The 144179-nt window shown below is 44.5% G+C and overlaps 1 protein-coding gene and 1 long non-coding RNA gene across 5 annotated transcripts; one reads left to right on the top strand and one right to left on the bottom strand.

Annotated features, from left to right (window-relative positions):
- Positions 1-54079: 54079 nt before the first annotated feature.
- Positions 54080-142873, top strand: LOC143974487 (protein mono-ADP-ribosyltransferase PARP14-like). Of its 3 annotated transcripts, XM_077475946.1 has the most exons (13): positions 54081-54274; positions 56457-56614; positions 90367-90437; positions 99360-99396; positions 101937-102043; positions 104811-105062; positions 111426-111656; positions 115453-115519; positions 117011-117154; positions 124368-124427; positions 130001-130177; positions 132145-132337; positions 140235-142873. In XM_077475946.1, the coding sequence occupies exons 2-12, from the start codon at positions 56572-56574 to the stop codon at positions 132303-132305; spliced, it is 1350 nt and encodes a 449-aa protein (XP_077332072.1). In that variant the 5' UTR covers positions 54081-54274; positions 56457-56571; the 3' UTR covers positions 132306-132337; positions 140235-142873. The 3 variants fall into 3 exon arrangements, with proteins under 3 accessions (XP_077332074.1, XP_077332072.1, XP_077332073.1); XM_077475948.1 differs by lacking the exon at positions 104811-105062 and having other exon boundaries at positions 54080-54274; XM_077475947.1 differs by lacking the exon at positions 56457-56614 and having other exon boundaries at positions 54082-54274.
- On the bottom strand, positions 92198-93378 carry LOC143976059 (uncharacterized). Of its 2 annotated transcripts, XR_013272482.1 has the most exons (5): positions 93223-93378; positions 93007-93128; positions 92800-92886; positions 92588-92680; positions 92198-92409 (listed from the first exon to the last, which is right to left on the bottom strand). It is a non-coding gene; the product is annotated as an uncharacterized LOC143976059 (long non-coding RNA). The 2 variants fall into 2 exon arrangements; XR_013272483.1 differs by lacking the exon at positions 92800-92886 and having other exon boundaries at positions 93223-93373.
- Positions 142874-144179: the final 1306 nt, after the last annotated feature.

Genomic DNA, 144179 nt, shown 5'->3' with positions numbered 1-144179 from the left:
TAGGACCTTTAAATTAGTCAGAGATCGATTTTATTGGCTGTCTATGAGGGCCACTGCCGCTCATGCATCAGTGGCATCCAGACAGTGAAGCCCCAATGGGCCATCTACAGAGTAAGGGACCAAAGGAGTTGGTGTGCATTGATTTCTTGTGCTTGGAACCGGACCTGAGTGGATGGAGTAATGTTCTGGTTTTGACAGATCATTTTACTCACTATGCTCAGGCTTCCCCCACTAGGGATCAACAAGCCAGTATTGTAGCGAAGACCCTAGTAGAAAAGTTCTTCATTCATTTTTGGACTGCCTCAGCGTCTACACTCAGATCAAGGTCAGGATTTTGAGAGTAAGCTACTCTGAAGACTGTGTAAACTCTTGAGTATAAAAAAATCTAGAACCACTCCTTACCATCCCCAAGGGGACTCAGAACCTGAACATTTCAACCGTACTCTGTTGAATATGTTAGGAACTCTCCCTTTGGAGAAGAAACAACATTAGGGAGATCCTTTTGCTGCAGTGGTCCATGCTTACAATAGCACAGCAAATGGCTCTGCTGAATATTCCCCCTACCGGTTGATGTTTGACAGGGAAGCTTGCCAGTGGATTTGGCTTTTGGAACATCATTAGATCATACATCCCAAGCTTACAGAGGATACGTCGACAAGACTCTGAAATAATTTAAAGACTGCCTATGAGAAAGCTAGGGAAACATCCACGCCAGAGAACAGAGAAACAAGAAAAGCTTTGATCTTTGATCTTAAAGTAATGGTTCAAGACCTGCAAATCAGGTGTTGTGTAATCTGGGAGTGCCTGGGAAACACAAACTGGCTGAAAGATGGTGGTCCGAGCCCTACATTATTTGCAAATGATTGCCTGGGCTTCCTGTGCATCAGATCCACCCTGAAGGTCAGACCAGCCCTCTAAAAGTTTGGCATAGAAATCATCTGCTGCCTATATCCGAAGATGTTAGAATGCCTCCACCCCCTTGCCCAGAGAGTTATCAGACTCCAACCCTGAGGTCTAGGATTGATCAGGGTCGTAAATCTATGTCTCCAGATGAAGAGAGCGATGAGGAAAAACTACTACTTGATTGGCTATGTTGCCCCTCTGAAGACAATCCTACCCCTCAGACCTCACAGAGAAACAATAAGGAAGCATATTCTGGAAGGAAGACCCACGTTTTCCGACCTGAAGTTGAAGGGCTGAGGCCCCACCTGACAAGAGGAAATGAAGGAGTTAGAAGTATAAAGTGAGAGTAGAAAATGAGAGTGTTCCTGACATCCAAGGGGAGCCAAAACCTGAGCCAACACCTGAGCCAGAACCTAAGCTTGCACCTAAGACAGAACCTGAGCCCGAATCTGAGACAGCACCTGAACAAGAACCCGGATGTAGTTTCTGGGGAACAGATTGTGGGCTGCGACTACTACTGCTGTTCTAGTCAAGCACTTGACTCCTTTATCGAGCCTTTGATAGAGGATGACTCTGACTAGCCTCCTGACACTACTGGCCTGTCACAAAATTGATATGACTTTGCCTGACAACGTATATCATTTGTTTATAGAAAATCCTTCTTTCGATCAGTTGCTGAATGTTACAGCTTCTGGTTTTTAGTATAACTGTTTACTTTCTTATGATACAGTAAAGTGATCTTATAGGTTGTGTTTTGTCTTCGGGGGACCAAAGACTTTAAATTGGGGAAGGATGTAGCGATGGTGGACTATAAATGTAACATTATGTGCCCTCCCCATCATTTATCATCTATAGTTGTATTCCTTTAATGCTGGATGCCAGTGACTGTCATCATATTTGCAAGCCAACTCACTGGATTGTGGAACTAGTTGTATTTGTGACCAGTGGTTCCATTTCATAACTATACACCAGGACTACATATCCCAGGGATCTTTGCTACCATCCAGGGGACTTCTGGGAGAGACTATAAAGGATATAGGAGTTCAATCTCTTCCTCCTAGGCCTCGTAATGCATGCCTCTCCGTGACGGGGAGAGAGAGGTTGCGGCCTGTCATGCGGTGTCAAGAAATTCCAGCCTCGTAGGGCCCATCTCTGCTGCTGTTCGGCAGACCTCTTCATGGCACCAACTCAGCAGCTCAACACCCTGTTCACTCACACTCCGCATCCGTGTGTCATTGCTGGCGGCTCCATTGACAGACGTCTCTTCCCTGGTTGCTGACTTCAAGGCATCTAGTTCGGACCAGTCGTTGGTGAGAGGGCAACCGCCCACCTTCTGTATAATTTTCCTGGTTACTTTATTGGAACGCTGTGTACAGACACCTTTACCTTTGGAACAATTTACTGCAGTTCTATTTGAACTCTGCACATAGACACCTTTACCTACAATCACTTCAATGAATACCATTAGCCTGTTTAAGCCAGTCAGCCTATTCATTCATCATCACTGCGCCTAATCTAATGAGCTCCAACTGCTATTGAAGACTATCCTGCCTGACCCATGGACATTGCTATTCTCACTAATTAAAGGGCCTTACACTATCCTTATTCTGTTTGATCTCTCATTAGGATTTAAATGTTGATTAGTACAGCCTGGGGTTCCCCTTAGAGAGTAACTACTTGCATTAAACACTTAACCATTCATTGTCCATCAGGTCATGTTACAGGTGGTATACCATTGTAAATATATGTATATTGTATCTTCTTACTGTTAAACTATCCTTAAGCTGTCTTTGGGGAAATTCCTCTATTGAGTCTGTGCTGTTATTCAGAATTCGGTTGATCTATTTCCCTCCTTTACAAACACATACTACTTTGCTACTTCAATAAAAGCTGAGATAGCATAAATATATTGACTTGTGTGAAGTATTATTTAAAGGTGCTTGTGAAAAGATGTCAGAACCCAGCATGTCAGGTGGGTTGGAAGGTTCACAGGGTCATGGTGATGCAGATGAGCAGGTAAATCCAAAAGGGGGCTGTGCTACACCAGGGAAAAGAATGGTTGAAATGGTATCATGGTTGAAAGTGGAGACTGGTAAGAGGGAAGGAGATTGGGCATAAATAGAAGAGGAGAAGAATAATCAGGGAAGGGAGCGTTCACAAATGAAAATGGAGGAGACTGATCAGAGTGAAGTGGAGTGGCATAATTAGAAGAGAAGAAGAATAACCATGTACGGAAAAGTACATTGATGAAAGTGGAGGATATTGGTCAGAGGGAAGGGCAGCGGGCATAAATAGAAGAGAAGAAGAATAACCAGGGAGGGGAACGTATACGAGTAAAGGTGGAAGAGACTGGCCAGAGGGAAGGGGAGTGAACATAAATAGAAGAGAAAAAGAATAACCAGGGAGGGGAACTTACATTGATGACAGTGAAGGAGACTGGCCAGAGGGAAGGAGAGTGGACATTAACAGAAGAGAAGAAGAATAACCTGGGAGATGAAAGTGGAGGAGACTGACCAGATTAGAAGCCTAACCAGGGAGGGGAGCATTCATGGATGAAAGTGGAGGAGAATGGTCAGAGGGAAGAAGAATGTGCATAAATAAAAGAGGAGTAAAATAACCAGGGAGGGGAGCATACATGGAGGAAAGTGGAGGAGACTGGTCAGAGGGAAGAAGAGTGGGCATAAATAGAAGAGGGAAAGATTAACCAGGGAGGGAAGCGTTCATGGATGAAAGTGGAGGATACTGGTAAGAGGGAAGGGGAGTGGACATAAATAAATGGAAGAGAAGAAGAATACCCAGGGAGTGGAGCGTTGAACGAATTCCAACCATAGCTAGAAGTGGAAAAGAATGATCACAGGGAGAAACAGAAATCAAACCAAAGGAGATTAATAACAAAGGGGAGGAGAACAGACATGGATGGGAGTGAAAGAAAATAAAAAAAGTGGAGAGGAGACATAAAGAAAAGTGGACAAGATGACTACAGTAGGAATATGAGTATACTGTACACAGTATAATGTGAGAGTTTAGACTCAAATGTAGAGCTTCAAGGACTCAACTCGCTATCTTTGCACCTAAGGGCACTCCTCCCATGTTTGTTTAAAATAAAAAAGTTCCTTATAGTCACATTTTCCATGGAGAGGTTTCCAACATCTCTTAATATATACACTTGTGTAGCTCCAGGCTATTCTGGTTTTGCTCAGACCCTCCACTAAGGATGAGCTCAGGTGTGTTCGGCTCTTAAAAAGGCTGTAGAGCTGTGCAGAGGGTTAGCCTAGGTTCAGGAACTGGCTGAGGGTCCAGTGCAGAGCTTAGTGCACAATCTGGAATACAGCAAGGGATCAAGCACAAAAGGAAGTAAAAAAGTCTGTAAAGCAGGCCAGGGGTCAAATCCGTGTAAGCAAGTAAGCAAGTTTAAGGGGCAGGCCAAAGGTCAAACACTTGTAAGCAGGTTGAGCAGAGTCCGTAAAGCAGGCCGAGGGTCAAACACCTGTAGGCAGATCAGGCAGAGTCCATTAAGCAAACCGAGGGTCAGATCGAGGAGAGCAGCAGCATAGTCAGGAACAGTCCGGGTCATAGCAGGTAGTCAGATATGGCAAAACTGGAAAAAGGTACAAACGGGAAGCAGACGACAAACCAGCAACCTGTTTGGATGCCAGAGCCGTTTGAAATAGCCCTGCCATAGCGTGCGCCACGGCGCACACCTGTCCGCCATTGCGCACACTCTCGAGCCACTGCGCGAACAGGTATTATTTTGCACAAGCTTGCACCGCACCATCGGCGCCACGCATGTGTGCGCCGGAGTGACAATCCACTGTGCATGCGCGCAGGAGCATGGTGAGCATGGGTGGAAAAAGTCCTTCTCTGACACAGGTGCAGTTTACCCTCCCCTCTGTAGGAGGCATTGTGTTGCTGGCCACTGTACAGGAGGTGTGGAGGATGAGAGGAACATTTTTCCTCTACAGACTCCATAGGTGTCACCATTGGAGCAGTGGTCCGATTGGACACTGCACCACTGGGTGACCTACCTCGATGGCCATCATTAGAGTGAGCAATAATAATAAATAGTAGTGCTCTGCTGCAATTGGCACACATTTGCGAGTAGCTAGATTAGGGAAAGGTCAGTGAATTAGCCTTAAATTAAAGTTACTGTTCGAGGAGGGATAGATTAGGGACACCGCTGTCTGCTCTGCTATCCTCTGTTCTTCAGTGCAGTGCACCTTTGCACCACCACTCTGCCTTTTAGCCACTCCCTACACAGCTGCAGCTCTGGTAATGTAAGATATAACAAAGTGACAATCTTTATGCTGGAATTCTTCCAAGGTACTGCCAATATTGCTGAGTACTACTAGTCTTTTTGCACTTGTGTTGCCAGTGTCACTGTGTTTGCTGATGCCACACTGTTTTGAACTGTTCTGTCAAATGTTTTGTCACAGTTGCTAGTGCTTGTGATTGATGATTGTAACTTCACTTGTTATCAATTTCCCTGCAATATACAGAATATTTATTGCACAACCTCCCAGTCCTCCCTTGGTTGGGAGGAATTAAAGCCTGTGATGTTACGTAGTCACTACCAGTGTCAGCATGGTGAGCTGATTATTTTAAGTGCATGTTATCCAGATTCTCTTGTGAGTGTTTTTAATCCTGATTGGCTTACAATAAATATGTGAAAACAGAGAGCACTATGGTTTTTCCACTTTGTTTAATTGGTTTACCATGCTGAGGACTGAGGAGTGAGTAGGGAAAGGCAGCGGTTATACCCCTGAATGGGAGGAAAAGGAGTCCTTGATGCACCTCCTATAGGAGAAGTCAGTCTAAGGCGTACTTGACTCTGTAGTGGGGTCAGATATCTGAGGTGAGGAGATATTGCACCAGAAGGTGGTGAGTCATTGGAAGCACTGTGAAGGCATATCAACTGTTGCTATATTACACATTACACAGTTCCGGTCGTCTTTGGTTGTCGGCTGTTTCTTGGTGTAACGCACGCCCTACACCATGAGGAACTACGCATCCATTACGAAACGATTGTTTTAAGCGAGCAGCCCCAGTGTCAGGTCGGGCACCGGCATATGTAAGCAGCCATTTGGCCTTATGTTTTTTAAAATTTACTTTTATTATTAAACGGTGTCACGCTATGGATTTTGTTTGGCTTTTTTTATGACCTGTCTGAGTCTATGAGGAGAAGCTTCTGTCCATACGAGGTCCACCTTATTCCATGTGAGCAGGGAATTTACCTGCATAAGCCTATTTGACTATCTTTTTAAATAAAGTAGTCAACAGCATCTGGCAAGAAGACAACTTTATCTTCACAGTTGGGGTGTTTTCTATGTCCATAAGTTTTGGTGAAGGGATGTGTCACTACTTTGTAGAAGATTCCAGCCTTTTTCTGGTATATGGATTCAGAAGGAGTTTTTCACTGAAAGAATCACTGTTTTGGACTTTGGATCTATATTTATATATTCTTTTTTGGTTTCAGTATCCAATTGGGACTTTATTTATTATTGTTCTTATCATATATTTGTTTGTAATCTTTTGTTTTTTACAATTTTTGGTGATAGGTTGTTCATCACTTTAGATGTTATATGATTATCAAAGTTTCACATTTTGTGATTGATATTTATATTTGCTCAGCGCCCCTACTATTATTATATTTTCAGCACGACAAGTTTTTTTCTTGTTTGTTAGGGAGCAGCTATTAGTGTTTCACTTAGTCTATTTGATCCACTGAGTATCAGTCTATATTTTTTTCATTTTTTGAGTGGCGCGGAGTTTATTAGTCGCTGTTTTTTCAGCTACATTTTTCACATTTATTCTAGTATCAAGTTTCCCTTGTTCACTTTAAAAAACTCACGCAGACATGGATGTGTTTAATTTCATGAAAGAAAGGCACATTAATCTAGAGGAAGTCTTTCAACAGACTCCCAGTCCTAATTTAGATCTAGAAAAAGGCTTTAAACAATTACAAACAGACATGGAAAAGCAAATAAGGCTGTGGTGGGATGTAGCCTCATTTGATATGTATATGGAAAAGAGCTTGACTCCAAGGAGACTCAGGTGGGATATCAGTCCCAATGAAGGGACTGAGGATCTCCAAATGTTGGATGAATGGTACCAGTTTTTCAATGCCTGTGAGCAAAAATTGATGCAACTCATGGTCAGGAAAAGGAAAGCCAAATCTGCGATTTTGACGTCAAAATCGCAGACCTTAAAGAAAGAATGGTGCCATTCAGTGCCACTGATGAATATTCAGAAAGAGCAAAAACTTTACAGAGCCATTTAGCTAAATATGATAGTGAAATCAAAAATTTTAAAATTAAAAAATATCAGAGGGACATTAAAGATTTTGAACAAAATAAAGTATACAAATGGCAGGAAACTCTTTTGGCCACATCTGGCAGTGAAACTTCCGGTGAAAGAGAACCCACTTTAGAATCATTGACCAAAGCCAAACCAGTTTCCAGCACCCCTAAAAAAACAAACAATAAACAAGGGGGAAATCCAAAAACCCATTATTATCCACCCTCCAATTCCTACCCCCACTCTTCTCCCCGTCCGATACATACTTACAATAGGTATGGCCCTTTGGATAACAGATATCCTGATTACAACTATTATGAACCGCCGAGGAATCATTTTCCTCCAAGACCCCCTAGAGGGGCTTTTAGAGGTAATTTTAGAGGGAGACCGGGACCCCATCAAAATCAACACCAGGGGGGGAAGGGAAAGGATGGAAAGGGCCCTATCGTATCCCTCCTACCCCCCACCCCCCACCCCCCACAAGAATCTATAGAAAACGAGGAAAGAGAGGAGGCAGGAGAAAGAAAAAGAAAGAGAGACAAGTAAATGAGGGTATTTTCAACTTAGCAGGTGTCGATCTTTCTGAGAAAGAATTAGAAGTATTAAATCAGGGTTTAAAATTTGCACCCAATAAAGATGTGGACAAGTTTGAATTATTTGTTGACATCGAGAAATATGTGAGGAAACTTAATATTAAAAAATATTTTGCTGGGGGGGGCGTGGCCGGCAGCGGAAGAAGAGGGACGTGTTCGAGAGGAGCTCCGCTGGCGCCTCTCGCAATCCGGGTCCATCCTCTCTCAGGATACGATTTGGGAGCCCGCTGGACCACCCATCTCCCTTGCGGGACACCTCTCCTTCGGGCTGTGGCGGTATTTGGCTGGTCTCGGCATCGTGCACCGGCCCGCGGCCGCGAGCTACACAACAGGCCGGGCGCCGCCATCTTGCGGCCTACTCAGTCCCCGTGGCCGCCGGACGGCGGAATCCGGGCCGCCCTTCGGCCATCTCGGCACCACACAGCACCGCTCGACCCTCGGGGCCCCCCGCTGGAGGACGGGTGCCGAGCTAGAGGACACAGGAGCAGCAATCAGCTCAGAGGTTAGTGAGCTGTATTCCGGCGGCCATCTTGCTACACCCAGGATCTCCTGTCTGGCTACCCTACAGCACCAGTACTACTGTCCCCAGGGGAAAGGACATACTACCCCGCCACAGCGGGGACTGGGCTCCCCTGGAAGGTCCTCTACTTGCCCCACGGTCACCTCCACACTTTGGGTCTGAGGCCTTGGCCTAGCCGGCGGCCATCTTGGCCCACCCAAGCCCTTCAACTACACTCAAAGGCTTTCGTTCGCCCTTCCACCAACCTGATTTATGCCTTAAACATCTCTACTAGGTCGCATGCGCGGCTCTCCAAGATGGCGGATGTTTAATCCGTGAGTTCCGGTCCCGTCCCGCGATCCGCGGCCCCTGTAACGCTAACGCTAGCACAAGATTGATCCAGGGGCAAGCCTCCGACCCTCCTCATCCCTCCCAGGCACTTCATGGGAAAAATCGGGGATCAGCGATTGGCGTATCGTCCCCCGCAGCCCTCCTCCAATATGGATCGCTTTCTAACTAGGCCCTCATCCCCGGGCCTCGATCACGCAGGGGGATCCGAAGGACTATGTCAGTGCGCTTATGGCGGAGGATTCCTCGCAGCGGTCACCCCGACAGCCCCCGCCTTCCCCCCTCCGCAGGCCCTTACACCGGAGTTGATGGATCTCAAGCTTCAGGCCCTGGCGCAGCAAGTTACCAGGGACATAGCCCAGGAGATGGGGAGGATCTCCAGAGAACTTAGGGGGGAAATAGATGCCCTAGGGGAACGCACGGCGACCCTGGAAACAAAATTTGACGAGACTCTGCATTATGTGCAGGCCCTTGAAGAGGAAAACGCTACTCTTAAAAATTCTGTCTCCCAACTACAACTCCAACAGGAGGATCTCGAGAACAGAGAACGACGCCAGAACTTCAGGATCCGCGGTGTCTCTGAGAAGATAGCTGACAATAACATCAGGCCGTATCTTCTAGGCCTCTTCAACACTCTGGCCCTGGACATAGTTGACATAGACTGGCGCCTGGACAGGGCCCACAGGTCCCTGGCTCCTAAACCCCCTGCGGGGGCCAGGCCCCGGGATATAGTGGTGCGTTTCCACTTCTATGAAAGCAAGGAGGCCCTGACCAAGGCTACGCACAACCGGTCCAGCATCGAGTACAAGGGGGATAAGATTCAACTGTTAAGTGACCTTTCTCCCATCACATTGGCCAAGCGTCGCTCTCTTAGACCCATCACCTCCCACCTTCAGGAGCTCAAGGTCCCTTATTATTGGGGCTTTCCCTTCCGTTTGAGTGTCACCATGGAGGGGGCCCAGCACAGGAGGGGGAGGCTTTCCTCAAGAAGCTGGGCCTTCCCCCGCTCCCTGCAGAGTTTGACCAAGCTCCTCCGACTACCCCAAGACACAGCTCTCTTCCTCCCAGGATCTGGACCCCGGTGAGAGGAAGAGGATCAAGGGCCTACTCCACACCCCAACGCTCTCAACGCTCCAGACCCCCCACCTGAAGACCTGTCGGGGTCCCCTCGGGATTTGCCCACTTCATTTTTTTTTTTCTTTTTGTTGCCTCACACTGGGGGTTGCGACCTTCTTGATGGTTCCCCCCCCCCCCCGTGGAGTGAGGTATGCCTCTACAGTTGGTTTTCGGCCCTGCACGGATCCACCGCTAGTTCAGAGATCCCAGTTGGGCTGTTTTTTCTACGGTTCTGTTTTATACTTCAGTTTATGTTTGCTTCCCTCGGCTACTGACTTTGTTACGGAGGACATGAGGAGCCCTTACTATGCCACCGACCTCTCTGGATCGTCGGGGCGGGACGTCACGGACCCCCTTCCATGTTGGGAACTGCCATGCTCCCCACCAAGTCCCTGGCCGGCGGCCAAGGACCCCTGAGGGGTTTGACTCTCTCAGGTTTTTTTTTGCTGACCTTTTTTGTTTTTTTTAGGCCGTCCTGGCCTTATGGTTGCTCCGCATCACTATGTTCAGTGGCCCCCTTTTTGGGCCTGCACACGTACCCCCTTTTTTGGGGACTGATATGTGTCTTCTCTTTTTCATATTATTGCTCTGATGTCTTCTTGGTGTTTTGGTTTTTATTTTTAATTTTTAATTTTTTATTCCTATTTTTTGTTTTTTATTTTTTTTTCATTTATTTTTCTGATTTTATTGCTTTTATTGGGGTTTTTCCTCTAATACATTTGCCGATAACTGTTATGTGCATTTTATGTCTATATATGTCTTTGGGTGTTTCTTTCCATGTTGCAACTAACTCTATTGTAAGCAATATCTGTTTTAATTATAATGTGCTGATAGGCGGGTTGGGGCCCCTCCCTGGCCCCCTATTGAGCCGTGTTGTGTCTGGGCCTCCGCCCTTTGACCTGCATGTTCACTGGCCTGACAGCCCCGACGCGACATGGCTTTGAAACTGGTCTCCTATAACGTAAAGGGCCTGAATTCCGTCAGGAAGAGATGGCTGGCCTTGAGGGAGTTTAGGGCCTCCGGCGCGGATGTGATATTAGTCCAAGAGACGCACTTCCGGGCCGGAGGCTCCTTTAGATTCGCATCTAAACATTTTCCGGTGTCTTATGTGGCATCGGACCCCTCGGGGAAGGCTGGAGTAGCAATTTTAATAAAAAACTCATGTCCTTTCCAGGTTAGGTCCTCTCAAGTGGATCCTCATGGTCGTTATATTATTTTGCAGGGATCCTATCTCTCTAATCCTATGACGATCATGAACGTCTACGCCCCCAATTCAGGCCAGGTGAAATTTCTCACAGATGCCTTGGCACGTCTGCATAAGCTTTCTACCCCCTTTACAGTTCTAGGGGGGACTTTAATGCTGTGCTCTCTCCCGCCCGGGACAGACGATCTCTATTTAATCTCACTCCTCCCCCGGCCTCTCACACCCTGGCTACCTCCTTTAGGAAACTTATTCGTACACACCACTTGTTCGACGCTTGGCGGCTGAAACATCCCTCGGGTAGGCAATACTCATTTTACTCCCCTCCTCACAAGATGTTCTCTCGCTTGGATTATTTTTTTATTACGGCCCCCTTGATATCTCACGCAGTGTCCTCTGACCTGGGTGCGATAAACTGGTCGGACCATGCCCCCTTGACTCTAGATTTATGCCTATCTGCTGCTTTCCCCAAGAAATGTCACCGGAGACTCAACTAGTCCCTGCTCAAGCACCCTGAAACCAATGCTAAACTCGAGGCGGCCCTGACCGAATATTTTCTCCTGAATAAGGGCTCCGTGCCCAGCCCATCCACCCTCTGGGAGGCCCACAAGGCCTTCTTCCGGGGGCAATGTATTGCTCTCGGTTCTCGAAGGAAAAAAGATGCAGCTCTCTTGAAAACTTCTTTGCTCCTAGAACTTCACAGAGCAGAAAGGGCTCTGTTGCGCTCCCCCACGGTCACGGGCCTGCGGAACCGTATCAAATCCCTAGACATGTCTCACGTAGACAAATCAATCCTGTGGGCTAAACAGAAGTTCTATGAGTACTCGAATAAGCCCCACAGGATGTTGGTTTCTAGACTTAACCCTAGGCCTTATCACGCCTTCCCGGACCACATCAAACTCCCTGATGGGTCCCCCACTTTCTGCCCCCAGACAATGACCCAGGTGTTTGGCGACTTCTATAACAAACTCTATAATTGCCCAACCCCCGCACAACATCCAACTTTTGATTTGGCTGCTTTTGAGGAGTTCATGTCGGGCCTGAAGCTCCCCCAGTTGTCTGATTCGGATCTGCATATACTAAACGCACCCATTACAGAGGATGAGGTGGATAACACTGTTAAGGCTCTCCCCTCCCACAAAGCCCCAGGTCCGGATGGCCTCCCATACTCCTATTACAAACATTTCCTCCCCATCCTGTCGCCTCATCTAGTGACCCTGTATAACTCGCTGCTTCTAGGTAAGTCACCTCACCAACATTTTCTTCACTCCTTCATCACGGTCATTCCTAAACAGGACAAGGACCCGACCCTACCAGACAACTACAGACCTATAGCCCTTTTAAATTCAGACTACAAGCTATTTACAAAAATCCTTGCAAACCGTTTGTCCCAATTCCTGACGAAGCTCATAGACAGAGACCAGGTGGGCTTCGTTCCAACCAGGCATGCGGGTGACAACACCCGGCGAACTATAGACCTAATTGACATGCTGAACAGGGTTCGTCGCCCCGCCCTGATTCTCAGTCTGGACGCCCAAAAGGCGTTTGACCGGTTAAGCTGGCCCTACATGTTCGCGACCCTCACTAGATTTGGCTTGCGGGGACCCTTTCTCTCCGCGCTACAATCCCTATACTCCAACCCCTCTTCCCAGGTCCGATTAGTGTCCTTCACCTCCCACTCATTCCCTATGACAAACGGGACGAGACAGGGTTGCCCTCTCTCCCCGCTCCTCTTTATACTCTGCCTAGAGCCCCTGGCAGAGGCTATCAGATCTCACCCTGATATCAAGGGGTGCCCATGCGGCAAAGGGAGTATAAATTATCCTTATTTGCGGATGACATCCTCCTTACTCTAACCAGTCCCCACATTTCCCTCCCTTCCCTGCATGCCCTACTCACTCAATTTAGTTCCCTGTCGGGCTATAAGGTCAACACGGTAAAGACGGAGGCCCTCCCCCTCCATGTTCCCCCAGAGGAACTTCTGCGTCTACAAAATACATTCCCCTACCGATGGTGCACATCGTCCCTCAAATATCTTGGGGTTCAGCTAACGACTTCCTACTCCGCCCTTTACCCGACCAATTACATCCCTCTGTTTAAGTCTATCAACAGTATGTTATCTTGATGGACCTCCCTTCCCCTGTCCTGGATAGGCCGAATTAATGTGCTGAAAATGTCCATCATGCCAAAACTGTTATATTATTTTGAAACCTTGCCTGTCCCCATCCCGATGTCACAGATTAAGTTGCTTAAGCACTGGTTCTTGAAATTTATTTGGAATGGCAGGGCCCATAGAGTGGCTGGTTCGGTGGTTTTTGCCCCCAAAGATCAGGGGAGCATGGGTGCACCGGACGTCTACAAATACTATCTGGCATCTCATTTGCGCCCGATAGTGTCTTGGTCTTGCCTGAGACCTCCGAATCGCTGGACGGAGATTGAGATGGGTTCCCTATATCCGACCCATCCTTGCTCCTTGGCGTGGTCGCCAGGGACAATGAGGGACCCCGGGCTTCTGGATCTCTGCCTGGGTCCCATGTTGTTCACGCTTAGACTGTGGCGTTCCTGCTCTTCCAAATTTGCATTGTCATCACCCTGTCCCCCCCTCTCTAATGTGCTGTTTAATCCTTTAGTTCCTGACAGTCTATCGCATGTTCGTATGTTTCCCTGGGCTAAAGAGGGATTGTTCCAACTCCGCCACTTCGTTCACCCTGTCACGCGTAAACTTAAGCCCTTTTCGGCCCTCCAAACTGACAGTCCACTCCCAAACCACATGCGGTATTCATACCTCCAGATAACTCACTACTTTTCAACTCTTTCCCCCTCTCTCTCCCTCTCCACACCGACGCCTTTTGAGCTGCTCTGCTCCCAGGGCCCCTACCAAGCAAAGCTTATCTCTAGTATTTACCATATACTCCAGCAGAGGTCCTCTCTCACTGCCCTATCCCACTCCTACATGGACAAATGGACGCAGCTCCTTAATCAACAAATCACTCTCCCGCAATGGTCCAGAATTTGGTCCTCCACCTCTAAAATTTCCAGATGCGTGGCACAGAGAGAGACAGCATATAAAGTCCTACTGTTCTGGTATAGGACCCCCGAGGTTATTCATCGGTATGACGCCTCTCTTTCTCCCATGTGCTGGAGGTGTGGGAGGACCAAGGGAACGCATTATCATATCTTTTGGCAATGCGCTCTAATTACTCCTTTCTGGTCCATGGTATCTCACATGCTCCAGCAAATTTTTGACACCCCCATTCCCTTGGATCCTGTGCACCTTCTCCTAGGCCTTCCCTTCCCGGAGTTGGGGAAGGCAGCTAATAAATTAGCTTCCTATGTGCTGCTTGCTGCTAAAAGAGCTATCCCCTCTAATTGGTTGTCTACTCAGCCCCCAACCCAGACTCAGCTGATACAAACCATCGGGGACATACGCAGGATGGAACATTTGACGGCTATGGTGGAGGATGGGATTGACCGGTTTGGCGTGATTTGGGCCCCCTGGGATGCCTCGATTTTTGGGCTCACACAGGTGCCCTTGGTACCCCTAGCCACCCGGTCGGTGTCCGTCCCCTAGTGTTCCCTGACCTTCTCGCTCCCCGATGTTTTGTATCTTGTCGGTACTTTAAGTCTGTTTCTGCTGGCCCAACGGCCATTTGAAGCTTACCTTACCTCCTGAGGAAATTTATAGTGGTATGTAGCCCTCTTTTGTCAGATATTAGTCACGTTATTGAAGCACCTGCTCAAGACCCCAACCCCTGCATTACGACATATGTGTTGTCTCTCAGCCTTTTTATTTTAATAAGGTTTTACGTAATACTTTTCTGTTGTTTATTTCCTTTCTGCATTTTATTTTGCTTTGTTTTCTTTTAGTTATCTATTTTTATCCTTCAATTGCTACTGTATATCTGTAGTCACCATGAGGTTATATCAGTCTCTCCAATAAGGTATGCTCCAGATTTTCTTTGAATATTGTCAGTTCTGTATCTTTTCATTTTCTGTAAAAAATTCTCTCAATAAAAATTACAATTTAAAAAAAAATAAAAAATATTTTGCTAGCCCCAATATAAAAACAAGTATTCCCACTACAGAGTCATTATATGTACATAGTGGGCTAAAAAACAATTCTGTGTTCAATCCCAACAAAGGGATGCATCACCATATAGAAGTCTTTAAAAATATGGTACAACATGATGTGAGGAATTTAGAAATCAAAAGACAGGCTAAAAATAAAACTATATGGGAAGGTATAAAAATGATAGAGGAAAACAAACAGATAGTGATACGAGCGGCAGATAAGGGGGGAGGTCTCGTGATATTATCCCGAGACTATTATTATCATGAGATGGGACGATTATTAAATGATACAAATACTTATAAAAAATTAAACGGTGATCCGACTTTAAAAATAAAAACATTACTTATAGATTGGGTAACAGAGGGCCTACACAAAGATAGTTTAAATCAAAAGGAAGCCGATTACCTTATACCACATGCTCCAAAAATTCCAGTAATGTACATTTTGCCAAAAATACACAAAAATAATGAGAGACCACCGGGTCGACCTATAATAAGCGGGATGGAGTCCCTGTTTGCAAGGTTGGGAGAATATCTAGATGTTTTTTTTAAACCACTAGTGACAAACAGTCCCTCATATTTAAAAGACAGCAGAGATCTGCTAGTACTTCTACACGATTTAGTAGCATCAGAAGACACCATCATGATCACGGTAGACATTGAGTCACTCTATACCAATATCCAACATAAGGACGCACTTACAGCAACAAAGTGGGCACTAACAAAAGAATCCAAACTTAAGAAGGTTCAGATAAATTATTTGATTAGAGGCCTTGATCTTGCTATGAGTAATAACTTTTTCTGGGCCAATAGTGAGTACTACAACCAAATAGCAGGAGTGGCCATGGGAGCACGTTATGCTCCCAGTGTAGCCAATATTGTTCTTAATAGATGGGAATCAGAAACCATCTATAAAAATATGCACAAATCTCTTATTTTCTATAAAAGATATATAGATGATGTAATTATTTTTTGGAAAGGTACTTTAGAGAGTTTTAAAGACTTTTTGAGCAATATGAACGCCAATCAATATTGCTTGAAGTTCACAGCCAAATTTAGCAAGGTGGAAGTGAACTACATTGGACCTTACTATTACGAAAAAGCATAATAAGTTTGTTACCAAAACCTATTTTAAAGTCACAGACAGAAATGGATATGTGCCCACACATAGTTGTCACCATCCACAGTGGATAGGAGCTGTTCCGAAAGGACAATATATGCAATTAAAACGGAACTGTGAGGAGGAGTCTGACTTCCATTCACAAGCTAAGGTTCTAACCAGTAGGTTCTTAGAAAAAGGCTACTCACAAAAAACTCTAGAGAAAGTTGTAACACAGGTGTCACAGATGGATAGACAAACTTTACTGGTATCAAAAGCTAAATCAGAACACCAAGGAGCCACAGCCTTTGTGACAGGGTTCAATAGGCAGTATAGACAAGTAGAAACCATTTTTAAAAAATATTGGCCCATTTTACAACAAGATAAAGATCTGGCCTCTATCATTCCACAGAACCCCAAATTCATCTACAGAAGGGCACCGGGTCTGAGAAATCAATTGGCCCGTAATGTTCCCGATCCCCCTAAAAAACTTGTAACCTTCCTTGATGGATCCGGTTTCCATTATTGCACGAGATGCAAAGCCTGCAAGACCACCAGAGGACCCGGCTCATCAAGGAAAGTTATTCAGTTCCAATCTCAAGTCACTAAGCTGGAGTATAAAATTAAACCACTAATTACGTGTAATTCGGATCATGTAACGTATGTGCTAGAAAGCCCTTGTTCTATACAGTATGTAGGTCGAACTACTAGACAGTTAAGAATTAGAATTAATGAACATCTCACAAATATTAAGAAAGGTTTTCCCAATCATAGTGTGTCAAGACATTTCAAATCACATCACGATAGCGATCCTTCACTCTGTAAATTTTATGGGATCGATAAGATCTCAAAACATTGGAGAGGAACCCACATGAAAAGGGAAATATCAAAGAATGAAACAAAGTGGATATATAAATTAAAAATTTTTTTTTTTTTTAAATTATATATTTTTTACAAAAAAACTATAACTAACTATTTAGGTGGAAAAACCTTTTTTCTTTTTGTTTAGTCAGTGGTATGAAAATTTTCAACTACAGACTGACATCTAGAGGTTATTTTGCAAATTACAAGAAACTTACTCCCTCTTTTTTTCTAATGGGAATATCCCATTGGATCATTATATGTATTTTTTTTTTTTTTACTTTATTATAAAATTTCTGGTATGTATAATTCATCCCTGCGTTTTAGGGTTAATTATGTTTTAGTGTTTATTTGCCAGTTATGTTTTAACAAACCATGTATTGTTGTTAAGCCTTGAGTGGGACTGAGGCTGCGCACTAAATTAAGTGTCTCTCGATTGGTCTATGGATCGATCGAGACACCATAAAGAACGTTGACTTTGTGACTGGGTACGCTTCTTGATGACGTGTCAAACGAAACGTACGTCGAGGCGGTACCCAGTCACGTTCGTACACGCACAGTTCCGGTCGTCTTTGGTTGTCGGCTGTTTCTTGGTGGAACGCACGCCCTACACCACGAGGAACTACGCATCCATTACGAAACTATTGTTTTAAGCGAGCAGCCCCAGTGCCAGGTCGGGCACCGGCATATGTAAGCAGCCATTTGGCCTTATGTTTTTTAAAATTTACTTTTATTATTAAACGGTGTCACGCTATGGATTTTGTTTGGCTTTTTTTATGACCTGTCTGAGTCTATGAGGAGAAGCTTCTGTCCATACGAGGTCCACCTTATTCCATGTGAGCAGGGAATTTACCTGCATAAGCCTATTTGACTATCTTTTTAAATAAAGTAGTCAACAGCATCTGGTAAGAAGACAACTTTATCTTCACAGTTGGGGTGTTTTCTATGTCCATAAGTTTTGGTGAAGGGACGTGTCACTACTTTGTAGAAGATTCCAGCCTTTTTCTGGTATATGGATTCAGAAGGAGTTTTTCACTGAAAGAATCACTGTTTTGGACTTTGGATCTATATTTATATATTCTTTTTTGGTTTCAGTATCCAATTGGGACTTTATTTATTATTGTTCTTATCATATATTTGTTTGTAATCTTTTGTTTTTTACCATTTTTGGTGATAGGTTGTTCATCACTTTAGATGTTTGTGATTGATATTTATATTTGCTCAGCGCCCCTACTATTATTATATTTTCAGCACGACAAGTTTTTTTCGTGTTTGTTATGGGGGAGCTATTAGTGTTTCACTTAGTCTATTTGATCCACTGAGTATCAGTCTATATTTTTTTCATTTTTTGAGTGGCGCGGAGTTTATTAGTCGCTGTTCTTTCAGCTACATTTTTCACATTGGATTTCATTACTTATATGGGACTTTTTAGATATCTGCTGAATATTGTTCACATTAATATATAGTGTTTTTAATCACGAGTCCTGAGGGCCATTATTTGATTAATGAATATTTGTCACATGCATGTAAAAATGTGGTACACCTGAGTGGTGCACCAGTTACTAAATTCTGTCTAAATTTTGTCTTTTATATATTCATATACCTGTTGTGCTGCACATATTTTATATATTTTTTATGGTTGACTATATTTTTATTGATTTTCCAATAAAACAGCAGGGGATACAGAAAAAGAAAAAAGTGTGTGTGTGTTTGTTGGGGGGGGGGGGGGGGGGAGGAGGGGTTGGAAAGCAGTGGTAAACATATACCACAGTGCTTATGATACATTGCCTATAAATATGTATGTTTGAGAAACAGTTCTCGAAATCATTGTCCGGATCTTTAACGGTGTGAACCGCATGTAGATAAACTTAAAAATAATTAAAGAAGGAGAGAGTAGGGGGGAAAAGAAGGAGGAAAGAAGGTGGTGGAGGGTGAAGAAAAGACATAAGCACAGTGTTCAGGAAGTAATTATATCACACAGCGACATAATCTCAAGCGTTCTGAGGATTATCATTATCTTGAGCACAACCATGTCTAGGCATCATCCACTGGGGAAAATCTGAACCTAAATACATAAAACAAAGAAGATGACTCTTCATGTAGACATTCTATTCAGTATTTTATATGAGGAAGAATAATGAAGCCAAATTTACCACAGTTTGAGGTGTTTGTCTCAAGTGTCTCCCTCTCTTGCCTGTAACTCCTCTATGAGCATTGCATCATTGATAACGTCTATCCACTTATGAAGGTGGGGGGGTACAACCTCAGATTTCCAGAACTGTTTTATTAGTTAGCGTGTGGCTGACATAAAGAATCTAAGGAGGTTCTTTTAATTTGATTTAGGTGGACCAGGTAGGATGGATAAAAGGGCCACCTTAGGGGACGGGATGAGAGAATCATCATACATATTGTAAACCTCAAAAATCCGCTTCCAGAAAGGACCAACTCTTTTGCACTCCCGCCAAACATGGAGATATGTTCCTTTTACTCTGCGACAGCACCAGCAGACATCAGTAGTGTTGGGGAAAATTCTGTTGACTGTGACTGGATCTCTATACCACCTAGAGAGTAGCTTGTAATTCTCCTGAGTAAAACTGGTGATGGAGGACTTGTGGGTGAATGTAAATGAGGTTTGCCATTCTCCTGGAGAGATTTCTATCTCCAGGTCTCTAGACCATTTCCGTGTATAATTGGGTAAAACATTATGTGTATGAGAGATAGAGTATGCCTAGGAACCTGAGAAAGGCCAAACATTTCCTCAAAGTTCATAGGGGCTCTGTATATCTGTCCGGATATGTGAGGGGTGTTGCAGAATTTCATCAAAGACAGCATGGATAACCTAGTGGGGGGGGGGGTTGATGTCCCGGTTGTGGTTGGAAACAGCCGTCGTAGCATGGGCGAATAAACACGCCGTAGGCCATATAATTCTCTCGTAGGAACCACATTGCCCAGAAGAGTCATAGGAAGGGAGCGTTGGGTTGTCAAATAAGAGAGTTAGTGGACTGGGATCCATGGGCAATGCAAAGGTGACTTGTTGACTGTACCATAGAGATAGCGCTGCCAGCGCCAGGGAGGAGAGCTCAGCCATGGCACAGAATATAGCATTATATCCCCATAGTAGAGCTCGAAGGTCCACTAGTGTCATGTCTTGTTCTATGATCGTAGAGGGTTTGGTCAATGGATGGGGAACCACTCAGGTAATCTAGAAAATATGGCTGAGGCATGACAAAGCTCAAAGTCTGGGAGACCAATAAACTCTGATCGCTAGTGATTAGAGTGTGTGAAAAAAGCCACTCGGCAGAGTGATAGGGAGGGCTTGAAATAGATATAGCAATCCATTTTGAGGACATTTATACGGCCAAACCAGGATACCTTAAGATGGTGCCATGACTCCAAGGATCATCTAATCTTAGTCAGTATTGGGCTAAAATTCAGGGGATATATGTCATGAAAGTCCCTTGGAATCTCTGATATTGGTCTAGGTTGTCAGTGAAAGGGGAAGTTCCTCTGAATTGTGGTCAAGACTAATGGAGGTAAAGATATATTCAGGGCTTCTGTTTTAGAGATGCTCAATTAAAATCAGTATGGGATCCAAAGCGATTAAGCTCCTGGATAAAGGAGGGAAAACTGATATGTGTTTGTGTGATATATAATAGTAAATCATCAGCAAACAGGGATAGCTTGCAGCTTCCCAAAAGGGTGGTAATACCATGTATGGAGTCATGACGAATCACCTGGGCTAAGTGTTCAATAGTTATGGCAAACAGTAGTGGGGATAACGGGCATCCCTGTCTGGTTCCATTACAGATCCCGAAAACCTCCAAATGTTCCCCGTTAGCCGCAACTTTTTCCTAGGGGTTAGAGTAAAGGGACTTTTTTTAGCTAAGAATTTAGGGCCTAGCCCTATCTGTTGCAGGGAAGATTGGAGAAACAGCCAGCTGACCCTATCATAGGCCTTCTCAGCATCACAGGCCAGCAGGCAGATGAGGATCTGTATTAGCCAGGGCTGGCCCAAGACATTGTGCTACCTGGACCCAAGAATGAAATGCTGCCCCCCCCAAAAAAAAAAAAAATACAAATTACGCTGAGCATAAGAGTGTCTTAGTGTTGTTATCCCTGACTTCTCAACCTGGGATAAGACTCACTTGATCGCTATGTACCATGGTAGGGAATGGGGGGGGGCAAGACGGTTCACGATAATTTTTCAAAATAATTTAAGGTCGACATTCAGCAGTGATATGGGCCTATAATTGCCACAACTCGTGTGGTCCTTCGCTGGATTGGGGATCACTACTATTTGGGCTTGAAGTAACTGAGCTGGTTGATGGTGTGTCTCATCTACTTCCTCAAATGCTCATGCCAAGATCGGAGCCAGTAGGGAGGAAAAAGTTTTATAGAACTGGGGAGTATATCCGTCTGGACCAGGACTTTTGCCATTTTTAAGACCTTTGATCACACCCAGGAAATCCGAAGTAGTGATCGGTTGTTCAAGGTCCTCTACAGCACTGGCCGGGATCATAGGCAAGGCGGTGGTATCCTGTATATATTGTGACATACTTGAATTATCTAGGTTGGGGGTTGCACCCATACTTGAGGGAGGGGGCAGGTTATACAATGAAGAATAAAACTCCCTGAATTTGGAAACAGTTTCTGAGTTCTTATGGAGTTTATGCTTAGACGAGAAAATGATGTGTGGGATATTTTGCCTCTGTTGTCTGGGGTGGATAACCCATGCTAGATGTTTGCCACATTTGTTAGCATGAGTATAGTGCAGGTGTCTCCGTTTATCTCTAGCGGCTAGTGATCGTTCTGTTAAAAGGCGCAGGAGGTCACGTCGAGCATTTGACAGTTCCACCAGCGTTTTGGGTTCTAGCGTGCGTTTATGTGAAGCTTCAAGAAAGGTCGATGAGAGCAAATGGGCGTTTAAAGTCCTCTGTGCGGGCTCGCTTCAATCTAGAACCATGTTGGATAAAGATCCCCGCAAAACGCATTTAATGTTTCCCACTTATTCATGGCGGAGGACTTTTCTACGACATGAGTTTGGGTAAAATCTCTGATCGCCATAGAGATTGCCGCCGTACACTATATATATATATATATATATATATATATATATATATATATATATATATATATATATGTGAGCAGATTGTCATTTAGTCTCCATGTACGTCTGTCTGCGTGTGGGTTGGGGGAGTCTACTTAAGGTGAGGTGTACTGTCGCCTGATCCACTCGTGCAGGAGGGGCTATGATCTAGCAGAGATTGTGACAGGAAGATATAATCTATAGTAATTTCCTACGTTTCTCCGGAGTATTAAATCCTCGGCAATTAAGCAAGGAGATCTTTAACGCTAAAGCAGATGCCACGGGACACAAGGTATGGAGCAAGGAGAGAATGAAGAACACCATGGGACAACATAACAGTATATATTAAACTCAAGAAAAGGGAGGAAAGAGGTTAGGAAGAAAAGAAGAGGTTAATATGAAAAGTTGCCTAAACCAGGGTAGCAACACAGGTAAGGGAGTCGTTGAAAACTCTAATAACATAATATCCTGGAGTGAGCAAAACAATGATCTGACATAACACGACACTGTGGTACTGAACATTTTGCTCATATATGAGAGGAAACTACTCCCTCTAGTGACCATAAGGAATAATAAAAATGTAAACTATAGCACAAGTCTAAAAGAAACACTTAATCAAGAGTCAATGAAGGTCTTGCATACCCTACCAACCCCAGTTTCTATGTTGAATAATTAAACACAAAAAAATTGTCACAGGTGGTGCCAGTGGACCCCCAACCCCCCCCCCCCTCCTGGGCCCAATTTATATATTTTTTAGCATATTTATGTGTACTCTCCTTTCTGCGCCTTTGCAGAATAAGGGGGAGCCGTTGGGGGAGGGTGGATCAAAAATACTTAGCCATGTGTTTTTACTACCCTCCAAACAAGTGTAAACAAGGCCATATAAAAAACAAATTGTTTTGGGGTTTATTAGTGCTTTAATTTTATGTTAAATGTTTTTCTATGGTATCAAAAACTGTATGTTTATTCGAACAGTGTATAGTAGGAGAGGGCAGTGTTACCGGCCTCAAAATGTGAATTAAGAGAGCCGATGGTTGTAGACGCGATGAGATAAGGTGATCAGCTTGGCGTGGACTGCAAAGAATCACACAAACAGCATGAGATATGATCACTGACTTTATGGCTGGAAGTAGTTTAATTTTTACATAACAATACATCTTTTACATTTTTATAGTCACATGTTTATAACCATTAACAATATATATAATACAGATTTTAACTAAAGTATTTTAAAACGTAGTTACAACAATGAACATTACTATATTTTAATAACATATATATCCCTGTTATTCAGTGTTATAGATAATTATCTTTATCTCTCTGGTACACTTTAAGTGTGCAATAATCATACTAGCAATGCATTGCTTTAATACAAATATTTTCATGGTAGTACTCTTTTTTAACCACTAGATGGTGCACATTGCATGTCTGTATGATGCAATACATAAGCTTTACATACAATAGGTTTTTCTATATTAAATAACAGAAAACATGTGCTTCTATAAATCTATGCAATTTTCAAGAAATCAGTTTTAAATATACCTATTTAGAAAGGTTTAGTGTTTATCATAGACATTTGTTCTGACTAATGCAGTATTTTCATGTTCTTATGCACTTTTCACTTGTTTCTGACACATGCTGTTCTAAACTTCTAATTACAGCAAAACTATAGCATAAAATCTGCTGAGACTTTTTCTGCATCTGCTCAAGATGTTTAGGAATCTTTCTATCACAGGTTAATACAGATTAGGAACAATTTAGAGTACATACCTGTAAAGAATCACACAAACAGCATGAGATATGACCACTGACTTTATGGCTGGAAGTAGTTTAATTTCCAGTCACATGGTGTGTGGCCTTATATAGACTCTGTTTGTGTACCTTCTCTGCCATCTACTGGTTATTAATAGAATAGAAGGGAGATGTTTAGAAATATAAAAAAAAAAAATGAATATGTACTTTGCTTTGGGGTGTCTGTTTTGTGACCATATAAACCCCAGTCCGTCACACTCTCCCCTCCTTCAGTTAATGGCTCCCGACATTAAACTCAATTGGTATCTGAACACTATTTAGTGATTTAAGTAACCCAAATAGGTACTTGTTGCCACCAAGGAGCTACGTTAACTACCTGGCATGTCATGGGAGTAGCTAGCATTGTAGGAGTTTGTATGGTGTGAACCTGACTTGGTCTGTATCTTGGCTGACCTAGTGTGTCATATGTAAAGATCTCTTTAGGCTTAACTTGTCTGGTAGATCTTCTGACAGGAGTTGAGTCTTCTCCATCAACATCATTTTCCATTTGCATATCTTGGTTCACAGGTAAGTTTTGACTTAATGAGGGTAATTCTGCAGTGTCTAGTCCCACCATGTCTGTAGCCCAGATTTGGTCGCCAACTACTGTTCCATCATTTTGTTCTTGTTCAAGATTGGGTGTGGTAGTTGTAGGATCGAACTCCTCAGCAGAAACTCTTAATGGGATTTTCTGTACGTTTTGAGAGTTTGGTTGAGACACAACACAATCATGACTTTCTGTAGTCTCTGGTATATAAGGATAATACCATCTTTCTTCATCTGAACATTCCTCCTCCTGGTCCACATCCATTCTGGTATACTTTCTGTTACTTGATTGTCTTTGTTTCATCGGTACTCTTGGAATGTGTCCTTCAATTGGTAGGTCATTTACTGGTAGTAAAAGATTTCTGTGCAGTACTCGAATAGTCTTTTTACCACTTTCAGGCTGAATTTTGTACACAGGCCCATCTTTGATTCTTTCTACCACTTTGTGTACTGATTCTTCCCAGTATGAACTAAGTTTACCAGGTCCTCCTCTTTCAGAGAGATTTCGTACTAAGACCCGATCACCGTGTTGAAGAGGTGCTCCTTTTATCTGTTTGTCATAGTACTTCTTCCCTTTAGCAGATGATTTTTTGCTATTCTCGGATGCGATTTTGTAAGCTTCTTGCATTCTAGATGCCCATTTCTGAGTAAATATTGGTTGACTTTCTGATTCCTTTTCCAAATTTAGGTTGAGCATTAGGTCAATTGGCAAACGAGGAGATCTTCCATACAATAGAAAGAATGGCGAGTATCCTGTGGCTTCATGCCTGGTGCAATTGTATGCATGAACCATATGTGGAAGATGTTCTTTCCAATCTGACTTTTTCTCTTCCTCTAAGGTGCGAAGCATCTGTAACAAAGTACGGTTCAGTCTCTCCACTGGGTTACCCTGTGGATGGTATGGAGTAGTTCTTGAATGAGAAATCCCTGCCAATCGTTGCAATGTCTGAAATAAGTTGTTTTCAAATTCTCTTCCTTGGTCATGGTGAAGTTTCTCTGGATAGCCAAAACGTGGTATGAAATCTTGAAAGATCTTTTCTGCCGCCGTTTTTCCAGATTTGTTCTTAGTTGGATACGCTTGTGCAAAGCGTGTGAAATGGTCAATTATTACAAGTATATACTCATATCTTCCTTTGCTTTTCTCCAAGTGAAGATAATCAATGGATACTAACTCCAAAGGTGAACTGTTAGTAATCAAACCCATAGGTGCTCTTTCAGTGATATTTGGACGCTTTTGTTTGATGCAGCTGCACTTCTTCAGCACATATTCATCAATGTCTTTTTGCATAAATGGCCAGTAAAATCGTTCACGTGCTAGGTGGGTTACCTTCTCAGTACCAATGTGACCCATGTCATCATGAAGATTTCTTAAGACCAATGGTTTTAACTTTTCTGGTAGAACTAGCTGTTTTCGGGTTCCAGAGTGTCGGTAGAGGATTCCTTCATCGACTCTGAGTTTATTCCATTCATGTATCAAACGTCTTGTTTTGCTGGTCATACTCTCCTTTTCTTTGTGGTTTGGAATCCAGTCGTTCTCCTTAAGCCAGACCACTTCTCTAATGTTGGTATCGTCTTGTTGTAATGCTCTGATATTCTCCTGAGTCATTGGGCAGATTGTCTGTCCTTTCAGCAATTCTTCGGCCACATCACTTTCTGAGTGAAGAGTCAATGAAGCCACCCATAATGCCTCTTCTTCGTCAACAGCTTTGCTCCCTTGCCACATAGCTGACACAACCTCAGATGGTACAAGCTCTGTGTACTCACTGTCAGTACTAGAATCCCTTTAGGACCCAGCACAACTCACCTGACACAGCCTGTGTCTGGGAAACAACAGTGATTGGCCAGCTCACGTTTAAATCACCTGTATCAGCATTCAGTCAGTGCTCGTGTTAGAGTTCACTCGTGTTTGATCCAGCTGATATTTGCTCTGTGACTATTTTGTTTGACCCGGCTTGTTTGACCCTCCTTACTTCTGATTCTGTACCGTTTGGATTCTGATCTACCTGTGTATGACCCAGCTTGCCTAGACTACGCTTTGCCTGATTCTACTAGTACCCTCATCTGCAGCAGTGAACTACAAGGTCCAGAAATCATCTATCCTCACCTACAGCAGTGAACTACAAGGTCCAGCAATCATCTACCTTTGTCTGCAGCGGTGTACTACAAGTCCCAGCTGACCTGCTCTGCTAGACCTGCTCATGGTATGTGCTTTGAACTCTTTGTATAATCAGCAAACCTGAACTGTTACTTGTTATCTCCACCTAGCCTGACATTAACACGAGCCAATACATAAAGGGAAACCTATCATGAATCCTGAACAGGCTCAGTTGTTTACACAAGAACTTTGCCGTTTATCACATCAAGTTCAGGAAATGGCCACAGAGCTCACCAAGGTGCAATCTCCTTCTACTACCACCATTACTAAAACTCCATCTGAACCAAAAATTCCTTTGCCCGACCGGTTTTCTGGTGACCGTAAAGCGTTTTGCAACTTTAAAAACAGCTGCAAATTATATTTCAAGTTGAGGCCATCCTCGTCTGGCCCTGAAACTCAGAGGGTTCAAATCATTATCTCTCTACTACAGGGTGACCCCCAGGCTTGGGCCTTTAACCTGGAACCTAACCATCCAGCCTTACTAACAGTAGATGCCTTCTTTGAAGCCCTTGGGTTGCTATATGATGATCCAGATCGTGCTGCTACTGCAGAATCGACCCTGCGTAACTTAAAACAAGGAACTACTTCAGCTGAAATGTATTGCTCAGAGTTTCGCAGGTGGGCCCCGGAATCTGGCTGGAATGATGCAGCTCTCCGCAGCCAGTTTAGAATTGGCCTTTCAGATGCTATTAAAGACGCTCTGGTCAACTTCTCCTAGCCAGCCTCACTGGAGGAGGCTATGTGTCTAGTAGGGATGAGCTTCGTGTTCGAGTCGAACGTACGTTCGACTCGAACATTGGCTGTTCGTGCGTTCGGCGAATTCCGAACGTTTTGGCCGTTCGCGTCAAAATTCGAGTGACGCGCGCGCGGACCACAATGCACTGCGTTGGCGCAGTGCATTGCTGTCCGATGATTGGCCAAGCATGCACTGTGACCCCGCATGCTTGGCCAATCGCAGCGCCGGCAGCGAGGAGAGCCATGATTGGCCACAGGCATCCTGCCTGTGGCCAATCATAGCTCAGACTGTGTAGTGCACGCCCCACACTATAAAAAGCCGCCTTTAAGGCGGCCTCCTGTAGTGTGTTACTTTGCATCTGAAGCAGTGGGTGTTCTGTGTACCTTCAACACAGTACACACCAATCGTTTTTGGCTGATTTCCTATCTTGCTGCTGTGTAGTGGTTGTTGTCTGTGCCCTGACTGCAGTATACACCACTATATTCACCTCACCTATATAGCTAGTGATCTAGCTTTAACCACTTAACAACTGCCCATTGCCGATTAACGGCTTCAGGGCGGTTGTTTAACTCAGAGAGGCCGTTAATTAACGGCCTCCCAGAATTCTGCTCTCGCGTGCCCCGAGGTGTGCGCACTCGAGAGCATCCGTGACCGCCGGGTCCATGGGACCCGGCGCATCACGGTAAACGGCCGCTCATAGCGGCCGTTTACCACGTGATTGCTCCGTCAAATGACGGAGTGATCACTTGTAAACAAACCGGCGTCATGTTATGACGCCTGTTCCTCCCTCCCCTTTCTGTACCGATCGGTACAGCGGAGGGGAAAGAGATCGGTGTCAGCAGCGATGTGGGCTGCATCTGCAGTGCCCACATCGCTGCTCACCGAATTTAACCCCTCAATTCCCTGCCAATACTCTGCAATACCAGTGCATACTCTGCAGTACCCTGCCATTACTCTGCAGTACCCCGCCATTACTCTGCAGTACCCCGCCATTACTCTGCAGTGCAGTACCCCGCCATTACTCTGCAGTGCAGTACCCTGCCATTACTCTGCAGTACCCCGCCATTACTCTGCAGTACCCCGCCATTACTCTGCAGTACCCCGCCATTACTCTGCAGTGCAGTACCCCGCCATTACTCTGCAGTGCAGTACCCTGCCATTACTCTGCAGTACCCCGCCATTACTCTGCAGTACCCCGCCATTACTCTGCAGTGCAGTACCCCGCCATTACTCTGCAGTGCAGTACCCCGCCATTACTCTGCAGTGCAGTACCCTGCCATTACTCTGCAGTGCAGTACCCTGCCATTACTCTGCAGTACCCTGCCATTACTCTTCAGTACCCCCCATTACTCTGCAGTAACCCCCATTACTCTGCAGTACCCCCCAATACTCTGCAGTACCCTGCCATTACTCTGCAGTACCCCGCCATTACTCTGCAGTACCCCCCATTACTCTGCAGTAACCCCCATTACTCTGCAGTACCCCCCAATACTCTGCAGTACCCGCCATTACTCTGCAGTACCCCCAATACTCTGCAGTATCCTGCTATTACTCTGTAGTACCCCGCCAATACCCCGCCAATACTCTGTAATACCCTGCCATAAATTGCCATACCCAGCCATACTCAGAGATACCCAGCCATACTCGGTGATACCCTGAAGTACCCAGCCATAGACGCCCCCCACCCCTCACCGCCCTCTGGTGCTTCTACCAACTCGCCAGTACGATCAAAGCCAGAATCTTTTTTTTAATTTTTTATTTCAGGCTTCCCAGCCTAGAGGTGAGATGTGGGGTCATATTGACCCCCCAGATTTCACTGTAAAGAGGACCTGTCATCCCATATTCCTATTACAAGGGATGTTTACATTTCTTGTAATAGGAATAAAAGTGATCAAAAATATATTTTTGGGAAAAAAAATGTCAAACTAAAATAAAGTAAAATGAACAATAAAAAAATAAAATAAAAATTAAAGCGCCCATGTCCCCATGTGCTCGCATGTGCCACACATGTGAGGTATCGCCGAGAATGTTAGAGCGAGAGCAATAATTCTAGTCCTAGACCTCCTCTGCAACTCAAAACATGTAACCAGTAAAAAAATATTTAAAGCGTCGCCTATGGGGATTTTTTAAGTAGCGACGTTTGGCGCCATTCCACGGGCAGGTGCAATTTTGAAGAGTGACATGTTTGATATCTATTTACTCAGCATAACTTCATCTTTCACTTTATGCAAACATTGGGCTAACAAGTGGTTAATAATAGAGCTTGCAGTCAGTAGTGTTAGGAGATAGTGCGTGCTGTCTGCGTGCTCTGTACCCAGTACATACCGCTATAATATAGGGCAGGCCCCTACTTTCAAACATCCAACTTACAAACATCTCCTACTTGCAAACGCAAGGAGACAGCAGCAAGTGAGATGAAAAAAGATGGACGACAAAACAAAATTATACAGGGGTGATAACCCTTCCCTATGTTTTCCAAAAAGCTTAAAGATATTTTTTTTGACTGGAGCTACACTTTAAAAATGTACCAGTTGAAAATGACAAACAGATTCAACTTAACACAACAAACCTACACAGTCCCTGTCTTGTTTGCACCGCCTGTATACTGCTGTTCTGAGTATATAGGGCCTGGGGGCCACACGCATTTCCTTTTTTTAATATGGGTACGGGGTTCCCCTTAATATGTGTACAAGACCCAAATAGGCTGGTAATGGGCAGGGAGGGCTACCCATGCCATTTTTCTGAATGATTTTCAACCATATTGCAGGAACCAGATATAACATTAAAACCAAGCAGTTTTAAATGGTGTTATTTCCGTTTAATGTCATTTTGTGCAGGGACTGTTCTAAACACGGGAAACATGTGGCACTTCACAGGCATACTATAGACACCCCCCAGGCACCATATTTAAAGGAATATTTCACTTTTTTTTTTTCACTTTAATCGTCATTAAAATCACTGCTCCCGCCAAAACGGTAGTTTTTAAAACTTTTTTTTGCAGTGACCCATGTCCCCTGAGGCAGGAGGCAGGTCGCCAAACCCTTTTTAGGACACTATCTTGCATATTAGCCGTTAAAATTTGCACTTTCCAATTCGAACGTTCGAGTCCCATAGACTTCAATGGGGTTCTAACGTTCGTACCGAACGCGGGGGTCGTTCGCAAGTTCTGGTGCGAACCGAACCGGGGGGTGTTCGGCTCATCCCTAGTGTCTAGCTATTAGAATTGACCACCGCCAGCAAGAGAGAAGGCGAGAACAAACAATGGCTGTGGCAAACTATATACCTTCTTTACCACCTGATTATTCCATCTCCAGTGCCAAATCTGAGGAAGAACCTATGCAGTTAGGCTCCACCCGGTTATCTGCCCAGGAACACAAACGCAGGCGTAATTTGGGACTCTGCTTATACTGTGGCCTCAAGGGTCATATGCTCCGTTCGTGCCCTACACGTCCGGGAAACGCCAGGACCTAGGTGATTGCGGGGAGGTCACCTTAGGTCTACTCTCATCTCCCCAGGGGGACAATCGTATACTTTTACCCGCTGTCATTCACTTTGGGACAGGGGCTCATGAACTGCTGGCCTTGGTGGATTCTGGAGCAGCTGAGAATTTTATTGATAAAACTCTGATCACCTCTTTGTCCCTGGAAACTCATGCTCTAGATTGTCCAGTCCGCCTGATCTCCGTGGATAATCGGCCTCTCTCACAAGACCTAGTGCTCGAATCCACCAACCCTTTCCAGTTACAATTAGGGGCTTTGCATTGGGAGAAGATTTCTTGTCTTGTCATTGACTCTCCATCCACTCCTTTGATCCTAGGCCTTCCTTGGCTTCAGAAGCACAATCCTGTAATTGACTGGCCAACAGGAGATATTCTGGCTTGGTCCAATCAGTGTAAAAAGAGCTGCAACCAACACCTTGTTCGACTTGATACCTGTCAAGTGGGAATAGAACAGATTCCACTTTGTTATAAGGACTTTCGGGATGTGTTTTCTAAAGGAATTGCTGACACTTTACCTCCTCATCGCAGTTATGATTGTCCCATTGACCTCTTGCCTGACACTACACCTCCTCGAGGGAGAGTCTTTCCACTGTCTGAACCAGAGAATCTTGCTTTGCAAGAATACATCCAGGAAAACCTAGCTAAGGGTTTCATCCGTCCCTCCACTTCTCCCGCAGGAGCAGGATGCTTCTTTGTCCCGAAGAAGGATGGAGGACTGCGACTTTGTGTTGATTACAGAGGTCTAAATAAAATAACCGTTCCCAATCGGTATCCTCTCCCTCTCATCACAGAGTTGTTCTCTCAAATCCAGGGAGCCAAAATCTTCTCCAAACTGGATTTAAGGGGAGCCTATAATCTGGTGCGAATCCGTGCAGGCGATGAATGGAAGACGGGCTTTAACACCAAGGATGGTCATTACGAATGTCTTGTCATGCCTTTCGGCCTCAGGAATGCACCAGCCGTCTTTCAGAACTTCATGAATGACATTTTCCGTGACATGATGGGTCGCTTCATGCTTGTTTATTTAGACGATATTTTGATTTACTCTCCCAATCTTGAAACACATCAGAAGCATGTCTGCTCGGTATTAGCCCGACTAAAGACTCACTCCCTTTTTGTAAAGCCTGAAAAATGTCTTTTCCATGTTAAACAAGTACCTTTCCTGAGTTACTTAATTTCTGACACAGGCCTCACCATGGACCCAGCCAAGGTTCAAGCCATTTTAGACTGGGCACCACCTTCAGACCTGAAGGCAGTTCAACGCTTCCTGGGCTTTGCAAATTTCTATCGAAAATTCATTAAGAACTTTGCCACCATTGCACATCCCATCACCTCTCTCACCAGGAAGACTCCTAGTACATTTAAATGGACTACTGAAGCCCAGGCAGCCTTCACCCAGTTAAAGAAAGCCTTTACCTCTGCACCAATTCTATGCCATCCTGTTCCTGAGCTACCTTTTATTGTGGAGGTAGATGCATCTGAAGTAGGAGTGGGGGCGCTTTTGTCACGAAAGGATCCTGTAAGCGCTGCCATCCACCCTTGTGCCTTCTTGTCCCGTAAATATTCCCCAGCAGAGCGCAATTACGATATAGGCAACAGAGAACTTTTAGCCATAAAGCTAGCTTTAGAGGAGTGGAGACATTGGCTGGAGGGAGCTCGCTATCCATTCATAGTTCTGACTGACCACAAAAACCTTGAATATATTCGTTCTGCTAAAAGACTGAACTCGCATCAAGCCAGGTGGTCATTGTTCTTCTCCAGATTTGACTTTACAATTTCTTATTTACCAGGTCCAAAAAACATTCAGGCCGATGCCTTGTCTCGCAGCTTTTTATCAGAGTCTCCTCCTCCGCTTCCTCCTCAACCCATTATCTCTGAGGATAGGATTTTGGCTTTTACCCAGACTGACATCTCTGAGGCCTTGTTACCAGCACAGGCTGAAGCCCCTCCCTCCACTCCCTCTGGTATGCTCTTTGTGCCCCTGGCTCTTCGTTTGCAGGTATTGCAACAAGTACATGCATCAAAACCTGCAGCACATCCAGGGTTTAGACAAACTTTTGAGATTGTCTCTCGCAACCTCTGGTGGCCATCGCTTAGGCAGGATGTGTTAGCCTTCGTCCAGGCCTGTGAAGTTTGCGCCAGAAGCAAAAGCAGTACCTCTAAGCCCCCCGGTCTCCTTCGTCCTCTACCAATACCTACCTGTCCCTGGACCCATTTATCTATGGACTTTATCACAGACTTGCCTCTGTCCCAGGGATGTTCCACGATCTGGGTGGTGGTAGACAGGTTCAGTAAGATGGCCCACTTTGTTCCGCTCCCGAAGCTTCCATCTGCTAAAGAACTGGCATCTTTATTCATTAAGCACATTTTCAGGCTCCATGGGGCACCAGTTAACATTGTCTCTGATCGTGATCTCAGTTTATAGCCCAGTTTTGGAAGGCCCTTTGCTCTCAGCTGGGGATTAAATTATCATATTCTTCAGCATATGATCCTGAGACTAATGGCCAAACAGAAAGGACTAATCAGACTCTAGAGAAGATGGTACGTTGTCTGATGGCCAAAGATGAGGTGGAGTGGGTCAACATCCTTCCATGGGCAGAGTTTGCCTTTAATAATTGTGCCAGCACATCTACAGGGACCTCTCCTTTCTTTTGTGTTTACGGGTTGCATCCTCGTGTGTGCTCCTTTGATCTTCCGCCCTCTGATGTTCCAGATGCCAACACCACGATTGAACATTTCTCCAAAAATCTGGTCCGATGTAAATCATGCTATTTCCCGCTCTGTGCAGGCTTTTAAGAAAACTGCTGACAAGAAGCGCTCAAAGGCACCAGAATATAAAGTTGGTGACAAAGTGTGGTTATCATCTCGGAATCTGTCCCTGCATGTTCCATCTAAAAAGCTTGGCCCAAAATTCATCGGGCCTTATGAAATCTCGGAGATTGTTAATCCTGTGTCCTACAGATTAAAACTGCCCCCATCCATGCGCATTCCAAATGTCTTTCATGTTTCATTGTTGAAACCTGTTCATTCCAGCCTCCTAGTAAATGAACCAGAACCTGTGGATGTGTTGGACAGTCAAGAATATGAAGTGGCATTTATTCTTGATTCCAGACGAGTGCGCAATTCCTTACAATATCTTGTTCATTGGAAAGGGTTCGGCCCAGAGGATCGATCTTGGGTACCAGCTCGTGATCTTCATGCTGATCGACTTAAGAAGAAGTTCCATCTCCGTTATCCAAGTAAGCCTGGGGGTGCAGGAGCAACCCCTCGAGAAAGGGGGGGTACTGTCAGTACTAGAATCCCTTTAGGACCCAGCACAACTCACCTGACACAGCCTGTGTCTGGGAAACAACAGTGATTGGCCAGCTCACGTTTAAATCACCTGTATCAGCATTCAGTCAGTGCTCGTGTTAGAGTTCACTCGTGTTTGATCCAGCTGATATTTGCTCTGTGACTTTCGTGTTTGACCCGGCTTGTTTGACCCTCCTTACTTCTGATTCTGTACCGTTTGGATTCTGATCTACCTGTGTATGACCCAGCTTGCCTAGACTACGCTTTGCCTGATTCTACTAGTACCCTCATCTGCAGCAGTGAACCACAAGGTCCAGAAATCATCTATCCTCACCTACAGCAGTGAACTACAAGGTCCAGCAATCATCTATCCTCACCTACAGCAGTGAACTACAAGGTCCAGCAATCATCTACCTTTGTCTGCAGCGGTGTACTACAAGTCCCAGCTGACCTGCTCTGCTAGACCTGCTCATGGTATGTGCTTTGAACTCTTTGTATAATCAGCACACCTGAACTGTTACTTGTTATCTGCACCTAGCCTGACACTCACTCAGATTCTTTGTGAGTTCCACCGGAAATCGTGACAGTGTATCTGCGTCTGCATTCTGTTTACCTGGCCTGTACTTGATATCGAAGTGGAAATCAGCCAACTCGCCAACCCAGCGATGACCCACAGCATTCAGTCTGGCAGTACTCAATACATATGTCAATGGGTTGTTGTCTGTGTAAACGGTGAATGTTGGAGCGTAGTACAAGTAATCTCTGAATTTGTCACAGACTGCCCACTTGAGAGCTAAAAACTCAAGTTTACCAGAGTGAAGATGGTAATTGCGCTCTGCTGGAGTCAATGTTCTGGAGCCAAACCCAATAACACGAAGTTTTTCTCCTTGTCGTTGGTATAGTACAGCACCTAGGCCTTCATTGGAAGCATCAGTGTGTAAGACGAAGGGTAAGTCAAAATCAGGGTATGCTAGAATTGGTGGATTGGTTAGCATGTCCACCAGTCTGGATACTACAGCTTGATGTTTGGGTGTCCATTGAATCAGTGTTTTAGATGGCACTTGTGCTTTGTTCCCATTTTTCTTTGTAGATTCCCTCCCATTGTTTTTGGGGATGGATGTAGCAGATTCTTTCTCAGTGTTCTGCAAAAGTTCATACAGTGGTTTAGCAAGTCGAGAGAAATCTTGAATGAAGGACCTGTAGTAGCTCAGGAATCCTAACAAAGATCTGACTCCTCCCACTGTTTTTGGTTCTTTCCTTTTCAAATGTAATACCGCTTCAAGATCTTTTGGGTCAATTTTTATGCCTTCTTCTGACACCATTCGTCCAAGGTATCGAATCTGTCGTTTAAAGAGTTCACACTTCTTCGGTCTAAGTTTGATACCATGCTCACGCATTCGACTAAGCACTTGCCTAATATCATTGACATGCTCCTGAAAAGTTTTGGAGTAGCAAAGTACGTCATCCAAGTATGGAGAACAACATTTGTCTCTGATGCCCTCTAATACATTCTCCATGCATCTCTGAAAAGCTGCTGGGGCATTCGTTAATCCAAATGGAATACGGTTCCACTCCAGGAGTCCCCAGGGGGTTCTGAAAGCCGTCAGATGTCTGGAGTCTTCATGCACAAAGCCTTGATGATACGCACTACCCTGGTCCAGGATTGAGAACCACGTAAATCCTCCTAAGCTATCCAGCAGATCTTGTATTCTGGGTAGTGGATGTCTATCTGGGATAGTCTTTCGGTTTAACTCCCTAAAGTCAACACATAGTCGTAGGCTACTGTCCTTCTTTCGAACACAAACAACTGGTGATGAGTATGCGGAAGAAGATTTTGTTACCCAACCTCGGTCAAGAAGGTTTTGGATATATTCTTTCACTTCTTTGTATAGGAGTTTCGGTATCGAATTGTAGCGTTTCTGGACAGGAGTTTCATCTTTCAGATTTATCCTCAGTTTCAGGTTAGGGATGCATCCTATGTCTCCCTCATCTCGAGCAAAGACATCTGATTCATCATATAACATTTGTCTCGCTATCTCCTGTTCTTCTTCTGAGAGATCTTCCAAATTGACAGGTGGGTGCCACTTAACAGATTTGTTAGTGGGTAGCTGATTTCCAGTGTCCACTTGATTCAACTGGTTTACATGAAACACCCTTTTCTTCTGGTCAATTCCCTTTCCATCATCTTTGTTTGGAGACAATGGTAGAATCTCAGCTGCTGGAGAGATGGTACCCAATACTGTTCTGGGTGGAAGGTAGATGTCATGTTGAGCACGGTTCAGTATAGGTATCTTCACCAGTTTAGAGAACCCATTTGGCACATCTACCACTGAAGGAAATAGTTCAAGTCCTTCCTCGACTGGATATTCGGGAAGTGGTTCAAATGGCATGATTCCTCCTTTCGGCCACGCTCTAATTCTACATTTGACTTCACAGAGCTCGCCTCCTTTAATCTGGAGTCCCTTCTTCCCCACTTTGACCATACGACTATCGAATATTTCTCCTGGGTCAGTTGCTTGACTGACAGCATTGACAATGTTATTCGCTACATTCTGTCTTACTTTCATAGCTTCACTCAGCAAGATAGTCAGGTTTTGGGTGCTGTTTGGTCGGTCACGGTTTTCTCTGATCAATTCTTCGATAACATTAAACCCAAGAATTGGATTGTCATTACAGCAGTCACTCACCAGCATTGGCACATAAATGGCTAAGTTTCCATGTCCACTACTTTCGAATTCCAGGCAGACTTCAATCCACCCGATGAATGGAATGATAGAACCATTTGCAGCTGTAATGGATAAGTTGTCATCACAAAGTAAATCTTGTATGTGCCTAATGGATTCGCTGGGTAGAAACTTTTCTAACCATGCCTTCCCGACAATGCTGACCTGAGCTCCTGTATCCATCAACATGTCAACCGGTACACCATTCATCTGACATGACAGTAGGCATTTTCCTCCAATTAATTGTGCTACGTGTTGTTTTGAGAATCCATTCTCTTTTGGGAGTGTTCTAGTTGACCGGTGGGTGAATACCCTGTTTACCTTAGCATGGGACAGATCATTTGAGGTGGTCACTGGTTGTCCCTTTCCCAGTGACCGTCTGTCGTTTCCCGACTGCCTTCTTTTCTTCAAGCAATCAACCGCTCTGTGTCCTGTCCAACCACAGTAGAAACAATGGTAGCAGTTCTGACTCTCTCGTTTAATGCAATCATCACACCTGGGCTTGCAGTGAGTTGTATCTGGAACTTGAACATTGGTTAGTAGCTTAGTCATTTGGTTTCCAACAAGAGGAGTTAGTTTCATCATCTTTTCCAGGTTCTTTGTGAGAGCAGAGACCTGTGTTGTTAGTTCCATTAATGCAGTGTGATTTGCTTTAACATCTCCCTCAACTCTCTTTTGCAAGGTGTCTTTTTCACTATTACCTGGTGTCTGTGATGAATGAACAGTAATAGGTTTATGTTTAGGAGCACTGTTTAAGCGTCTCGCCTTTCTGTTTCCTCATCAACTGATCTGGTGACTTGCTCTATGATAAAGTCATCCGTTACTGTCAAATCAGACACATAAGGCTTGATATCTCGTCTAACATTAGAATTTTTCTCATTTAGTCCCTGATACAGTGTATGAAGGAATATGCCTTGCACCAGTTTTTTGTCATAGCTAAGCTCTCGCCTATCATGTTGTGATGTAGACAGAACTTTTTGTTTTAACCCAACTAGCCTGTAAACAAATTGTTGTGCTGTTTCTCTTTCTTGCTGGGTAGCATTGCTAAGGTCCTGAAATAACTCATTACCACTTCGTTCTCTCATATGTGACTTCAAAAACCTTTTCAATTCAGCAACAGTAAAATCATCTTTGTCAGTCAACATATCTTTAAAATTACCAGGTTTGATTATTCTCAACACTGTGCGTATAATTTCAGATTCAGGGAATTTTTCTGTTAGACCCTGGTCAATTTGTCTGCACGCGCTACTGTAACTCATGTCCGAACCATGATCTGAAATTACACCACCATGCATTTTAAATTCTCTACGTGGCAATAAAGCAACAACATCAGTTAATCTCACCACCTCCGATACCTGTTCAGTCCTTGCAGTCCCACTACTTATTTTTTTTGCAGCGGTTGCAATGTCCACAGATGGTGTACTTTCCTTGTTAAGTTTTAGTTCATTGATCTTGTCTTGGATAATGAGTAGGTAAGACATACCTTGATCTTCCAACTTTTCCAGCTGATCACTTCTCAAGTAGTCTTCAATAAATTCAACAAGTTCCATTTCGTTGGTACCAGTCACTGATGGAACGTCCACGTCTCTTTCATCTTCCAGCGTAATAGCGAGGCTATGCAGCTGTTCTTCATTAAGCAGATGAATTTGTTTCCGGATATCCCACATCAGCGCACGATGAGGAGACGCCATCTCTGTTGCAATCTGAAGACTTGCACTCACAAGGCAGAGGACACTCAGGACTCTCCTTGTAGCTCTGTAGCAGGCTCACGCTTGTCTCGCACTTCCCTCTCACTGGTAACACAACGAATCCCGGCACACGAGCCCCCAAAATGTTACCGGCCTCAAAATGTGAATTAAGAGAGCCGATGGTTGTAGACGCGATGAGATAAGGTGATCAGCTTGGCGTGGACTGCAAAGAATCACACAAACAGCATGAGATATGACCACTGACTTTATGGCTGGAAGTAGTTTAATTTTTACATAACAATACATCTTTTACATTTTTATAGTCACATGTTTATAACAATTAACAATATATATATAATACAGATTTTAACTAAAGTATTTTAAAACGTAGTTACAACAATGAACATTACTATATTTTAATAACATATATATCCCTGTTATTCAGTGTTATAGATAATTATCTTTATCTCTCTGGTACACTTTAAGTGTGCAATAATCATACTAGCAATGCATTGCTTTAATACAAATATTTTCATGGTAGTACTCTTTTTTAACCACTAGATGGTGCACATTGCATGTCTGTATGATGCAATACATAAGCTTTACATACAATAGGTTTTTCTATATTAAATAACAGAAAACATGTGCTTCTATAAATCTATGCAATTTTCAAGAAATCAGGTTTAAATATACCTATTTAGAAAGGTTTAGTGTTTATCATAGACATTTGTTCTGACTAATGCAGTATTTTCATGTTCTTATGCACTTTTCACTTGTTTCTGACACATGCTGTTCTAAACTTCTAATTACAGCAAAACTATAGCATAAAATCTGCTGAGACTTTTTCTGCATCTGCTCAAGATGTTTAGGAATCTTTCTATCACAGGTTAATACAGATTAGGAACAATTTAGAGTACATACCTGTAAAGAATCACACAAACAGCATGAGATATGACCACTGACTTTATGGCTGGAAGTAGTTTAATTTCCAGTCACATGGTGTGTGGCCTTATATAGACTCTGTTTGTGTACCTTCTCTGCCATCTACTGGTTATTAATAGAATAGAAGGGAGATGTTTAGAAATATAAAAAAAAAATGAATATGTACTTTGCTTTGGGGTGTCTGTTTTGTGACCATATAAACCCCAGTCCGTCACAGCAGCAAAATAATACATTGCATAATTATAACACGTTCATAAACTAATTTTACTAGAATTAATTTAAGTGAATTAAAAAAAATAGTTCTCTAAAACATATTGAAAATCATTCTACACAAAAAAGTATTTAAAAAAAAAATATTTTCTAACATTGACATATAATTGATTCCAAAGGGAAACAATGCTGAAGTTTGTAACTAGGGATGAGCCGAGCACCCCCCGGTTCGGTTCGCACCAGAATTTTCGAACGGACCGAAAATTTGTATGAACTTTAGAACCCCATTGAAGTCTATGGGACTCGAACGTTCGAAATTAAAAGTGCTAATTTTAATGGCTAATATGCAAGATGCTGTCCTAAATAGGGTTTGGGGACCTGGCTCCTGCCCCAGGGGACATGGGTCAATGCCTAAAATGTTTTTAAAAATGGCCGTTTTGGTGGGAGCACTGATTTTAATGACGATTAAAGTGAAAAAAAGTGAAATATTCCTTTAAATATCTGGCCTGGGGGGTGTCTATAGTATGCCTGTGAAGTGCCATGTGTTTCCCGTGTTTGGAACAGTCCCTGCACAAAATGACATTTAACGGAAAAAAAAGTCATTTCAAACTGCTTGCGTTTTTAATGTAATATCTGGTTCCAGCAATATGGATGAAAATCATTGAGAAAAATGGCATGGGTAGCCCCCCCTGCCCATTACCAGCCCCTTTGGGTCTTGTACGGATATTAAGGGGAACCCCGTACCCAGATTAAAAAAAGGAAAGACGTGGGGCCCCCAGGCCCTATATACTCAGAACAGCAGTATACAGGCGGTGCAAAGAAGACAGGGACTGTGTAGATTTGTTGTGTTATTTAGAATCTGTGTGTAATTTTGAACTGGTACATTTTTAAAGTGTAGCTCCAGTCAAAAAATCTATTTTTAAGCTTTTTGGAAAACATAGGGACGTTTGTAAGTTGGATGTTTGAAAGTAGGGGCCTGCCCTATATGCTCTGCAGAAATGGCGGAACAAGGTGTTGGTGTTGCCACAACATTGTAAGCCCTCAAAGTGACTCTTGGTGGGCGCTGGAGCGCCCTGCTGTGAACAATTATATCAAGAATTGTAATTACATGCCGTTGTTGAACAGTGGTAGAAAAATTGACCTTTGGTGGTTGTGGTGCTGGTGCCACACTATAAGTTCTCACAGTTACTCTGGGTGGGCACAGGAACGGGCCCTCCTGTGAAATATTATACCAAGAATTGTAATTACATGCCCCTGTTAAACAGGGGCTGAAAAATTGGGCTGCTGACACTGGTGCTGGTGCCACGACACTGCAACCTCTCCCATATACTCTAGTTGTGGTGCAGGAATGAGCCCTGCTACAAAGCATTGCAGCAAAAATTGTAATTAAATGCCCCTGTTAAACAGGTGCTGAAAAATTGGGCTGCTGGCACTGGTGCTGGTGCCACGACACTGTAACCTCTCCCATATACTCTAGTGGTGGTGCAGGAATGAGCCCTGCTGCAAAGCATTGCATCAAAAATTGTAATTAAACGCCCCTGTTAAATAGGGGGAGAAAAATTGGGCCTTAGGCACTGGTGCTGGTGCCACCACACTGCAACCTCTCCCATATACTCTAGTTGTGGTGCAGGAATGAGCCCTGCTGCAAAGCATTGCATCAAAAATTGTATTTAAATGCCCCTGTTAAACAGGGGCAGAAAAATTGGGCCTTAGGCACTGATGCTGGTGCCGCAACACTGCAACCTCTCCCATATACTCTAGTTGTGGTGCAGGAATGAGCCCTGCTACAAAGCATTGCATCAAAAATTGTAATTACCCGCCCCTGTTAAACAGGGGCTGAAAAATTGGGCTGGTGGCATCACCCAGAACCAAAAATGTTCTTCCAACATATCAGCGGAGGAGGAAGAGGATAGACAATCAACATAACATAACAGGACAGTCACTCAGCATCAGCATAGGCAGTCTTGAAGGGATGTGATATTTAAAAAAAAAATTATTCGGTTACATCAGCTTCAGGTGCTTGGTAGCTGTGGGTGATCCAAGACTGATTCATCTTGATGAAGGTCAGTTGTTCAACTAAGTCGGTGGACAGGCGCACCCTGTGATCGGTAACAAAGCCACCAGCAGCACTGAAGGTGTGTTCCGAAAGAACGCTGGATGCAGGTCAGGCCAGTAGCTCAATTGCATACTGTGCAAGCTCTGGCCAGTGATCCATCCTCAAGACCCAGTAAGCCCGAGGATTTTCAGTGGGAAAGGTGCCCAAGTCTGACCTTGCCCCTAGGTATTCCTGCACCATGTAAATCAGACGCTGGCGATGGTTGCTGGAACCGATCATACCTTGGGGCTACGGACTAAAAAATTGTCTGAACGCATCGGTCAGACGGCCACCTTCTCCACCCCTCCTTCTGGCCTCAGCAACACGTTGTCCAGGACCAGGAGTTTGTAACCTCCCAGTCTCTGGGAACGCGTTGCACAGACCTTTCTGCAAGGCCTCCGGGAGATGTCTCATCCTCTGCTCCCTCTGCGACGGCAAGATAAGGTCGACAACCTTACCCTTGTACCGTGGATCAAGGAGAGTGGCCAGCCAGTAATGGTCCCTCTCCTTGATCCGAAGAATACGAGGATCCTTCTGCAGGCTTTGCAGGATCAGGGAGGCCATGCAGCATAGGTTTCCTGAAGCATTCGGTCTGGAGTCCTCTGGGTCACTAAGGACAACATGATCCGCAGCTACCTCCTCCCAGCCACGTACAAGTCCACGGGTTTCTTGGGACTGTAAATCATCCCTACAAGACTGCTGCTGCTGCTGCTGCTGCTGATGCTGAGTGCCATCCTCCACCTCCATGCTGACACAATCATCCTCCTCCTCCTCCTCATCCTCTTCCTGTGTGATATGTGGCACAGCAGGAACACTGTCTGGATAAAGGGGGCCTTGAGAGGCAAGGAAGTCCTCCTCTTCCTGCCTCTGTTCTGCCTCAAGTGCCCTGTCCATTATTCCACGCAGCGTATGCTCCAAGAGGTGGACAAGAGGTACAGTGTCACTGATGCATGCACTGTCACTGCTCACCATCCTTGTGGCCTCACAGGACAGTGCATGCATCCCTGATCATGCCCCAATGGCGTGGTGAGAAAAAACCGAGCTCCCCTGACTCTGTCCTGGTACCGTAGTCGCACAGGTACTCATTGATGGCCCTCTGCTGCGTGTGCAGCCGCTGCAGCATGGCCAACGTTGTGTTCCACCTGGTAGGCATGTCACATATAAGGCGGTTCTTGGGCAGGTTCAACTCCATTTGGAGCTCAGCCAGCTGAGCACAGGCATTAAATGATCGGCGGAAATGCACACAGACTTTCCTGGCCTGCTTCAGGACATCCTGTAAGCCCGGGTACCTGCCCAAGAACCACTGCACCGCCAGGTTAAGGACGTGAGCCACACAGGGCACATGGGTCAGTTGTCCCTGTCGGAGGGTGGAGAGGAGGTTGGTGCCATTGTCGCAAACCACCATTCCTGGCTTAAGCTGGCGTGGCGTCAACCACCTCTCGGCCTGCCCCTGCAGAGCTGACAAAATATCTGCCCCAGTTTGGCTCCTATCCCCCAAACAAACCAGCGCAAGCACGGCATGGCATAGTTTTGCCTGCGTACTTGCGTAGCCCCTGGAACGCCTACGGAGCACTGCTGGTTCTGAGGACAGAGCACTGGAAGAGGCCATGGAGGAAGAAGAAGAGGAGGGGGTGGAGGAGAGAGGTGTGTCACAACCAATAGCATTTTGGAGGCATGGTGGCGGAACAACCTCCAACACTACTGCACCTTGTCCTGCATCCTTCCCAGCTGCCAGAAGAGTGACCCAATGGGCCGTGAAAGACAGGTAACGTCCCTGTCCATGCCTGCTGGACCATGAGTCAGCGGTAATATGCACCTTACCGCTGACCGCCCTGTCCAGCGAGGCAAGGACATTGCCTTCCACATGCCGGTAGAGAGCCGGAATCGCCTTCCGTGAGAAAAAGTGGCGTTTGGGGACCTGCCACTGAGGAACCGCACATTGTATAAACTCACGGAAGGGGGCCGAGTCTACCAACTGAAAAGGCAGCAGTTGAAGTGCTAGCAATTTAGCCAAGCTAGCATTCAACTGCTGGGCATGTGGATGGCTGGGAGTGAACTTCTTTCGGCGGTCCAGCAGCTGGGGCAGGGACATTTGACTGCTATAATCGGACGTGGGTGTACTGATAACAAGGGCAAGGGCCTCATCCCCACAACTCTTGCCTGGTGGTTGTGGGGTCTATGGGCTGGGGGCTTATCGGAATCTGGAAGCCCCTGTCAGGGTTTTTCCCGCACGAAACGGGCGAATGCGTGTGCGCGCCGTTGGGCAAGCCAGGCATCGGCGCGTGTGTGTGCGCCAGCGTGTGCGATGGGCACGTGTGCACGTTAGCGCTGTTTGGCGCCAGTGGCTCTATTTAAGAAAGGCTGCTGCACTTGCCCAGTGCTGTTTGTCTGCAGCTCTGTATCTGAATCTCCTGCAATCTGCCTGCTGTTTGTATCTCTGATTCGGCTTCCGACTGACCTTGCTGACCTCTCCGGCCCTGGCCCCGGCCTGCTTGACCTTGCTTTGGATTGTACCTCTGTTGCCGAACCCCTGCCTGCCTGTACCTTGCTTCTGCCTGCTGAACATATCTGACTGCATTACCCGCTGCCTGACTATTCTTCTGTCATTCAAGTGTGCTGCACCCTGTTCCTGCTGCCGCTGTTCCTGTGTCTGCTGATCGCTGCCTGCCTGTCCACCATCTGCCCTGCAGTTCCAGTACCCAGGAGGGCCCCAGCTACTGCTTCCAGTCAGACACTCCTACCCCGCTGCGCTCACGGGATCACTGTCTCCATTCCAGTGGCCCCTGAACCAGAGCTGTAAGAGAGGTCTTCTTCCATCAAGTCAGGCTTACCACCAGGTACCTAACAGCCCGCTTTAACAGGGGGACCCCCAGATTCCGGCCTCCCCAATGTTAATTGGTAACGGATACATTGTACCCCTACCATTTTACAAAAAAAGTGTCAAAAATAGTAAAAAAAGACAGGAGACAGGAGACACTTTGGGACAAGTCCTCCATTAAGTCTCATGATGTAGATCCCTCTCACACAATGAGCCAAAAACAGAAAAAAAAAGCCGCAACAACTCCGCCTCCATGGGAGACTCCTGCCTAGTGACTCTTATTCTCGTGACAGCTGCTATATAGCTGAGGGTGGGGCCACCCCGTGATGTAAACAGGTGACCCCGCCCCCTCTGACAGTACGTGATGTCATCGGAAAGGCAGGGTCACCCGTTTACATCACCGAGTGGCCTCTCGGCTGCTCAGATGCCTCAGGTATACACGATCTCTATGAGAGCAGAGGAGGAAGGGGATGGGGAATCTGTACAGAGGAAGCTGCTTCTGTAACCTGTAGGCTGCACAGTAGGCTCACATGCTGTGAGTAGGATTTGTGAGAAAACTGTGTACTGAAATCGGGGGTAAGGTGGGAGGAGGGCCTTGCACTTAGAGAGAAGAAAGGGAGTGGAGTTCTGTACTGGAATGGTGACGGGGTGTTAGGAGAGCTCTGGACTGGAATGGGGGGGGGGGGGGTGGAAAAAGAGCCTTGTACTTGGGGGGAATGGAACTTGGTACTGAAAATGGGGGGGGAGCCTTGCACTTTGCTCCTAGTGCACCCCTGCACTCTACATCTAGCTCACCCCTGCACTCTGTACCTAGCGCACACCTGCACTCTGTACCTAGCGCACCCCTGCACTCTGTACCTAGCGCACCCCTGCACTCTGCACCTAGCGCACCCCTGCACTCTGCACCTAGGCCACAACTGCACTCTGCACCTAGCGCACCCCTGTACTCTGCACCTAGCGCACCCCTGTAATCTATACATAGCACACCCCTGTACTCTGCATATGGCACACCCCTGAAAATAGTGCACCCTACACTCTGCACATAGCTCACCTCTGCAATCTGTACATAGCACACTCCTAAACCCTGTACGTAGATCACCCCTAAACCCTGCATGTAGTGCACCCCAAACCCTGTACTCTGTACGTAGTGCACCCCTGCACTCTGTACCTAGTGTACCCCTGAACCTTGCACTCTGTATGTAGCGCACCTTTCAACTATGCACTCTTTATGTAGTGTGCCCCTAAACCTTGCACTCTGTACATAGGGCACCCCTTAATGTTAGTGCAGTTTGGCCACCCCCACAATTTTATGCATGATGTACAGTAACCTCTAGCAACCAATCTGTGAGCAATAATGACGCGCATTACCTTCTAGCAACCAACCAGCAAGTAGAAATTATGTGCTGTAACCTCTAGCAACCAATTAGCAAACAGAAATGATGTGCTGTAACCTTTAACAACCAATCAGTGAGCAGAAATGATGTGTTGTAATCTCTAGCAACCAGTCAGACAGTGATCGCTGCCTGATCTGTTGCAGTAAAGTTATTATGAGTCTAGCTGCTAATTACTGTATGTCTCAGAGTAGGGGGGAGGGTCCAAAAAAATGTTTGTCCAGGGTCCAATCAGCATTAAAGGAGGCCCTGCATCGCAGGGCTCTTAATTTTTTTATTTTTTTAAAAGCTCTTTTTTTATTATTTATAGACATTTTAACTTTGGCTGTGAGCAACATAGTTTTTATTTTTTGCCTTTTAAACATATTGCCCATGGAAATATACTTTGCAGTGAGTTTACATACAGTCACTTTGAAGAATTCATATTTTTGTTCTATGTTCATTGATGCCAATATTCCCCCCCAGTCTAAGTCCTGGAGAGCAGCCCTCATCCTTGGAAAATGTGCTCTTTTAGCTCTTGTACACACGGTCGGAGATTCCGATGGAATGTTTCCTATCGGACCGTTTTGTCGGATATTCCGACTGTGTGTGGTCTGCATCGGACTGTTTCCTTCAGAATATCCGACGGACCAAGTTTTCCAACTTGCTGGTAAAATTTTCCGACAAAATGCTCCTATCGGACATACTCTGATCATGTGTACTCCGATGGACAAAGTGCCACGCATGCTCAGATCAAGTTCCTAGACCAAAGCTATTGGCTACTAGCCTGAACGTAGTCCCGTCGTAACGAAATAACGCCATCACGTTATGTACAATCGGATTTTCCGACAACTTAGTCCGACCGTGTGTATGCAACATCACTTCTGGACCTCTTCCGGAATTAATCCGGCGGAATTACTCCGACGGATTTGGTTGTCGGAATCTCTGACCGTGTGTACAAGGGCTTATAGTTAAGTGTTTTTGTCTTTCCGGTATATGTTTGTTGCTTACAGCTAACATTAAAGAGGAAGTAAACCCTGATGGGTTTACTTCCTCTTTGTCTCCCTGCAAAGGTAAAGCATAATGGGCTACTATGCATCACTTACCTGACACAGGAGCCAGCGATGTCATCCATCCATCCAGTGATGTCATCCAGCGTCCATCTTCCTTCTGGGTATCGCTGCTCCAGCCACTCACAGCGCAGGAGCAGCGATGACGCCACTGGTGGGCACTGTATGCTGGCATTGGCGGGCATTGTTTTGTGACACTGTATTTATTTATTGTAATTAGGGCACTGATGATCAATGCCCTGATTACATACCTAGATGTCCTCCTGTGAGGAGATGCTGCTGATCGGCTCTCCTCTCCTTAAACTCTGTCAGTGTGAGGAGAGGAGAGCCTATTACTGGCATCTCCTTGTTTACATGTGGCCAGCTGTGATTGGACACAGCCGATCACATGGTTAAAGAGGAGCAGACGCGGTTCTTTACAGAGATCAGGGTTGCACCATGCCCTAGCAACACGGCACGGCCGCGAGCCCCCATGGGCGTGCGAGAGCGGCCGTTCTGGGACACCGTCATATGATGTTGTCCCAGCATGAGAGCTGCACCGCCCCACCGCCATTTGACGGTGGGCAGGCAGAAAGCAGTTAAACTGGTGTCTTTTTTCAACCTTACTGACTGATGTAACTATGTACAGTATCTCACAAAAGCGAGTACACCACTCACATTTTTGTAAATATTTTATTATATCTTTTCATGTGACAACACTGAAGAAATTACACTTTGCTGCAATGTAAAGTAGTGAGTGTACAGCTTGTATAAGAGTGTCAATTTGCTGTCCCCCCAAAATAACTCAATACACAGCCATTAATGTCTAAACCACTGGCCCTAAGTGAAAATGTCCAAATTGGGCCCAATTAGCCATTTTCCCTCCCCGGTGTCATGTGACTCGTTAGTGTTACAAGGTCTCAGGTATGAATGGGAAGCAGGTATGTTACATTTGGTTCACTCTCACTCACTCACTCTCATACTGGTCACTGGATGTTCAACATGGCACCTCATGGCAAAGAACTCTCTGAGGCTCTGAAAAAAAGAATTGTTGCTCTACATAAAGATTGCCAAGACCCTGAAACCGAACTGAAGCATGGTGGTCAAGACCATACAGCAGTTTAACAGGACAGATTCCACTCAGAACAGGACTCGCCATGGTCAAACAAAGAAGTTAAGTGCACATGCTCAGCGTCATATCCAGAGGTTATCTTTGGGAAATAGACTTATGAGTGCTGCCAGCATTGCTGCAGAGGTTGAAGGGGTGAGGGGTAAGCCTGTCAGCACTCAGACCATACGCTGAAGACTGCATCAAATTGGTCTTACATGGCTGTCGTCGCAGAAGGAAGCCTCTTCTAAAGGTGATGCACAAGAAAGCCTGCAAACAGTTTGCTGAAGACAAGCAGACTAAGGCCGCGTACACACGCGCGGACTGTTGGCCCAACTTTGTCCGTCCAACAGTTTGAGCGAACAGTCCGCTCAAACTTAGCATGGACGGACATGGCCACACACGACGGACGAACAGTTTGCTGAAACCGTGCGCGATGACGTGAACGGCACGTACGACGGGACGAAAAATACGACGTCCTATACACTGCAATGCAACCTTCCGACGTGGAAATCCTTTCTGAGCATGCGCGAGACTTAGTTGGCCGAACAAGCCTACACACGAGCGAACAGTCCGCTGAAACCTTGTTTCAGCGGACAGTTTTTCGGAATTTCCGTAAGACCTTGTTCGGCCAACTGTCCGCTGAAACTGTCCGCTGAAGCCCCACACACGAGCGGACTGTCCGCCCAAACACTGTTCAGCGGACAAGGTTGGGCGAACAGTCCGCGCGTGTGTACGCGGCCTTAGGAGATGGATTACTGGAACCATGTCCTGTGGAGACCAAGATAAACGTATTTGTTCAGATGGTGTCAACCGTGTGTAGCGACAACCAGGTGAGGAGTACACAGAAAAGTTTGTCCTGCCTACAGTCAAGCATGGTGATGGGAGTGTCATGGTCTGGGCCTGCATGAGTGCTTCCGGGACTGGGGAGCTACAGTTTATTGAGGGAACCATGAATGCCAACATGTACTGTGATATACCAAAGCAGAGCATGATCCCCTCCCATCAGAGACTGGGCCGCAGGGCAGTATTCCAACATGATAAAGACCCTAAACACACCTCCAAGATGACCACTGCCTTGCTAAAGAAGCTGAGGGTAAAGGTGCTTAAAGGATGAGAAAGAATGGTCTGATCTTTGGCAAGTACAGTGAGATCATGGTTGGCTGATCATTTGAAAAACAGCTGAGTTGGTTTAAACGAAAACCTGATCTTCTACTGCGGACTTTAACCATATGCCAACCAGCGAACGACAATGTACGTCGGCACAATGGCACTGGGCAAATGGACGTACAGGTACGTCCCCTTTAAATTGAGGAATTGTGGCCCGCGGCTTACTCCATGACCGTGTCCACGGGTCCCGCAGATCGTGTTACAGAGCGGCAGAATGGGGAGATGTAAACAAGGCATTTCCCTGTTCTGCCTAGCAACATGACAGAGATCTACAGCTCCCTGTAATCGGAAGCAGTTATCTCTGTCGTGTTCTAGTGAGACAATCCACCCCCCACAGTTAGAATCACTCCCTAGGAAACACTTAACCCCTTGATCGCCCGCTATTTTTTAACCCCTTCCTTGCCAGTGTCATTTACACAGTAATCAGTGCATTTTTATAGCACTGATCGCTGTATAAATGACAATGGTCTGAAAAATGGTGTCCACTGTGTCCGTCATAATGTCACAGTCACGATAAAAATCACAGATCACAGCCATTACTAATAAAAAAAAATAATAATAAAAATTCCATAAATTGTCCCCTATTTTGTACACGCTATAACTTTTGCGCAAACCAATCAATATACGTTTTTTTGTTTGTTTTTTTACCAAAAATATGTAGAAGAATACATATTGGCCTAAACTGAGAAAGAATTTTTTTTATATATATTTTTGGGGAATATTTATTACCGTATAACAAAAAGTAAAAAATATTGTTTTTTTTTCAAAATTGTTGCTCTTTTTTTGTTTATAGCGCAAAAAAAACAAAAAATGCAGAGGTGATCAAAAGTCACCAAAAGAAAGCTCTATTTGTGGGAAAAAATGGATGTCAATTTTGTTTGGGTGCAACGTCGCACGACTGTGCAATTGTCAGTTAAAGCAACTCAGTGAAGTATCGCAAAAAGTGCTGTGGTCAGGAATGCAAATCTTTAATCTATTTCAATTAGGGGTCAATTCTCTGTTGCAGCTTTATTCTCTGTCACAGCATTTTGGATCTCATGTTAAAAACATTTGTTTCCTTCTTTGAATCATCTAAGGATTTAAAGGATAAAAAGTAGTTAATAATGCATTTAATGCAGGGGTTGACAAATTTGCTTGGAATCTAGGAGCCAGCTAAAAAAGTTAGGAGCCAGGTCCGTGGCGGCGATCTGGACCTGTCCCTGGCCTGACATGGAGACGAGTGAGGGGAAGATAGCCCCCAGCCCCCCACCTGTCTCCAAGTCATTGCCCATAGCTCTTAGAGGGACATTTTATTTGTTTTATTTTTTTCAAATTACGCCTTTTTTTTTTAAATTGCATTTTAGTGTAAATATGAGATGTGAGGTCTCTCTGACCCCATCTCATATATAAGAGAACCTGTTATGCTTTTTTCTATTACAAGGGATTTTTACATTCCTTGTAATAGGAATAAAAGTGACACACTTTTTTTTTAAACGGTGAAAAAAATAAAAATAAAAAGTTAAAATAAGAAAAAATATATATTTAAATGCGCCCTGTCCCGCCAAGCTTGCGTGCAGAAGCGAACGCATATATGAAAGCGATGTTTAAACCATACATGTGAGGTATCGCCGTGATCGGTAGAGTGAGAGCAATAATTCTAGCCCTAGACCTTCTCTGTAACTCAAAACGTGCAACCTGTAGAATTTTTTAAACGTCGCCTATGGAGATTTTAAAGGGTAAAAGTTTGTCGCCATTCCATGAGCGGGCGCAATTTTGAAGCATGACATGTTGGGTATTGATTTACTTGGCGTAACATTATCTTTCACCATATAAAAAAAAAAAAATTGGGCTAACTTTACTGTTGTCTTATTTTTTTTAAATTAAATAAATTATTATTTCCCAAAAAAAAGGGCGCTTGTAAGTCCGCTGTGCAAATATGGTGTGACAGACAGTGTTGCAATGACCACCATTTTACTCCCTAGGGTGTTAGAATAAAAAAATAATAATAATAATAATATAATAATATATATATATATATATATATATATATATATATATATATATATATATATATATATATATATATATGTATATGTGTGTATATAATATAATATAATATGTATATATATATATACACACACACACACACACACACACACACACACACACACACACACACATATATTATAATGTTTAGGGAAGGAGATAGCTCTATTAGCATTGCTGGTTGTAATTCCAACGGCCACCACAAGAGGGCGCCAGATTCCAGAAGGAACCATAGGATCACAGAAGGCCTCAAAGCCGGGGGCTCAATTACCGGCCGCCGGCGGCGCGGCCCGTCGCGATCGAGCGGGGGGGGGTCCACAGAGACAGGGTACCCCCAGCTGTGCTGCCCCAGGCGCCAGGTCGCTAATTCTAGTCGCAAATGCGACCTGGCGCCCGGGTTTTATCGAGCCCTGATTTAATGGACTCCTATGGAGTTATTTCTAACTGTGTGGGGGATGGACTGACTGGAGAAAGAAAGACATAAGTGTTACTGATTAGCAGCCCAAGATCCCTCTCTCCCGTCTGACAGAATAGCGTTCTGCCTTGTTTACATAGGCAGATTGCCGTTCTGCCTCTCCTACAAATGATAGGCAGGTCCCATCGGCCATAGCGGCCCCTGGTCCTGGAGATTGGCTCCCGCCGTGTACCCCAGAGCGAATCTGAGGAATCATGTACAAAAGGCCACCCTGCTGCAGCAAATTACGTGGGGGCGGTCCTACAGTGGTTAAGGGATAAGCACTAGGGTGCCCATGTGTCCCAGATTGGCCAAGACAATCCTGCAATTAGCAGGTCTGTTGCTGGGTCCCAGGCTGTATTGTCCCAGAATGAAATTGACAGAGCGAGCAAACCCCGCCATAGTGCTGGCGCTCACTCCGCCTCTAGCTCTACCTGAGACTTTCGGATAATTTGTTATTTCTGTAGAGTTATATTCATTATACTGAATCTCGAATCATGTCGAATCAGTTTGTTATATCCCCTATAATTTCTTTCATATTAGTTGACATTCAATATTTATGTATGTATATTGATTTGTGATAATGATTCGTAGTTTGGAAAGTCGTTTGTTTATTGAACCTTTTAACACACACAATGACAATATCTCTTCTCCTCTTGCCAGTAATCCAACCTCTAGCACAAAATTAATTAGCTGATTGGACTGTAAGATTTACTTTGAGTTGACCTTTTGTTTCATTAGATCTTTAAAAAATTACTGAATCATGTCAAATTCATTCATTACATCCGCTATAATTTATTTTGTATTCATTGAAATTTGTTATTTTTTTATTTGGGCATTCGGATGCATCCGAATGTCCGAAAGATGGAAAATTTGGCCGATGGAAAATCTAACTCTGGCCACTGGTTGCTAGAGGCACCTGGTGGCTAGCAACCAGTGACCTCACTGCCTCTTCCTCCTCCGCTGTGATGTTCTGTCTTCTCTCCTTCGTGCAGTGTTTTCTGGGTAATGGGTAGCGCTGTGTTCTGGGTAAAGGCTCCACTGCCTGTTTCCCTTAGATAGAATGGCAGCGCCGGGACCCGAGAGCCGAGGGACGGGTCAGCCTCGGGCGGCCGACATCGCGGGCGCCCTGAACAGGTAAGTCTGCTTATTAAAAGTCAGCAGCTACAGTGTTTGCAGCTGCTGACTTTAAAAAAATTTTTTTTAAAGCTGGCCCTCCTCTTTAAAGTATATTAAAGGTATATCTTTTTTTAAATAACAAACATGTTATACTTACATGCCCTGATCCTTAATTTCTCTTCTCCAAGCGTCCCCCAGTTCCCTCCTCACTAGCTGTGTTTGATAGCAATGGGAGCTAATGTTTCCCACTGCTGTCTCTGAGCCAATGAGGAGGCAGAGACCAGGGAGAGCAGCTGCTCTCATGCACATCACTGGATCGTGATCTGGCTCATGTAAGTATTGTGGGGGGGGGGGGGGGGACTGTGAGAGGAGCAGCATACTGAAGGTTTTTTAACTTATTGCATAGAATGCGTGAAGGTATAAAAACCTTTAGAACCATTGTAACAACCTCAACACCAACATGTTTCATCATTTCTAAAAACATAATTGGCCATATGTTATTCCCATTGAGGAATTAATGCTTTTTGCTTTTTACCTAGTCCAGAAGCGCTTTTTTAAGTAGGAATAGGCGCAGTTTTCTAATATTTTCTTCATTTCTAAAAACTGTTGGAAAAAAATTCATATTGGGGGTGTCCGCTTTTAAAAAATTGGTCATTCTGAAGGTGTTTTTAATGCCATTTTTTAAATTGGTTTTAAAAACAGAAAGTAAGGGAAAACGTTTTTTTCAAAATGTTTAGTCTTTTTTTCTCATATAGTAAAAAACACAGAAGTTATTAAAAACCACCAAAAGAACGTTCTATCAGTCTGAAAAAATGATATAAAATTTGAGCACAGCGTTGCATGAATAAGAGATTGTCAAACTACTTCAGCACTGAAAACTGAAAAATGGCTTCCTGGAAAGGAAGGGGTTGTGACATGCTGATATTGAGGGGGTTAAGCTTGCTACAGCTCCTGGTTAGAAAGGCTGTTTTTGCGCAGGCAATAGCTGCGGCTGATGCAGACCCGTCGTTAAAAGTGTACAGAGCTGGGTGGCTGCAGCTAGCTGCTCACAGGTGGCAAAAACAGCTGCAAAAAATCGAAAGATTCCTGTCACTGCCTTTTGCACTGGGCCAAATTGCCCGTGCGAATGTAGCCAAAGGGTTAAAATTCACTACATGTCAGTCTCTCCCTGGAAATTACGTTTGTGCTATGTGTCTTCTGGTGAGGCCTGTTCTTCAGCTTCCTGTTGGGAATATAATACTTTCACTTTCAGTTGCAGTGCAGATGGCCTCGACCCCGCCTTGTGTTTCTTTGTTATATTTAGGCTTCAACTATAATATTTAACGTGAAAGTCTGAATAACTGTGGACTGCGTCCAGCAACAACATCAGCCTATACTTCATGAACAGCGCTGCGATCAACTTCGTTAACAACTGGTACGTGCTCATTACTTTGATTGCTTCATGTCAGTTTCCGTTTGCTAACGTGACCAAGTACAAGGAAATAAGCAGGGATATTCGCTTTTGTTTAAAGATGAAATATTCTTGTTTTGGAGTTTTCTTAATTTGCTGTATTCTAAGGTTGTTGCAGACATTCTGTACCTCTTAACAGCACAGCAAATGTTGAATGTCCACTTTGCACTACAAATGCACTTGAAATTGCACTGAAAGTGCACTTGGAAGTACAGTCGCTGTAGATCTGAGAGGCACATGCAAGGACAATAAAAAACAGCATTTTAGCTTGCACATAATTGGATGATAAAATCAGCAGAGCTTCCCCTCATGTCAGATCGACCCCAGCTGGTAGCTGTCATGCTGCACAAACAAATGTTCTATGCCACCCTTCTGTATTGGCCATAATCATTTTGGGCACATGGGGACATTCATAGGTATTACTGAGCTCTAGCTTAAAGTGATTGTAAAGTCTATTTTTTTTTTTTAATTTTAAAACAACAAACATGTTACACGTACCTGCTCTGTTGCAGTGGTTTTGCTCAGAACAGCCTGGATCCTTCTCTTCTCGAGTCCCTCTGCAGGGCTCCGGGCCCTCCTTCCTGTTGAGTGCCCCTACAGCAAGCAGCTTACTATGGGGGCACCCGAGCCAAGCCACAGCTCCCTGTGTCCATTCAGACACGGAGCTGCGGTCTAGCCCCACCCACTTTCTCTTCTCATTGGCTGACTGACTTTGATTGACAGCAGCACAGCCAATGGCATTATGCTGCTATTTCAGTAAAGAGGGGAGTCCCGGGCAGCCAAGCCAATTCTACAACATCACTGGATCTAGATGGGGCTCAGGAAAGTATTAGCGGGGCTGAGGGGGGCTGCTGCACACAGAAGGCTTTTTATCTTAATGCATAGAATGTATTAAAGTGTTACTAAAGGCAATTTTTAAAACATTAAAATAACAAACATGTTAAACTTACCTGCTCTGTGCAGTGGTAATGCTTAGAGAGGTCCCAATCCTCCCTCTTCTCGGTCCCTGGCGGCGACCCTGGCTCCTCCTCTTTCATAGCCGCTGGCTATGGGGAAAAACATAGTCCCCACGCTCCTGACCAGGGCCATCTTTAATATTGATTGGACCCTGGGCAAAAATTTTCTTGGGCCTCCCCCCACCCCATGCAATTTCACTCTTCACCTGCTCTGAGACATACAATAAATAGCAGCTAGACATAAAATAAGTTTACTGTATCAGATCAGGCAGTGACTGCGATTGGTTGCCAGAGGTTACAGCATATCATTATCGCTTACTGACTGGTTGCTAGAGGTTACAGCACACATTAAGGCTCACTGATTAGTTGCTAGAGGTTACAGCACATGATTTCTGCTTATTGATTGGTTGCTAGAGATTACTGTACAGTAATACTGCTCACTGATTGGTTGCTATAGGTTACAGCGCATATTCTCCTCACTGCAGGGGGGCATGATATACATATGAATGCTGCCTTTATTTACATATCAATGCAGCCAGCCTCAGCTATTTATATATGAATGCTGCTGATATTTACATATGACTGCTGCCATTATTTACATAGAAATGACAGTTATTTACATGTAAACACAGGGTCTGCAGGTGAGTCATCTCACACTGAGATATCAGGACACAGCACAGGACTAAAACTACAAGGCAGCTTCTTTGGACCCTACAACAATGACAGGGCCCAGGGCAGCTGCCCCTTTTTGCCCTGCCTTAAAGACGGCCCTGCTCCCAACCTGTGTCTATAGATCCATGCTTCATAGACTTACACAGCCAGACTTGGGTCCGCCCCCTACTTCCTCCTCAATGGTTCCTGCTGCTGCTCGAATGCTGTGTAAAGAAGAAAAGAGGGGAGCATATGCAGTCGTGCACATCGCTGATCTCTTCTCCCCTCTCTTTCCCTTCACACAATGGTAGGGGGGCACAGGGAGACTAAAAGGTTTTTTCCCTTAATGCAAATAATTCATTAAGGTAAAAAACATTTTTAGGTTTAGTAACACTTTAAGATAAAAAAAACCTTCTGCCTTTACAACCCCTTTAAAACTCCCAAGCATGGGGTTTTTCTTGTAATGCGTACAGCTGATTGTGGAAGTATATGGCTGTGAGCGCTTGTACTTGTGTAAATGCTGATGCTCTTTTACATAGGTGTTTACTGTGGATATGTGTATAAGGAATATCCTGAATGGGAAACTTGCGAGTTCAGTAAAATACATCATATGCGCATGCGTGGGTAAATGCAAGAACACAGGTGTGTACAACCATGCACCTATGGTCAGCTGTAGACGCCACCTGCAGCTTTCCAGGTACGTGAAAATGCCAGGAGTGTAGTAGCAATGTTACCTTGGACAAATCTGGTTGCTGTAAACCATAAACACAAAACATACAGTATATACAGTAAATCACTAACACTTTCTTAAAGTTCATCTGAAGCATCTCTTCTTGATTTTCCTTCTGCATAATAAACAGGTGAATTCCAGGCAAGTTAAGGTAGTCTACATAGTGAACTTGGTATACAGTTATTTACTTTCAAGTTATTACAGAGTACAAAGTGGGCACTCTCTACCCGCAGGGGATGCATTGGTGTTACATGTATCCTCGTGTAGACCATCCCATTCATGTTAATTGGGATGCAGCAGCTCCACTGACACAGCTGCTGCTCCCAAATTAACATCCATGCCGGTACTGTTGCGTGCCCTGAACGCACATAGCCTTTTGAGATTTGAATGAGGTTAAGGTCGCATTATGCTCCGTACACACAATCGAAATTTTGGTCAGAAAAAGCTCTGATCCCGACGGAATTCCAACGGGATTTCGCTCAAGCTGTCTTGCATACACACGGTGACATCAAATTCCGACCTTCAAGAACGCGGTGACATACAACACATATGACTGGACTAGATAAAGAAAGTTCAATAGCCAGTAGCCAATAGCTTCTGTCCCGTAGTTGAATCTGAGCATAAGTGAGTTTTTGCGCGTCGGAATTGCATACACACGATCGGAATTTCCGATAGAAATTTTTTTTCCGTTTGAAAAATTGAGAACCTCTCTCAATCTTTTGCTGGAGGAAATTCGGGCCAGCAAAATTCCGATGGAGCATACACACGGTCACATTTTCCGATGAAAATCTCTCATCGGTCTTTTGCTGGCCGAAATTCTGACCGTGTGTACACAGCATTAACGTCAGTTTGAATGAGACCTTAACTTCCACATGCAGAAAGGCTTTTTTACAGAGCCATAAAAATGTAGAATAGATTCCCTCAAGAACTAATTCTGCCCAGTTCCGTAGATTCCTAAATGCACAAAATATAACTGGACATTAACATTTATAGGTGATAGTCCAAGGATCAGCAATATCTGTTGTTATCTGATTGCCTCTTTGGGGATGGAGCAAGTTGGACAATGCTTTATTGCATTTCCATCTCTGGACAAACTGTGGGTATAGGTTTGTGTATATGGAGGTTATTTGTAACTATTCAAAGTTGGCATATTAGGCAGGGCTCAACTGTTCTTTTGCAGAAAAATGCAAGAACATGCATTATTGGCCTCTTGGATCTCAGACTTATAAAATTGATACAATTTTCAGATATTTTATATATATGTGAATGTACATATTCATGTTTTATTGGTGCATGTTTTGGATTATTTGAGGTGCTAGTTTTCTGATTTTCTATTCAAATTAATGGGTATCCTTAAAAGAATGCATGTTAATGCATAATACACTACAACAGTCCAGCCTTAACGTTCAAAATAAATTTAATTTCCCTATTCTTAAATAGTAAATAAAGCTGGGAAGCTGGATTTTACCTGCACCCAGGCATGTGCATGTACTGGGAGTTTCCCAGGAGGCCGATAGCTCAGTAAGCCGTTTTTTTCCAGGCTGTGACAGCCCTCGTTACGGGTAGAAGTCAGCCCTGGCAGCTGCCGAATGGCTGGCTGGCTGCTGCGCTGCATTCTGGGAGATGTAGTCCGGCCCCACTCAAGTTCCTGGCTGTGGGTGGAACTCAGCAGTGCAGCAAACTACAGCTCCCATGAGTCTCTGTGGTAGGCAGAGGCAGGGAATGTGGTACTCCAGGGCATGCATGACAAACGTCAGGTGACTTGCTCAGGCTGTGGGCTGGGCACTGGCTTGAGGAGTGGCTGCAAGCCAAGTTCTAACTCATTTCGAGAGGAGAGCAAAGATGTGACAGAGAGTAGCACTGTAGCCTACCTTGAGTGAGACCAGCAGGAAGCTGAGCTTACCCCTCCACTACACTCCTGGAGTCTTTGGACAGGAGACAAGCAGAGCAGAGAGGCAGCTTGGAAGTTGTCATCACCCCCCCCCCCCCTAGGGTTGCCACCTGTCCAGGATTCACCCAGACAGTTCGGGTTTGGAATCATGCGTCCAGGTTTCAGACTGTCTGAAACCCGGACACATTATTTAGACTGGACTATGGTTTCCCAGCAGGGTTTCTGGCTGCAGTTTTCACTGCTGAGAGTGTCTGTTACACTGTCTTTCACACTGCCCAAAGCCACCACTAACAAACCATACCCTCCACCCCCCCACCAACACATACAGACGGGAGAAGAGAGAGGGCTTGATTTGCACCTCTTCCCCCCCATCCCTACCCCTCTGTGTCTGCCCACACTCCAATCCCCGGCGCTGTGCCTCAGAAAAGGAAAGTTGAGGCTGAAAATTTGAAGTCCAGCAGCCTCAGATCCATCTGAATGAGAGGTGCAGACTGCCAAGGGGTGAGTGAGCTCACCATCCATCCCTGTCTCTGAATGAAGTCTCCCCCCTTCCCTCTCCTTCCTCAGAGAGAGTACACTAAGTCAAATCAGGGTTCTCAGAGCACCCCTTACATCAGAGTTACCCTTTACACCAGTGTTTCCCCTTACAGCAGAGTCCTCTCCGTACATCAGAGTACTCAGTGTTCCCCCATAAATCAGGGTTCACAGAGCATCCCTTATGTCAGTGTCCCCAGAGTTCAGAGGTAAAAGGGGAACTCTGTGGACTCTGATGTAAAAGGGGACTCTTGTTATTAACTTATATACATATGATTAGAAATGGTATTTAGTAGCAAAATATATGTATAGCTTATACTATAAAAAAGAAATTGCTGTGCGCCACAAAACTGTTGGGGTTTGACTTGAAGAAAAGGTGGCAACCCTACCCCCCCCCCCCCCAAGAGGCAGTGCACGGTGCAAGGACCTGCTCAGTTGGGAGACAGACCCAGACCCTGACACAATCAGCTGGCCCCCACATCCCACCCCCCTCCCCTCATTTACCCTGCCCCAGTGTCCTACCCACCACCCAGTAACCTCAAAATAGGAAAAAGCTCTCTTTCTGTCAGGTCCTGTGCCATGACCTGTGGGCAGTGGTGTAAGGTGGGGGGGTCTGACCGGGGCTAAAGCCCCGAGTGGGCCCCCAAAAAGCCAAGGGTCTCTGTCGTACCAATGACCATTATTGTCTCCGAGTCCAAAGGGCTTAATTCAGGGCTATTGCCCTGGAGCCGCTTTTGGGGCGATCCTGGGGCAGGTGTACACCAGGCTGCCTCTGAACTGTTTTTGTGGGTGTTTGCAAAGTTAATGTGAGCCGGTCTGGATGAAGTCAAATTTTTTGTCCCAGTCCAGCCCTGCCAGCACCTTGCTAGACAAAGGTCTGAAGAGGATGGGAGGGACTAAACAGGGCTTTTACATAATTTCCTGAAGCTCCAGCAGATGAGCTAGGTGTGGCTGGTCACTGATTGGGCTTTTAAAGGTGCCAACATTTAAACCACTGCAACAGCGGCAAGGGTGACAATGTCGCAATGATTTAAACTGCAGATGCAAGAGTCACCTCATCAAAGGTAGTGCCTATTCAATCCCTCTACTGGCAGGATCAACACGTATCCACAAAATGTTCCAGGGGGTACTTAAAAACAAAGCCAGATCTTGCTGTTATGGTTAGCTTACACCACACATTGTATGATCATTCTACCTAGCCCATGTATGCATACTTACCTCCAAAGCCCCTCCACAGGAATCTGTTGCTTAGTGACAAACATTTTTGCAGGCGTAGGAACATGTTCCATTTTTTCTACTTGAATTGGAGGGTCTTTAATATGGCCACTTTCATTTGCTCCATTTGGGGTGGTGGTGGAGGTGAAACCATGTTTTAACGCATGGGGGTGACATTACCGCACCAAGTGACATTAACTCTAGCGATGCCACTGCCAACAATGCTGTTGAGGTTCTGGGGCAGATCAGAGCCATATATGTTTCTGTATAGGTCTTGATGGCTTAAAAAAATATTGAAAATCACAACTTAGATCCTGAGACTATTTAGCGATTCTAGAGCTACTAATCTTTGACAGATAAACTGACCTGCATTCAGTGGCGGCTGGTGAAGTTTTAGGATGGGGGCAGACCCCGCCCTTCCTTTTTGACACCGCCCCACTTGTAATAAGCCACACCCTTTATAGAATCCACCCACTCTGTCCCCTGTATTCCACTTGCTTCCACCCATAGTGTCAGGAGTATACAGCTCAGCATCACAGGACAGAGTATATAGCTCAGCCTCACTGGTCAGGGCATATAGCTCAGCATTACAGATCAGGGTATATAGCTCAGCCTCACAGATCAGGGTATATAGCTCAGCCTCACAGAACAGGTTATATAGCTCAGCATTACAGATCAGGGTTTATAGCTCAGCATTACAGATAAGGGTCTATAGCCCAGCCTCACAGATCAGGGTATACAGCTCAGCATTACATATCAGGGTATATATCTCAGCCTCACATGTCAGGGTATATAGCTCATCCTTTCAGATCAGGTTATATAGCATAGCCTCACAGATCAGGGTATACAGCTCAGCCTTACAGTTCAGGGTATATAGCTCAGCATTACAGATCAGGCTATATAGCTCAGCCTCACAGATCGGGGTATATAGCTCAGCTTCACAAATCAGGGTATATAGCTCAGCATTACAGATCAGGGTATATAGCTCAGCTTCACAGATTAGGGTATATAGCTCAGCCTCACAGATCAGGGTATATAGCTCAGCATTACAGATCAGGGTTTATAGCTCAGCATTACAGATCAGGGTCTATAGCCCAGCCTCACAGATCAGGGTATACAGCTCAGCATTACATATCAGGGTATATATCTCAGCCTCACATGTCAGGGTATATAGCTCATCCTTTCAGATCAGGTTATATAGCATAGCCTCACAGATCAGGGTATACAGCTCAGCCTTACAGTTCAGGGTATATAGCTCAGCATTACAGATCAGGCTATATAGCTCAGCCTCACAGATCGGGGTATATAGCTCAGCCTCACAAATCAGTGTATATAGCTCAGCATTACAGATCAGGGTATATAGCTCAGCCTCACAGATTAGGGTATATAGCTCAGCCTCACAGATCAGGGTATATATCTCAGCATTACAGATCAGGGTATATAGCTCAGCATTACAGATCAGGGTCTATAGCCCAGCCTCACAGATCAGGGTATACAGCTCAGCATTACATATCATGGTATATATCTCAGCCTCACATGTCAGGGTATATAGCTCATCCTTTCAGATCAGGGTATATAGCTTAGTCTCACAGATCAGGGTATACCGCTCAGCCTTACAGTTCAGGGTATATAGCTCAGCATTACAGATCAGGCTATATGGCTCAGCCTCACAGATCGGGGTATATAGCTCAGCTTCACAAATCAGGGTATATAGCTCAGCATTACAGATCAGGGTATATAGCTCAGCCTCACAGATTAGGGTATATAGCTCAGCCTCATAGATCAGAGTATATAGCTCAGCCTCACAGATCAGGTTCTATAGCTCAGCCTCACAGACCAGGTTCTATAGCTCAGCCTCACAGATCAGGTTATATAGCTCAGCCTCACAGATCAGGGTATATAGCTCATCATTAAAGATCAGGGTATATATCGAGCCTCACAGATCAGGGTATATAGCTCAGCATTACAGATCAGGGTATATAGCTCAGCATATGTAGTATGTGGGAATTGGGGGAAAGTAAGGCATCAGATATATAATCTTGAGAAAACAAAAGTTCCTTTTATTATTTCTCTGGAAAACAAACACAAAATGCTTTTTATTTCAGCAAAGAGGTAAAACAATAAGCTTATCTTCAGCACACAGTGCAAAGTAGGAAGAAAGCTCCAATAGAAAAGTACATGTCAAAATATTTCGACTAAATACATTCCTTCTGTAGCGACCCTCTTTGATGTGCTCTCCTCTTCTCCTCTGGAGTGTGGGCATGTAGGCAACAGTGGGAAATCGGGCTCCAGTGTGTGTCTCCTCTACCTAAGCGCTAGGCATCTAATAGGATTGCCTGATTGCCTGGCGCATTGGCCAATTGGGAAACAGGTCTCACAACCTGCCTACTGATTGGCGGGGAGGAACTGTAGTCTGAAAAATAGCGAAAATTAATTTGCTATCGTCACACAATTGGGTGGGATCGAGGCATACTCTCTGCACCCCAGCCCACCCTTTTTTTAAGCCTATTAGAGCCTCTGGCTCTAATCATGTGCTTAAAAAAAAACCTGCCCACTCCTGGATAGGAATTCATGCGCCCAGCATCCTGAAACGGTCTGGGCGCATGAATAGGGGTGAGTAAATGAGCAATTTAAACGGTTAAATGAAAAAAAAAATCACATATCCCCTGTGCAGTCAATCGAGTCACTACTGGTCTCAGCATTATGTTAGAATACTATGCGCTGGTATCCTGTAGCTGGTATCCTGTAGAACAGGTGTAACAGGTGTAAGATAAGTACGATAAGTGAGCACGCACCTAAAGTACAAAAAACAATTATATTTAGCATAGAACACAGGTTAGAAACAACATAAACCTAGCAGCCTATAGAACACTAGTAAGCATTGATGCAAAGTACAGGTCACAGAACAATCCAAATAACTATATACAGTATCTCACAAAAATGGCTCGAGTGCTGCGCCTCCAGTTACACTTCTGTTCAAACGGAGCAGCTGCCTGAGACTGAGTTAGTTACATGCTGCAGCCTGCAGAGCATGCAGACACAGAGGGAAACCAGCGGCCGGGTGCCCCTAGGCAGCAGTGCACCCAAGGCGATTGCCTAGTTTGCCTAGTGGTAGCACCGTCCCTGTCTGGAGCATATGATAGCGAAGGTAGAGAAGGGTATATGTGCAGTAAAGTAACGTTTATGACGGGCATGGGTTTGGAATTTCTTGTGAGCTGGGGAACAAGTTTTGAGAGAAGTGATAGAGATATCCTGTGAGTAGAAGTGTGCTGGCTGGAAGGGATGTGCTCCACACAGAAGACGTGGTTTTTACTATAAGGTGGCAGGCAAGGAATGCATTTGCTATGAGCAGAGCATGAGGGCAAACTGTAAGTATAAAGAGGCAGGGGGTTTGAAGGCTGGGGGTGTGCTATGACCACTTTCAGTAGAAGGGGCATGATGGAGATGTGCTAAGAGGCACACTGGAGATGAAGGGGGCTGGGTTTAGATAGGGTAGGCTTGGTATGTGTTGTGAACACTATGAGCAGGGCTGAGTGGGGGCAGGATGGGCATGCACTGATCCACTGAGAGGGGGCTGGTCACTGAGAAATGTGAGCAGGGATCCACTGTGAGTGAAGTTGGGGTGGTGCTGAGGAGGCTAGAGATGTGCTGGAAATCTGCTGTGGTAATGGGAAAGTTGTCCTTTGAAAAAAAGAACGTTTATTGAGCATACAAAATACATAGGATAACAGTAACACATATGGGGTGCAACATACACCAAATATACGGATATAAAACAGCTGCTAACAATACCACAGGCTGAAAAACACAAGGAGGGGGGGGTTCTTTGTTTACAGATTGCACGTTACATAAAAAAAACAAGGGGCAATATAGTGTGTTCAGATATGGGGGGAAAAGAGGAACTCAGAGGTTGGGAATCATATGCCGAGCCATAATACATTCTACTCAAAGTAATTTGCAGAGAGGAGCAGGAAATCATTATTATGAGGGCGGGGAGCCCAACTACAACCACGGTGACAGCCGGACTCGCCGGGCCGAACCCGGATAGGTGTAAAGAGGCGTACAGACCACAGACTACACTAGTCGGTACATGTATCTGAATCCCCCATCCATTTATCCCACAGCTTGGCAAACTTGCTCGGGCAGCCTCTATGCATATACAGCAGTTTTTTATAGGGGAGAGTGGCATTGACAGCCGCCTTCCATTGTCGGGCGGTGGGGGGCGCAGAGCGCAACCAGGTGCGGGCTATCTGCAGTCTGGCTAGGTATAGGGTCTCCTGTAGAAAAACAGTCGGGATCCTTGCCTCCTCGGATACGAGGAGAATCCCCAGCAAACATTGGCGGGGGCATAGCGTCAGAGGGGAGCCCATTTGGTCATGTAGGAAGTCAACAATTTGCTTCCAGTAAACCTGCAACTCAGGACAGGACCAAAGGAGATGGTAGAACGTGGCCTGAGGATCACCACATTTAGGACATGCTGGATCATAGCCAGGTCTAAACTTGGACAGCCGCCCAGGGGTCAGGTATGACCTATGTAGCATGTAGAGGTGTGTAAGTCTGTCAGAAAGTTTCGGGGAGACCAGCTTAGGGGTGTCAAGTGCAGTTTCCCAGTCCGCGTCTTCGATAACCCCCACGTCGGCCTCCCATCTAGCCTTAAGTCGGTAGGCGCGGGCAGTCGCCCCAGGCGTGAGCAGGTTGGTGTAAAAAAAAGAAATCAGTTTCTTAGGGTCATCACCTAGCACGGCTGTTGCTATCGGAGGTGTTTCAAGCCTGGGGATATGGGAGCCAAACTGAGAGCTAAGGGCATGGCGGAGTTGAAGATACCTAAAAAACATTCTATTAGGGAGGTTGAAGTCAGTTCTGAGGGCCTGGAAGGGTCTGACAGAGCCATTGGTAATAACCTGGGACAGAAAGATAACGCCCCCGGCTAGCCACACAGAGCGGTCGGGGATCGTAGAGAGTTCGGGAAGTAGGGGATTGTCCCAAAGGGGGGTGTGGGAGTGAAACCTAGGGGCCCCAGTAATGGACGTGGCCTGCTGCCAAATCAAACAGTGGTGGGACAACATGTCTCTCATCGGGACGGAAGGTCCCCCGGAGCCACGCATAAGGAGACGGAGCGGGTGTACGACCAGAGTGTAGTGTGGGGAGCATACCAGTGAGGCATAGCGATCTTTGTCAGTCTGATTGAAATAGTAGAAATGGGACAGTTGAGCGGCCAGATAATAATAGTGCAGGTCTGGTAGGGCGGTGCCGCCCAGGTGGGTAGGACATTTCAAAACACTCCATGAGAGCTTGTGTCGAGACGAACCCCAAACAAACGTGTTTAAGATGGCCTCCAAGGATTTGAAGGTTCTGAGAGGGATGCGCAGGGGAGCATGCCAAAACACATAGAGCAGCTTGGGGAGGAGAATCATTTTGACCAAGTTTACACGGCCCATCACCCCAAGGGGGAGACGGGACCAAATCTGGGTTTTTTGCTTGAGCAGGGTGAATAAGGGTTCCACATTTAAAAGGGTGTAGTCAGTCAGCAATCGTGAACATTGCACTCCCAAATATTTCACCTGACTTGCCCTGACCAAGGGCATTGCCGCCTGATCAGCGGACGGGGCACCCAAGTCTAAAGGGAGGATCTGGGACTTGGACCAGTTAATACGTAATCCAGAGTATTCCCCAAACTGCTCTATCAATCGCAGGGCTGCTTGCAAAGAGGGACCCGAGTCTTCGAGGTATAATAACATATCGTCAGCGTATAAACTGAGGGTTTCTGTCAAAAGGCCCGAACGCAGGCCCTTAATTTGCGGGTGAGCACGAATGGCAATGGCCAGCGGCTCAACCGCGAGGGCATACAGGAGGGGGGACAACGGGCAACCCTGGCGAGTACCCCTAGACAGAGGGAAAGGATCCGAGATCCTGCCATTAACCTGGATCCGGGCAGTGGGAGCGCTATATAAAAGCTGAATCCACTTAATAAAATTAGGGCCAAAGCCAAAGTTAGTCAGGCATTCCCATAGGTAACTCCATTCAACGGAGTCAAACGCCTTCGCGGCATCCAGACTCACGACTACCCGGGAACCGATGTTATCGTGGGTGGCCTGCAGATTCATAAAGAGTCTGCGGAGATTGAAGGCAGTATTTTTATTAGGCATGAACCCCGTTTGATCTGGATGTATAAGGCTGAGGACAACTTTATTGAGTCGCAGGGCCAGAATTTTAGCCAGGATTTTTACATCCAGCTGTAGGAGGGAAATCGGGCGGTACGACTCTGGGTAGTAGGGGTCCTTACCGGGCTTGGGTATGAGGACAACAAGGGCCTCCCCCATGGAGGCGGGAAGGGACATTGTGTCGAACATATGGGTGTATAACGTGTGCAGTTCTGGGATTAGCGTGTCTTGAAAATGAGAATAAAATTCCAGGGGCAGCCCGTCCGAGCCAGGCGCCTTGGAGGACGGGAGGGAGGCAAGTGCCTCGGCAATACAGTCAGGGGAGATGGGGGCTTCCAGGAGGGTTCTCTGCTCTGGGCTGATAGAGGGGAAATCTATGGAGTGAAGGAATTGGGTGAGGTCAGCGTGTGTGTGTCTGGTTGTGGAGGTATATAGATTGGAGTAGAACATTCTAAACTCACGTAGAATCAGGTCAGGGTCAGAGATCAAGTCGTCGGCGGCGCCACGGAGCTGAACCACCACCGGAGGGCTATGGTCAAGCCGGGCCATATAAGCTAGCAGTTTGCCCGCCCGCTCGCCGTGTTCAAACACACGCTGTCTACTAAAGAAAAGGCCCTGCTTCGCTTTCTCATAATGAAGGTGATCAGTCAGTCGGGACTGGAGGCGGAGCTGGGTGGCATGTTCCAGGGAAGGGTCCATCACAAACAGTTGCTCAAGGGATTGTAGGCGCTCCTCAGCCTGTGTCAGTGCCTGTCTAGAATTAGCCTTGTACCTGTTAATACGGGTGATCAGGAGCAGCCTAGCATGAAGCTTAAATGATTCCCATATTGACCCAGGGGACGCAGATCCCGCGTTTGAGCGGAGAAAAAAAACTAGTTCCCTCTGTAGGTCCTCCAGATCTGGGATAACCGTAAGCCAGAAGGGGTTCAGTCTCCACACACGGGGGGGGACAGTCGCAGGCAGTCTCAGCGTCAACCAGTATGGGGAGTGGTCCGACAGCACCCTGGCGTCAAAGCCGACCTCCAATAATTCGGGAAGCAGGGAGGGAGAGAGCAGGGCCATGTCTATACGAGACATAGCTCGGCGGGCGGGGGTGAAGCAAGAAAAGGCCTGTGTTGTTGGATGCTTATGTCTCCAGGAGTCTGTCATGGCCAGTTCAGCTGCAAATCTGCCGAATCTAGTGGTATGAGGGGGGGAAGACGTGCGGTCAGGTGCGCCAAGTCGGTCGAGACCGGGGTTGATGGTCATGTTGAAATCACCTATCCAGATTACCGGAACTGTAGGGAATTTGGTCATAAAATTAAGACCTTCGTGCAGGGCCTGAAACTGGAAAGGTGGTGGTATGTAAAACGCCATAATAAGCATCGTCAGGCCGCTCACAGTGGCATGTAAAAATAGGAATCTACCGTGAGGGTCTGAGCATAGGTCATGTAACTGGAACTGCACAGTTTTAGCAATTAAAATGGCTACACCTCGGGAATGGGAAGTGTGAGGGGAGCTGTACATCCAGCCGACCCAAGGTTTTCTAAGCGCCCTTTGGGACTGGCCTGTAAGGTGAGTCTCGACGAGGATCGAGATGTCCACTTTCAGGCGTTTGAGGTGAGTAAGGACGGCTAATCTCTTGGGTTTAGCGCCAAGGCCCCTGACATTCCAGGTTACAAATTTAAGCGCAGCCATGGAACATGTCGGCACAGATTAAACTAGTGTAGGCCCCCGGCCCAGAAAGTTCGGGCATGCAGGGCGCCTGGGCAACCTCCGGATCCTCCATGGCTAGCAGCAACAAATACAAGAACACATTTGCAATAAAGTTACAGCTGTAAATAACACAATATAAAACACATAGAACCAGTAAAACAGTCATAACAATGCCTACTCTGGACCAGCGGGGCAAAACAAAAAAACTGTCACTCGCCGCAGCCGCGGTAGTGACTGCTGGCCAGGGAAACAACACAAACATGGGCGCAATTATAACAAACTGCAGAGCAGACAGTGCAGCAGGTTGCAGTGGGTGTACGTTCCAGAGCAAGAGTCAGCAGGTCGTCTGAGAGACCAGGTAGAAGCATAACGCGTGGGGCTGACAGGAAAAAAAAAAAAAAAAAGGGGGGGGGGGGGGGGAACCCAGGCATGTGGGAAAAAATGGGCCCAATAGGGGAGACAAGGAGTTCAAGCAGTACATGGTTACCTCCGTGTGCATCAGTAAAAATATGGAGGGAAGGGAGAGAGGGGAGAGTGAAAAAATGGAGCGAGACAGGGGCAGGGGTGGCACGTCCCAGAACATGGCCCCCCTCACGATCTGCGCCATCACACCGGTGTTCATCTCAGAGAAAACAATGAAGGGTGCACGGGAGTCTGACAAAGGAGGGGAGGCAGAACCTGTGAATTCAGGGCACAGAGAGAGTCCAGCGGCGGTCACCGCAGAGGGCAATCAGCACAGCGTTCTCCCATGCAGGGGGTGATAGCAGCAAAAATGGAGGCAATCCATAGGGTCAAAAGAGAAAAAAAGAGGGGGGGTATAGTAGAGGGAACAGGAGAGGGCAGGGATCACTCACGGTAGCCAAGGTGGATAGGTAGGCACTACTCGGGGGCTGTAGTGGTCAGCTGTCAAGCAGGGCCTTGCACCGCATCCCGTTCCAACCATGACGAGGCCGCAGCAGGATCTTCAAAGAAATAGGTCTTGCCCTCACGGGTCACCCGGAGTCGAGCTGGAAACAACATTGCATATGGCAAATGGCGAACTCGCAGCTGGCGCTTGACCTCCGTGAATTGTGCTCGTTTTCGTTGGACCTCCGCCGAAAAATCTGGGAACACTGCCACCGTAACATTGTCAACCGGGATATTTCCACGTTCGCGGGTGAGGCGAAGCACCGTATCCCGGTCTCTGTAGTTAAGTAGCTTGGCAATGAAAGTCCGCGGGGGTGCGCCGGCTGGAGGCGGACGGGCCGCCAGACGATGCGCTCGTTCGATCACGAACGTGGAGGAGAAAGATTCCCTGCCGAAGGTTTTAACGAGGAGGTTTTCCAGGTAGGTGGGAGTGTCGGAGCCCTCCGATCGTTCCGGGAGGCCCACGAAACGAAGATTGCAGCGTCGAAGCCTATTTTCCATGTCGTCCTGCTTGTGAAGGACGACACTAAGTTGGTGCTGTAAACGTTCGACCGAGTGTTGTAAAGGAGGGATGTCCGTCTCCACGTGTTCCACTCTTCGTTCGGCCTCGGACACCCTGTCCCTCAGCTTCTGCAGGTCATGCCGAATATGGGAGATGTCCATCTTAACCTCCTCTATCTTGGTAGTGAGGGCGGTTTGGCAGGAGGAGACGGACTCGAGGATCTTAGCGGTGTCGTTTGCAGGAGACTCCTCCGCGGTAGGTGCGGGGCCGGCGCCATCTTGCTCCGTCGCTCCCTGGCCCTCGTGGCGGAACTTAGCCAGCTTGGCGGCCGCCTCAGAGGGTCTTTTAGTCGGCGACATGAGGCACAAAGTGAGCACAAGGTTCCTGGGCGTCTGTACGGTAAATAGCTAAGAAAAATCCCCAAAGGATAAGGTAAAAGGATAAGGTCTCAGACGGAGCTCTCACTCAGCACGTCCTACACCATGAAGCTCCAGGCCACGCCCCCGGAAAGTTGTCCTTTGAAGGGTGCTCATGCCAGGTCTCTTAGCTCCAGTGCCCTTCAGTCTTTCCTGATCACACAGGGAGTTGGAATCTCCTGGAGCTGGCTAAAGGCACCAGAACATAGGTGCACAGGAGGAAGAGAAGGAACATAGGATACTTGACTATTGGCTGTCTTGACTGATCACCCCTCCTTCGCCACCACCACTACCACTGTCTGCACTGGGATCTGCCATCTCTGGTTCTCAGTCAATATTTCCTAAAATGTATGCAATTTCTGGAGGTTTATACCATCAGGAGGGCCTTTCTGGGAAAGGTAGTGGGATCTGTGTACTGCCTTATCACCTGACAGTCATGCTTAAGCCTGGTACACAAGATGAGCTTATCGTATGAATGACCGTCTGTTTTTTTTTTTTTTTTTTTGCATACTTCTCTCCATATCAAAATAAGAGGTTACTAGAGGTTCCTACTGCAGACATACATGTCTGCCTTTCTCAAAGCCTGGGTCTTGTGCAGCAGGGACTGCTTGATAATCAGGTTTGCTATGTATTGGTGTTTGGACAAATGTGCAGGGGGGGGGGGGGGGAGTCATTTTTTTTGTCCCTGCAGGGTAGAGATGGGACTACTGTGGACATGCTCATTGCTTCTTGGGATGCAGTACTGCTGCAGTGTTTCTGTCCATTCTCCATACAGCTAAAAACAGGCCAGGGAAACCAGAATACATGCCTACTCCATAACGTGGAGCTGTTAGCACTGAGAGGACAGGATATTGCAGTCACTGTGTAGGTCTTTCAGGGACGGTAAAGGTGTTAGAATTTATAGACAGGTGAGGTTGGTAAGGGGAAATAGCCATCACACCCTTGGAGGAATTCAGTAGAGTAATAATTTTTTGCCACTTTTCTGGTGGTATGGCCCCTTTAACATGGACTCGGACAAATTCCTGAAACCTGTGTGCCAGTCGCATTACTAGTACTAACAAATATTTAGGTGTTTCTAATGTAGTACCCTCTAGTGTGCTAGAAGTGATAGTGTTGTTTTTTTGGTAGAGTAGGTAAATTTCCAGGCTTGGCTGGCAGCCAAGCCTGGGTGTGTTTTGATCTGGGTTGGGAATAACTCAGAGCAGAGATGTGGTGACTCACAGGCAGCATCACCAAACACCTCCCACTTCTTTCCAGAATATTCTAGTATCTTCTTGAAAGGAAAGAGGAGAAGAAAGGTGGAGCTGCCTGGGGTATTCTGAGGTGCCCTGACCAATCCCCAACTTGGATTGGCAGGGGGCAGGCCTCCTTAAATATCCAGGGTCAGCCCAGCTGGGGAGGAGTTGTTCAGGTGGAAGCTGGAGATGGAGTGCTAAGCTGTTGTGGCCTTCGAGGGAGCTCCCCAGTCTGGGGGGTTGGAGGGGGTGACCTTGTGCCTAGGGCTTGGGTGCGGACAAGGACCCTTCTCATGACACACAGAGGTGTCATGAACAGGTGGCACGGGAGCAAGAGAGGACAGTTGGAGAGTACAGCCAGGCAAAGTCTCCAGGAGAGGAACAACAGGTCGCAGCCAAGAGGGCTGGTGAGTGACACACAGTTAGCTGAGGACTGCTGTCTGGGGTGGGTGCAGAGCCAGTGAAGTGGGCTGTGGTGGTGCTTGGAGCAGTACCCACGAGGACAGCTAGCACTGGGACTTTATACATTTTTTGTTACACCAAAGGGGCCCGCAGTCCCTGCCTGCAAAGGGCATTCAATTTAGGCCTGGCTGAGCCAGTGTCAGACCTGCAAATCAGTGCTAGCTGGTCCTGAAAGTGCAAGCAAGTGATGGAAAGATAGTCTGCAAGCAAGAGTTGTGTTGGAGCTGAAGTGTGGAGGTGTATATACAGAGAGTTAAAAGGAAGAGAGGAAATTATTTGGGACTTTAAATGAGGTAATAGGGGCCGTTCACATCCCCTCCTCCATCCCGATTTAATATTTAAAAAAAAAAAGACGAAAGCAGCAGGCGGGACTTTGTATGAGGCACACGGGAGCAGAAGCATAAAATTTGGTAAAAAGCAAGTTTTTAATAAATACAAGTGATCATATATTTACATGTTATTGCACAGTTATACATTAATGTTTTCTATTTCATCAATGTTTACACATTCCAACATGGACTTGATTGCAATCAAGTCCATGTTGGAATGTGTAAACATTGATGAAATAGAAAACATTAATGTATAACTGTGCAATAACATGTAAATATATGATCACTTGTATTTATTAAAAACTTGCTTTTTACCAAATTTTATGCTTCTGCTCCCGTGTGCCTCATACAAAGTCCCGCCTGCTGCTTTGGTCTTTTTTTTTTTAAATATACAGAGAGTGTATATAGGTTTAGTCCTGTGTACATTTTGTTTCAATCAAGTAGGCATCCCATACTCCCTTACCCCATCCAAGTTTAATACCCCTGAATAAAATAAAAAAAACAGTTCAAGGCTTGGTTTCCTACCTGAGGGGGAATGTGTGCCTGGCTGGGCAGGGTGAGAGATGGACCACAATACTCAGCAGCCCTCAAGAGGGTACCGCTACATTTGGGGACTTGTTCCAGGACCGTCTGTTCACAGGTAACCTACCAGCCATTGCCACTAGCAACCAAAGTTGACTGAGCCAGGAGAACTGCGGTTTGTTCCACCATCATTGAGGAATTGAACCCAGGGAAGGACTTATGTGCTGTGCCTGCCATGAGTACTACAGCATTAAGTGCCATTGTCCATAGCAACTAGTGGGAGCTCCCTGTCAAGCATTGCCCCCCTCATACTGCCTGGACCTAGCAGAATATTTGGGTATGGTGAAATACGGGCCAGCACCCATGGAATCTGCCGCCGATAACCTGTCCCGCTATGCATGGGGATCCCAAAATGGCAACGAACACGAGGCAGCAGACCAGGGCCCCAGTAATACACAACAGAGCGGATACATCCTGGGAAGGTAAGCCCGCTACCCGGCAGATCTTGGGAAGAGAAGAGGCTTGTCCCTGGATAGATTGTACTGTAGAGATATGGGGAAAATAGAGCTGGCAGAGAGAGGAGAGGAACCCCCACTAAAACAAATTATGGAGGCCATTTACACTTGCCAAACTAGCAGAGAGTAAACAGCTTGAAGATTTTCTTGAGCTCTGGCTTAAAGATAACATGGCCGGCATCACGTTTTCATGCTTGGTCGCCATAGAAAGGGCACATAGGATCCCCTCTAAACCTCCTCCTCCTGGAGCACATCCGCACCCAATTATTTCCCGTATCCTGCACTTCAGAGACCGTGAAAGCATCTTCCATGCAGCCCGTAGAGGGGGAAAAGTACAATATAATGGGAACCGCATTTCCATATATCCGGACTTCTCAGCAGCCACACAGAAGCAGAGAAACAGCCTTATTCATGTAAAAAATAAGACTTTGAGACTTACAACTGGCATACAGCATGCTGTACCCGTCAAAATTAAGAGTGGTGGATAGAGGTAAAGTTTCCTTCTTTAACACGCTGGCTGGATACTAGGGGGCGCCACAGCCCTGATGCTCACCGTTGAATATGCAGTAAGTTAATTGCTGCACACATGCGAAGTTAGCAACATATGCACTTGACTGCCTCCTAATACTGGCCATACATGGTTTATTATCTGATACTACAACAATATGGCGAGATGTGCTGCCCTGATCCATACATGGATTAACCACTTTTCTGGACTTTTGCAAAAGAGAGAGAGGAAAAGGAGAAGGGCAAAAGAGTTGAAACTTTTCTGGAATCCCCTTTTTCTTAATTTCCCTTTTTCCCCCTTATGTTTGGTTCTTGGTTTGACTGCCTACCTGAAAGGAATTTTTGTTGGCGTTTTTTTTCCTCTCTCTTGACGGCCCACTGTCCAATTTTTCCTGTTCTACCAGTGTTTTTTTTTTCTGTGGCATATTGCCCTGGGCGCTATCTACCTCCTTCAAGTTATGCTGCCTATGAATATGTGATGTCTGCTTTGAATATTAACGACCGCTGACCCCCCCCCCCCCCCAGGTCGTTTACATTATTTTCAGTTATGGAATTCAGGCACACAACTGGTTGGGGTTCTGTGCAGGGGGGGAGGAGGGAGGGATTAATGTACGGTAAAGGTTTGTGCTGTGTGCTGCTGGTGTTCTTTGTTTTGCTCTCAACAGGATGAATAGTCTGTCAGGTGCTTGCTCACAATATGTTCCCCCTAGATATGTTATACCTATCTTCTCTACGTATCAATGGCGAGTAAAATAAATTTAATGTCATGGAATATACGCGTTATGAATTCAAAGGTTAGGAGATCTCTTATATTTGACTTTATAAAGAGGTACAAACCCCAAATTACTCTATTACAAGAAACGCAAGGTTCTAAGGTTATAGCCTTAAAAAAAAGCTAATATTATGAGGGTACTTCATGCTGAATACACCACTTATTCGAGGGGAGTAGCCATTTTGGTCATCAAAAAAGCAGCAGCACACATCCTGCAGGTCAAATTAGACCCAAATGGTAGATATGCTATACTGGTGTGTCAAATATTTAAAGTATGCTTGACATTGGTGTGTATTTATATCCCCCCCCCCCCCCTTCTCTTTCCATGTACTAGAAAATATTTTGAAAAAGCTCTAAGGCCGCGTACACACGCGGGGACTGTTCGGCCAACTTTGTCCGCTGAACAGTGTTTCGGCGGACAGTCCGCCCGTGTGTGGGCTTTCAGCGGACAGTTTCAGCGAACAGTCCGCTGAACAAGGTTTTTCGGAAATTCCGAAAAACTGTCCGCTGAAACTTTGTTTCAGCGAACAGTCCCCTCGTGTGTAGGCTTGTTCGTCAAACTAAGTTCCGCGCATGCTCAGAAAGGATTTACACGCTGAAAGTTATAATGCAGTGTATAGGACGTCGTATTTTTCGTCCCATCATACGTGCCGTTCACGTCATCGCGCACGGTTTCAGCAAACTGTTCGTTCGTCGTGTGTGGCCATGTCCGTCCATGCTAATTTTGAGCGGACTGTTTGCTGAAACTGTTTGACGGACAAAGTTGGGCGAACAGTCCCCGCGTGTGTACGCGGCCTAACAATTGCACAGGGTCCCTTACTACACTTAGGAGACTTTAATGCAGTGTCAGATGGAGATCTAGACAGACATGGTTGTAGGTAGAAGAAATAAACAAGTAAGGGATATCAAAAACGCACTTAGTGGTAAGAGTGGATATCCCAATAAACATATTGATAGAGAGTGCCAACGTCCGAAGTAATTGTATGCAAGAAAAAAATATATCGGGGGCTTATGGACTTTACAGGCACCAGTAGGAAACACAAATAATATTAAACAATTTTATTATTCAAAAAACATACAAACAATTAATTAATTAAAAAAGCCAGGAATTAATAAATACATTACTGAATAGAGACCAACAATCAGCAAAGCGTATCATTAATACATATAATATGTTATACAGACTCAGTGCAGTGGCCATCACTATAGTAATGAGATCTTAGATATATATTCACTAATGATGATATGCTGATGTGGGTCCCATGCCCAAAATGTTTCGCATCAAGTCGACGCTTCTTCTGGGGCTAAGTAAGAAATTCTTAAAAGAAAAACAAAAAGTATACAATCAAAAAAAGTTTACCAACAAGAAAACATATAAATAGAAGACAGATGATATCATCAAAACGAGTGCTATCCAGGAGACAGTTCAAATATGCACCATGTGGATGGTCAAAAAATAGAGCCCTGTGGGGGCATACAGCAAAATGATAACAAAAAATATAAAAAATGGAGTTACCCTTTAATATAAAGATTCACGGCCGATTCTACAGCATATAGATCTCGAAGAAAGTTAATAAATATGGCAGCTAGTCAGCTGAAAAAATATAAAAAGGGAAGTAACAAAAATGATATTTTAATGTTGTATAATTATTATAGTCCAATGCATTGCTACGCATTGCTACGAAGTACAAACGGTGTCAACAATATAAACAAACACTAAGGGAGCTCACCAGAATGCAATCAATTCATTCCCAAGATTTGAGTAAAATCAAGCATATAAGGGAGGATAGAAACAGTATCAGAGACTGTGTGCTCTAATCTCCACAGAATGGTGTAGAAGGCCAGCTGACAGGCACACCCAGTATAAAGGATTGAAGTAAACAAGGTGTCTGAAAACACAAGATATATGTAGATATTTAGTTATAAAAAGCGCAGGGGATGACTAACAGTTCGGCGTGTTATAAAAACACCATAGTCAAACAATAAAATACCTACAGAGTACTGCCAAATAGGGATACAAGCGCGTCCAGCCGCCCGAGAGAAAGGGCAAGTAGATATTCCATCATAAGGAGATGCTATTACAACGTCTGCCTTAAATGTGTATGTCCTGCCCCCGTCGTCCAATAGGCAGGGAGCCACAATGACGTCGAATGGGCCGGCCGAAAGCTCCGGCGTGTGCTAAGCCCACCCCACCCCCGTTTTTATTGCGCCTGCGTGGAAACTCCGCTGGACCCAAGGGAGGAGGGTGATCATACAGCACCGCCAGAGCTGAGATCTCCGAGGCCGGTGGGATGGAAAAAATACCGGCCATGAAGGAGATATACATGCATCAACGGGATGAAAAACCTGTGACGCTGGGTGGCCGCACAGTACTCAAGACCACCACGGTGTAGCAGACTGAATCATCTCCACACTAAATAACACACGGATTGAAACTAAACGATGCCCAACAAAAAACAGGGGGGCATCCATAAGTAAAATAGAAAAGGAGTATCATATAGATACCAGAAATAATAACAAAATAGAATATTCAATCAAGTTCAAATTCAAGTCCCCAATATATTTTTTCTTGCAGACATGGTTGTATGTCTAAATCTTGCCATATTCTGTCCTCCTGGCTAGATGCAAAAACAAAAAAACCTCGATTTGAATCGTGAATCAAGTTTTTGTTTTAAAAATCGCAGATTTTTTTTTTTTTTTTAGAAAATCGCCCAGCTTTATTATCATCTAATAGAATGACTCCCGCTTATATCCGGTGTCAGATATCTCCCTAGAGCCATATCAGATCACTCCCCAATGGAGGTTATACTAGATCTGAATGCTCCACGGGGGGGACGACACTGGCGTATTAATGTGCATTGGCTCCAAGAGGAATTTATTACTATAAAATGTAAAACGAACATTGACCAATACTAGAGAGAGAAACACCAGTTACTAATCAATGGGATGCTTTCAAGGCAACTATGAGAGGGGTGTCCACTGCAGAAATTAGGGATTTTTCCGAAAGCTTTGAACTCTGATGTAAAAAAAAAAGATTATATACAGGACCCATTTCCTAGTAACTACCCATTTTGGCAGGACCAAACGTGACAGTACAAACTATTTCTAACTGAATATACTGCAAAAAAACAACTACACCAGACCAGATGCTTTTTTTGAGTTTGGAGACAAAGGTGTCCGCCTCCTAGCTTTTCTAGCGAAGCCACTTTATGCTCCGATTTCAGTGATGCAACTTGAACATCCCAGTGGAGAGGTGGTGAGAGACTCTCCTGGGATTTTAAACACTTTTTTGGACTTCTCTGAAACCCTTTTTCAGACACAGACCCAACATACAGATCAGGAACTAGCCTCTTATCTAGAGAGCTTGACTCTAACTTCATTAAACCAGGAGGATAGTGCTGCTTTGGACCAACCCATAACACAGAAGGAGATATGTGGTGCTATTTCCTCTTTCAAAACTGGTAAGTCGCCTGGCCTTGATGGGTTCCCAGTTGACTGGTACCAGTTGCATGAGGAGAAACTGGCACCACCTCTGCAAAAAGTCTTTATAGCAGTGGAAAAGGAAGGCATACTCCCAGACTCTATGTCGGAGGCTTTAATTGTTGTGATCCCCAAACCTGGGAAAGACCCGCAAGAATTCGAGTCATATAGGCCGATTTCTTTGATCAATTCTGATGTCAAGATACTGGCCAAAGTCTTGGCCAATAGACTGTTATCAGTGATCTTCAAATTAATTAATTCTGATCAGACAGGATTTATACTCGGTCGCTGTACACAAATGAAACTTCGCAGACTATATGTCAATCTACAGATCCAACATATAAATACGGGCAAAAGGGTGATTGCGTCTTTAGACACAAAAAAGGCGTTCAATTCAGTAGAATGGGATTACCTTTTTCCACTTCTAGGTAGAATGGGCTTTGGACAGAAATTTATCTCCTGGGTAAAACTATTATACAAAGACCCCCGAGCGAGAATTAGAGTAAATGGGCTCATATCAGACTCCTTCCAGATTCATAGGGGAACGAGACAGGGATGCCCCCTGTCTCCTCTCCTATTCGCTCTGGCTATTGAGCCTCTAACGGCTAAACTTAGGACCCATGACACCAAGGGATTTTTGGTTGGAGAATTGGAGGAACGTGTCATTATACGCGGATGACATGCTCCTACTTGGGAGACTCTGACATGTCCTTATTAGCTGCAGTCTCCCTAATTCAGGAATTTGGAGACTTCTCTGGTTTTTGAATCAATTGGACCAAGTCGGTCCTTTTTCCTCTAGACACACAGCCAAACTTAACTCTTCCCACTCAGTGTCCTTTGGCAATTGTATCTAAATTTAAATATTTGGGAATAATGATCCAGCTACCGGTGGACTCATTCATTGAGGAGAATTTATGGCCCATAATTAGAGCATTCCCGGATAGGATACATAAATGGAAGGACCTACCATTCACATTGTTTGGTAGGGCTAACCTATTCAAAATGATCTTCCTCCCTAAATTTCTTTATGTGCTCTCCAATGCCCAAATCTACATCCTGAAAAAAATATTTAAACACATTAACTCTTTACTGACTTCTTTCTTGTGGTGTACCGGGGTGGCTAGGGTCTCCCTGGAGCTCCTCCAACTACCGGTGAAGAGAGGGGGATTGGCAATGCCTGATCTCCGCCTGTACTATCTGGCCTCGCAGTTATTACATATTCACTGGCGAATGTTTCCACAGCTGAACAATGCTGCAGTGGCAGTTGAAGCGGCTGTGGTGACTTTTTCAGAGGAAAGACACCCAGTGAGGGAGGTAGGGAGATACTTAGATCTGCTAAGCGGGTCCTGGGGATCTGTATAAAACATATAATGGATACTCCGCTTCACCTATCACCTAAAGCCACATTATGGTTTAACCCATGTTTAAATACATTTTTCCATTTAGAGGATGGATTTAGGTGGGCCAAATTTGGGCTCACATATCTACATCAACTGTATGATAATGGTGAACTAAAGTCCCTTGTATAGTTGAAAAGAAACCTAGATATTCCAGAGACATGGGAATACCAGTTCACTCGACTAAAACATGCTGCCCATGCTCAGTTTGGAACAGGGCCAATATCTCTTGAAAACTCTGGAAAAACTTCTTGATACCCCAGATCACACAAAATTGATCTCTACCTATTATAATACACTTGCTGAAAGAGTGAACCCAAAGAAAAGGAAACTTAGGGAAAAATGGCCCGAGACTCTACCAGAAATCACAGAGGAACAATGGGAGGGTGTGCTTGCTTCATATTTACTTATGGTTATCTCTGCCAGAGAAAACTGATGCAACTCAGATACTTACACCAAATGTATTAAACCCCTCTCAGGTTGTATAAAATGGGAAAGAAGGACAACCCCACATGTTATAAATGTTTGGTAGCAGAAGGATCCTTTATACATATGGTTTGGGAATGCGATAGGATACGGCCATTATGGTCGCAGGTAACCCAGTTCATTGCTGACACATTTGATCTATCAAACATTTACAGTCCACTGTTGGGGGTCACTGAGAGTCATAGAGGATGAAGTTATGAGTAACAATTAAGACTGTTGTTCTACTACGCAGGGACGGATCCAGAGTCTAGTCTCGGGAGGGGCACTGCCAGAAAATAAGGTGTACCTGTATGCCATTTTGTGCAATAGCCAGCAAAGGCACACGTGCTGATTTGCCAGAGGGGGAGCCAATCAGTGGGTCCGGTGGAAGTGATGTCCGCTGGCCACCTGCAGTCGCTTCCACAGAGATGGAACAGCGGTCTGCTGATGTAAACAAGGCAGATCGCCGTTCTGTCAGAGATCAACAGAGTGATCTTGTGATCCTGCTAAATAGGAACACGGATCACTCTGTTCATCTAGTGAGTCCATCCCCATACAGTTAGCAAGCACCCCCTAGGGACACAGTTAACCCTTTGATCACCCCTGTTGTTAACTCTTCCCAGCCAGTGTCATTAGTACAGTGACAGTGCATATTTTTAGCACTGATCACTGTATTAGTGTCACTGGTCCCCAAAAAGTGAACGATCTGTCCACCACAATGTTGTAGTCCTGCTAAAAAATCACTGCTTGCCGCCATTACTAGAAAAAAATTAATAAAAATGCCATAAATCTATCCCCTATTTTGTAGATGCGATGACTTTTGTTCAAAACAATCAATATTTACTGGGATTTTTTTTTCCAAAAAATATATAGCAGAATACATATTGGTCTAAATTGAGGAAGACTTTTTCTTTATAGCAAAAAGTTAAAAATATTGCTTTTTTTTCAAAATTGTCGGTATGTTTATATTGCAAAAAATAAAATATCACCAAAAGAAAGTGCTATTAGTGGAAAAAAATGGCAACTTTACTTGGTTACAGCATTGCACGACAGCGCAATTGTCAGTCAGTTACAGTAACGCAACGCAGTATCGCAAAAAATGGCTTGTTATGGGGGGGGGGGGGGGGGGGTGGTAAAACTTTCCGGAGCTGAAGGGGTTTGGATTGAACAAGACTAAAAGGGCAACATTTGCTTTCCATAAATAATGACAGTATGGCACACAAGATTTTGCTATCTTACACATTCACATTCATTAATTCTTTTACCCACTTTTACTTTTTACTTTTATATAATATTTTGGTGCTCTGGTGGGGGGGAGGGGCTCCCATGCAGGGAGAAGCAATGCAGATGAGTGGGATCTGGAGGTGCAGCCGGCAGCATCAGATGACAGTGACACACAGTCCCTGCTTCTTCCTGTGTTCACGACGTGCTGTGGAGAGATGGAGGGAGGAGGTGGGTGGAGCCAACACTCTCACTCAGGGGCGGAGGACGAAGAAGGCTCCGCTGGGGTTCTCCTTCTCCTCAGCAGCTGCTCCAGCCTCCCACATGACTGACGTCACTGGTTGCTACACGCCAGGCGGCACAAGCGTTAGCAACCAGTGCAGGGAACACTAGCCAGCGGCGCAGCTCCACACACCTCCTCCCTCCATCTTTTCCAGGTCCAGCACAGCGTAATGACCACAAACACAGAGTGTCTCTCTCTCTGCGCCACCGATCGGCTGATTATACTGATGTGAGAGAGAGAGAGATACTCAGTGGGGACTGCAATCAGTGATATTTTCGGAGAGGGCAATTGCCCCGTTGCCCCCTCCTGGATCCGCCCCTGCTACTATGTTAGAAAGATAATTGCCCTTAACTGATTAGAAGGGATCATCTTACACTGAACGCCTGGAAAGGCTTAGTGAATGCCAATGTCACCATGTATAAAATGACAAATGAGTCCAAGGGCTGCCCCTAGAAATTCAATAAATTTTGGGGAAAATGGATTAAATCCAAGAAAACTGCACAATCTTACATATAATTAGGAGAGTTTGACATGTGTTTGGAATAATAACAGTGGTTTCCTGATAGGGGATGAGTGGCAGCGCATGGCACAAAAGTTCAAGAGGGAGTTTTCTCTCGATGGTTTGTTGTACTATATGATCAGTATGAGTATCAGTACTCATGAGAGCACACATTTTGTCTAATGTATTATATTTAAACCTGTTAAAAAAAAAAGGAGCTAAATGTACAATTGAAAGAGGACACGGAGCTAAATGCCCTTTACTGTCCGTTTAAATTCTGTATGTTTTGATACATTCCAGACTGTATCTTGTTCTCAATTGTTTTGTTTTTTTGACATGTATGTACATTTGGCAAATAAAAACCTTTAAAAAGAAACAGTGAAGTGTGCCTGGAGATTTCTATTGTTGCCTACAGGTGCATGAGAGACTGCTGGAGTGCACAGCTCACCTTGGAAATTTTGCAACATGCCATAAGGGATGCAGACTGTGTTCCTTCTTTCTCTGACTTTTTTTTTTACCTATTTGGTGTATGTTGTTTTTTTAATGTTTTTTATTTTTCATTTTTTAATTTAGGTGACTATAAAGCCGTAATTATTTATGTTCATTCTTTAATCATGCTACACTATTATGCAGGTCTTGTACTTAGCACAATGGCTTAGTGGTCTGCTCAGATGTCTCCACAGCACTCATGGTACGAGTTCAAATACCAGCCAACCTACCATCCTCCAGCTGTGTTTTTTTTTTTTTCAGTACACAAGTGAATTAAAATAAACAAACAAACAAATGTAAACTCCCCGTTAGCTAGAGTGTGGTGTTTGGAATTTTACACAATTATATTATATTATTGAATACTTACATACCGTTGCATGCATTTGAAGAGTTAATATAATAGAATCAGCCAAATTAAAGTGCTTTGGCTAATTGGCATTTACCATATGCTGCTTTGGCTAATTGTCATTTGCCTTTTTTTCACCAATTCAATCTTTTAGTATCTCTCTGTGGGATTAGAACCCATGAGTCCTTCAAAGCCTAAGTTTTTCAAGGTAGTGCTGACCCCTAGCCCATTGGGCATAGCACAATCATACATAGAAAATACTATTACTAGTGCTTGATGTTTCTTCTCCCCGAGCTGTCTTCTCCCAGAGTTGTCTCTCCTGCCACCACCGCCTTCTCCCGCTGCTCTTCTGTGGCCATCCGATAACGTCACCCATAGAGTCTGCTCAATGGCTATGAAAGAGACGCCACGCAGCGGGTGACAACACAGTGGAGGAAGACCGCCACAGAAGAAGAGCGGCTTTTTTTTATTAGCGGGTAAATGGCGGTGTGGAAGAACACAGCAGACGGAGAAGATGGCGGCAGCAGGAAATACGGCTCTGGGAGAAGTTGGAGGAGGGAGAGACAGCATCTGGAGAAGAGGGCTCAGAGAATAAGACAGCTCGGAGCTATTTTGCAATAAAGGATTTTTTTACATTTCACTGCTTTTTTTGGTGAACAGGTAGGGGTACAATGTACCCCATACCTATTCACATAGAGGGGCAGGACCTGGGAGCCCCCTTGTTAAAGGGGGCTTCCAGATTCTGATAAACACCCTGCCCTCAGACCGACAACCACCAATCAGGGTTGTTGGGAAGAGGCCCTTGTCCCCATCAACATGGGGACAAGGTGCTTTGGGGCATGTGGCCTGGTACTGTTCAGAAGGGGAGGGTGACTTTGATAAAGCGCTAAAGCGTGAAATATGTAGTCACGGCTTCCCCTGAGCCTATGATGTTCCACTGCTGATTACTGACGAGTCGCCGTTGTTTCCGGCTTCCCTTTGTTTCCATGGTAACACTGATGTCACCCAGTGCGTACGGCTCCTAGTCTGCTTGCTTGGCTTTTTTGGCCTCCTTCCCCCTTGCGGTTGTCGCTGTCTAGCCTTTACACAGCTCAGCTCAGCTACACAGCATCCTCATAGAAGCGTCATCCCACATCCCACGGTAGGGCTTGCTGTACCCATCTGAGGATCCTCCTGTCTGTACGTGTGTTTGTAGGCTGAGCGCTTTCATCTGGCAGCTACAAGATTTGAGACACCATCCTGCCCCCTGTCATACTGGCATACATACCATCTATTTAGAGTTGTGACAGCCCTCTCCACGGTCCAGCCTGAAGCCGATTGGTTGATGTTAACCCCCTCTCATCCGGACACAGCAGTGGTATCATTTATTATTTATACCAGTATCTTATTTAGCTATATGCTTTTATGACTGTTCTGCAACCATCTACAAGTATCTATACTGCTATTGACTGTTGCTGCAACTTTTTATATTTGACTCTTAAGCCGCGTACACACGGGCGGATTGTATGGCCTACTTAGTCCGTCGAAACACATTTCAGCGGACAGTCCGCTCGTGTGTGGGCTTCAGCGGACTTTTTCAGCGTGCAGTCTGGCGTACTAAGTATTTTGGAATTTCCGTAATACTGTCCGTCATACTTTGGTTTCAGCGGACAATCCGCTCGTGAGTAGGCTAGTTCGACGGACTAAGAATGGCGCATGCTCAGAAAGGATTTACACGGCGGAAGGTTGCATTGCTGTGTATTGGACTTCCTATTTCTAGGCCCGTCGTACGTGCTGTACACGTCATCACGCAAGCTTTCAACGGACTGTTTGTGCATCCGTGTGTGGTCAAGTCCGTTCATTCGAAAGTATGACGGACTGTCCGTCGGATTGTATGACGGACTAAGTAGGCCATAAAATGTACGCGGCTTAAGTGCAATAAATTCATCATGTTACTTATCTAAAGACTAATACATTTTCATGCGATGCTTTTTCTGTTCTGCAAAGTAGGACAGGGACTACTTTGAAGTCAGTGTGACTTGAAGTCGCACAGATATGAATGGTACACATTGAAAATCATGGGGTATGACTTGTCATGAGACTTTGATGTCCAAAGTCGCACAAGTGTGAAAGGGGCATCAGCCCGACTTTGTGAATGATTTCAGAGCTATCAGTGCACTTTCCTGCACAGATGTCTAGTGAAATCACATAGGTCCCAACTGTCCCTGATTTGGAACAAAGTCCCTCTGTCCCTCCTCATTTGTCCCTCATTTTGTTCTGAGCACCTTTTATCTTTCAAAAAGGGTTTCCCAGTGCTAAACCTTTCATCTAATTTATAAATTGCTTTGTTTGTAAATTTCCAAAGCCAAGCTAAAGGAATATTTTTTGAAAGAAAAAAAGCACTTGGAGGTTTAACTAATATTTTTTTTTCTCCTGTAGGAAGTGTGTCCTATGCCTACATACTTTTGCTAATAGGTGTCCCTTATACTCATCTCAAAAAGTTGGGAGGTAAGAAATCGCCCCCTGAAGTCACCCAAAGTAGTGCAGGAACTACTTTTGGGAATCATTGTGGCGTCGCACCAATTCGAACAGTTCCATTGCCTTCAATAGGTGCCGATTTGGCCTGCAATTTGAGATATGGCATATGGAACGCAAATCACATCAAACTCAAACCAAGGTAGTACAGTGATGAATTTGCCACACTTTCAGGATGCACAAGTGACAATAGGGCCAAATTCAAAGGTGTTATCCTTGAATCTCATTCACACTGCTGCGACCTGAAAGTCACACTATTTTGCTGCCACTTTGCCACTGCAACTTGGCCCCAACTTCTGGGAATGCCTGTGTAATATTGCACCCTATGTACCTCAAGTCACATCAAAGTCACACCAAAGTAGTACAGGGACTACTTTGAAGTTGGTGCGACTTAAAGTAGCACATATATGAATGGTTATCATTGAGAATCATGGGGTACAACTTGTCATGCAACTCAGAGGTCCAAATTTGCTGGAATACTTGCCCAACTGTGAAACAAGTCATATATATTTTAATAGAAAGGAGCTCTCATTTATACTTGCATAGTCCTTACTGACTTACATCAGCAGAACAAATGCAGGACGTGATGTGTGCACAACGGAAGCAAATGTGTGATGATGCCAAACAAATCAAAGAACCACACCAAATCTAACTACCACATCCACCCCCACATTGAGTAAGCACAAGTAAATATCCTACACTTACCCCACAAATCAGCATTACCTCCTCTTTGCTAAAGAGGGACCTCGCCATGTCCACCTAGATGGAGATCCTGACCAGCACAGGAACTTCTGGGTGATTACAATGACTAATTTTTTGGTCAGAAGGTGAAACCACACTCTTTTGAACGCAGCTACGAATATTTGATCGCAACCATGATTATTTTTTTATTTTTTCGTTTATTTGCAGATATGCAAATCTGAATTTCTACATATGATGTTTGAAGGTAAACTTAAGGGAGTTCAATAAGAAATAAGAAATGGTGAACCTGGGATAGCAGGTGAATGAAAGCTATTTGCAGGTCTGAGCATGCTCAGTTGTGCTGGCACTAGGGTTGCCACCTGTCCGGTTTTGACCCGGACAGTCCGGTTTTGGACACATGTGCCCGGGTTTCCACCCATCGGAAACCCGGGCACACATATCAACCATCCTGTGGCAGCCGGATCTCTGGCTCACTGCCTAAACATCGTTGCACTCAGAGTCTGAGCCCAGCTCAGCAAAGGGCAGCGGCAGGTGCTCTGTTATTGGCCGAGCAGGCTACAGGTGACAGGTCATGTGCGGGACGGACTGGATGGCGGACCTGAAGGTCAGTGAAAAATTTGCCTGAGAGTGAGAGAGCCGTAGCTGCTGGTCATATGTGCATGCAGGGCTGCACTGTGTCTGGACAATCGCGCTAGCCCTGCATGCTCCGGAGTGCTAATCCGCGCTGTGTGTCCCACACCTGAGTTCCGTCTCTCTCTCTCATCTGCTCTGTCAACCCAACCGGCCCCCCTTCTCCTCTCTGTCAGACCCCCCCTTCAGCTCCTCCTAAATGAAATGCCCCCTCCTCTCTATTAGACCCCCCCCCCCCTTCTCATCTGTCAGACCTCTCTCTCTCTCAGACCCTTCTCTCTCTCTCTCTCTCTCTCTCTCTCTCAGACCCCCCTCTCTCTCTCTCTCTCAGACTCCCCTCTCTCTCTCTCAGACCCCCCCTCTCTCTCAGACCCCCCCTCTCTCTCAGACCCCTCTCTCTCTCTCAGACCCCCTTCACTCTCTCTCAGACCCCCTTCACTCTCTCTCAGACCCCCTTCTCTCTCTCTCAGACCCCCTTCTCTCTCTCTCAGACCCCCCCTCTCTCTCTCTCTCAGACCCCCCTCTCTCTCAGACCCCCCCCCTCTCTCTCTCAGACCCTTCTCTCTCTCTCTCTCTCTCTCAGACCCCCCCCCCCCCTCTCTCTCTCTCTCTCTCTCAGACCCCCCCTTCTCTCTCTCTCTCTCTCTCAGACCCCCCCTCTCTCTCTCTCTCTCTCTCAGACCCCCCCTTCTCTCTCTCTCTCTCTCTCTCAGACCCCCCCTCTCTCTCTCTCAGACCCCCCCTTCTCTCTCTCTCTCTCAGACCCCCCCTCTCTCTCTCAGACCCCCTCTCTCTCTCTCAGACCCCCTTCTCTCTCTCTCAGACCCCCCCTCTCTCTCTCTCTCTCTCAGACCCCCCTCTCTCTCAGACCCCCCCTCTCTCTCTCTCAGACCCTTCTTTCTCTCTCTCTCTCTCAGACCCCCCTCTCTCTCTCTCTCTCTCTCTCTCTCTCAGACCCCCTTCTCTCTCTCTCAGACCCCCTTCTCTCTCAGTCCCCCTTCTCTCTCAGACCCCCCTCTCTCTCTCTCAGACCCCCTTCTCTCTCTCTCTCAGACCCCCTTCTCTCTCAGACCCCTCTCTCTCTCTCTCTGACCCTTCTCTCTCTTTCTCTCAGACCCTTCTCTCTCTCTCTCTCTCTCTCTCAGACCCCTCTCTCTCTCTCTCTCTCTCAGACCCCTCTCTCTCTCTCTCTCTCTCAGACCCCCCCCCCCTCTCTCTCTCTCTCTCTCTCAGACCCCCCCCCCTCTCTCTCTCAGACCCCCTTCTCTCTCTCTCTGTCAGACCCCCTTCTCTCTCAGACCCCCCTCTCTCTCTCTCAGACCCTTCTCTCTCTCTCTCTCTCAGACCCCCCCTCTCTCTCTCTGACCCCACCCCTCTCTCTCTCTCTCTTTCTCTCTCTCAGACCCCCTTCTCTCTCTCTCTCCACCCTCTCTCTCAGCCTGTCTCTCTCAGACCCCCTTCTCTCTCTCTCTCTCTCTCTCTCTCTCTCTCTCAGACCACTCTCTCTCTCTGCCTCTCTCTCTCTCTCTCTCAGACCCCCTCTCTCTCTCAGACCCCTCTCTCTCTCTCTCTCTCTCTCTCTCTCTCTCTCTGACCCCCTTCTCTCTCTCTCTCTCTCTCTCTGACCCCCTTCTCTCTCTCTCTCTCTCTGACCCCCTTCTCTCTCTCTCTCTCTCTGACCCCCTTCTCTCTCTCTCTCTCTCTCTGACCCCCTTCTCTCTCTGACCCCCTTCTCTCTCTCTCTCTCTCTGATCCCCTTCTCTCTCTCTCTCTCTCTCTCTCTCTCTCTCTCTCTCTCTCTCTCTCTCAGACCCCCTTCTCTCTCTCTCTCTCTCTCTCAGCCTCCCTCTCTCTCAGACCCCCTTCTCTCTCCCCCCCTCTCTCTCTTTCTCCTGCCTCTCTTTCACCCCCCCCCCCCCAACCCCTCTTTCCCTCCTCAGGTGATTCGGGCCCCAATCATTTCTAACAGAAGCCCTGTGAGTGAATGCTTCGACTCCAACACTTCCTGGCTCGAAGCAGCTCTTGGAAAGGCAGTCTATTGGGGGTCTTTCAGGTCAGGGGACACTGATGAAGGGTCCCTGATCTAATCAAGGGGGGGGGGAGCAATATAAGGGAAGGGGAATCTAAACTAATGGAGCGAGTCTGTGGGGAGGGGGGTTCTGACTGCTGTTGACCACTTGGAGACCCCCATTATATCAGCACCCCCCTACTTAGAGACCTCTATTCGATAAGGGAAACTCTCTTTATATAAGCACCCCCTTTGGAGACCCACATTATGATATAAGGATCGGTGTTTCCTTATATCACCCCTCTCTTTAGACACACCCATTATTTCACAGTCCCCTTACATCAACACCCCCCCCCCCCCCCCCTTAGAGACTGGTCTCTAAAGAGAATCTGATATAGGGGACTCTGATTTAAAAGAATAAAATAAAAAAAAAGCCTACATTTTTTATTTTTTTTAAACATGCAGTGCAACCTCCACATATAATTATATTAATACAAATGTGAAAAAAATTCATTGTGAATGATGTTGGAAACCCCCCAGGATAATCCAAGTATTAATACACTCCAATCTTATTTAAACATACATATTGTTCAATTTCCACACACATACAATAGTGTATGAATGGTGGTGTAAATCCATTCCACAAGGTGCTGTGCTAATATCCAACGTATCTAACTCAAAAGGTGTTTATAGATTGGATATTAGCACAACACATTTTGAAATGGATTTACACCACTATTCATACACTATTGTATGTGTGTGGAAATTGAACAATATGTATGTTTAAATAAGATTGGAGTGTATTAATACTTGGATTATCATTCACAATTAAGGTTGTGCTGCATTTTTTCAATTTTTATTTTTTGGGGTTTTTAAGGGGAGGACTGATATAAGGGGATTCTGATCTAATGGGTTCCTCTATGGGGGTCCCTCTATTATGGAGGGTGTAATACTGACCCCTATATTAAGTGGGTGACACCAACCCTGTGTTATGGGGGATGAGGGTAACACTGACCCCTATATTACAAAGGGGGGGGGGGGTGATACTGACCCCTGTATTATGACGCCTAGGATTGCCACCTGTGCGGGGTCCACCGGAAATAGCTCACATTTTGAATCATGTGTCTGGAGTTCAGTCTGCTTAAAACCCAGACACATTATTCAGACTGGACTGTGGCTTCCCAAGTAACCAAAATAGTCGGACACCAATCTGTTGCCACCTGTTAAAATTGGCCACTCCAACTGTTTGCTGCGGTGTGCTAAGTGTGATGCATTATTGCTCTCCTCCAGGTCTTTAAAATCCTATAGCACAAAAAAATTTGCCATGCGGCGCTAAAGTGTTCGGGTTTGGCTTGAAGAAAAGGTGGCAACCCTAGCTGGCACCTAGTTGTACAAAAACGGGGAATTTATCTTGTCTCAGACTTTTAAAGTTATTTCAGTGTAGAAATCACTTTTTCACACAGTTTTAAAGCTAATTATCTTTAAATAATATACCGCATATTTCAGTACCATTAAGGCAATTATATCATGCTCTAAACACTATTTTTATGTGCAATTCTCCAGCTTTTAGCAGAGTAAGGATTTGGACGCTATTTAGTTTCAGGGAACTATAATAAATTCGATTTTGGGAGTATCTTCTCACCAGCGCTATAGTGACTACAGTTTTAGGACTAATTTGTGCTAATTGCTGCTAATTAGCGCTAATTCATGGCAATTAGTCCAAATTAGTGCCACGGCGCTATAGTAAATGACCCCCAGTATATCCAAGGCATGCTTGGAAAAAGTGCAGCCTCAAAATCGTATTTATTGAATGGGAAAGGTGATGGACCCAGAGTTTGGCTGGAACCCAGCGCTGCTGTAAGGCTTTTTGCTGTATGGATATGGACTTTTCATAGATTAGGCTGAAACAGACTGGTTTATATGTGTCACAGCAATTTACCAAAATGCATAGTTGCACCAATAGGCTTGAACGTAACACAATAAAAATATTCAGATAAAACATGCAAATGTTTTTCTCTTCTAGTTAATGAACAAGCTTGCAGTATGGAGGGTAATTCTCAATTCACTTTTCGTTACAAAGAACAACCAGAACAGGTCAGTGCCATATTAATTACTTGCATTTAAATAGTATTGACTATATTCACTTTACTTTATTGTACATTCACATCAGTCTTTGCCTATGCATACAATACTACAACCTATTTGTACAGGAGCCCATTGGAGAAAACCTACATAAGAACAGGGAGAACATGCACATTTTATGCAGGTAGTGTCCTTGTTGGTATTCAAACTTGGGACCCTAGAGTTGTGAAGCAGGACTGCTAACCAATATTCCACTGTGCTGCTACATGGCATTCTTTGGAAATTTTTTCTCACAAAAGATAGTAGAGGCCCAAGTCTTGACCATTAGCAAATAGGCATAAATATTATTGTAATATGTATATCTGAAATTTGCCTCTGACTCTGTCAGCTACCCCAATCCTGATACGCAGCAAGGCCTCTTTACACTTGCTTTTTTCTCTAAAAATCCATGTTGCATGCATGTAATTGCATTACAAGGGGAATTTTTTTGCATCAAGGGGATGTTTAGCAACAAGGGAAAATTTTTGCATTGATAAACCAGTATGTGTATTAACATGTCCCCATTTCCTCTGCACATTTGTTGTTCCTGCGATTTGCAGTGGGTGGCACTTCCAGTTTGTGGCTCTTCCCTTTGGCCTGTCCACAGCCTCCCAGGTCTTCCCAAGTTTCTTGCCCTGATCCTTGCGATGCTGAGCTCTGGGGAGTCCACATTATCAGCTATCTGGACAATCTCCTCTTGAAGAAGTACTCCACCCAGCTTCTTGCAGTTAATGTCTGGTGGACAATGCAGGCACTTTAGGTGGATCCTCAACCTCTAGAAGTCTGAGTCAGATCCACTTGACCAGACTTTGGCCAAAATGCTTTTTTTTTAGCCTTGTTCACAATCCACTCAGAGTATATAATTGGCAGATGGATTTCCTTGGATGCGGGGGCATGGTCTTTTCACCCTGAAGTGACATGTGTAATCATTGAGGAATACCAGACATACTGTATATCTGCTGGCATCCTGCTTCAACAAAAAGGGGGGCAGGTTCAGGATCGGGGATCCAAAGGCCTTTACAGTGGAGTCACTGGAGACTCCATGGGATCAATTCTGACTAAAATCCCTTACCTACAGATTCTCCCTTGTCTACATTGCAGAATTGAGGTAAAGGGCATTCCAAGGACCTTGGTGGCACTAATTTTTCCCAGAAGCAATTGTTACTCCGAAATTCTGACTCCTGGAAGACCGTCTGGGGCCCTTACAGACTGACCTGAGCTACTGTCTCAAGGGCAAGACTTGCTTGGCTATTGAAAACAAAGTTCATAGGGAACAGGGTCTCTCAGACTCTTATTCCTACATTGCTTAAAGCTAGAAAATCTATCTCTCTGATGGTTTATTATCATTCTTGGAATGCTTACTTCTCATGGTCCAATTCATTCAAGTAATATCCTTGAGGATACTCTGTGGGATGTATCTTCTATCTGAACTTCAAATTCTCTATGTATCCTGCCTCTGGGCTTTCACAACCACTTTCCTTTGTCTTGTTTCACCATTTCTATGTGGATTAGGCAGGTTTTTACCAAGACAAACCGAAGAGTGCTGAACACACGGTGCTCTCGCCAACCAGAAAGAGTATTAGACTGTGCTCAACTATGAAAAAAAACTTCACAATATGGTAAGCAATATGAAAATGTGGATATGGGGAAGAGGGGATTATTACGGTGCCTAAAGGTGATAAAGTATGACGTAAGTTACCAAAATTACAGGCAATTGAATGTGATACATTACATAAAATTTTTACATTGAAGCTTTATTGAAAAAACAATTATTCATAAAAATATGTATTCTCAAGAATACTAGACAAGACACCACAATACAAAAGATAAAATATTCAGTCTACTCAATTTAGATCGCTGGTCAAGAGAGTCCCAACATGTTTCGCCATTACCATGGCTTCTTCAGGGCAACCATTTTTTTGACCCAAAGGGAGACGAATAGCAACTAGAGATAGTAATAGATAACATATGATTATTTTACAAATAGTAAATAAGTGAATACTGCCTGTTACCCCAACCAAGATAATTTGTATAGACTAACAATCAGTATAAAAAATAAGCACAAAAGGAATAAGTTTAAATTTAGTGAGAGAATATTAATCAAACTTGAATTAAATACGTACCCCTGGCTCATCCACAGGCCCACAATCCATGAAACTATCCCAAAGAGGGGAGAAAGGAATGGAACATCCAGCCCTAGGTTTCACCTATGGTGACTGCAGGGGGTAGAGGAGAAGCCAATCAACATAAATTATAAATAAGGAGATCAAATGGTGCAAATAAAAATAAAAATTGAAATGATGGCATGCAGGAGAAGTATATACCTCATACATACCATAAGAAATTAGTGTAGAGAACTACGTATCGGGGACACCAGAAGTTTAAACAAGTTTAAGAGAACAAGGACACACAGTCAAGCAACCTGGATACACACAAAAAAGATATGTATAGAGTACCTCAAGAGCATGACCGTGAAAAAGCGGACATCTTAAAGAGAATAGGAGAGCTGAAAATTAGATAGATAGTTTATAAATATGCTCACCTGAACCCTAATTAGAGGTATTTTAATGTGTTCACCAATCAGGGGCAGTAGTTGGTGTCCAACAGGAAAAGCCTAGCCTAAACAAGGCTAAATAGTAAGCAAACTGCTTAATAATAGGGCCCCTATTGTTACAAAAAGAGAAGATATAAATATAAGTACAATTACAAGGAAGGCTAGAGAGGTGTGGATCGCAATCAGCCAAGCCTTAAGACTAACCTTATCTGCATGTGCAGTGCAAGACAGCGTCCCCAGAGAGCCAGCAACCAGCCTATAGCTGGAGGGTCTTATATACCCCCCACTCAGTAAGCTCTGGAGCGTGGACGCCAGCATCACACCGCGCATGCGCCGAGCACGAGCGCCGACAGAGAGCGGACCAAGCACTCTCTGTACGGCCGCTCGCTCCATGTCCTAGGCCTACAATCCCCAGAGTGCTTAGCGGCTGGCAGTGCGTCATCACAGCAATGTGTATGACGCAAGTGCCAGTGATGACAATATGGGGCAAACTCAGATGGAATGATCCGGAGTAGAAATACCGGATGGGGGGATGGATAGGAGAGTTGACACAGAACGAGCGTAGATAAAACAGAAGGTGCTATAACGGGTGCTGTTTCCACAGAACAGAGCCCGGGCGTCCATACAGGCACCGTAAGGCAAAAGACCGAGCTGGTTCACCCAGAGGGAAATACATCATCAAACGAGACACAGGAAGACAAGCCAGGGGCAGCAAAAAAAAACAAAAACAATATGGTCAGACAGTAACTACTGAAAACGTCAAAATACTTAAGTATAAGATAGAGCGGTTCTACCAAACTATCAAGGGAAGGTCAGGCGGTATTCTATAAAAAAAAGTCTATAGTATATCTATATATAAAAAAAGAAAAAAAAACCCATATAGTGTTTACATTAACATAATAGAAACATTAAAAAAAGAGAAAAAAAGTTGAATAATGAAAAATAACCAGAAAATGTAATCAAATTAGTATACACAATATATATTATGAGTGAATATGTTATTTAGCAAACACAATTTATTACAGTGCAATTATAATAATAACATAGAAACCAGAAAATTATAAAAAAATGATAAATAATTAAAAAAAAATTTGGTTACAGAGGCACAACCCCTCTTTTGATTGGCTCCATGCTGAGGTTCTCTCCTGGTCGCCACAATGCAGTAAGTCATGCTTCCAGAAGATAGCCAAGGTCCTGTGCACCTCTTCACTCTCCTCCCTGCCGGAGGAGTACCAAGATTTTAGCGATGGCTTTGACAAAGGTTAAGCTGGTAGTTTGCCTCCACACCGGTCGTATAATTGCGCAATTGACCTTCAAACTGGTGCCATACCCCTCATGGCCGGGTTTACACTTTGTCAGTATTGGAGGATAAGGCCATGGACTTGAGGTTTCATCCAAAAATCTTCGTCTCCTGCTGGTGCTAGTTTCTTCTTTGTGAAGAAGAGTGGTGAACTGAGACCTTATATTGATTATAAGGGTCTCAATCATTTCACGAATAAGAATGCCTATCCGATTCAGTTGATTACGGAGTTATTTGACCATCTCACAGGAGCAACGGTTTTCACAAAGCTTGATTTGAGAAGGGCATACAATCTCATGAGGATTAAGGAGGGTGACAAGTGGAAAACTGTGTTTAATACCAGAACAGGCCATTATGAGTACCACATAATGCCTTTTGGCCTTTGTAACGCCCCGGCAGTTTTCCAGGAATTTATTAACGATGTCTTCTGAGATTTGTTGCAGTTATGTGTGGTGGTTTCTCAACGCTATCCTCATATTTCCCTGAAGAGCCACCACACAGATGTCTGTTGTGTGCTTCAGAAACTAAGGGAGAACAATCTCTATTGTAAATTGGAGAAGTGTGAATCCATAGTGAACAGGTTAAATTAGTGGGTTATGTCTTTTCCACTGCTGGTTTTTTTCGATGGACCCAGAGATACTTTTAGCAGTCCTACAGTGGCCCCGACCCATGGGTTTATGTCCTCTGCAGTGTTTTCTTGGCTTTGCCAACTATTATCGGAAGTTTATTCGTAACTTCTCGTCTGTGGTCAAACCCCTGACTGATATGACCACAAAGGACGGTAACCCACAGAATTGGTCTCCGGAGTCCATTAAGGCCTTTGAGAGTCTCAAGCCTTTGCCTTTGTTTCTGCTCCTGTGTTGGCACATCCTGATCCTACATTACCTTTTATCCTTCAGGTTGATGCTTCTGAGACTGGAGTTGGTGCCCTTCTGTCTCAAAGTCCTACCTCTGAGAGCGCAGTGCATCTTTGTGGCTACTTGTCACCTGCGGAGTGCAATTATGAGATTGGTGACAGAGAGCTATTAGCGATTATTTTAGCCCTGGAATAATGGAGACATCTCCTCGAAGGTACCACTGTGTCGGTTGTCATTCTTACTACCCATAAGAATTTCACATTCTTGTCTGAGGCTAAACGCCTCTCTCTCAGAAGGGCGCGATGGGTTCTTTTCTTGTCAAGTTTCAATCACATTGTCTCATTCTTACCCGGTAGTAAGAATGTAAGGGCTGACGCTTTGTGACAACAATTTTCCTCCACTTCCAAGATGAAGTCGGTTCCGGTTCCTGTGATTTCTCCTGATCGTATTCTGGCTACGGTTCGCACTAGTCTCACTTCTCCTTTGAGTGACAAAATTCTTGCTGCTCAGATCCATGCACCTCCTGAGAAACCTTGTGATGGCTGCTTTGTCCCAGAGAGTCTCCGTACTGCCGTGCTCCAGACTTACCATTCTCCCGAGGCTGCTGGCCACCCTGGGAAGAATCAACTCTTTTGGGCCATTTCCCAACAATTCTGGGGGTCTAGCCTATGTAGCTGTCTGTTCCGTGTGTGTTTAGAGTAAGACTCCACAACACCTTCCAGTTTGTCTCCTACAACCCATACCCAATGCCCCTGGACCTACCTGTCTATGGATTTCATTGTGGAGTTACCCAACTCCCAGGGAAACACAGTTATCCTGATGGTGGTGGACCAGTTCTCAAAAATTTCTCATTGTATTCCACTTAAGAAGTTTCCCACTTCTAAGGAACTGGCTTCCATTTTTGCTTGGGAGATCTTTCGCTTACATGGGCTACCCAAGGTGATTGTCTCGGACAGGGGTAGTCAGTTTGTGGTTCTAGCGAGCCTTTTGTGCTCAGTTAGGAATTCACTTGCTTTCTCCTCTGCATATCACCTGCAGTCTAATGGGGCTGCAGAATGAGGCAATCAGTCCTTGGAGAAATTCCTACGTTGCAATATTTCTCACCATCATAACAACTGATTAGACCTCTTACCGTGGGCAGACTTTGCTCACAATAGTGCCTTGAATTCTGCTTCCTGATTGTCCCTGTTTATGGCAAACTATGGTTTCCAACCTTCCATGTTGCCTTACTCTTTTGTTCAGCAGAGTATTCCTGTGTTAGAGGAGCATCTCAGTGGTCTTCGTTCCACAAGTCCAGGAGGCTTTGCGACATGCTAATGATAGGTACAGACTCCATGCTGACTGCAGATGCCTGCCTGCGCCTTCCTACCAGGTTGGGGACAGGATCTGGCTGTCATCTCGCAACCTCTGACTTTGTGTTCCCTCTCTGAAGTTCGCACCTTGGTTTATTGGACCTTTCTGTATTCTTCGCAGGATTAACCCTTATGCATTAGACCTTCCTTCTAATATGCGTATCTCAAATGTATTTCATGTCTCCTATTAAAACCTTTGGTCTGCAACCACTTTACCACCTCAGTGCCACATCATCACCCTGTTCAGGTTGAGAACCATGGAGAGTATGAAATACAATCCATTGTTGACTTCCGTAGGTTTCGTGGGTGCATACAGTACCTGGTGCATTGGAAAGGGTACGGTCCAGAGGAACTCTCTTGGGTCCCATCCTCAGATGTACATGCCCCTGTCCTCATCCGTGATTTCCATAGATGTTTTCCTCTCAAGCCTGGTGATTCCCCGAGGGGGAGGGGTTGTTGAAGAAGGGGTACTGTCAGAGCTGGGCCCAGTCCTTCCTTCTCTGAGCTGGCCGCTCAGTTGTCGGCCAGTTGCCAGCTCCTATCTCTCCACATTGCTGCACCTGTTGATGATCCTGCTTGTTGGTCCAGCCGTCCAGTCCAGATGATCTCTGCCTTCACCTTGGTCACATCTCTAGAGATGCTCTCCTGTGTTCCTGTTAAAGACTTGCTTGGCTGACATTCCTTTTGGCTCCCTGACGTTTTGGCTCGTCTGACTATCCGTTTTGGTTCCTGAACTCTTGCTATGTTTTGACTACAAATACTCTGTTAGCTTTTTTTTTTTTATTATTAAACAAGTGTGATTTAACTGTACTTCTGTCTCAGTCTTTTTTATATATATAGTGTCTAGCTATACAATAAGGGCACAGCCTTTATCTTATCACAGTGAAAGGTGCACTTTCGGTGTCTAGTCATTTAGCATCCTTGAGACACGACTGCTAAGGATATTCCACACATCACTTGTTTTGGCCTTTTCTATGAACTGATCACTGTTATTTATTCATGTATATTTGGTTTTCACATTTTTATTAGCACAGCAATCTTTATTTACTATTGTCTTTACACAAATGTTCTGTTGTATGATTGTCAGCTGCTGTTTTTTGATTTGTTATTTTGACCTGCGCAATTACTACCCATTTTTCTAACTACCGGTATGTGGGTAAGCCACAGAGGAAATGAGTAATACAAAGTAACAAAATGAACAAATGAATAAATGGATACCAAATAGAGTGGGCAGCCCATATACTAGACATACACATCTCACTAGCGCCAACACAAAGATGGAATGGAGAGGGAGCTCCAACTGCATGTAAGCAAAGAAGGGAGGGGAAAAGGCCAGTGTTCCATCCTATTCTGCTGGTTTGCTTGTTTATTTTTTGTTGCCCTGTATGTAGAATCATTGTAGTTTTAAGTCCTTTTCCTCACTACACCACGTTATGTTTTTGCGCTCTCTCTTTCCATCCCTTCTTATGTTATCATCAAGGCTTACCCTTTGAGCCCTGGTTCACACTGAGCTGTGGAGAACTTACACGATTTCACTCCCGCATGTCAGTCCCGATTTCGGCGTCATCTGTGTGGGCTTCTGGAATTGCAAGGCAGCCACCTGGTTTTCTGTTCAAATGCTAACCCGATTCTCTTAAAGCGGGAGTCCCACAAAATTTTTTTTTTTAAAGTCAGCAGCTACAAATACTGCAGCTGCTGACTTTTAAAATAAGGAAACTCACCTGTCCCAGGGTCCAGCGATGTCAACACCCGAGGCCGAACCATCCCTCGGGTCTTGCCGCCGCCATCTTCGGTAAGGGAATCAGGAAATGAAGGCTTGTGGCTTCACTTCCCGGTTCCCTACTGTGCCCCAGCACAGGGGGACGGGAAGAGGCGTAGACTGCCTTGGAAGTCTATGCCCGGAAGTGGGTGCAAATACCTGTTTTAGACAGGTATCTGCACCCCCCCCCCCCCCGAAAGGTAACAAGTGTGGCACCGGAGCAGGGGAAGGTTATGAAAAGCGGAGGTTCAATTTTTGTGTGAACCTCCGCTTTAAATTTATATCTATTGGCATTGTTTGCTATGTGGCCCAGCCCTTAGCTGAATTTCTTGGGGACATCCCATGGTCTTGATTAATGGAAGCCTGTGTCCTGTTTTTTTAAATAACCTGTAAAATAATTTTCCTTTTGTTACTTGCTAAAAATCTGGGTATTGCTGGGAGTGGGAGGGGTTATATGTACTGTCCTAAAAACTTTAAGGCTGGGTTCACACCTATGCGAGTTGGATGAGGTTTTCTCCGCATCCAATTCGCACAGCAGGAGATTGTGACCGGCTTTCCAAGGAGCCGGTTCACATATCTCTGCAGCGGCTCTGGTGCGAATTGCACAGAAGTCCTGTACGTCTTTTTGTCGGTTTCAGGTCCGAATTCTGCCAGAGCCTGATTTTTGTATTGTACTGCAAGAAATGGAAAAAAACACTTTTTTTTTTAGATGTAGAAAAGGATTGGAGCGGCTGTGAAGTTTATATTATTGTCTGCATCCTTGCTGAAGAGAATCAATCTGTTTGTCCTGATGACCAAGCTATCGTCACCAGCTCAAGTGCTTTTTAGACTTTTTTTCCCATTTCCTTTTCTGTCCAGGAACAAGAAGTGAAGAGAAATTTCTGCAACACAGACAGCAAAAAAGTGAACTTTTTTTTACTGTAACTATAGGTAGTAGTTATCATTACCTAAGACTATATATCATATAACTCATAATCATACATCACCTAAATCTGCAGTAAGTTGTATCAGTAAATCTGGGTACTCTTAGCAGTGTAAAATTGATGATTTGACTTTTCTGGTCTTGTCTACAGGAGAATAAAGCATTTCCATTTAGTGTGGAAGAAACTGGTAAGTTTCATGGGTTCTCATACCAGTTATTATTTTGGGTTTTGCTCTTTACTAAAATTGTTAACTTAACTTGTCAGTAACTTAAAAACATTTTATTTGGGCATGGTTTTTACTGAGCCCCAGTGCCCTCTGCTTTTTTGCAAAAACATTTTATTTCACTAATGAAAACGCATTAATGAAGGCTGTTTTTGCCTTTAACCACTTCCCACCCGGCCTATAACAGAATGATGGCCGTGAAGTGGTTCTGTTATCCTGACTGGGCGTCATATGACCTACAGCAGGATAAAATGCCGGCACGTGCCCACGTGGGCGCGCAGTGCAGCATGTTATTCTGACACGCCACATCTCCGATCATGATAAGAAGCCTCTGACAGAGGCTTCTTACTACGTGATCAGCTGTGACCAATCACAGCAGATCATCGCGAGAACTAGGAAGTGCCGGTATTCCTCAGTTCGCGCTGACAGGGAGAGCCGATCGGCGCCTCTCCCTGCCAGCACTCAGCAATCAGCACATTGATTATCAGCACAGCCCCGTCAGATGTGCCAATCAGCTGTCAATCAGAACCCAGCAGTGCCCCAATAAGTCTGCCAGTGCTTCACTGCCCACCACAGTGCCAATCAGTGCCCATCACAGTGTCAATCAGAGCCCATCACAGTGCCAATCAGTGCCCAGCATCAATACCTGTCAGTACCTGCCCAATCAGTGCTGCCCATCAGTTCCATCTATTAGTGTCCATCAATGCCACCTGTCAGTGCCAATCAGTGCCACCTATCAGTGCCAATCAGTGGCGCCGGTCAGTGCCCATCAGTGCCGCCTATCAGTGCCCATTAGTGCCGTCTGTCAGTGCCCATCAGTGCTGCATATCAGTGCCACCTATTGGTTTGCTTATGTAATGTGACTCTGCCACATGTTTTATTCCTGCAAAAATTTGTTAATATACTTTTCCCCTGTGCTGCAGGGGGGTGATGATGTCACCTTCCTTCCAACGAGATCCTGGGTAACACCAAGTAGTCCAAATCTTTTTCAATAATGCCACTGTACAGTAGTCTCTTCTAGTGAGGTTAAGCCTACTTAATATTCCCTGGGAACAATGTGTTCCCTGGAAACAACAAAGCTACTCTTTTTACTTACAGGTTCTATAACATGTTTTTTAAAATGTACTATGAAACTGAAATTGGCTTGATGAGAGCAAAGAGAAATCCAATTATTTGCTTGTTTTGGAGTTTTGAAGTGGAGTGGCACAAGTGGCATTTCCTTAGAATAGATGCGATTGGATCAAAACGGTGTTCCAGAACAAGACCCAGATTTTGTCTGCGGTAGTGCCTAAAAGGTTACACTATTACACCTGTAGGAGGTGGTAGGTGGGTGTGATGGACATTTCCTCCAAGTTTCCTGTTAACTTATTGGGTGCCAAATTCTGGGTCACATGAGAAGACTACCCCCATTGTGGGTTCCTTGAGGCGATGTCCGGGGGCACTAATATTAGCGCATTGGGTAACACCTTTTCCGAAGGTATGCTCACCAATGCCCAGGACCAGGCGGGAGTCATGGTCATGTGAAGAACCAAACATTAAGGCAGTCCCCAAAAATAAAAAATGAGCCACTTGTGTGTAGTGTTGTATGCAGAGTCACTCCAAACTGTGTTGTCCCTTGTTTTATCCTATGCTGTTCCACTTACGGTGCTCGGCGGAGACAGACAGCTAGGGAGGGAGTCTGAACTCCAAACCTCTTCACTACCTGAGGACTCGTCACCTAACCAGGTACCACACCAATGACTTGTTGCGGTTTCCTTCTGTGGTTACTCACAGCAATGTCTTCCCCTCTTAGACTCTAGTTCTAACCTTGTGTTGTGGTGATATTCACAGACCCCATTATGCTATCTCAGACTCTGGTCCCTTGAAAAGACACCAGGACCTACAAGCACCCCTTGAATAACTTCAGACCTGACCTTGAGTAGTTGAAACAACTTTACTTAACTTTTGGCAGAACAATGTCTTTTCCCTTACTGTGTCTGCTTCAGATTACCTGTACGGGCGAAGTCTTTTCGGTAACAGTCCAAACTTGGCAGTGCTCTAACACAGAAGTCCAAGTGTGGATTTCTTCTGGCAAATTGGCATTCCAGAGCGGACCATAGGTCCCAGGGAGTCTGTAGCATAGGCTCGCCATGCGTTTCCCAAGTGTGATTGACGGAGGTAATAAATACCATTGTCAATATTTAGCATGCATCTACATGAAAATTTTTATTTTAGATAATAAATCCACTTGAATATCAGATCAGCATAGTGCTACAGGCCAGCTTACATTATAAGTTCTTGGCTGCCAGGAATTATGCAGCGACAATAAGGCAAGCCTGGTTGTGCTATCTTTCTAGAAAAGGACAATGGGGTTCAGTCTTCAAGGGCTTGGAATAATTCTGTATGACAGCCACAGAAATAGTCTAAATATTAATGGTCTCCTAAACTATGTTGTTCCTTGTTTACAATAACTGGTGTGTGTGAGTATTTTGTAAATGTGTTATAGATAGTATTTACATTTTCAGATGGAAGACCCGTTACAGCAGAATACCAAAGTAACCAGCCAAACACAGAGAATACATTTCAACCTATTAAACTTATTGTGAAGTATGCAAATCTGGAACAGGAAACGGTAAAATAGAATGCCTTGAATAGGGATGAGTGTGTATAAATGATTATAGTTATATGATTCTAAAATTTATTTTCACAAACACTTCTATACGTGACATTTTTTAAAAGAATTGTTGTACTATACAAAATACCTTGATGGGGCTCTTTCACATTTTGCAGTGGCCTGCGGTGCCCTCAGAAGAATAATCCAGTCCAAAATGACTTAGAACGCCCAAACATTATATATATTTTTAGCAGAAACCCTGGAGAATAAAATGAGTGTTGAAAGTTTTTATGTCACATGGTATTTGCACAGTTGATTTTCAAACACAATCTTTTTGGAAACATACAACTTTATGAATTTTAGTGCACACACACACTATATAATACCCAATTTTTTTGGTATACAAGATGATTTTACGCCAAGTAAATAGATACCAAACATATCATAAAACTGCGTATGCCCGTGGAGCGGTGCCAAACTACGGTACCTTAAAACCTCCTTAAGCGACTCTTTAAAAGCCTTTACAGGTTATCAGTTTAGAGTTTCACAGGGGGTCTAAACTTATAATTATTGCTCTCACTCTGAAATTCACTGCGATATCTCACATGTGTGGTGCAATCGTTGATTACATTGTGCGGAGGACTGATGCGTGCATTCACATTTGCGTGCAAGAACAGGGGAATGGGGGGTCTTTAACCACGTGCCGACCAGCTTCCGCAGTTTTACTGTGGCAGGTTGGCTCAGCTGGGCAAATCGATGTAACCTTACGTCACTTCTCATTGTGGCTACTAGGGAGCGCGCGTGCCGCCAGAGGCACGCACACGTGCCTGTGACTTACCGACCAGACGCAATGCGAGTGCCCGGCAGACGCGATGACTGCCGGGCACCCATAATCGATTGTGACAGAGCGAGAACTAGGATCTGTGTCTGTAAACACACAGATCCCGGTTCTTTCAGGGGAGAAGAGACTGATCGTATGTTCATACGAAGTATGAATAGTGATTTAACCCCTTTATCTACCCCTAGTGTTAACCCCTTCCCTGCCAGTGACATTTATACAGTAATCAGTGCATTTTTATAGCACTGATGCTGTATAATTGTCAATGGTCCCAAAAATTTGTCAAAAGTGTCCAATTTTTCCACCACAATATCACAATCCCAATAACAATCGCAGGTCCCTGCCATTACTAGTAAAAAAAAAAAATAATAATAAAAATGCCATAAATCTATCCCCTATTTTGTAGACAATATAACTTTTGCGCAAACCAATCAATATACGCTTATTGTGATTTTTATTTTTTTAACAAAAATATGTAGAAGAATACATATTGGCCAAAACTGAGGAAAAAAAATATTTTTTGAAAAAAATGTGGGATATTTATTATAGCAAAAAGTAAAAGATTTTGGGGGTTATTTACGAAAGTCAAATCCACTTTGCACTACAAGTGCAAAGTGCACTTGAAATTGCACTGAAAGTGTACTTGGCAGTTCAGTCACTGTAAATCTGAGGGGAAGATCTGAAATGAGGGGAAACACTGCTGATTTTATCATCCAATCATGTGCAAGCTAAAATGCTGTTTTTTTATTTTCCTTGCCTGTCCCCCTCGGATCTACAGTGACTGCACTTCCAAGTGCACTTTCAGTGCAATTTCAAGTGGATTTGCCTTTCGTAAATAACCCTCATTGTGTTTTTTTTTTCAAAATTGTCGCTCTTTTGTTTATAATGCAAAAAATAAAAACTGCAGAGGTGATCAAATACCACCAAAAGCTCTATTTGTGGGAAAAAAAGGATGTTAATTTTGTTTGGGTAAAACGTTGCATGACCGCGCAATTGTCAGTTAAAGCGACGCAGTGTCATATCGCAAAAAATGGCCTGGTCATTGAGCAGCCAAATCTTCCGGGGCTGAAGTGGTTAATAATGTTTTTACATTTTATCATTTATTTTATTTAGGTTTTTTTATTTTCACACTGTTTCTTCATCTTTTTGATCACTTTTATTGCTATCTTAAGGGATGAACAATATCCCTTAAGATAGCGTGGGCTGTGACAGGTCCTCTTTATGGAGAGATCTGGGTTCTATTCAGGGATGAGCTTTATGTTCGAGTCAAACTCATGTTCGACTCGAACACTGGCTGTTCATCGAACAGCGAACAATTTTGGGTGTTCGCGACAAATTCGAAAGCCGCGGAACACCCTTTAACAGTATATGGGAGAAATCAAAAGTGCTAATTTTAAAGGCTTATATGCATGGTATTGTCATAAAAAGTGTTTGGGGACCTGGGTCCTGCCCCAGGGGACGTGTATCAATGCAAAAAAAAGTTTTAAAAACTTCAGTTTTTTTCAGGAGCAGTGATTTTAATAATGCTTAAAGTGAAACAATAAAAGTGTAATATTCCTTTAAATTTCGTACCTGGGGGGTGTCTATAGTATGCCTGTAAAGGGGTGCATGTTTCCCATGTTTAGAACAGTCTGACAGCAAAATGACATTTCTAAAGGACAAAAAAGTAATTTAAAACTACTCGCGGCTATAATGAATTGTCGATCCGCAATACACATAAAAGTTCATTGATAAAAACGGCATGGGGATTTCGGCTCATTTTGAGGGCATCTATCCTCTGCCCTTAAAAATATCAGATCCAATCAAGATTGTAGTAATCTATTAACTTTAGATCAAATTACATATGGGGTGTCAGCAAACCTCCTATAATCTGATAAGTGTCTCATGCTTATTAATACTTTTATCACTAATAATAATGCCAACTGCTATTTTTTCTGCTTTTTTCAGGCTGATGTACTCTCTGCTCCGCTACTTGCAAGGAAATTAGACCTAAATAGCTTAAATGTAACTAAGGCTCTTCGGTATGCAGCAGGGGATAAATTCTCTAACCTTTTTGATTTTGCATTAAATGGTCGCACATCTCTGAAAGCAGGGAGTCTTTTTGAAATGACAGTTCAAGAAAGCTATTCATTGAACTGTAAATTTGTTATCCTCATTGCTCTTGAACGGTGGAATGGAGCTACAGGTTCTTCAGTCACGGTGAGGTTTGTTTGTAATTGGCATGAATGTCATCAATATTAGAAGCATAGATATGAAATATTTATATCAAATTTACCATCTCAACCTGTACGGTAATAACTAGAGCCAGTAGCATAAATGAAAATACCTAAGGTTCCTTTCATGCGGGTGCTGTCTGATCAACAAGAAATCCATGAACAGATCCAGTTGAATCGGAGTAGACTGAAAAGGATGGGATTTTTGTTATATATCCCTTACATTCATGTTTTTCTGTTGAAATCCCAGAGCTTTCTGGACCCATATTAGACCTATTGGCAGACAGATTTGTGTCCATTTTCAACAGACTCCCTTTGATCCATCACATTTAGGTTAAACAAACTGAAAAGGGACACATACCCTTTCCAGTTTTTTGTGGACCTGGATGGAATCGGATGGTTATTGAATGTAACAAAATCTTGTCCGTTTACATCCACCTGCCTACAGACTTACATGGAACTTCTGATCAGGTCTACCTGAAAAACTGACAGGTAGACTAGATTAGACCACCTGTAAAACAAAGAGCTCTAACAGAATGACAATTTATTTTTTCATACTTTGTTGTATGTTGGCAATGCTAATATCATTCAGCATCGGCTGCACTCTGAGCCCCAGACTCCCGCCACTGCCTTCCTTTTGACCTTATTTGAACCTCCTACCTCATTGAGGGATGAATTGCATATATCAAGGAGGTCTGGCAGCTCCGAATTCTCCCCTCTTGAGGTTTGCTTTATGGCTTGGTTGGAGGGGGGAAAAACACTGACACAGTGCCCACCGGATATATCTCGCCACAGGCACCCCTGTGGCGGAATCCAAATATTCCTGAGCTCTTTGGCAACCCGGACTCGACGTGGTGGGCCAGTTTTGGCATTACATACCTTTTTTATATACAGTGGGGTAAAAAAGTATTTAGTCAGCCACCAATTGTGTAAGTTCTCCCAATTAAAAAGATGAGAGAGGCCTGTAATTTTCATCATAGGTATACCTCAACTATGAGAGGTAAAATGTGGAAACAAATCCAGACAATCACATTGTCTGATTTTTGAAGGAATTTATTTGCAAATTATGGTGCAAAATAAGTATTTGGTCACCTACAAACAAGAACGATTTCTGTCTCTCACAGACCTGTATCTTCTTCTTTAAGAGGCTCCTCTGTCCTCCACTCATTACCTGTGTTAATGGCACCTGTTTGAACTTGTTATCAGTATAAAAGACACTTGTCCACAACCTCAAACAGTCACACTCCAAACTCCACTATGGTGAAGACCAAAGAGCTGTCGAAGGACACCAGAAATAAAATTGTAGACCTGCACCAGGCTGGGAAGACTGAATCTGCAATAGGCAAGCAGCTTGGTGTGAAGAAATCAACTGTGGGAGCAATAATTAGAGAATGGAAGACATACAAGACCACTGATAATCTCCCTAGATCTGGGGCTCCATGCAAGATCTCACCCTGTGAGGTCAAAATGATCACAAGAACGGTGAGCAAAAATCCCAGAACCACACGGGGAGATCTAGTGAATGACCTGCAGAGAGCTGGGACCAACGTAAAAAAGGCTACCATCATTAACACACTACACAGCCAGGGACTCAGATCCTGCAGTGCCAGACGTGTCCCCCTGCTTAAGCCAATACATATCTGGGCCCATCTGAGGTTTGCTAGAGAGCATTTGGATGATCCAGAAGAGGATTGGGAGACTGTCATATGATCAGATGAAACCAAAGTAGAACTGTTTGGTAGAAACACAACTCGTCGGGTTTGGAGGAGAAAGAATGCTGAGTTGCAACCAAAGAACACCATACCTACTGTGAAGCATGGGGGTGGCAACATCATGCTTTGGGGCTGTTTCTCTGCAAAGGGAACAGGATGACTGATCCGTGTACATGAAAGAATGAATGGGGTCATGTATTATGAGATTTTGAGTGCAAACCTCCTCCCATCAGCAAGGGCATTGAAGATGAAACGTGCATGACAATGACAATGACAGCATGACAATGATCCCAAACACACCGCCCGAGCAACGAAGGTGGGGCTTCGTAAGAAGCATTTCAAGATCCTGGAGTGGCCTAGCCAGTTTCGAGATCTCAACCCATAGAAAATCTTTGGAGGGAGTTGAAAGTCTGTGTTGCCCAGTGACAGCCCCAAAACATCACTGCTCTAGAGGAGATCTGCATGGAATGGGACAGCATACCAGCAACAGTGTGTGACAACCTTGTGAAGACTTACAGAAAATGTTTGACCTCTGTCATTGCCAACAAAGGATATATATCAAAGTATTGAGATGGACTTTTAATATTGACAAAATACTTATTTTCCACCATAATTTGCAAATAAATTCTTTCAAAAAATCAGACAATGTGATTGTCTGGATTTGTTTCCACATTTTGTCTCCCATAGTTGAGTTATACCTGTGGTGACAATTACAGGCCTCTCTCATCTCTTTAAGTGGGAGAACTTGCACAATTGGTGGCTGACTAAATACCTTTTTGCCCCACTGTAATTGAAGAGCATACCCTACTATCTTTTGAAACACTTAGGCCGCGTACACACGCGCGGACTGTTCGCCCAACTTTGTCCGTCCAACAGTTTCAGCAAACAGTCCGCTCAAAATTAGCATGGACGGACATGCCCACACACGACGAACGAACAGTTTGCTGAAACCGTGCGCGATGACGTGAACGGCACGTACCACCGGGACGAAAAATACGACGTCCTATACACTGCATTATAGCTTTCGGCGTGAAAATCCTTTCTGAGCATGCGCGCAACTTTGTTTGACGAACAAGCCTACACACGAGCGGGCTGTTCGCTGAAACAAGGTTTCAGCGGACAGTTTTTCGGAATTTCCGAAAAACCTTGTCCGTCCAACTGTCCGCTGAAACTGTCCGCTGAAAGCCCACACACGAGCGGACTGTCCGCCCAAACACTGTTCAGCGGACAAAGTTGGGCGAACAGTCCACCCGTGTGTACGCGGCCTTAGACTTAAATATGGCCTCGACAACAAATTATTTTTCAAGTATCTGTTATTGAGACATGCTCTTCGGCCACAGTTTGGGTCTTTGACCATGGAGCTCACAGAATCTTCTGTTGAGGACCTCCTGTCGTTCCCAGAAATGAACAAACTAGTGATGACCTTTTATGGACGCTTCAGGTGATGGGAGTGGATCCCTTTCAGAATTCTCAATGTAAATGGCAGTTGTCCATGCCTGAGCTTTCTGAAGAGGATTGGGAAGAGGCAATGGAAATATGTTTTCAGGATATCATTAGCACGGCTAATCTCCTGATACAGTTTAAGTTTATACATCACTTACACTATACACCAGCTAGGTTGGTTAAGATGGGTCTGGGCCGAGACATTGCATGCGCTAGATGTAACATGATTGCTACCAATTTCTTTCATATGTTCTGGATGTGCCCTAGACCTGCAACCTTCTGGAAGGATGTGTTTGCTTTTTTCAATCACAAACTACATTTACTGATACCTCATACCCCTAAGGTTGGACTTTTGAATGACCATGTTCCTCGCACTCATGCCAGGACTTTGATACGTATATTGTTATTTATGCCACAACCGTGGCTCAATATTTCAGAGGACTTCTGGGGGGATGTCCTCTCTTCACAGCTCTTTCAGTGAGTGTTATGCTACTGTGAAGGAGTAATCGATACTTGATATACACCTACACAAATGGATAAAGATTCCTTTATATGTTTAAAAATATACTGCCTGTGGGTTTCTGGAAATACACTGCTGTTGTGGGGTTGTGTGTAGAGGTCGACCGATATATCGGCCGGCCGATATATCGGCCGATATTTGCCGTTTTTTAAATAATCGGCATCGGCCGATTTGTGCTGATAAAAAGCCGATTTAGAACTACAGCGGGACTTTGAAATGACTTCTGTATAGAATGGTCTAAGTTGACTGAGTCGTCATAGCAACCCTTTCCTCCACTCTGGGCAGGCTGCCAAGAAAAGAACAGAAAGATACAATGTTTACACTTGAATGAATTAAGTCATCTCAGTGTGTAGAAGTTCTCAGTTTAACCATTTAAAGACTAAATCTTTTCTGACACTTGTTGCTTACAAGTAAAAAATCCTGTATTTTCTGCCAGAAAATCCCTTAGACCCCCCCAAAAAGGATATATATTTTTTTAGCAAAGATCCTAGGGAATAAAATAGCGGTTGTTGCAATATTTTATGTCACACGGCATTTGCACAGAGGTCTTTCAAATGCATTTTTTTGGGAAAAAAATACACCATTTAAAAAATAAAAATAAAATAAAAACAGTAAAGTTAGCCCATTTTTTTTTTGTCCAAAAGTTTTGACTACCTGTTTTTATTTTATATATATATATATATATATATATATATATATATATATATATATATATTTTTTTTTTTTTTTTTTATCTAAATCATACATACAAGTAAACTGATTGGAGGTTTGTTTTGTTTAATAAATGTTTAAGTGTAAGAAATTTTCTGTATCACGTATGAAGGCCGCTTTCACACTGGAGCGGACAGGCGTTGATGGTAAAACGCAAGTTTTAGCGGCTCTTTACCATCATTTTAGCGGTGCTATTTGGCTGCTAGTGGGGCACATATAACCCAGCTAGCGGCCAAGGAAGAGGTTAAATGCGCCCATGAAGCACCGCTGCCAAATCGCATTGCATGCGCTTCGGCAGTGGTGCCTATTCATATCAATGGGCAGGAGTGGTGGAGGAGCGGTATACACCACTCCAAACGTGCTGCTTGCAGGACTTTTTTTTAAGATCCTGCCAGTGCATCGCCTCAGTGTGAAAGCACTCTGTCTTTCACACAGACTGCAGGGGAGCCATTTTACAGGCACTTTACAGGCGCTATTTTTAGCCCAAAAGCGCCTTAAAACGCCCCAGTGGGAAAGGTGTGTTAGATCAAGGGGGATTAAAAATAAATAAATAAATAAAATAAAATCGGCCTAACATATCGGCCCAAAAAAATCGGCATCATATATCGGCTATCGGCCGCCATGATTTCTAAATATCGGCATCGGCCAGAGAAAAACCCATATCGGTCGACCTCTAGTTGTGTGTGCTGTGAGTTTGGATGAATGTGAGTGTGAATGTCATTAGTCTCTGTTTTTTTTCAGGGTATCTATGTTTTCTCCAGACTCCTTAATCGTTCATTCAATCACTGTCTGAATTAAGCTGCTGATTGTACTATACTTATATGTAAAGACAGTCTGACCTGTTTTTGTTTTGTTTTCCTTTTGTTGTTTAAAAATGAAAATAAATGCCTTTTTAAAAAAAATATCATTCAGCCTCTTTGCAGCCTCTGCCACCAAGGTCACTAGTAGTCAGGGGAGAGTGTGTTGCAAGGTGACAATGCAGAAGGACAGTTGGGAGACAGGGACAACGTGTTGTTGTGCTGTAACAGTAGGTGCCTGCACAAGGGTCTTTTTGGCAGGGTAAACAGGTATTACTTTAATAAAGCCTATCTTTAGGGAAAACCTAAACCACCTGCCACCATCTTAGAGAGTAGCATGGAGGGTCGTTTTAATAAAAAAAATGCAGATTTAAAACTATTGATTTAAAAATATTGAAAATGACTGTACTTTGTAAATTGCATTAATATTCAAATCTTATAGAGTTTAGTGATTGCAATTGCAGCCCTGGTGTAGAATACAAGTCTAATCCCATACTCACTGCTTTAGACCTAATATTGGGCTGAAAATCGTACCGGAATACACAAAAAGCATATGAACTACTTTTCAAAAATGTGCCGCACCAAACTGCATGTTACTGTGGTACCATGCAATCCGGTGCCCACAAATGCACTGTGTTTGTGATCTGCATTTCGGGTGCAGTTAACAACATATTGCCACCTGCAGTAGATCATGAAGGCAGTGCTTTGAACGCTGTGTAAGGAACGCACAGAACTTACCTTCCCTGCACTGCATTCTGCTGGGAAAAATAAAAAAAAACATCTTTATCAAATTTAGACATTTCTCTTCATCTCTAGGTGCAGAGTTGAGCCATGGGCATACAGTATGTGTCCTAACATATTCAAACCATATACTAATAGAGAGGGAGCAAGTCTTGTTTGGATATATGTGATGACTAGCATTAATCTAATTAAATAATAATTAAAAACTAATAAAATTTTGAATCAGAAAGGAGTTAAACATAAAAAATGTAAACCAAAAAAAATAAATATTACATTTAGACTTTCTTAATTAATAAGGTTTAGATAAAGATTATAGCTAGTACAAAAGCTATTATTTCTGGAGATCATTTTTATGGGATTCATAAGCTTTTTTTTTTGCAATTGTTTGCATATAATTAAAACATGTATATGTATGTATTTTTCAGGACCTGAAAAAGGGGATTCGCGATTTACTTGGAAAATGCAATTCTAAAAATGTTAAATCCGTGGCCATGTCTGCAATAGGTACTGGCATTGCTTTGGCTTTTCCCCCTGAAATTGCAGCTAAAATAATTGGAGAAGAACTAAAAAACTTTGTAGTGGGAAATCCAAATACTAGCATCAAACAAATTCAGATTGTAACCATGCAGCTGCCAGAAAATCAGACCATTTTCATTGTAAGTATTTAAAGTGTATTTTACCCTAAATATTCTTATATCACAAAAAAATCGAAATACGCATATATTGATTGTTACATAGTTACATAGTTAGTAAGGTTGAATAAAGACATCAGTCCATCCAGTTCAACCTGAGTGAGTGTCTACAATTGTCCCTATCCCTTTACATTGCACACTCACATTGGTCCCTACCCTCAAGGAGCCACAATCCAAGATCCCCAGTTGAATACTAGGGCCAATTTTAGACCGAAGCCAATTAACCTACCTGCATGTCTTTGGCGTGTGGGAGGAAACCAGAGTACCCGGAGGAAACCCATGCAGGCACAGGTAGAACATGCAAACTCCAGGCAGGTAGTGTCATGGTTGGGATTTGAACCAGTGACCTTTTTTACTGCTAGGCGAGAGTGCTAACCACTACACCACTGTGCCGCCCGATTGTATGGCACAAAAGTTATAGCGTCTACAAAATAGGGGATAGATTTAAAGCATTTTTATTATGTAATTATTTTTTACTACTAGCAATGGTGGCAATCTGCTATTTTTAGCGGGACTGCGACATTACGGCAGGCAGATCGTATACTTTTGAAACTATTTTGGGACCAGTGACATCTATACAGCGATCAGAGATAAAAATAGCCACTTATTACTATAAATGTCACTGGCAGGAAAGGGGTTAACACTAGTGGTAATCAAGGAGTTGCGCGTTCCCTGGGAGGTGTTTCTAACTGTGGGGGGAGTCTACTGACTGGAGGAGGAGAGAAATCGCTATTCCTGATCACTAGGAACAGCAGATCTCGCTCTGCTCCCCTGTCAGAACAGGGATCTGTTTGTTTACATACACAGATCCCTGTTCTGACTCTCTGTGGAATGATCGCGGGTGGCCAACAGACATTACGGCCGCTGGCCATGTGCATCGGCTCTGGCGTCAAGCCAGCCGATAGGGGGCAGAGTGCGGGGCCAGAGCGCGTTAAACCAGTCAACCTCCAGGTACTCCGGTTTCCTCCCAAACTCCAAAGACATGCTGGTAGGTTAATTTGGCTTCTGTCCAAAATTGGCCCTAGTATATGAATGGGGACCTTGGATTGTGTGCTCCTTGAGGGTAGGGACCGATGGGAGTGTGTGAGGTACAATGTACAGGGATAGGGACAATTTTAGACACTCACTCAGGATGGGCTGGTCTTTATTCAACCTTACTAACTATGTAACTATGATTTTGAGTACTGTAACTTTTTAACATTTTGTGAAAGCAGAGCGTCAGAGAGATGAGCTCATCACTGTGCTGCTTGCTTCTCCCTTTTACTGTCTAGTCACAGTGAGCTCAGAGGTGGTGGGCTAAATGATGTTGGCCTTTGGAATTGGGAACATTTAGTAGAAGAAAATATGTACTGCATGAGGAAATCTCTTGACTGAAAATTTATATTAACCACTTTCCTCCTGCGCTATAGCCAAATGACTGCTACAGTGTGGGCTTCCAGTGTCGGGAGGGTGTCAATAGACGTCCCGGCACTGTGATCACCGATCACAGAACAGGGTAAAGGGCTAATCACCGTGGGCCCATCACCATTCGATCAGCTGTCATCCAATGACAGCTGACCAGGAAGTAAACAGCAGTGCCAATCAGTGCCTACTTGTGCCACCTTTTAGTACCAATCAGTGCCATCTATCCGTGCTGCCCATCAATGCCTCATCATCAGTGTCACCTATCAGTGCCGCTTATCAGTGCCCAACAGTGCCACCTATCAGTGTTGCCTATCAGAGCTCATCAGTGCTGCCTATCAGTGCCTCCTTATCAGTACCCACCAGTGCCTCCTCATCAATGCCCACCAGTGCAGTCTCATCATTGCCGCCTCATCAGTACTGTCTGTAAGTGCCCATCAGTGTAGCCTCATCAGCGCAGTTAAGGAGAAAAATTACCTGTTTGCAAAATTTTATAACAAACTATGGGGAAAAAAATAGTTTTTTGTTTCCTTAGCAAAAAATGGTTATTAAATACCACCAAAAAATTGTTCTGTTTGTATAAAAAGAAAAGATACAAATTTTGTTTGGGTACAGTGTTGCATGACTGTGCAATTGTCATTCAAAGTGCAACAGCGCTGAAAGCTGAGAATTGGTCTGGGCAGGAAGGGGGTTTAAGTGCCCAGTAGGCAAGTGGTTAATATCACAGTAACCGAACAATATTGTGTTCAAACCTCTAGTAGCACTGTAAAAAACATATAAACCGCTAAACAAAATAAAATAATTATATGTAGATAACTATAAATGAAAGTTCACTGGCCTCAAAGTGAAAATGTTTTTTAAACAAAGCATAAGAGCCAAGTGCATTCAGTTTAAAAACATTTTATGCTTTGTTTAAAAACATTCTTTTTTACTTTGAGCACAGTAGACTTTTTAATATATATTGTAATTTTTATTTTATATATATATATATATATATATATATATATATATATATATATATATATATATATATATATATATATATATATATATATATATATATATATATATATAATTTTTTTTGGTGGTTTATGTTTTTCTACTACTGCTGCTAGTAATTTGAACACTATATTGTTTGATTACTTGATATTTGTTTAAAAATGTAAAGTAGCGGCAATGATTTTTTTGGGAGATTTTTTTCACTTTACATTTTATTTTACTTTACATTTTTTTTACTATCTGAAGCATGGAGAAGGTGTTATACTAGTGTATATTGTTGAAGATGAATATTGCAAAAAAGAAAAAGAAAAAAAGCATTTTTTATTTATCTTTTTTATTGTATCTTGTAATGGGCTACTTATTTTCATCTTGTTGTTTTAAGCAGGCAGGGAGCATGTGTTTTGCTGAGTTAGGAGCTGAAGCTCTGACTCAGTGTGCTGGACCTTTGCAAAGAGACCACTGCTTCCACAGAGAGAGCAAGAGACTTTTCCAACACCTTGTTAACAGCTTTGCTATGCAAGATGTGGCTGGTTTTCCAAATTCAAAAAAACTTTGCACACGTTTCTGTATTGAGGCCCCTGGAATTTACTGATTTAAACTAAAAATTCAGTGGGGCTTTCATTTAAAAGGCATTTGGTGAAGAAAAAAAAAAGTACCTTTTTAAAATATCTTACCATAAGTGTTTTCATCACGTCTAGATTGTTCTGTGTATGAAACCTGTGCTACATTGTTAAATCAAAAATCTTCCATCTCTCAAAGTGGAACCAAACTCCCTCGCCACTACTAAGGCTGGGTTCACACCCATGCATTTTTTGCGCTTTTTGCATTTTGCAGATTTGCACTACAGAGCATGTTCCATAGGAAACTATGTTAAATGGACTGTAGTGCAAATCTGCAAAATGCAAAAAGCGCTAAAACTGCATAGGTTTGAATCCAGCCTAACACCTTTGCCCAATCTCTTTTTGAGTTTGGTGTCTTTAGCTATCTACCTGCCCTTGCAGAATGCAGAGAAACTACACTGAGCTGTGCAGACATGGTACAATGTACATTTAGAAGTAACACTGCAAGTAAGCAGGTAAGATGCATTTATTACACAGGAGACATTCAGAGTCTGACCTAAAAAAATAAATCCTGTTTCAATAAAAGGCTCTACTTTTAATTTAACCATAGTGAACATATGTCACAGAAAATTTAATGTGATGACTTACTTGGTCTTTCCCTGTTTTTAAATTTTGACCATCCGAGCAGCTGAAATGTCACGTTGGGTTTATGAACTGCCTACGCTAGTTACAGAAAAGATAAATGGGGCAGAGACACAAGAAAATCCAATTGTAATTTTCTACTGCATTTTTTTATATAGGCTTTCAGAGAAACCCTCTCTGCAATTGATTTTGGAAACCAAATCATTGTATGCAATGAACAAGGAGGTATGTTGCAGTGTGTGTGTGTGTGTGTGTGTGTGTGTGTGTGTGTGTGTATAAGCTTTTATCAAAAAAGAGGGAATCCGGTAGGAGGAGAGAGCTGCTTAACAACTACGTATAGAAAAATCTTAAGCAGTCACACAGGCGCAATGAATGAATTCTGCATTTTTTGTGATCATCTCCTATGATTGTCAGCTGCAACTAGTGGCCATAATGCGGTATTTTCCTGAAATACCTTATTAAAAAAAATACTGCATTTTGGGCACTAGATGTAGCTTATGATCATTCGCTGCACCTGTGCGAATACTTAAGGCATCCGCACAACCAATTTTTATATAAAGACCCAAATACATTTTTTGCTGTTGAGACATTAAAACTATAATCACAACTAAAAAAAGTTAAAGCATTTTTTTAGACTAGTAAATATGAAATATTACATATGGATATATATTTTACTCAACTCATGCTTATTAAGAATTTTCAATAAGAGTAAGATACAGAAAAAAAGGAGGCGGTAGCGAAAATTACAGCAAGTGAGACATTTTTACATAAGGAAGGTTTGACAATATTCTTCACATTTTGAAAAGAAAGCACATTAGAAGTAAACATTCAGTTGTCTTTGTCAAGCCATCTCTTCAGTCCGAGATGATGGCCTGCAATAGTGGGTAAGGCAATATATAAAAAACTAGGATCTGCCAAAAGTATGAGGATAAGAATCAATACTCCACCATTTTATAGGCCTAAGCGTTCAAAAGTAAAAGATAACAATCTGATATGGGTGTGTAAAAGTAAAAACTGGCTTTAATAAAGATATGAGCAGATAAGACTAGAGGCATATAAAGGGAGAGGAAAGAGAATAAGAACATATTATATTTACAGCCAGCAGGTGGACCGCTAAGCTTTTTCACTACATATAAACATATTATATTTACACTACATATGAACATATTATAGTTATTATTTCCAGCCAGCAGGAGGTCCTCTAAGCTTACCAGGCTAACCTTTCCTGCTTTGTTGGAAAAAGAAATGCTGCTTACAGACCTGAATAGCTGAAGCTCAAATGACAAACACATTTGTAAAAGATAAAATTTAAGCTTTAATAAAAAATAAAACATGTATCTATGTAAAAACATCTACATATAAAAAAATAAATAAAAAATGCTTCACTGACCTGTTGTGACCAGATTTAAGCATAACTTGTGATATTTGGGTCATATACCTGTATGTCCTCTCTAGTGAGTGCTTTTGAATTAAATTTTCAAGTCAAATCCCTCTTATGTCTATGAGCGAGATGAAAGACTAAGGACACATATACAAGTCCTGTCAGTGTCATCTGAGAAATGTGGCGGGTCCCAATGCTGGAATGACAGTAGCATATAATATCATTCCTATATAAATATCTGTCATCCACAAAGGAAGATTAAATCTTTTGTCAGTTTCTCATTTTCTTCATTTTTTTTTTCTGTATTTATGTATTCATGTTTTTGTTTTTTGTAGTTCCTTTTCCTAGGACACAACACGGAGATTGTGTGCAAAAGCAAATAGGAAATCTGTCAGTATCTGTGGTTTATGGTGACATTGTGAAAGAAACTACAAATGCCATTGTTAACTCCACCAACTTTAAAAAGTGGAATGAAGGCTGTGAGTACCCATCATCTCTCCACTATATGATTTCATGTTGTGCAAGGTTTAATAATAGTTTAACAGTTAGTACTGTTTTGGTATATGTTATCTTTAACCACTTAAAGAGGGATTCCACCTAAAAAAATATTAAAAGCCAGCAGCTATAAATACTACAGCTGCTGACTTTTAATAAATGGACACTCACCTGTCCCGGGTTCCAGCGATGCCGGCAGCCGAGGCCGATCGATCGCTCGGCTCTCGGCTGCTGCCGTCACCATTCTAGGTGAGGGAATCAGGAAGTGAAGCGAATCGGCTTCACTTCCCGGTTCCCTACTGCGCATGCACGAGTCGCGCAGCGCAATAGGAATTGTCCGTGCTGTCACTGGGACCCGTGTGTGTCCCAGCAGACAGCGCGGAAGGACAGGAAATGACATAGACTCCCACGGGAGTCTATGCCCAGAAGTGGGTGTAAATACCTGTCTTTGACAGGTATCTCCACCCCCCTCCCCCCTGTAAGGTGCCAATTGTGACACCGGAGGGGGGGAGGGTTCCGATCAGCGGAAGTTCCCGCTGGACCAGCCTTGTTTTGAGATTTTGGTGTTTACATGTTTAAAACATTTTTTTTTGCTAGAAAATTACTTAGAACCCCCAAACATTATATATTGTTTTTTTTTTTTTTTTTCGAACACCCTAGAGAATAAAATGGCAGTCATTGCAATAAAAGTAAAGTAAAATTAGCTCAATTGATACCCAACATGTCATACTTCAAAATTGTGCCCGCTCGTGCAATGGCGACAAACTTTTACCCTTAAAAATCTCCATAGGCGACGTTTAAAAAATTCTACAGGTTGAATGTTTTGCGTTACAGAGGATGTCTAGGGCTACCGATCACGGCGATACCTCACATGTGTGGTTTGAACCCCGTTTTCATATGCGGGCGCTACTCATACTCATATGCGCTCGCTTCTGCGCGCGAGCTCGGTGGGATGGGGCGCGTTTAAAAGTCAGACGGATTCGAACGTGATGACGTAAGACCGGACTAGAATAAGGAAGTTCATAGCCAGTAGCCAATAGCTGCCCTAGTGTCGGTTTTCATCCGTCGGACTAGCATACACACAAGCGGATTTCTCGGTAGGAACCGGGTCCGGCAGAGTTCATGCGAAAAAATGTTAAAGTCCGTCAGATTTTTGGACAGCAAAGGTCCGATGGAGCCCACACACGATTGAATTGTCAGAATTGAATTGTCAGACGGATTTGCTGTCGGACCTTTTCTGTCGAAAATATACCAAAGTTCTTGTACCCACAAGTTACTCCTACTTACTATGTCACAAGTGACAGTCTCAACTACACATAAACTCCAGAATGAATTATCATTTCTAAACATTTTAACATTACCATCACATATGCTTTTCTGCACACAAAAAGTAATCATGTTATGCTGAGAGTCCCCCCTCTACAGCAGAGTCATCAGGGACTTCTTAGGGTGGACTTCTTAGGGTCCCCAGAGTCACCCTCCCTACTTCAGGGTCTCCAGAGTCCTCCCTAACATCAGGGTCCCCTGGTTCCCTCCCCCCCTTTATGTCAGGGTCCCCAGAGTCACCCTCTGGGTCACTACAGTCACTCTTTTAAAGGAGGTTCCCTAGAGTTTCCTAGTTACATCAGGTCCTCAGAGTTCCCCCTTTTCATCACGGTCCCCCCTCCTCCTTATAGCAGGGTCCCAAGAGCTCCCCCCCACTTTAAATCAGGGTCTCAAGAATCATAAGGTTTCCCATAGTCCCTGCTCCCCCTTTTCATCAGGGACTCCAGAATCATCCCTACAAACATCAGGGTCCCAAGGGTTCCTCCTCCTTACTTCAGGGTCCCCAGAGCACCCCATCCTTACAGGAGGGTCGTCCCCCTTACATCAGGGTCCCCAGAGTCCTCCACTAACATCAGAGTCCTTACAGTCACCACACTTATTTCAGGGTCCATAGAGTCACCCTCCTTACATCAGGGTCCCTAGAGTCACTCACCTTGAATCAGGGTCCCTGGAGCACTCCTTCTTACATTAGGGTTCCCTGAGCCCCCTCTTTACATCAGGATCCCCAGAGTCACTCCTTACATCAGGGTCCCCAGAACCACCCCTTCAGTTCCCAGACCCCTCACCTTACATCAGGTTCCCCAGAGTCCTCCCCCTTACATCAGGCTCCCCAGAGTTATCGCCCTTATATCAGGGTCCCAAGAGTCATCCCACCTAACACCAGCATCACCAGAGCCCCTCTTACATTGGGATACCCAGAGTCACCCTCCTTGCACCAGGGTCCCCAGAGTCACCCTCCTCACATCAGGGTCCCTAGAGTCCTCCCTAACATCAGTGCCCTTAACATAAGGGTCCGCAATGCCCCCCCCCCATGCCAGGGTCCCCAGAGTCACCCTCTATTACATCTGGGTCACTAGAATCACTCTCTTAAATAAGGTTCCCTAGAGTTTTCCTAGTTACATCAGATCCTCAGAGTTCTTCCTTTACATCATGGTCCCCCGCCTCCTTATATTGGGGTCCCCCCACCTTAAATCAAGGTCTCAAGAGTTATCAGTGTTCCCATAGTCCCTGCTCCCCCTTTTCATCAGGGACTTCAGAGTCCCCCCTCCAAACATCAGGGACCTAAGGGTTCTTCCTCCTTACTTCAGGGTCCCCAGAGCCTTCCTCCTTACATCAGGGTCCCTAGAGTCACCCACCTTGCATCAGGGTCCCCAAAGCCACACCCTTTGCATCAGGGTCCCCAAAGTTACCCCTCTTAACATTATGGGTCCCCAGAGTCTCCAACCCTTACATTAGGCCCCCTCAAAGCTGCCCCCCCCCCCCAGAACAATGATCAGGGTCTGAAGAGTTTCCTTACTCTCTTTGCATCAGAGTTCAGTTACAGTGAACCCGGTAGCTACAGGGGAAGAGGGGGAGGCAGAGCACTGGCAGCAGGTCTGGCGGAGGAAGTTCAGTCCTCCTCCTCTGAATGCTGGAAGGGGGGGGGGGGGCAGAGTAAGCATGTGGATTGACTGCTAAGACACTGGGCAGTACTAGCAACCAACCACAGTTGTTTATCATGTACACAAATTGATGTAGCTGGTGTTGACAGTGGCAGGTGGCAGCAGGCAGTAGCGGTAGGTGGAACCTGTGTTTTTCTTGCGAAAACACAGAATATCCTGCGGAAACACAGGATATTCTTTGACTTTGGAGGAGGCACTAATGAAATCTGGGGAGAGCAGCCACCTAGATCTGACCATGAAGCTGATTGACCCACTAGAGGCTTTTGAATCAGCAGTGACAATGCTGATAGTCACACCCCTGCAAACTTTTTTATTCCACTGCAGTGCAATCAAGTGCATCCTAGTAGCCTACATGTGAGTGACAACTCTGCGTTCAGGAGCAGTGCAGTATAGTTGACACTTGTAGTCTACCCTAATGCAGGGGCGTACCTAGAGCATTTGGCACCCGGGGCGGATCCTATATCTGGCACCCCCACCCCCCACCATAAAATGTAAAAACACCCACCGTGTCCCCTGCATACCTCTGCATCCTTCAATATCTTTTTGTCACTACTGTGTACCCCCCCTCTCCACAACTGCACCTCTGGACCCCTTTAAATTACACAGCCCCCTGCACTTCTGGACCCCTTTACATTACACAGCAGCCTGCACCTCTGGACCTCTTTACATTACACAGCTCTTGTACCACTGGACCCCTTTACATAACATAGCACCCTGAACCTCCTGACTCCTTTACATTACACAGTGCCCTGCACCTCTGGACCCCTTTACATTACACAGGACCTTGCGCCTAAGGACCTCTTTACATTACACAGCAGCCTGCACCTCTGGACCCCTTTACATTACACAGCTCTTGTACCTCTGGACCCCTTTACATAACATAGCACCCTGAACCTCCTGACCCCTTTACATTACACAGCCCTTGTACCCATGGATCCCTTTACATTACACAGCACCCTGAACCTCTGGACCCCTTTACATTACACAGCCCTTGTACCTCTGGACCCCTTTACATTACACAGCACCCTGCACCTCTGCACCTCTTAACATTACACAGCCCCTCACAGCTCTGGACCCTCTGCATGTTACACAGATCCCCTACAGTGCAGACCCCCCTCCCTACCATACAGACCCCCATCTACAGTGTAGACCCCCCTACAGTACAGAATCCTCCCCTACAGTGCAGACCCTCCTACAGTACAGACCCCTCCACCCTATAGCGCAGACCCCCCCCCAGTACAGACCCACCCCCCTACAGCGCAGACCCCCCTACAGTACAGACTCCCCTACAGTACAGAATCCTCACCTACAGTACAGACCCCCCTACAGTGCAGAATCTTCCCCTACAGTACAGACCCCCCCCCCCTACAGTGCAGGACCCCCCCCTACAGTGCAGGACCCCTTCTACAGTGCAGGACCCCCCTATAGTGCAGGAACCCTTCTACAGTGCAGGACCCCCTACAGTGCAGGACCCCCTACAGTGCAGGACCCCTTCTACAGTGCAGGACCCCCCTACAGTGCAGGAACCCTTCTACAGTGCAGGACCCCCTACAGTGCAGGACCCCCTACAGTGCAGGACCCCTTCTACAGTGCAGACCCCCCTACAGTGCAGGACCACCCATTCTACAGTGCAGGACCCCTTCTACAGTACAGGACCCCTTCTACAGTGCAGGACCCCTTCTACAGTGCAGGACCCCCCCTACAGTGCAGGACCCCTTCTACAGTGCAGGACCCCCCTACAGTGCAGGACCCCTTCTACAGTGCAGGACCCCCCTACAGTGCAGACCCCCTACAGCGCAGGACCCCTTCTACAGTGCAGGACCCCTCTACAGTGCAGGACCCCCCCTACAGTGCAGGACCCCTTCTACAGTGCAGGACCCCCCTACAGTGCAGGACCCCTTCTACAGTGCAGGACCCCCCTACAGTGCAGGACCCCCCCTACAGTGCAGGACCCCTTCTACAGTGCAGGACCCCCCCTACAGTGCAGGACCCCTTCTACAGTGCAGGACCCCCCCTACAGTGCAGGACCCCCCCCTACAGTGCAGGACCCCCCTACAGTGCAGACCCCCCCTACAGTGAAGACCCCCTACAGTGCAGACCCCCTACAGTGCAGGACCCCCTACAGTGAAGGACCCCCCCTACAGTGCAGGACCCACCACGGTAAAGAACCCCCTACAGTGCAGGACCCCCCCTACAGTGCAGGACCCCCCTACAGTGCAGGACCCCCCCTGCAGACCCCCTACAGTGCAGGACCCCCCTACAGTGCAGGACCCCCCCCCCCTACAGTGCAGACCCCCTACAGTGCAGGACCCCCCTACAGTGCAGGACCCACCACAGTAAAGAACCCCTAGTGTACCTGGAGCCCAAGGCAGCGGCATTGCAGGGGGGAGATGCGAGCAGCACCCGAGTGGAGTGTCACCTGTCGGCTCAGTGATCCGGGACCCGGCGCAATAATCCCCTTCTCTCTGTAGTCACGTGACTCACATCGCGCCGTTCAGATCAGTCTCGGGCAGCGGCTGTCACTCACAGCCGAGCAGAGTGAAGCCGCCTCCCCCTCCTTGTCTACACAGTGCTGTGCATGGAGGAGGGGGAGGCGGCTTCACTCTGCTCGGCTGTGAGTGACAGCCGCTGCCCGAGACTGATCAGAACGGCAGCGCGACGCGACCACAGAGAGAAGGGGAGCCGGATCACTGAGCCGGCAGATGTCACTCCACTCGGGTGCTGCTCGCACCCACCCCCCCCCCCCCCCCCGAAATGCCGCCCACTGCCAGTGCCTCGGGCTCCTCACGGCGCTGTCTGACACTTCAGTTGCGGAGAGGGGAGGGGGGGCGCTGGCCTGACACCCCCCCAGTGTGTGGCACCCGGGGCGGCACGCCCCCCCGCCCCCCCACTTAGTACGCCCCTGCCCTAATGTGTTAGACAATGTTTTGCTCTCAGGTCAGGTGGAGCTTTAATTTGGTGGCAGGTTTGGAGATGTTATATACAGTGTCTGTATATATACAGTATCTCACAAAAGTGAGTACACCCCTCACATTTTTGTGCACGGGAGCCACCATTCATGGCTTAAGACTCTGAAGGAATTTCACATTATGCCGTTTCTTCAGAGTGCATGCACCAGTGATGCACCAGTGATGTCATTGGCTGCATCAAACGTAAATATCTCCTAAATGGTGCATGTTTAGGAGATATTAACTGTACCTATAGGTAAGCCCTATACAGGCTTACCTATTGCTAAAAGTCATGCATGGAAGTTTACTGCCAGTTTATTGCAGCAGATGAATGACACATCATGCTTACCTTCCTTTGACATCAGAAGATGTCCAGCAGTACCATCAACACAGAACTGGTGGAAACCAGTGGGACCCAGGCACACCCATCTACTGAGAAGCATGGCCAGAAGTGGTCTTCATGAAAGAATTGTGACAAAAAAGCCACACTTCCGACGTGGAGGTAATTGACTCTAATGCCGCGTACACACAAGCGAATTGTCCGGCATACTTAGTCTGGCAAACAATCCGGCGGATAGTCTGGCGGACTTTCTACCGAACGGACTTGGCTACACACGGACACACAAAGTCCGGCGTTTGCTAGCGCGATGACGTACAGCATGTACGACGGGACTATGACATTGCAGTGGATAGATCGGACACTTTTGACGCTTTTTTTGGGACCATTGACATTTATACAGCGATCAGAGCTAAAAAATAGCCACTGGTTACCGTATAAATGTCACTGGCGGGGAAGGGGTTAACACTAAGGCGCGATCAAGGGGTTAAGTGTTCCCTAGGGAGGTATTCTAACTGTTGGGGGAGTGTACTGACTGGAGGAGGAGAGAGATCGCGGTTCCTGATCACTAGGAATGGCAGATCTCTCTCCACTTCCCTGTCAGAATATGGATCAGCTTTGTTTACATGTACCCCCCCCCCCCCCCCCCCGTTCTAGCTCTCTTGGGTGGCCGGCGGACATCACGGCAGCCGGCCACGTGCATCGGCTCCAGCATTGCTCTGCAGGCGAGTGCCCTCTAGAGCTCTTAAAGTGTCCGTCGTACATCTACTCCGATTCATGCGTCCATGCCAACATGCTGCAGTATAATGACGTTGGCTGGTCGGCAAGCGGTTAACCTCATCATCATCATCATCATGTTTTCATGTTAATGTTCCTGTTTACTGTATCAATAATTCCCCTTGTGTACATGACTTGTCTTCTACAGCTGTTGCACATTCAGTCTTTTCTGTAACGGGACAAGAAGTTATTCAGGAAGCTCAGCGTGGTGAGTGTTATGTTTTTATTTTTTTATGCTTTGTATATGTCCCAGTAGTATATTAGAACTATAAATTAGAGTATCTAGTAAATGTATAATATAGAACAAATATTAAACAAACATTAAAAGACAATTCCTCACAAATCCACAAGTGAGGATTGGTACAGGGAATGTAGTGTGTCAATTGTACTCTTTTTATACTGTACCTCCACCGCCCTCAAAAGTATTGTCTACTTATTGTTTTGTGTTAAATATCCATTAATGTGAAAAGGATGGCTGCTCCTGTATTTAAATGTTTTTTTACATTAAATTTCAGATCTTTGTCAGATCTATGTCATTTTCATAATGAAATTTAAAGTGGAGTTCTGCCAAAAAAAAAAAAAACTAAATTAAAAGTCAGCAGCTACAAAAATTGTAGCTGCTGACTTTTAATAATCAGACACTCACCTGTCCCACGGTCCAGCGATGCGGGAGTATGAAGCCTCTCTCCTCTCCCCCTCTTCTCTACGGGACCAGCATTCTTACTGTGGGCGCCCGGCTGTGGCGCCGGGGCACGCACTGCGAATGCGCGAGCAGTTCTCCACTTGGCCGCTGAGGAAAGGCTGCTATCTCTGGAGAGGGAGGTGGATGCTGGAAGAAAAAGTCAGCTGAGCAGCTTACACCAATGGTTTGAAGGGGCAGAGCTCTCCCCTCTGCAGGAGACCCCATGCACGGAGCTTCCCTGGAGGCACGGGAATAATGAAGGGGAAAAGATTGACTAACTGACAAAGTAAGTGACAAATTTTCAGTGCAACTGATCCCAACCTCCATCACCTCTGCCTCTTACTGACCTCCCCCTGTTGGTGATGGGTGGGATAGGCATAAGATCTGTAGTTGTGGTGGTGGGGGATTAGTAAGAGGCAGAGGTGGTGGTGCGGGAGGATGGCACCACCACTTCCACTGATCCCACCCCCCTCACCACCACCGCAACTGATACCACCACCACCCCCTAGAGTATCCACCTCATCCCTTTAAACCTGAACACATATTAATTACACAGGTTCTGTGGCTAATTCAATGCAGGTAAGGCACTAAGTGAACCTTAATCAGCCACAGAACCTGTGTAATTAATATGTGTTCAGATTTAAAGGGATGACGTGGCAACCCTACCATGACCTCCACCACCACCGCTACCACCACTGCACTGCTCTAACCCCCTCACTGCAACCACTAATCCCCCCCACCACTGATCGAACCACTACCCTCCATTTTCCTCCTGCAGTCACTGAAAGTCTACTTCTCCTCTTCCTCCCGCTGGAATTCAGTGGCTGCAGGAAGAAAATGGAGGGGATTGGTTTCTCCATATACCGCCCCCGCTGCTCCTCCTATCCAGGTGTACAGGGGTGACATATGGGCCCCCTGAAGCATGGGGCGGGGGGCCCTTCTTGATTTTTGGCACCAGGGCCCTGAAGGTTCTAGTTTCACCCCTGCTTCTAACATATTAAGAAAAGTGTAATTTCTCATTATAGATCAGTCTCAATTGTATTGTCCATCCTGCTGACCACATTTAAGACTGACGGATATTTCTCTCTTTTTTTGTGTGCCTTTTTTCCCCAAATATAAAATTGTTATTATTATTATTGTGTGTCTTTTTAACTACACATGTCTCTATTCAGGCTGGGTTCACACCTCTGCGCTGTGCGAGATCACATGTGATTCACACCGCACTGCAGTGCAAATCACATGCGATGTCTGTGTGAAGCAAATTCAGCCGTATAGATGCGTTTGCATTTGGACTAAAGTCGTGCAGGACTTTTTTTTTGGTGCTGACCATAACAAAGTGTCCTGCACAAATTTGGTCCAAATCAAATTCATGTTCGAACTGACAGTTCACACTGCAATATGCTAACCGATCTGGGGGTGTCAATAACTTTGTATTGACACCAACAAAATGATTTGCATATGGCAGTATGAGTCAGGTGCGATGCGGGTAACTGCACTGGATTCGCACAGGTCCTCACAGCGCATCAATGTGAACGGAGCCTTAGAGTGAACATTGCAGTTTGCCGAACAGGCCAATGATTTTGCCCCACCTACTTATGATCTATCCAATCTCTGCTGTGCCTGCCCCACCGGCTGTGTCCATACTCCACCCCCTGATGCACACAGAGACTTGCTCGGTTCACACTGGTGCAATGCAAAAACCCTGCAAATCCAGTGCCCTATGCAAACCCCTGTGAGTGTCAATACACAAAGTTAATGACACCCCCAGATTGGTTTACAGATTGCAGTGCAAACTGTGAATTCGGAAAGGAACCGGATTGCATGGGTGTGAACACCCATGCAATCTGATTCTGCTGTGGACCAAAAAAAGGGTCCTGCATACGTTTGGTCTGAATGTGATGCAATTTCAGCCATACAGTCTGTATGGCTGAATTCATATTGCACAGACATCACATGTGATGTCTGGAATTACACCATTGTGAACCGGCACACATACTTTGTGTGTTCTGTATGGTAAAGTGCACAGGACAGGTGGCCAATTGGAGTACATGCACATTAGAGGCTGGAAAATTGGAGTGTAAGGTTAAACACCACCTCCTCCCCAGACAATTACACTAATTCCCCCTTTTACTGCTCTGATTGAAAAATACTGCCACTCCTCTGACAAGCAATCTACACACAGATTTATTTTCAGAGGCATTTGATAGGCATTGAGGATGCTACCTCCTCACCACCTATATTAAACCCCTAAATGCTGCAGCACAGACTCTTTTATTTGAATAGGTTGCATTTATAAGTAGCAGGTTTTAATTCATGAGTAGGTGCATAAATTATGGCAGGCTTGAAGGAGCCCCAGTGCATTACTTTGCCCAGGGTCTCATGATGTGTGAGTGAGAAGTTTAATCACTTTGGCACAGTGGTTTTTTGGTTTGCACTCTCATCTCACAGTAAGAAGGGTCGCTGATTCAAATCCCAACCACGACACTACCTTTCTGGAGTTTGCATGTTCTCCCTATGCCTGTGTGGGTTTCCTCCTGTTTCCTCCAAGACATGCAGGTAGGTTAATTGGCTTCTGTCCAAAACTGACCCTAGTATATGAATGGGGACCTTGGATTGTGGGCTCCTTGAGGGTAGGGACCGATGTGAGTGTGCAATGTACAGGGATAGGGACAATTGTAGACACTCACTCAGGTTGATCTGGATGGACTGGTGTCTTTATTCAACCTTACTAACTATGTAACTTCAATACAGGGCATTTTCGCAGCTTTCAGCGCTGTCACGTTTTGAATGACAATTGCATGGTCATATATGTACCTATATGACATTTTGATAATTTTTTCCCCACAAATGGAACTTTCTTTTGGTGGTATTTGATCACCACTGCGGTTTTTATTTTTTGTGATATAAACAAAAAAAGACCATCAGTTTTGAAAAAAACAATATTTTTTACTTTTTTCTATAATAAATATCCAAATTTAAAAAAAACAAAAAATGTTTTTTTCCCTCAGTTTACGCCGATATGCATTCTTCTACATATTTTTGGTTAAAAAAAATAAAAATAAAATCGCAATAAGCATATATTGATTGGTTTGCACAAAAGTTATAGCACCTACAAAATAGGTGATAGATTTATGGCATTTTTTTTTTTTTTTACTAGTAATAACAGCGATCTGCGATTTTTGTCAGGATTGCGATATTCGCGCAGACAGATCGGACAGTTTTGACACTATTTTGGGACCATTCACATTTATACAGCGAACAGCGCTATAAAAATGCACTGATTACTGTATAAATGTCACTGGCAGGGAAGGGGTTAACACTAGGGGGCGATCAAGGGTTTAAATGTTTTACCTAGGAAGTGATTCTAACTGTGGGGGGGAGGGGTTTAACTGGGGGAGGTGACCGTTAGTTAGCAAAAATAGTTGTCAAAATGTAACAATGGTCTTCAAGCAAGCAAACAAAGCAGCGTTAATACATTTTGAAACGTATGTTGGGAGGACACAAATAGTAGAAAAGTCAGTGTTTTCATATATGATGATGCTGAATTTTGTTTTAGTAGGGTTAGATGAACTTTTGTTCATGTTTTGAATACTTTTGTCACAAATTTAAAAACTGTAATCTTATTGATAATTTAAGTGAGGTGTAACAATCCTGAGTGCTGAAATTAAAGTTCCAGTTTATGTAAAGCTGCTTGCAAAATATAAAATGAGCAATTAAAGACTCATGCACACTGGACGTTATAATAACGTTATAAAAACGTCAGTAGCTTTGCAGTGAGTTTTTCATACTTTTTTCAGCTTTTTTGCAATAGTGTTTTTTACCGTTTTTTAAACTGATTGTAAGCCTTTGTTTTTTTTAATTATTTATTTAATATACATACTTACCTCCACTGTGCAGCTCGTTTTGCACAGAGTGGCCCTGATCCTCAACTTCTCTTGCTGCTCCTCCCTGCATCAGATAACCCCCTAGGAGAAGCGTTCTCCCAGCGGGTTACCTTGCGGGCGCGCTCCCAAGTCCAGAATTCGGCGTCAATAGACTCAAATGCCGGACTCGGCCCCGCCCCCGGCGCCCGCGTCACTGGATTTGATTAACAGCAGCGGGAGCCAATGGCTGAGCTGCTATCAATCTATCCAATCAAGAGCCGGGGGGCCCATGCAGAGAGGGACATTGCGTCTCCACTGAGGGAAATACGGGGCTCAGGCAAGTAAAATGGGAGCTGCGGGGCCGGTCACTGCCAGAAGTTTTTTCACCTTAATGCATAGGATGCATTAAGGTGAAAAAACACAAGAGTTTACAATCCCTTTAAGTGTTTTTTTTTTTAATGGGATCAAAAACATTAAACGCTGGTGAGCCTAGTTTTTTTATGTTTATCAGCGTTTTTTTTATGTTTACAGCTGAAAAACTCCTCTCAGAACACACTCGTTTTTGTTTTGTTTTTACAGCTAAAAAATGCCCCTGCCAAAAACAGTTGCAGTCTATGTGTGCATGGACACATAGGATAACATGCTGGAGAGTTTATTGACTATAGAAAAAAAAAACTTCTGACGTCAAAAACAGCAGCTGTAAAAACGTCCAAAAACATCCAGTGTACATGAGGCCTAAAGATAAATAGCTAACCACACTATGAGTAAAAATGACAGAGAAAAGCAACTCATCTTATATTGTGATTTGCAATATATACAATGTAAATGGTGCAAGTGTAATGCTAAATATCACCAATACATTATCACTATAATTGTCTATTGTGCATAGCAAAAAAAAAAAGTTATGGAAAAATGATTTAAAAATACAAGCCATATATAGTTGGATGCACATTTTTACTTTAGATAGGAATTCTAATTTTTTATGAATTATATGATTTTTCATGAAGGCTTTTTCTATGCACATTAGGTATTTATTGTGGTAATGGAGTATTGGTGAGATTTAGTGCTACACTTAATTAAGGTTGCAGATTTCTACTTTAATTCAAATATTTTTAAGGGAACATATAACATGTTTTGTTTGAATAAACACAGAAAGCAAAATAGCTGGGTGGGCCATATGCTTCTTTGGTTGCCATTACTCTGTGAATAATTACTGACAACTTTATTTCTTTTCAGGTCACAAATCTGGAAAAAAAGTCGTTATGACCAATTCTGCTAATCTAAAATGCCACTGGATTTTACATTGCGACTGTGAGGGTAATATTGAAACTCTTAAACATCTCTTGAATGACCTATTTAAATTATGTGATGAAACGGGACTAAAATCTTTATCGCTTCCTGCAATAGGAACAGGTATGGCTTTTATCCTTCCTCGGGATCAACTGTGGTTAAAGGCTTGTGTGTATGGGATTGTATGATTTGTCCCCCCCCCCTTCTATTGGTTGAACTAGATCAGCCATTCTCAACTGGGTTCCTCTAGAGGTTACTAGGGGTTCCTTGAGGTGTGGCTGATGGACCACCTATTTGATGATGCCTACAGGCTTCAAGGTTCAGCACCACTTAGCAAAGCCAGCAGCATGACACCAAATATCTTTTTAGCTGCCTTTAAGGGTGGCATTCTGAACACCACTTTAAGGGGGGCATTCTTCCTATTGACCACCAATATAAGGAGTATTGTTCCTATTGAGCCCTGCTGATTTGGATTTAGTAAGGGTTCCTCGAGACATGAAAATAATTTTTGGGGGTTGAGGTTGAGAAAGCCGTAACTAGATGTACTTGTGTCTTTTTTTAACCTGACTAATTATGTAACTATCTAATCAAGCAGTTCCACCAATGATCATATGTCTAATGCCGCGTACACACGATCGGAGTTCCGGCCAGAAAATGACAGATCTTTTCATTGGAAAATACGACCGTGTGTATGCTCCATCGGAATTTAGCTGTCTGAATTCTTGCCAGCCAAAAATTGATAGCATGTTCTAAATTTTCCTGACAGAAAAACTTTCTATCGGTAATTCCGATCGTGTGTATGCAATTCCGACACGCCAAAAATCACGCATGCTCAGATTCAACTACGAGACAGAAGCTATTGGCTACTGGCTATTGAACTTCCTTTTTCCTAGTTGCGTCGTACGTGTTGTATGTCACTGCTTTATAAACTATCAGAATTTGGTATGACCTTGTGTAGGCAAGACAGCTTGAGCCGAATTCCGTCGGAATTCCGTTGGGAAAACCATCAGAGCTTTTTCCGACGAGAATTCCGATCGTGTGTACGCGGCATAAGATCATATGTCTCAGAAGGCAGAACTAGATGATGGATATTAAAACCGACACCTTTAAATGACTACATGCATATAAATAGATTTTTTTGTAAAGGCCTGTACACACGATCTGACTTTTTGACAAAAAACATGCAAATTAGCTGTTTTGGAGCAACATCTGACCATGTGTATGCTCCATCAGACAAACTTTTTTGGTTTTCATCTGACTTTTGTTGGCTGTGCGAATGGACAAACTTTTTGACAACATAAGTCCGATGGAGCAAAGTCCGATCGCGTGTACACAAAACCATCGGACTTTACAAACATCTCAGCTCAGAACCATGCAAAAGATCAGACAACAATACAGAAGTTGACCAAAGGTGGCGCTGGAGTAATTGAACGTCCTCTTTTAAAGTGTCATCGGTACGTTGAAACGTTCATGTTTGTTGCCTAAAAACTCAGATCATGTGTAAACTTACGGCCAACGCCCTTTGTACACGGAAAAGTTTGTAGAAAGTCTGATCGTGTGTATGAGGCTTAAGAAAGATTGTTTAGAAGTTAGATTTTTTTTTTCCTGTCCCCTGTTGTCCATAATAGGCCATAAGCAAGTCACAGGATATTAGTTTGCTTGTAGAACAATTTTGCAGGGACTGCTTTTCTTGTCATGCCTGTATGAATAATGTAGGGCTGCTGATAACATGGCATATGCTTGTGAAAGTCTATGGAATAATGTTTGCACAAATATATATTGGGGGAACACTGAAGAAAATACAATGTGAGATTGCTGTATTAATTAATTTAGAATACATTTTTCTATCTACAGATATTTTCATTGTTTTCTGGTTCTATCTGCAGTCTCTAATCCCTATACATACAGTCTATAGAAGAAAATTTACCACAGAATGTCACTGAATTCACTTACAATACCAGCTGTATGGACTTTGTGTGTCTATTGTATAATGTTTTATTTGGGGAAATTATGGTGTTACTTCCTACTATTTAATGTAAATTTATTACAGGCTTACTGTGATTTTGTATGTTTCATTTTCTTTCACTCAGGAGAATGCATGTTACCCCCAAAGCGTGTTGCTGAAACTATGATTGAAGCCATATGTTCTTTAGCCAGAAAACAAAACATATGTCTATTAAATATTCGCCTGGTTGCATTCACCCCATTTATTTACCATATTTTCTGCACTGAACTTCAGAGGCTTTTCTGAGGAATGAATATAAATGAAGTGCCATATGTACGGTATGTAAACAGAATGAACAGTAATCAGTAATCCGTAGCAGTCATTGTCTGCAATTGTGTTATTCATACCTATTTTTACCACTAAAAACGGTGCATTCTAAAGATGCTTCTTTCTGACAATAATAGTCAATAACTCTGCAAAGTACCATCTGCAGTGTGAGATTTAGTCTTTGAATAAATTATTGGTTGAGGGCCTAAGCGAAAGATTTATTAAAAATGCACACTCTTATAACTGTGAAATATATTTACATTACAATTGTATTTAACCAGTTTTCAATTGGGCATGCTACACACACCAGAAAAAAACTGAAGGGTGTTTGCAGTATGCACTGTCGTTCTGCCCTGCTGCCAACTCAACGTTTTTTTAGCGTTTACCGGCAATGTAAATATAATTTTGATAGCTGGACTGTGGCGGCTGGTGCTAAAAAATATTGGGGGTTGGGGCGGCTCAAACAAACTGAAAACAAACTGAAAACATTTTGAAAAACACTGTGCCACCAAAACCTGCCACTGTGCCATCACACGCTGCCACTGTGCCATCAAATGATGCCACTGTGCCCATGAAATGCTGCCACTGTGCCAAATGCTGCTAGCGTGCCCATAAAATGCTAACAGTGTGCCCAATGCTGCCAGCGTGACAGTGTGCCCAATGCTACCAGTGTGCCAAATTCTGCCAGTGTGACAGTGTGCCCAATGCTTCCAGTGCTCCCAATGCTGGCAGGGTGACAGTGTGCCCCCCCCACTCGCCTTCTGTCCGGCACTTACCCTGTCTTGTGAGGCAGCGGGTGATGGCGACGAGCAGAGTCCTTCATGTATCTCCTGCACTTCTCCAGTCCTCTCCTCCCGTCAGGCGTCCAATATCGGCGCCTGTTGTTTCAGCCAATCAGGTGACAGGTAACCAGACCTGAGCAACCTGATTGGCTGAGAGACAGGGTCAGTGTTAGGGAAGCGATGTATTCGGTTCCCAACACACCAATGAGTAATCAGCGAATGCACAGCAGTGCGCCCGCTGTTTACCCTTTTGGAAGCCTATTAGAGCCCCTGGCTCTAATCATGGACTGCAATTTGTCCAGTTCAGCAGGGACCCGCTGAATTTCAATCCATAGATGGGCAGTGAAATTGTACAGAATCTACTGATCAACTGGGATTTTCCCCACCCAATCAGCACTGCAGGCTACATATGTATTACTTTGCTGTCTCATGTAATGACAAAGTTATTGCCGAAAAACAGGCCCATAGCAAAAAAATTTAAAACATGTGCTGATTGTTTTTTTTTTTTTTTTTTTTTGCTGGAAAGTAGCAATAATCTATATTACATATTACTTTTCTACAAAATAAAATTGTTCCATCTGTAGTTACATAGTCTCTAGGAAAGCAAAACCAAGACAATGCTGCTCCAGGTGAGTGACTCCTTTGGCTTCATGCACACGGAGACGCAGATGCAAACGCTGCTGGACACATGTTGAAACCGGCGTTTAGAAACGTGCATTTTGCCGCGATTTTTACCGCGATTTAGCGGCGTTTTACCGCGTTTGCGTCTAGAAGCGTTTAGTTAAGCTAACATCATAGACCCTCCCCAGCTCAAAAATTAACTATTTCAGCAATTTTGTGAGACCAGAGTGAGTAGCAGCAGCTGTGAGAGCTGCAGTGTACTTGTATTTAGCGTGTCACTTGCCACGGCACCTGCCACAAGTTGTGGATTGTCCACTTGCCACGTGACTTGCCACATCACCTGCCACGTCACTTGCCATGTCATCTGCCACAAGTTGTGGATTGTCCAACTGCCACGTCACCTGCCACAAGTTGTGGATTGTCCACTTGCCACGTGACTTGCCACATCACCTGCCACGTCACTTGCCACGTCATCTGCCACAAGTTGTGGATTGTCCAACTGCCACGTCACCTGCCACAAGTTGTGGATTGTCCACTTGCCACGTGACTTGCCACATCACCTGCCACGTCACTTGCCACGTCACCTGCCACAAGTTTTGGATTGTCCACTTGCCACGTCACTTGCCACGTCACTTGCCACAAGTTGGGGATTGTCCACTTGCCACATCACCTGCCACGTCACCTGTCACAAGTTGTGGATTGTCCACTTGCCACATCACTTGCCACCTGCCATGTCACTTGTCACAAGCTGTGGATTGTCCACTTGCCACGTCACTTGCCACGTCACCTGCCACGTCACTTGCCACGTCACCTGCCACAAGCTTTGGATTGTCCACTTGTCACATCACCTGCCACATCACTTGCCACATCACCTGCCACGTCACCTGCCACAAGTTGTGGATTGTCCACTTGCCACGTCACTTGCCACATCACCTGCCACGTCACTTGCCACGAGATGTGGATTGTCCACTTGCCACATCACTTGCCACGTCACCTGCCACGTCACTTGCCACGTCACCTGCCACAAGTTTTGGATTGTCCACTTGCCACGTCACTTGCCACGTCAGCTGCCACGTCACTTGCCACAAGATGTGGATTGTCCACTTGTCACATCACCTGCCACATCACTTGCCACATCACCTGCCACGTCACCTGCCACAAGTTGTGGATTATCCACTTGCCACGTCACTTGCCACATCACCTGCCACGTCACTTGCCACGAGATGTGGATTGTCCACTTGCCACGTCACTTGCCACGTCACCTGCCACGTCACTTGCCACAAGATGTGGATTGTCCACTTGTCACATCACCTGCCACATCACTTGCCACATCACCTGCCACTTCACCTGCCACAAGTTGTGGATTGTCCACTTGCCACGTCACTTGCCACATCACCTGCCACGTCACTTGCCACAAGATGTGGATTGTCCACTTTCCACGTCACCTGCCATGCCACCTGCCACAAGTTGTGGATTGTCCACTTGCCACACCACTTTCCACGTCACCTGCCACGTCACCTGCCACAAGATGTGGATTGTCCACTTGCCACGTCACCAGCCACATCACCTGCCACAAGTTGTGGATTGTCCACTTGCCACATCACTTTCCACGTCACCTGCCACGTCACCTGCCACAAGTTGTGGATTGTCCACTTGCCACGTCACTTGCCACATCACCTGCCACGTCACTTGCCACAAGATGTGGATTGTCCACTTTCCACGTCATCTGCCATGCCACCTGCCACAAGTTGTGGATTGTCCACTTGCCATGTCACCAGCCACATCACCTGCCACAAGTTGTGGATTGTCCACTTGCCACACCACTTTCCACGTCACCTGCCACAAGATGTGGATTGTCCACTTGCCACGTCACCAGCCACATCACCTGCCACAAGTTGTGGATTGTCCACTTGCCACATCACTTTCCACATCACCTGCCACGTCACCTGCCACAAGTTGTGGATTGTCCACTTGCCAGGTCCCTTGCCACGTCCCCTGCCACGTCACCTGACACAAGTTGTGGATTGTCCACTCGCCACGTCACTTGCCACAAGTGGATTGTCCACTTGCCACGTCACTTGCCACGTCCCGTGCCACAAGTGGATTGTCCACTTGCCACGTCACTTGCCACGTCACCTGCCACAAGTTATGGATTGTCCACTTGCCACGTCACATGCCAGTCACATGCCACAAGTTGTTGATTTTCCACTTGCCACGTCACCTGCCAGGTCACTTGCCGCGTCACCTGCCAGGTCACTTGCCACGTCACCTGCCACAAGTTGTGGATTGTCCACTTTCCACATCACTTGCCACTTCATCTGCCACGTCACTTGCCACAAGTTGTGGATTGTCCACTTGCCACATCACTTGCCACCTGCCATGTCACTTGCCACAAGTTGTGGATTGTCCACTTGCCACGTCACTTGCCACAAGTTGTGGATTGTCCACTTGCAATTGCAATTGTTTAAAATATTTTTCTAATGGTTTTTCATCATTTGCAATCATTTTTTAGATTTTTAATGTAAAAAAAAGGTCACCTTTAAAAACGCATATAAACGCAAACGCGGCTAAACGCGGTAGCGGCGTTTTGCCGCGTTTTACCGCGTTTTGCCGCGTTTTGCGTCTGAAACGTGGAAATTTTTGCTTCTGAACGCATTTTTTTGCTTCTGGAAAAACGAGATTAAACGCAACTGCATAAAAACGGAAAAAAACGAGACTGTGTGCATGGACACATAGGATAACATTGAATGAGTTCAGGGGCAGTTGAAAAAACTGTCCAACTGCATCTGAACGCGCGTTTAACTGCGTCTCGTGTGCATGAGGCCTTTGTGTTGTGAGCATAGCTCAAGGGTGCTGCACAGCTCGTCTTGCAAAGCCAAGTAAAGATGCAAAAGTTTGGAATTTTGCTGCACTGCTCTAAATCTTTATTGAAATTAAAATAGGATGTGTTATTCTCTGTTGTATTTTATGAAAAAACAATAAAAAAAACTATTTGAAAAAAATAAATATTAAAATAGCATCACATGTATGTCGGGGACACAAAAAGCTAATGTGTTTGGCGCTGAATGTAGCACTTACTCAAACCTCCAGGAGGAGTGAAGCAAAATTCTGGACTTTAGTACCTTTACCTTACATTGTCTCTACTTGCAATGTGCTTGAGTTGGAAATGACCAGTTCAGTGGGCCAGGACAAAAAATTTGCATTCAATGTAGGAATACCTAGTGCATTTAGCATCAATTTAGTGTTTCAAGTGTAGGGGAACTGTTTCTGGGCCTCCTTTTAAGCATTTTTCTGTTGTTGACAGGAGTATCACCTACTTATTGTCATCTTACTATAAGTATCTTTTTTCATACAAAAAAAAAAAAGTGTATACTACATGCTCCCTGAATAGAGAAAAGCAAATAGATCCAAAAAAGTTTGAGGATGGACCCGGATTGGGCTGATTCACAAAAGGTGCAGATATCACAAGATTCACCATTGATGTGGATTCTTTTTTATCTTAAAGAAAAGACATATCCCAATTAGCCACTGATAAGGCCCCGGCCCCTGAGTTTAGACGGCCTACCACTTGAATTCTGTGCTACCTATGCCAATATTGTGCTCCTGTAATTGCAATCTATGTACACTAATTTTTGACACCTCCTTTCTACCCTCCACTATGTTTGAAGCCGTAATCATTTTTCTTGCTTACAAAATCTTATTGTCCCATATCTTTATTGCAAGTAGAGATCAAAATTCTAGCGAAAGTATTGGCTTCCCAGCTAAACCAAGTTATATTATCGCTAGTTCATTTGGACCAAACAGGCTTTATGCCTGGTAAGAGTACCGCAATCAACATTAGGCTGTTATACATGAACATCCAAGCTTCACACAAGACTATTGACATTAGATTGGTGGTGATGCTAGATACCGCAAGGCATTTGTTTTAATTGAGTGGGGCTACCTCTGGGAGTGCCTGATGAGGTACGGGTTTGGTCCCCATTTTATTAAGTGGGTGCAGCTACTATATCCACTACCCATAGCTAAAAGTTTGGTGAAAGGCTGGGTATTGGACTCCTTTCCTCTGAGTTGAGGCACACAGCAGGGCTGTCCCCTTTCCCCATTAATGTATGCCCTATTGAGGAACCCCTGGCTATTTTTATGAGGTCTCACCCGGGTGTGTGTGGCCACCGGTCTGGCCACTTGGTGGAAACTGTTGTTGAAACAGTATTGAATTATCCCTGCTGTCTCTGAGGGAAGAGGAGGAGCAAGCACCACTGAATTACACAGAGCCACGATCTCCTGTGTAACCGCCGCTCTGTTACTCACAGCCACGCCTCATGGCCCTGCTCATATGATAGACAGAACAGTGGCCCAGTGCTGGGCCAGGAGGTGTGGCTATGAGTGACGGAGCGCCGGTTACACAGGAGATCACAGCTTTATGTAATTCAGTGAAGCTTGCTCCTCTTCCCTCAGAGACAGCAGAGATCGGTGTATAACACGCACCCACAATTTCACCCTGATTTTAAGGGGGAAAAAGTGCATGTTATACGCCAATAAATACGATATTTTATTACCTAAACTATTTTAAGTCCTTTGGCACTGCCCTGTCCATTTACCCCTGAAACTTTTTAAGACCATGTACTTCATTCTAAAGACTTTAGTCTGGTGCAATGGTAGGCATAAATAACCATAGTTGATTTTGAAAAACCCAACCACTTGTATGGGGCTGCAGTGCTACCTGACTTTAATCTATATTATCTTTCTGCCCAGCTATCTCATTTATATCATTTAAGAAAACTGACCTCGATAGGTACTGAACATTGGTCTGAGCATCCATCTCATCCAACCCATACAATCTATTTTTCCGGGGGCTAGAGGTGTCAATCAGTATGTTCATGATTTTCAGTTCAGCATTTTATTTCACCACCAATGCATTTGGGAGATAGTTTTGTCCAGACTTGGCAACCCTCCCTCTCACAGTCACACTCCATTATGGTATGCTGTCAAACAAGAATTACTTTCGGTCCTGGACACGGTCCTTTGAGCTTCCTATGGTAACATCTATTTATATCAGATGTTTACAGTTTCGGGACTTAAAATGTTTTCTGAACTGCAAACTGAGTTCACCTTTCCTAACACAATGTTGTTCCATCTATATAGCTTTGGCATGCTCTGCAAGCTCAGTTACCACATGCAACTCCCTCTTACACTAGTTTGCCACTTTGACGTAGGTACTGTTGGGCACTGACCCAGCAAAACTGATTTCAACATTGTGCAATATTACACTGACCCCTTCTGCAACTAAACTAGCCTACCAAGCTAAAACAAAGTGGGACTAAGACTAAGAGGCAGATTGGGAAATGTCAGATAATTACAAGCTAGTTTCCCCCCAAGGTTTCTGATCATTTAACTCAGGTGTACATACTACACATGGCTTACCTGACTCCAGTTCATGTTTGCTACAGTAAACCCTCTCATAGTCCCATTGTCCTCTTTGTTTGCCACATGAACTTTTTTCACCTTACAGTATTTGGTCTTGTCCGATTGTACGAACCTACTGAATTCAGTTTGTCCAGTTCCTGCATGACCACATGGGCCCCCCCCTTGTCATTTTTCCCCAAACCCATGGTATATTTCTTGACTCTTTATTTATTGAATATATTTTTGCATGAAAATTTTTTTATTGCTCGCAAAGTTCTAGCACAAAACTGGATGCAGGCCACCTCTCCAACATTTGAAATATGGATACGTGAGGTAAACTCTACGCTCATGCTCCCTTAACAAAACATAATTTACATACATAGAGACTGCCCAGCTAAATACAATAGTGTGGGACAGATGGTTGGCACAACCTGCTACATGTATATGAGACAACTATTACGTATTTTGCCTTTGCCTTGTATTTTTGAATTTTATGTTCTTGACTGGCTCTTAGAGCCACACAAATGTCTGGTTTTACATTATTAAGTAATCTTGTATCTACTCCTGTTTTACATCATAATAAAACTGTTTTTTAAGTGTGAAAAAGAAAAGACATAAACCACCCAAAAGTTTCAAACCTGACACGCAAGGCACGCAGCCTAATTGTAGGGATATATGCATGCAAATAAATCAAACCTGCATGTAAGGCAAGTCAATTTTTATAGATTGAGAAATGGCTGCTGCGTCTGTCAGTTTGTTTAGCATCAAAACATCCAGGAGTGTTAGATGCCCGTGTCCTCTACTGCACACCACGGTTCCACTCTCCAGCCCTTATATTATGTGTCTTGTAATGATGTGGAGCTTCAAGCATTGAACCATACTGTGTGGTGGGGGATACAGGCATCCAAAATTCCTGGGTGCCCTTTGGAATGCCAAAGACACTGATAGGTTTTTGGAAGGTAATAAAGTCACAAGCTGCTGGACAGGAAAGTATATTACATCTTCACTTACATGGAACTTCAATCTGGATATTTGTTTTAATATGATAGGGTTGCATTTTTGTTATTTAATAAAATATGATTGTTTCTCCTTTCCTTTTCAGATCAAATGATACCTAAAGCATTGATTTCTTTTTCTAGAAAACTCCAAAGGTTGTTGAAGAATATGTTTGGACTGTCGGTTTCAGAAATGTCATTGAGGAACATAAATCATGTGTGTCATTCTGCAATATTATGCTGTATGCAACATCAGTGGTTAAAAACGGTCTCAACAACGTAAAAAACAATGAAATTATCCACAGCACCATCTGCTATGAGAATATAACATCTTTAGATCCACTGGGACTTTGTTGTTGTGTTGGGGCTGTGATAGCTTATATGAAAAGATATGTCAAAATTATTAAAGTATATCTAAACCCCAAAACAAAAATATAATATATTGCAGCTTACCAGCCCTTAGATGTGGTGGTTGTTTTTTTTTCAGCCTACAAACATTTTTAGCATGTACTGAAAATACCTGTGCATCTTTTGTAAACTACTTATTCTTCCACCACCCCCAAGTAATGGAGGGGAAGAGAGGTAGATGTGTTTGTAGCTTAAAGGGGTTGTAAAGTCAGATTTTTTTTTATATCTTAATGCAGTCTATGCATTGAGATAAAAAGCCTTCTGTGTGCATCAGCCAACCCTCATACTTACCACAGCCCCAACTCTGTCCAGTGATGTCCACAAGTGTCTTGGCCATCCCAGACTCTCCTGAATGGCTGAGACACAGCTGCGGCACCATTCCTTTCACTCAAAGGCACTCAGCCAATCAGGAGAGAGAGGGGGCGCTGCCCAATGTCTGAATGGACACAGGGAGCTGTGACTCGGCTCGGGTGCCCTCATAGCTAGCTACTTGCTGTGGGGGCACTTGGCAGGACAGAGGGGCCAGGAGCACAGAAGAGGTACCCGAGAAGAAGAGGATCCAGGCTACTTTGTGCAAATCCACTGCACAGGGCAGGTAAGTATAACGTGTTTGTAAGGTCTTGTTTTTTTCTATAAAAATAACAATCACTTTAATGCCCCGTACAAACGTAGTGAAATTTCCATTGAAAGCGTTTTTGTTTTTTTCCCCTGCGGAATTCCGCTCAAGCTTGGCTTGCATACACACAGTCACACAAAAGTTCGCTGAACTTTTGACAAGACGTGGTGACGTACAACACTACGATTAAGTTCAATGCTTCTGAGCATGCGTAGGAATATTGCACTTTGAAATTAGTACAGACGATCGGAATTTCCGATCGGAACTTTTTCCGACCGAAAAATTGAGAACATGCTCTCAATCATTTGCTGGCTGGAATTCCACCAGTAAAAGTCCAATGGAACGTACACACGGTTGCATTTTCCAACCAAAAGCTCTCATCTGTCTTTTGCTGGCCGAATTTCCGATCGTGTGTCCGGGGCATTAGTCATTAGAGCAGCCTATGTTGACCACACTGCTCCACCATAGATACTGCTCCACCAAAAATGTTTGTAGCCTGAAAAAAAACAACCGCCATCCTAGGACAGGAAGTGTTATTCACAGTAATAAATCCACTAATACTCAGGGCATGGCATCATTACAACATAATATTTTCATATATGCAAATAATATCAAACCCAATCCAGAGAAATAAAAATCCATCAAAACAAATCCAATTGCAGTACAATGCAACAAAGCAACATTTAAAATCAACTAAAATATGTTTCCAGCATTTGGAATATTATTTATTGAATATCATTGGATCTGTAGGGACTGTATTAATATTTCTATATTTGTAAACCCTATCCATGAGCCTTGTCAGCAACCGAGTGTGGATCTACTTTCAGTGCTTACAGTATAATGCTGGGAAAAATACAGATGGTGTTCTGTGCAGAAAAAATCATGAAGGCCTCCCAATGTTGGACCCTATATATCACCCACCTCATAGATTTCCAGGGCATATATATATATACAGCTGGATTGGTACCAATAGGATGTTCTTGCCCAAGAGAGGGCAGGGGCATCTAGTGCTATAACGGTCACCCAGCTGAGACTACTCAAATAATGTATGACTATGCATATGCCTGTGCAAACGCCAACAGTGCCAGTCCTCAACAAGCATAGTACAAAGGCACTACAGCCATGACAGTCTTGTCCTCCCCCATACTTGAAAGCAAGCATCACATCTAGCAGTGATCAGAGGTTAGCAGCCTAAACAGAAGAGCCAGCTTGCAACCTGAAAGCAATAAAAGGAATCTCACAGGACTGGACTGCAAGACAAGCCGTGAAGACAGGTTAATCTAAACACATGGATCTAGATGGGTCAGCTGAAAAACACCAAGGCCAGCACACCCTGATGCACGTTGCCTTGGAAATCTCAGTATTATCAAGTGAAAATAAAAGGGAAAAATCCTAAAAAAGAGAAAACAAATGTAGCCATCAAATGTACAAACACATTAGAAGGGGAGGGGGAGCATAAATGACTCATGGACCATCTATACTACTGTGAAGCAAGCACTTTTTTTCCTTTTTTGCTTTTGCATAGTTTTTTTTTTTTTCTAACTTTGCATTAGGTTTTGCTTATTATTTGTCAATTGTTAATTGGTTTATATTTTGGTATTATTAGGTAGATCAGGTGGGTTACAAATCACTCCAAAGCTCTAAACTGTTCAAAGTAGCACAAAGATTTAATGTTAGCACACTGCCAAAGTCTGTTTAAATGTAATAAACTATTTTACATTATATGGGGATTTTCTTTCTTTCTTTTTGGGTGATATGAGCTGCCATTTTTATAACAATACAGTATATATAGAAAGGAGCGCTAAATGAAATTCAGATAAAAGGAGTCCAAAATATTTTAATTGTTGATTTAAAAAAAAAATCATATAAAAACATCCAACACATTTCGGGGGGCAACACCACTCCCCCTTTATCAGCATTCCACACTCATAGAATACAGTGACTTCATAGATCTACAGTATATTAGAACCAGCATTGAACTCTCCTCTTGGAACAACTTGACAGTCTTTACAAACCTGATCTAGTTTGTAATGATCCAAAATTAGATTCCAAATTGCAGCAATAGAAAACCGGATTGCAGAATGTCAGTGTGATGCTTCCAAATGAATCCTAGATTACATTAAAAGCAGAGGAGAATTCTCATCACCGATCTTATTCCATACTTTTGGATGTGTGAAATGAACATGTGAGGTTGAAATTTGTGTTATTTGAAAATTTGGATGTATACAAGTTTCTGAATACAACAAATATAAAATAAACAGTAACACAATAAGGAAATGATTCCAGTTCATACTATAACAGCTTATTGTTAAGAAGCAGGGCAGCCTCCTGGCCGCCATGTCCTTAACAAACATGACTCTACTGCTGTCAGTGGGATTTTCCACTGACAGCAGAATATAAACAAACCCGTGCTGGCATTAAAAAAATAAAAAAATAAATGCGTTGCTGTTGTGTGTGTGTGACTGTGTACATTTATCTGTGTGTACACATGTCTCTGTGTGTGTGCATGCCTGTGAGTGTGTACATGTCTTGTGTGTGTACATGTCTCTGTGTGTACATACATCTCTGTACATGTACACATCTATGTGTGTACATGTCTCGTGTATGTGCATGTCTCATGTGTGTGCATGTCTCGTGTGTGTATACATGCTTGTGTGTGTATACATGCATGTCATATATACACATGTGTGTGGTTCTGGGAGAAACAGGTGTGAGGGGGGCTGACACACTAAAGGACTCAGTGGGATGGCTAGTGGCAGATTTGATGGGACAGCCAGTGGGCAGGACCCTGGGGAATGTTGGTAGTCAGGGTCGGAGGGGAGGCCCAGGCCTAAAGCTGTATTAGGAGCCCCACAATTTCTGATGGCTGCCCTGGACAGATCTCTTGCACAGCTATGGGTACACACTTTGCAACCTGTTCATGGGGTTTTATGAGAAGTAAAACATCTGAGCCCAGAACCCGTTTCTTAGGAACCTAGCGTACTATGGGTGCTATATTGATGATGTGCCCATCATTTGGGATCGTCCA

This window comes from Lithobates pipiens, unplaced genomic scaffold (assembly GCF_037356315.1).
Source record: "Lithobates pipiens isolate NorthernLeopardFrog02 unplaced genomic scaffold, aLitPip1_a1.2 Scaffold_13, whole genome shotgun sequence".
NCBI classification, from domain to species: Eukaryota; Metazoa; Chordata; class Amphibia; order Anura; family Ranidae; genus Lithobates; species Lithobates pipiens.
This window is presented reverse-complemented; position numbering and strand designations above follow the sequence as displayed.

What these genes read in the sequence shown, in the direction of transcription:
- LOC143974487 (XM_077475946.1), top strand. Translation starts at nt 56,572, where the DNA reads ATGCACCTATGGTCAGCTGTAGACGCCACCTGCAGCTTTCCAG. An exon ending in TGTATGCAATGAACAAGGAG is followed by an intron (nt 115,520 to 117,010) that starts GTATGTTGCAGT and finishes TGTTTTTTGTAG; the next exon opens with TTCCTTTTCCTAGGACACAA. An exon ending in TATTCAGGAAGCTCAGCGTG is followed by an intron (nt 124,428 to 130,000) that starts GTGAGTGTTATG and finishes ATTTCTTTTCAG; the next exon opens with GTCACAAATCTGGAAAAAAA.